Source organism: Oreochromis aureus, linkage group 4 (genome assembly GCF_013358895.1).
Source record: "Oreochromis aureus strain Israel breed Guangdong linkage group 4, ZZ_aureus, whole genome shotgun sequence".
Taxonomy (NCBI): Eukaryota; Metazoa; Chordata; class Actinopteri; order Cichliformes; family Cichlidae; genus Oreochromis; species Oreochromis aureus.
Genome location: NC_052945.1, coordinates 17650716 through 17783442, shown reverse-complemented (window position 1 = coordinate 17783442; position 132727 = coordinate 17650716). Strand labels below are relative to the sequence as shown.

At 41.6% G+C, this 132727-nt stretch overlaps 5 protein-coding genes across 6 annotated transcripts; all 5 read right to left on the bottom strand.

Moving 5' to 3' along the window:
* Positions 1–3615: 3615 nt before the first annotated feature.
* Positions 3616–8274, bottom strand: LOC116313074 (meteorin-like protein). Its single transcript, XM_031730646.2, has 4 exons — positions 8050–8274; positions 7198–7607; positions 5413–5472; positions 3616–4643 (listed from the first exon to the last, which is right to left on the bottom strand). The coding sequence occupies exons 1-4, from the start codon at positions 8124–8126 to the stop codon at positions 4315–4317; spliced, it is 876 nt and encodes a 291-aa protein (XP_031586506.1). The 5' UTR covers positions 8127–8274; the 3' UTR covers positions 3616–4314.
* A 2598-nt stretch (positions 8275–10872) lies between these two features.
* LOC116313067 (E3 SUMO-protein ligase CBX4-like) lies at positions 10873–26878 on the bottom strand. The gene is made up of 10 exons (XM_039611120.1): positions 26595–26878; positions 26441–26484; positions 25678–25743; positions 23716–23782; positions 20961–22352; positions 13458–13529; positions 13285–13328; positions 12779–12844; positions 12292–12358; positions 10873–11853 (listed from the first exon to the last, which is right to left on the bottom strand). Exons 1-10 carry the CDS (start codon positions 26661–26663, stop codon positions 11047–11049), a joined length of 2694 nt encoding a protein of 897 aa, XP_039467054.1. The 5' UTR covers positions 26664–26878; the 3' UTR covers positions 10873–11046.
* Positions 26879–59207: 32329 nt separating this feature from the next.
* Positions 59208–81402, bottom strand: tbc1d16 (TBC1 domain family, member 16). The gene is made up of 12 exons (XM_031730590.2): positions 81195–81402; positions 78540–78702; positions 78081–78389; positions 72552–72746; positions 72248–72395; positions 71949–72113; positions 71146–71294; positions 67829–67963; positions 66831–67017; positions 66073–66252; positions 62247–62393; positions 59208–61594 (listed from the first exon to the last, which is right to left on the bottom strand). The coding sequence occupies exons 1-12, from the start codon at positions 81373–81375 to the stop codon at positions 61301–61303; spliced, it is 2253 nt and encodes a 750-aa protein (XP_031586450.1). The 5' UTR covers positions 81376–81402; the 3' UTR covers positions 59208–61300.
* Positions 81403–86030: 4628 nt separating this feature from the next.
* gaa (alpha glucosidase) lies at positions 86031–93142 on the bottom strand. Its single transcript, XM_031730592.2, has 19 exons — positions 92118–93142; positions 91748–91899; positions 91365–91530; positions 91098–91194; positions 90874–90993; positions 90549–90667; positions 90046–90177; positions 89742–89852; positions 89534–89647; positions 89329–89413; positions 89108–89225; positions 88645–88778; positions 88338–88489; positions 87962–88110; positions 87684–87825; positions 87426–87524; positions 86811–86975; positions 86525–86677; positions 86031–86417 (listed from the first exon to the last, which is right to left on the bottom strand). The coding sequence occupies exons 1-19, from the start codon at positions 92646–92648 to the stop codon at positions 86352–86354; spliced, it is 2805 nt and encodes a 934-aa protein (XP_031586452.1). The 5' UTR covers positions 92649–93142; the 3' UTR covers positions 86031–86351.
* Positions 93143–98703: 5561 nt separating this feature from the next.
* Positions 98704–124268, bottom strand: LOC120439864 (sterile alpha motif domain-containing protein 9-like). 2 transcript variants are annotated; one of them, XM_039611159.1, is made up of 4 exons: positions 123987–124268; positions 123011–123073; positions 107278–107341; positions 98704–103977 (listed from the first exon to the last, which is right to left on the bottom strand). In XM_039611159.1, exons 3-4 carry the CDS (start codon positions 107306–107308, stop codon positions 99347–99349), a joined length of 4662 nt encoding a protein of 1553 aa, XP_039467093.1. In that variant the 5' UTR covers positions 107309–107341; positions 123011–123073; positions 123987–124268; the 3' UTR covers positions 98704–99346. The 2 variants fall into 2 exon arrangements, with proteins under 2 accessions (XP_039467093.1, XP_039467094.1); XM_039611160.1 differs by lacking the exon at positions 123011–123073.
* Between the last annotated feature and the right edge of the window lie 8459 nt (positions 124269–132727).

Here is a 132727-nt window from a genome sequence, read left to right as displayed (position 1 = left end):
GACCTTTTTTAAATCAGTTACTGGACTAAATTATCTTTAATTAATTATTCTGTGGGGTTTTTATTTATTTATTTGTTTGTTTGTTTTTATGGAAGTTTGTGTCTGCCACTGAGTTCTTAACTCAAAAGTTCAGGTTAGTTGTATCAAAACTTCTGTGTACCTCAAAATGTTCAGTTAGCATCTCAAAATTTCAAGACATTAACGCAAACCTTTAATGGACAGAATGAATAAATAACTTAAGTCTGTTGCAGAATCAAGTTCATTGGTAGATATCATCTACTTATAGTGAGTAGACCCAACATTATGTTTTACATTTCTTACAAAAAGTTATCCCTATCATTATCTGTTTCATAAGCCTTCTCTTTCACTTTTGGTACTATCCTCCTACCACAATTTATCCCCACAAATCATCATCATCCTACCGGCACTCTCTTCTTTACCTCTCTTGTGCACTGTCCATGCTTTTGATGGTGGATTCTAGGTATTTAAACTCATTTACCTTCACTGTCTCCCTTTTACGCACACGCATGTATTTTGTCTCACTTTTTCTGAAATGCGGGCTGACACCTATCCTATAAATACAAATAGTTATAATAATTGTAATAAACCATAAGAAAGCTTAAGAAACTGCAAACTACTCAGCATTACTGTTTGAATTGCTTTTCCTGTTGCCATGTGCACAGTAGTCTCAGTTCTCCTCTGTGACACAGGAACTTTTTCATCTTAATGAATGACTGAGCTGTGCTGTGTCATGAAATTTAAGTGACCTTAAGTGATCCAAGGTAAACACTGTGCTCTGATAAGACATGTAAGAAATCTGACTTTCAGGGAGAAAGAAAAACAGACAAGTCTGAACTTTTCATTTTCAGGTAATACGTCATCTCTGCATTCAGTGCCCTTACACCCTGCTTTGTCCTAATCTTCCCCTGTCATGAAAAAAAGGTAATGAAGAAACCTAATCAGCAAATACATTACACATTTACCTTAGCGAGTGCTCTCTTGCAATGTCAGGGCATGTTGTAAATATACCTTCTTGCCGACATATTAATAGAAAAACAAGTCAGTGAAGCAGCATTGCCAGATTTATGTAAGTGCGGTCACTTTTAACACTACAGAGCTTACACTCTAAACCCGAACACACACACACAAATCAGAAATGGGGAAAAACAGACAATCTGACAAAGACAAAAGGAAAAGAACAAAAGAGGACACAAGAAAAAAAAGTAGAAAGTTCATTATGAGTAAAAAAAAAGCCAAACAAGTAACACTGACAGTTTTAATGAGTAATGGTAAATGGGATGACAGAGACTGTGAAAAACAAAAGGCAAGAGACAATGGAAACACAACGAAACCAATATAAAAGGCATCGAAACACAACACAAACAGACAAAAACCCAGTCACAAACTCATCTCATTATTGTGTCCTTCACTTGATCTCCATGTGTGATTTAACTTTCTTTGCTATACAGTAAAATTAGATGTATTTCACATTATTAATGTATGTTTGTGTAAAGTTTTTGCATTCTCTGGAAGTGTTGGAGACAAAACAGGACAATGCTTTATTATCACGCTGCAGTAGGTTTAATTTCAAATCAAACAGAGTTACAGATGAGGATGAAACTCAGTTAACCAGCCTCTTCTTCAAATAAACAGAAAGACATGTTGTTTATCTGGAGATTAGGTAGGGATTTGTGTGTTAGACTGTATCTGCAATTTTATTTCACCTTCAAATTACCAAGAGCGCGATAGAAAGTAATGTTCAACCAGATGCTGGAATGATGGCAATAAGACACAACTTTATAAAAGCTCTCAGACTGACTGCCCTTTTGTATCGGGATTTTTTTTTTTATTAAAGCTTTAGTCAGAATTTGATTATTTCAAACACAAATGCTGCCCATTTTCAAAAGGAGACCAAATGGCGATCTTTTCAGAGCGAAGAAACATCTCTGCTTCAGCTTTGTGTTGCTGCTACCCATGTCCCTGGTCTCTATAGCGGGAGCGGTGAATGCCTGCTCGGCATTGGAGGGTATCACGCTGTTTCCATATTGTACCCCTGGGCCTCCCCACAGCAGTGGCCCACATGGGAAAGCAGACCAGGCGGTGGGATAAACCAATTACCCCCCAGTCTGGGTGGACTCCTGCCGGCGCACCATGCAGCAGCTCCGGGCCGAGCCCTCCTAGGCTCGATCCCCATGAGAGCCTGCTGGAATTCCCAGAGATGAGAATAGTGTGGTCTCAAAGGCCTGCAGAGAGACTATATTTTGCTTGGAAATTTGACATGGTGGCCTCCTGGGACAAAGCTGAAGGAGGAGACTTCAAACTGTGCTTCCGTAGGATTAAAAAAAAACATTTGTGGAAGCCTTCATTTTTGTAGACCATTCATCAAAATTAGGCACTTTTAGACCTTTATCCACTTCTTATACACAGAGATATCTCTGCAGAGACACACGCAAAGAAAATGGGCTTTTTTCTAAAACACCGACCTCCAGAAATATTACCCATCTACTAGAACTATAATAAAATATGCATATAATAGATTATATTTTCTACAGGTAATTACAAATTAACTTTTACTAATTGAGCACATTTTGGGTGTACATGCTGCTGTGCCTTGGCAGAAGCAAATATGAATACTAACAGGAATGATGGAGAAAAATCTAAACTATAATATGAAACTGAGCCTAAATGTGCAAGAAGAGAAAATATTTATGGAGTTAAAGAAAACAGAGGGCTCTCCTCTCCTCTGACTTCTGGCATTCATGAGCCCTGATGGTTTCTAGATGACAGCAGCCGTGACAATGGTCATTATGTCTGCCAGAGGCCTAGTCACTGCAGGGCCATTGTGTGTGCCCCATTCACCGCACAGTCATTTACACTTTCATTGGCAGCTATTTAGTCCTCATAAAAAGTTCAACACACCAATTTGTGAGCCCTGCTCAGCCAAGGAGAAGTGTGGAATAGGCTCAGAAAGCAGTTGCTTTAAAAGTCAATTAATTGTTCTGTTCTCCTGGGAGGGGCTGAAGGGGAGGATCCCCGGGCTTCAGGGGCCTCACATCTGCCTATTCGTCTTCTTGGGCCGTGATGCACAGGCCACACGGCTCAAAAGAAACGCCCGATTCAGTCTGCTCAGAGTTGTGGCCAGCTAAGATTCTGTAATTCACTTCGAGGAAGGGTTATCCTATTATCATAAGAATCTGATTCCTGGGCGAAAAGATGTATTAAAGAGTGAAAGAAAACAAAAATGAGCTTGAAGGGTACTTTGGCACTAAATCCTCTTCTGTGCAGACAGATATAAAAAAAAACACAGATTATGCTGCATGTGATGAGAAAGTGGGTAGGAAGTCATTTAAGCCGTCACAAAGGCACCTTTTAAGAGGCCAAAGCATATTCTGTCTAAACAGAGGGCCTCATGAAATGTCTGTTTTATTCATTGATCATGAGCTCATTGCACTTCATCAGACAGTTATGAGCTGACCACAACATCTGTGCAAACTGTTTAAAAGAGTGTGTAAAAGAAACCCATCTGTGGAGTAGGATTGTGTAAATTGTTGATTTATCTGTTACAAAAAAACATTCTTCTGAATATCATTATTTATGTTATTTATTTTAAAATGGCGAAATGAGTACATCGGAGCGACGGAGACGTGTAGACATATTTGATTTATTTAAAGCTCAGCAATCCGGAGTCTCAGTTGTTTCTAGATTTCATCCACTCTCCAACCGAAAAAAAGAGAAAGGAAATAAAGTAAAATATCTACTGCAAACATTTCCAGCTGCAAGAAAAAAGATTGCTGCACTGCAATCCTGAATCAGAAAGAAAAAAATGCATCGTGCAGGATCCAACAGACAGGAGTAAACACAAAACAGATGATTTCACAATAAAACGTCGTATATATGTACACTCCTATTCAGTAAAACAAACTGGCAATAATAAATGGCTGTGCTTCAATCCACCCTCCTGCCTCAGTTCATAGGGCAATTGTCACAGAGAGGCAGCAAAATGAACAACAGTTAATGCAGGGAGAGGCACAAAAAGAGAGCAGCAACCCAACCCCTCCTTATTCTCCCAGGACTGAGGGCAGTGATGGAAGAGAGACAAAGGCCGGCCCTCTCTGAGCTGCAGTGCAGGAGGCCCTGCTGGTTAACTCTGTTCTCCTCCTCCAAATTAGTTTTTATCACCAGCATTTCAGCGGCTTTTCCCTGCTGGTGCCACCTTGGTGAAACGTGACAGCAAGGATCTGAAGTGCACCAGTGCAGAGGTGGTTAGACTTCTCAGCTCAGTATTGCTAAGATGACGCGCACACACACACCTCCTCAGTCTAAAGGAAAGTCACAGGAATTCTGGCGTGCCGTTCGGGCATTGTGGTAGACAGACAGGAAGTCTTTGTATCGCGGGGCACACCCTAACCAAGCTTCCCCAAAGTGTTCTGACCCAGTGAAAAGAAACTCTCCATCTCCGGGCTTGACGTGGCACTGCAGGAGTGTGTGGATGTGTCCACGCCAGGACTGACATGACACCAGTGGATCCAGCTGTTGCTCAAACACTCCACTGCGCTGCCAGTACACCCTCAGCGCTGACACCTCCACTGAGGACATTTGACGTCGAGAGTCATGGGTGACCTTTTTGATATAGCCTCGAACAACTGAAAAAGACAGGAAAGCAGAACCACGTGTTTACACCGCATCCAGTGGATGTTTCAGATAAAGTGGTCACTTAATTAGGTGAAAAAGCTGGCTTGACAGGGGCTACACAAAGGTTACGTATAACAAGAATGAGGACTATTTTGAACTGGGACATATAAAGAACTACTCTAGAAGAGTTTAGTCTCCCTTTAAAATGAACAAACAAAAGCACAGACAAAAATGTCACAACCTCGCTCAGCAGATCATCAACATCTGTTTGAGTTTGTCTGCACTGCTGTTTTCCCATTATGCAGCCTAACATGAGATAGGTTTTGAAGTGTTGCCAGGTGGAGAGTGCATTCAGCTGTAATTCAATTAAATTTTGTCTATATAGAGCCAAATCACAACAACAACAGTCACCTCAAGGCATTTTATATTGTAAGATAATGACCCTATAATAATAGAGAGAAAAGCTCAACAAATCCCTAGAAAGCATTGGTGACAATGGGAAGGAAAAACTCCCTTTTAACAGGAAGAAACCTCCAGCAGAACCAGGTTCAGGGAGGTGCAGCCATCTGCCTCGACCAGTTCAGGATGAAGGGAGGGAGTCAGGGGAAAAGAGATCCTTTAGATGGTGGTATGATGTACAAGATTATATTCCAAGGAAAATCTTACTGTTGCTGAGTCATTAAGATAAATTTAATGATGCAGCTGCAGGAAAAGCCAGAGGGAACATGAACAATAGCAAGAGGCGTGTCATCTTGTCATCTTGCTGAGTAAGATACCCACCAAAGTCGCTGCTGCAGATAGCCATGAGAAGTTCTGTGTCATTGCACGGTCGACAGGATGCTGTGGGTGGAGAAAATCATTTCACAAAATTAGAAATTTGCTCTTTGCTGGGCAGCTTTGTGACTATCACAGCTGAAGACCTGCATCGAGTAATCTTCCGCTATGTTGTTTCTCACCTAACCCACTTCTCTCTATCAATCACGTCCTCGCTCGGCCTGCTTAGCTCTCTTTTCTCTCCTAACCGTCATGATTCAAAGCTCTATAGCTGACAGTGACTGACAGAAAGGTGTCACTTCTCCTCCCCAACACTTCACTGACCTAAAATCTGACCCACATACCGGCTCCATTCATCCCCCTTCTCACATCACACACTGAAGAAACCATGGCTTGGCTGGAGGAATGCTGCTCCTAGCCTCTGCCCACCGCACCACCTCCAGATCAAAAACCCACGCTAGTCTTGACCCCACGTTTGACTCCTTTTGTATCTACCTAATTGAATGACCCCGTGCCAATGCAGGAGCCTGCAGGAGTCAAACACCCGGCCAGACTGGCAATACAGAAAAGATAAACCTGCAGCTGTCTATTATAGGCATAGAATGACATCACCACACTGAGACCAGCCCGCACACATGGATAAATGCTAATAAACAGACAAGCACAATGATAAGGCATTTGTGGAATCTGCAAAGTATTTGCAGTCTCAATTCAGGCCTCTTGGCCCGGTGCCCTCCAGCCACTATGCAGTCTGCTCAGTCCCCTCTGCTTTGTCCCTTGATGGAAACCAGACAACTAGACTGACCAGCAGCTGCATGCTGCAGTCCACAAGGCAAGACTATAATTCAATAACCACTGTTTTTTTCAAATTGGGAATTATGACTGGTAGGCAAGTCTCTCTCAAACATCCAAATCAGCCGTTAGAAGTCTCTATAGCAGTACATACCTCTTAAACCATGAGAAATGTTTCAGTGCCACTTTTAAATGGACAACCTTTATAAAGAGTATAACTTTTGAATATTTAAGCTACTGACTAAAACTCATAGATTATTTGGTAACCATAAGGAAAAAGTAGGAAATGTGATACTACCCAGTCAGTCAAAGCAGTTTTTCAGAACAAGACAACTTAAAAAGTCGATGGTTATAAATGACCCGTGAGGAGGGGTGAAAAGTAAATGACCCTATACATAACTGCTGTGCCTAAGCAGAGTCTTGTTATACTTCTTTAAATACTACTGCGCTACTGTTACATTTTGGAGTGAAATATTATGATTTTTAATTCAAACCCCTACAAGAAATGAGTGTGGCCTAATTTCTGATCTATCGGCGAAAAGAAGAATCTTCCTTTTAAACTTTGACAGGATTCACAGCTCAACTTATCTAATGGCTCGCATAAAATAATTGCGGAAAACAGAAATACAAAAATAAATGATAATAGAGAGATGAAATATTAATGTTAATTTCAGCTCAGTAGTAAAATGTATATCACTTTAAACAGTTTAGTTGTGTGTATATATATATATATATATATATTTATATTTATGCACATTTTAATGTTGCATAAAGTCAAAAAAATATTTATTTACTCATTTATTGCTAATACTTATATTATTAAATGCAAACGTGACTTTAAATACTGCGGGACTGACTGAAATTATTTTGCTCTGGCAAATAAGAAATATTAATACGTTCATAACGTACTCCTTTATAAATGTTGCTTTATCAGAATGGCACCTGAAGACAAATTTTGATTTAGGTTAAATGTCCTCGAACCAAAAGATTATTACTCACTCTCCAGCCCGCTGGGGCCGAGGTTTGGCGCAGCAGCAGTCCTGTTGGTGAGCAGCTCGTATTTGAAGCCCACCGTGCGTCTGTTCCGCGGTCCATCACTCTGAGGGCTGGCCTGGAGGTAGATTACGGGCTTGTGAGGTCCGTCTGCCGGGAAGCAGAACACCTGATACTCCGGCCGCCCGCTGTCCGTCACCAGCAGCTCCAGCTGCCCGGCACGCTCAATGAACATGCTGGCTCCGCTGAAGGAGGGAGACGGTTTGATGCAGATGGAGGTGTGCCGGGCGGAGGACAGATTGGGCTCGAGGACCACTCTGAGGGCCTGACCCGGGTAGACCCACCTCACCGAGCCCTTTGTACAGCGTAACCGCACCTGGAGTACAATCCTGGAATCCACGCCAGCTGCAAAACCGCTGGATTAGGAGGGAAATACCAAATCAAATACTGCCTGGCATTGCATGGATGTCATCGCTAATAATAAAAACTAAATGGTTCAATCCTGAATAAATTACTCAACCATATTAATCTAACAAAAAACTCAACCAGATTCCAACTTATTTGTTTATCCCTTCTGCATTAAATTAAAAAAGTCTGTTCATAAATTCCGACCATCAGATCCGCAGATTTAAATATGAATTATTCATTAATGTCTTTCATCTACCAAGCCTGCTATTTTAATCCTCTTAACGGATTGTAAATGTTCTACAAAGCGAACGGTTTGAAAAAATATAAGTTACATAAGACAAGTATCAAAGCTTCTCCCAAATCATCACCCGAGGAGCAACAGTGCACTCAGTGTTTTCAAAATATCGTTTAAAGAAAAAAAAAAATCCCATCTGAAATCAGAGTTCTTACCTTCCAGTCCAGTTGCACAAATCAGCTGCACAGCGAAGAGCCAGAAAACACATCAAAATAATCAGATTTGGCAACATCTCACCCACACAAAGATAAAAAACCCCAAAGAGGCTGGTAGCAGTGCATGGCTGGAGAGTTTGTCAGTGAATAAACAGAGTGAGGGCTTTCTGCTGCTGCACTCTGGGGATTGGGGCGGGGGGGGGGGCATCGCTCATGTGCTCTCTCTCTCTCTCTCCCTACACAGCACTTAGCACACTCTCCCCTCTCTTTGTCAACCTCTAATTAGGAGCGATCCAGTTGTTGGGTACTGCCGGCCAGCTCTTTGTCTTTGCTCTATAAAGACACAATCAGTTTGAAGGCCCTCAGCCATCTGTTAACATCTTTGCGCTTTTCTGCACCGTAATTCATTCACTGCTGAAGTGTTCAGGGTGTATTATTTAACTTTTACTGGAGTTCTTAAGTTGTATTTTGTATCTGACAGCCTGTAGTTCAATTCAAAATGTTGCTTGCTATAAAATTGTTTTCATTTTCAAAAAAAGTTAAAGTTCCTGGGAGGGGAAAAACGTCTGATTTCAAATCCCTGACTGCGTTAAGAGAAGTCTGATCTCTCTATTGAAATTCTTTTAGAGGCAGGCCATCTACAAACAGAAAGAGCAGACAAAGGAGGAGGGAAAAATGAAAAATGCAATGTATCCGAACTTGAGCTTCATCTAGTGGCGGGATGATGCACCGCAAGGTCTCCCCACATCTGGAAGGCAAAGTCAAGCCTGCTGCGGGCTTCTTCTGCAAAAGAGAGCGAGTGCAAGAGCAGGCTGTTCCCCTGCTGCCTCTAATTGTGCAGCTGGGTACAGAGTGGAGTGAGTCACTGAGTTGTCATCAAAGATTCATCCACTGAGGAGCTCTTCTGAATTTTTAACCTGCGGGGTCTTTGTGTTTAAGTAGGTTGGCATCCCTTTAAGGTCCCGCTGGTAGCGACATCTCGTGGACGTGTGCGGAACGTGACAGTGCGGACTGATCCGAGAGCTGGCGCTTCGTCAGTGTTTGTCGAAAACGCCCTGACAGGAGGGGATTTTGACAATGAGTAGAAAGCAGTCACAGGGACAGTCCCGTCAGATGTCGCCTCAGCTGCTGGAGAAGCCGCAAATATGGAGGAATCAAATCATACCCGACATTACAAGTGTGAAATAGGCTTGGTAGTTTTTAGTCCATGTTTACTATACGCTTTTTTAAAATTGTGAAGTTCTTTTTCTGTTATTTTAAATACGATTATAGAAGTGTTCGCCGCACTTCCGTTTTCCATTTAGATATGACCTTGTATGCAGCTTCAGTTCAACATTAGAAAACGTTAAAGAGGTTAAAACAAACAAACAAAAGAAAAGAAAAGAAGAAAAGGCAAGAGTCAGTTTCCAGGATGGTCCGATCGCCTCACAGAGAGACAAAGCTAAAAAAAAAAATGAATGGAGGCTTTGTGTGTGAAAGCGTGACCTCTTACAGTGCAGACTGGATCCGGAGGCCAAATGAACCAAGGTGCAGCATATCATTAACAATAATAATAATAATATAAAAATTACAATATCCACACGATCAAGCCATCGCTTGAAATTCGTGTATTTCGTATTTTTTTTTAATTTAATTTTTTAATGAAATGTATTCATCGCTCGTGTTCATTCGGGGCACGGGGTCACGGTGTCTGTGGTCACGTCTGCAGGCTTTACGTCCAAACCACAAATCACTCAAACTAATTACAGATGTGTGTCATTTACTGCGTTTTATTTATTTATTTTGACTAAATAAATTCAAACTGTTAACGCTAACACTCACTGACTGACTGACAATGGCGTTAAGGCCTCTCTGTGTACATAACGTAAACTCGGTCTCATTTACTAAGATAATTAATTACAAAAAAGAAAGAAGAAGATTCAAAAGATTATAACTTTGATTTTTTTTTATTTATTTTATTTTATTTTATTTTTTTGGTCTTAGGTTTTAAAGCTCCACAGTTCATTTTTTACTCTCGAGTTAAAACCTTGTTCTATTTTTTTTTCTATTGAATTAAATGTAAAAACTAATAATGAAGTCCATGATTTCTTCGGCGTGACCTCAGGCCTTCACAGTATGCAGTGAAGTGAAGTTACAGTAGAAGTGAAACTGCACTGTTTGGCTGCCCTGACAAAATTTCCAATCAAAATTTTTATTTTTAAACGATAATCAGATTTTATCTGCTAACAACATTTTCCATGCCCATACAGGTCAGTGCTTACAAAGACTTTATGTCAGCTTTCACATGTTTAAATAAGCGTTTTAAGATCAGGACTTGACGCAAAATATAAAGTCACGATAAACAATTTTCTTGAGACACTTCTAAATATGAATCTGTGCATTTCCTCTTTGTCAGGAATGATAAAACATTACACATTTTATTTACATTATTTTTGGATAATAATACACTTCCACGAATTAATATGGGCAAATTAATTAAAAAAAACAATTACATTAACCTCTGATCTTAATTAAAATCGCGGTGTTTTGTTGAACGCAGGATGGTGCAAAGCTAAAGCTAGAAATTGGGCTGAATCACCATCACAATTCAACCAAAACCAACTGTCAGCCAGCGAGAAATCGTATGTGGCATCGCTGTCAAAGAATGTTCCAGCTGAATGAATTTTAGCCAGCAAAGATTGTGGAATAATTCCACAAAGACCGCGATCAGATAACTCTGTTTATTCTTGCAGAGCTTCTGTAAACAGTGCAAAAAGAAATAGTGAGAGCGGGTGGATGTGGATAACCGAAACAGTCAAAGAGCAACAACAGCAACAACAACACTCCTTAAACCTCAGTTTGATTTTAATTTCATCAGCAGCGTATTAAATATCGGTATGTACACGTTTGAAAGTTACATAGAAAAAATATAGTATTACAGTAGGCCTGTTTGTTAGTAGCTTGTTACACAATTACCTCCTTGGCAGATATTATCCTCCTCTGAACTACATGAAATACTCATCTTTTATCTTTGAAGAAGCCTTTGTCCGTGCTGCTCTCTCTGACGGTGACTGTCAGGAAGTTCAAGGTGACATCGGTTACGGTCACAGTGTCCAGGTGAGCGAAACAGGGGGTCCAGGATGAGGCTGGGTGCTCGGATGAATCGTGGATGGAATCGGTGTGTGAAGGAGTGACAGCAGCTTGTTCCCGTGGCAGAGAGTACTCGTTAGCTGCAGGCCGCTTCATGCTCAAACAGTGAGTCCTGTGCCTCCCCTGCTCGCTTTTGCGCAAATCCGAAGCTAATGCGCACGGGTAAGAGAAGCCCGCGCCCCCCAAATGTCTCTGCTCGCTGTGGGATTTGGGTGTTATGGTGGTTTCCTCCTGAAACCTCTTGGTCAGCTGCATGAGGCAGTGATCTGACGTCTCCCCGTGATGATGCGGGCGTCGGCTGTGGTGAGACGTGGGCTCCTTTATGAACTTGCTACGTTTGGCGTCCGGCTCTGCCGAGCTGCTGCCGTCGTCTTTATCATAATGCATGTGCATTTTGGGTTTGCGTCCTCTCTTTTTGGGGAACTGCTGGGACTCTTGGACCGTCAGAGCAGCTGCTGGAGTTGTTCTGGGCCTTCTCTCCGGCTCTGGTGGGCGAATGTGGACACTTTCCCCTCTGTTGACCGCGCTGGGCGGGAAGATTGTGGGAACCACGGTGCGCAAACCCTCCCTGGCCCTCGGTGTTATGATAGGCTCGGGGATGGGATACGAAACCTGGATCCCTCTGGGAGCCTCTCTTCTAAATTCATACGTCTTTTCTTTGGCTTTGGCTTTGGCCTGAGGAAGCAAAAAAAGAGAAGAAAAAAAGCCCAATTACATTTATGACGAAAAGTTTCCCAGAAATGAAAATCTTAAGTCTCTTGAGCAAATGTAAAGTTTTAGAGGCCTTGTTCTAAAGTTTCTCTAATTTAAAGAGAATGCAAGGCTGTAAGAATGAAAATACTGTTAATATTCACCTGTAAAGTCATGTAAAGTTCTTTGTCCAACATTGCATGACCAGAAACACTTGAGAAAATAGATCTTTGGAGATCTTTTTTAAACTTACAATTGTTTTCAAATGAAATAAAACCCCAGCACAGTGGCATCAAAGTTTATAGGAGTGCACACATCACTGAAACGATTCAGCCTGTGTACACATGAAGCCACGCCTCGGAAAGACAAGCGAATAAAACGGAATACCCAGAATTATTTTTTCTTTTTAAATAAAACACTCACCTTTAAAAGAAATGTCTCAGGCTTGGGTCCCCTCTTTTTCGGCCCGAACATCTCCCTTTCTCGCTCCCTGAAGAATTTTTATAAATCGTTAAAAGAGTCCGCACGACACAATAACCAATTATTTCTCATTAAGTCAATGATTAAATTGGAACATCTCATTTTACTGGACTATGGGCTGAAATTTAACCAGCTTCCATTAGCTTTCACTTGTAAGCTAAATAAAAATCGAATAAAGCAAAATATATATGCATCTGTTTGGGATTTATTTATTTATTTTAAATCGGCGACATCACATCTTGCAGCTACTTAAAGTGGCTTTGCTGACACTTTCCTGTCAGGAATGGGGATGTGGGGCACATAGATTTAAACCCAGACTAAATGTTTTATTTAAAGTGACACTTTTGATATGCAAAATGCGCGGTGCCAACTCGTTTCTGCAGGGAGAGGGAGAGAGAGAGGCCTACTTGCTTCACTGTCAAACCCTCACCTCTCTTCGAAGGCAGAGAAGAGACGTGCATCCAGAATGTTTTCCTCCGGCTCCCAAGTGCTGTACCTACGTCACAACAACCGACAGGAGAGGTGTTTGGCGACACACAGACACACACTGAGAAACGATCATTTGTCAATGCGCAAAAACACGCGCTCCTGACACTTTTATCAGAGCAATCTCGCTTTGCTCGCTCTGCAATTACAGACTACGTAGCAGGACAGTGACGCATGGTGAACTCAGCCATTGCTAAAGCTAGTGTGGACTTCAACACATCCCAGCGGGCTGAAAGCGAGACGTGTTCAAACACCTGCCAGGTGCACACAAGCCAGCAGGCGCACGCCACACGGCACCGCCGTACACCGAGTGCGTGAAATGCATTTTATTTTTTTTAAAAACAAACCACACATCCACAAAGCTGAGTAACGCCACACTGTGTGATGGTGCAGTTGTGCGAGCGGCCAGGATGGAGCGCTGTCCTTCACAGCTTCGGTTATTATACTCACTTCTGAGACCAGCCCTTCCATTTTACGAGATATTCCCAACGACCCTGCAAAAACAGACCCACAACAGAGTCAGGTTATCAAATGTCTACATGTCGACACTGCAAACGCACATGTTTGCGTTAGAGACGCAGAGACACAGCCTGCGGGAGAAGGAAAAAAAAAACAGCGAATACCCGTCTGATTCGCCGTTTAATGATGGACTCGGCTGCGAAGACGCTCTCACCGACAGCCGAGAGCTCCATGGTTCACCATGCACCTCGTTTATTTCTGTGTTTTTTTATTATTTTTGGCTTCCCCTCGTCCTCTTCGGGTTGTTTAATTCCGCACATCCCATAATACGCAATCTGGGGAGGACGTCATCACGTCTTTTTCTGTTGCCAGGCGCCGCGGTCGGTAGGACGGATCGTGGCGGAGCGCATTGGCTCAGTTGTTGCTACGTGCTCCGGATTTCTGAGTGAAGGGGCGGAGTCCTGTGCTCTGGCTGCTGTACAGGAATGTCTGGCACAGTGGAATAAGCAAAGTCAGAGGCTCTCGAAGCGAGTCTACTGACCCCCCCAGAGGTCCCTGAGGGGGGGTACAAAGAGCCCCCCCACACACACGGCGAGAAAAAAACGCTGAATTTCACTAGAATAAAAAAGAAACGCAAACAAAGATGGAAGACAGTAACTCGTTTAGTTAATGGAAGATTGTATACTTAAAAAGCTCAAATAAAGGTGTAAAAAATCCACTAAACAGAAGTCTATAAAAAGCAGAAGCATGAACTATTCAGCGCTAAAATAACAGGCTAATAATTATTATGATAATAATGACATGCAGATGCAAATGTATTAAATGAAACCGTCTCAAGCTTGAACTGAGTAACCCCGGGTTACTGTTTTAACTGACCTACAGATCTAAATTATTTTTTAAATGACCTGTTTATTATAAAAACACAATTTAATGTAAAATGTAAGCAGTGTCGTGTTCACACGCGGAGTCTCTAAAGAAGGTTGTTTCCACTTGTTCCCATTGCTCCGTCCTTGAAACACTTTCACTGTCTGTGTCCATAATTCAGCCAGCATGGCTCAGGTTACATAATTAGGATAATAGAAATATTATTTCAAAATACGAATTTTAAAATTGTCTGCTTTTAGTGGCAATTCCGGGACCTACCCGTGTAAATCTTTATGGCAGAAGAGAAATCTCTGGCACATAAAATGCAAAACAAAGTCGGTTTGTTTTAATTTGCTATTTTAATGGCAACAGTTATGGAAACGATTGTTACAAGAAGATCTAAAGAGTATGAAGAGCAAATTTACGCTTTAATTTTAAGTTCTGCAAATCAAAGTACGCACAAGCAGCAAAGCATCCTATCAGAGTTTATCCTGGGAAGATATGAGAGAAAACAACATGTCAGGAACTTTGCGGGGAAAAAACTGTCCAAGTGAAATTTTACTGGGTACAAGACTTGATGCCAGTTAGTAAAGTTTATACAGCGCGAATCAAAATGTGCTTCACACCAGGTAAAACCAGTGAAACATCAAAAATAAAAACATCAGATCAAGAGGAAAATTGACACCATGAGACATCAGACATTCAAAAAACAAAACAGAACAAAAAGCAAACAAACAAACAAACAAACAATAAAAACTGTATGTATTAGGAATGGCACCAGTTTAAAAAATGACTTTTCAGCTGCTTTTTCAGCAGCAAGCGAGTTCCAAAGTGTGACGATCACGATGGCAAAGACTCTGTTACCTGATTTAGGGATGCACAGAACACCTCAACAAACTAAATGACATTTCCAGTTATTTAAAATGATGCACACAAACTCTTACATACTCTGTCTATAATAATAATAACAATAATATTAATAATAAAATAATTTTTTAAATGGCTTCCTTTCTTCTTGGACAGATCAGCCATTTATTTATTCATTTATTTAATTTGAAATCATTACTTAATGAGAACATAAAATCATTTTAAGTTATTAAATAAATTATCAGAAAAAAATGCAGAAATTGTTGGCTTCATTATTATTATTATTATTATTATTATTATTACATTTTCTGGAATATCTTTAATATTTTTAATGTGATTGTAACATTTATTCTGAGTATTGATTACTGGGGCAGGACTGTGCCTTCCAGTTTTATTTTCTGTGGGACTCAGGTCTGTTCGTTAAAATAATGCATGAAAACAAAATTAGATAAAATAATAATATTAATAATAATGCATTTGGGCTTCTCTTATGAGTGGGTTTTATTCTTAAGCAGTCCATATCACAGTGAATTGTTAGGCCATCCACGCGTGTCCTTCTGCTGTCAGTCAGAAAGGTTTCCAGATTTGATATGTATTCCGTGCAGTTTATTTCACGTTACTCTGAACAGCAAAAACACGAGGACGGTGCTTGAAATGCGCAATTTTCGTTCCAAAATTTTGCGACTTTTTTCCTCCTAAAGTTTATCTATTAACATGACAAACAGTCAAACCTGCACAACCTGCTCAGGCCTGCAAGAGTATATCAGTTGAATAAATAAAGCAAGTCTCTGCACGGATTATTTGACATTAAACCTTCATGCTGATGTTGCGTTTGGCTGTGTGCGCGCTGCTGATTTGGTTTGATTGATATTTTTTGGTCCTTTGGCAATTTTTTTGTGTTAAAGACTCTGCCTCTTCCACAGATGGATTGATCATGAAATTTTCAGATTATCAAAACTCTATCTGTAGAGGCAAAATCTCTCTCTATATATATGTATATGTATGTGTATGTGTGTATATATTTCGCCCCTGATCTGTGATCTTAAATTTTCGGACACATAAGCACCTCAAACAACACCTCAAGTGAAACTCGTGGAAACAGGAGGACAGAGGCGGACAGATGTTGAATTTAACTGGATTTATGTGAATCACTTAAACGTTTAATCTCATGTTTGGGACCTACTGAATGAAATTAACCCCCCCCCCCCCCCCTCTAAAAAAAAAAAAATCAGGAAGGAGGCACTCAGTCTGCTCTGAGGAGAGGTGCAGCACCAATTTGTCCGTCTTTATTCTCGATCGTCTGAGAGATCGTGGATGATTGGCTGATAAACTTGTGCTGCTGTCTGTTTTTTCTCTTCTTCTTTTTTAAAATTTCCCAGCAGTGGAGCAGACAAAGGCGGGAGCGCAGCGGACAAAAGATGCGTTGTGGCTGCCGTCGAAATATGAACCACCATTTTGATAGTCATAGCCTGTAGACCGACATTTCCTGTCGGTACTAGAATGGCTGTACAGCCTGCACGGCTTCTGCAGAGGCAGAGAGCGGACTGGTGCGTGCTGACAGGAGGCAGCCGCACATACAGACACGTTGCTGCTTCTGCGGCTCTCCATATTTGGCTGCGAGTCGGTGAAAAGTGGGTCTGCAGGAGCCGCAATGGCGACAGCCGTACATGAATAAACAGAGCTGGCTCTGTGAGAACATTATTGGCTCTCTGGTTTCTGGGCAACTGCTGCGCACAGCTCGCTCCTCGCTGTCCTACTTACCGGGCGACATTTTCTGCTCAAGGTGGCTGCTCAGATGTTTTAAAAAAAACAACAACAACAAAAAAAAAAAACCGCAAGCGAGAAGATGTGAAGCCGTGTGGCTTTGACCTGCAGCCTGAATCAGACTTGAGCGCATGATTTGAATTAGAAAGCATTATCTACAACAGCCCGACAAACGCAACCGCAGCTCCATGTCTAATTTCTCACCAGAACATCTTTCAGGGTTTTTTTTAAGGTGGGGGGGCTATTTGTGTTTTAATTGCTCTTTTGGAAGGAATGAGCCCCATTACAAAAAAAAGATGCTAAAGGAAATTTTTAACAAGGGAGAAAATGAAGAGCCTTCGCTTCTATTTTGAATCCCTTCACATTTCTGTCGTTTCTGGGGTGTCGCAGGCCTCCAGCGGTCCACGCGCAGGGATTTAAATTAGAGAAGTGATCCCTGCTGCTCGCGCACTCCTGCGAGGCTGCACTGCTGAGATGAAACCGACACTGTGTGCAGGCTGCTGCTGGGTACGATGATAAAGGGGGTATGTGAAACATCACACTTGGTCTATAAATATGTTCCCCTGTTAAAACATGTTTCAGTTTCCTATAGCTGCTGATGCATGACTGGCTCACAGGTTCAAAACCACGGAAGGCCTGTAGAGAGAGCCTCACGCATAGAGAGCGAGAGCGAGAGAGATTTCAAAAGCAAGGGGGGAAAAGCTGCATGAAATATATAAGATATAGGAAAATATCGACTAAGCTTCACCACTCTGAAAACAGAGTATGCGTTTATTTGCCAGTTTCAGTCGACCGCACACCTTCCTGTGGGCCTGTTAGGATTCATCGAGCATTTGAGACTTCAGCAGGTCACCCCAGCTCCCCAAAATGGCCACAAATACATTTCCAGTTCATCCACAAATAAATGATTCCTAGATAAATAAATAGTAACTCTTAATCTATTGCCCGCTTTAGCTGAAAGTCTGGTTAATTAAGTCTATATTTCAATATTATTAAGGGGCCATTTCCAAAACGAAATCTCAGAGAAGGAGGGGGAAATGTTCGAAAAAGGTTTACGGGAGAGTGTCATGTAGAGCGGAGGTGAGCTCATTCTTGTAAAAATGCCAGCAGATTACCTCCTCATTATATGCGTCACCTATTGTGCCTGTAGTCTTCCACCTACGTAGGTGGAAAAAAATGCATTTGTTTACCAAAGAGGTTGATTTTTTCCGCTCTGAAAATCAAGAAACTGATATAGTTGGTCTCCTAAAACTGACTCTAAGTTGGCATTAATGTCAAGATCACAGGGCAGCTAGCTCGTCCCCCCCAAAAAAATAATATTTAAAAAAAAAATAGAAGAAAGCGACGTTTAATGGTTCACTTTGCTCCGGGTGCACTTTCAATTAAACCTGGCAATAATATATTAATTATTAAAGTAATTAAAGGACTTCACATGACTCGTTCTGTAACAATAGAGCACCATTGTGGCCCTCTTTTGTAGATCTTGTCTCATTTCCTTATATGGTTGTTTGATTTTGATCAGTCAGCTGTCACTGACAGACAATGACTTGACTAAAAAACAACCAAAAGACACCTCACACATTTCCCCGGGCTTTTCTGTTTGTCACACCATGCAAATGTTATCCCTCTAATCCTCTTATAACAGAGTACATTGTTTCTCCGTACAGTTTCAGACCTGGCTCCAGGCTCCCCAGGCCTTCGGTAGACTTTCATAAAGTCTGGATGAGGCCCACAGAGTGTGAAGGTGACAAGAAAGGTCAGTGTTTAGAGATGATTCACAAAAAGTCATGCACTCGAGTATCACTCCTGCTTTGCATGCACAGCCCTTTCTGTGTGAGCGCAGACTTGTCAGTCTAAACTTTACTGTATGATGACAGTGCAGAAAAACTTGCTGTGTCATTGTGCCGCAGGCCACACAGACCTGTTTTACAGTAAGCTGGAAACACTATAAAGCCTCCTAGCAGACAGGTTTTTTTCAAACCTCTTATTGTTGACGTCCTTTCCTTTCTACATTGTGCTGGACGGCACAATGCAAAACAGCATCAGGCCAAATGCTCTCCATGAAGACTTTCTTCTTGATAAAAATCTAAGAATTACATAAGCTCCTTCCTTCAGCAGTGTTGTATGTTTACATTCCTGCTCTGGATCAAACTGCTATAGAAAAATAATTCCTGGGTAAGGTTTTAATAATACAAGTGACCGGTGCAGTTGTGCAATACAGAGGGCTCTTTGTGCGGGGTCATTAGTGATTATGCAACATGATCTGTTTTCCTATTTTTTGGGGGGGTTAACAACCAAGTTAATGTTTCTAAAGTTTAATGCTTCATTCTTTCCAAGCGTGAGCCAGGAGGCTTCAGACAAACTGCAGGGTGAGAGCGATGATACGCACGGCGGTTTTTACTGGAACTCTTAAGGGCGGCCGTGAAACGTTAGTCCATAAAATGAAGCCCGTTCAAAGTATAAACTGACAGCCCTCCCAGTTTGCCCCCAGCAGATATCAGTGCCACACATCAGAGGTCAAATCTCTTTCTTTATTGTGAAACATACCAGTCAGTAAGCTGCGCCAACAGCTGTAAGTCAGCCAACTCCGGGTATAACATACTTTATAACAATCATTTTGACTTTTGAAATGAGTGCAAGAAGGAATGAACAGAGTAAGGTGAAAGGAGGGGACGGGAAGAAGTAGCAAACAGACTCAAAATCATCCGAGAGGGTGAAACTCTTCAGTGGATTCACGCAGCCTCTGATGCAGCAGACATCTGGGAAATGCTTCTCGAACGACATGTTCAGTGTCAATAAATATGCACTCTTCATTTTTAACATTATAGCATTTTTAGCATTCTCACTGGCTTTAAATGTGCATAAGACAGCCGTTTAGACTCAAATGTAGGGTACATCCAACAGCTTTGACATTTGAATTCTCAGCAGCATAGTCAAAACAGCTCGCACTCGTCGGATTGCATGTAACAGTATACAAAGTCAGTCTCGTAACTCACATTTAATCTCTGTAGCATACTCATTTATGACCCTGGCAGCTTTCTTTTTTCCTTGTACAACAAATAGTGCTCACTTGTACTCCTCAGATCATAGGATGAGCTTTGAAAGCAAAATGAGATGAATGTTGTAAATCAGCCTTCTAACAAGACTAGCAGTGTTTTAAACTCCAGCAATATATCAGCAGTATGGTAAAAAACCCCAATCTAATCAAGGGGGGGGGGGTCATCTTGACGGGAAGACGCGTTTGATAAATGACACCATTTTCTTCATGTGCAATGGGCCTTTAAAAGTCTACATGTTATTTATTTATTTTCCTAAAATGATTCTTAAGTGGGAGAATGTGCAATATATTAACAGATTGTGCAGGTTGCACCGACTGCTTTTGCAGCGTCCCAGTGAAAAGAAAAGGCGGGAAACATCGCTTAAAAGCCGTCGTTGCAGCTGAGTGTGTCCCACTGCTGCCACTGTGTTTACACAGTTTTCAGACACACCTGCTTTCCAAATTTGCATTTCATGGGCAATCATAATCCTTAAACCAAGCTGTAAACAAAACAGGCCATTTCAGTGTCAGGGTATTTGTCTGGGATTTTAAAAAACCCCACGAAAAACAAAGAAAACTTAAAGAGACTAGCCGTTCCTCTGGTAGTAATGACACAAGTAAACGTGTGGAAAATGTAATTAAGTGCTTTCGAATTGATCTTTGATCAGCATATACTCAACAACGTCCTCTCTAGCTTCTATCTGGACCGAAATAAGAGATACTGTTAATACAAAATACGTATAAACCTTCATACATCTCGGGTTATAAGTTTGGTACAGGTATGAAACAACAGCAAAAGTTTCCCATCAAGCTCCGTATGACAAATTAACAGATTTTAAACCAGAAATTATTTTCTTTTCTCGGTGGAATATTTCCACCTGAATGTATTCGCTCAAATCCTCGAGGGCACTTTCTTGGCTATGACGTCACAGAGAGGAGTTACAGTATAAAACATTATAAGAAACATATTGAATTTTCATGATAAATTATAAATTTCCATATATACAAAATTCTGGTGTTTTTCTTCTTCTTTTTTTTCCCTTTCTTCTTTTTTTTTTTAAACATATGCACATATGAACAGGATCGTCCAGTTGGTCAACACTAGTCCCATTTTGTCAATAGTTTCTTAGAAAGAAACGTATTCCTTGAAGGTTACAGTGAGACTGTTTGTTGTGATGTCAGTGATGATGATATTTCCCATAAAAGGGGAGATTTTTTTAACAGGCGCTTCTTTAGATGCCTCCGTGGATATCTGCGTGTCCTCTGTCACAGGAGGTGCATCTTTGACAGCAGGCTCTGGCTCCGGCGGCGTTTCTGCTTGAGCTTGCTTGTTAGTCTTTGGGCAGCTGAGGTCCATCGGCTCCTCTTGGCTACCCAAATCCTCGTACGTACATACACTGCTCTGGCGTGGGCCGTTGCAGTGGAGGTCCATAGGTTTATCCTGAGGTGGCGTGACCACAGTGCTGGGCACGCTGAAGCTCCTCGAACTCAGGTAGATTTTGGATACGCTCCTATCCTCCATGGGATCGGAGAGCTTTCTCTTGCGGTCAGCGGGAAAAGAAGGAATCCGGATCTGGTCGACAGCTGTTGGAGTTGGAATGTTGGTGTCAACAGCCCAAGAAGTCAGAGGAGAGCTAGCGGTCAGCTGTAAGGGTAAATCGTCCGGTAAATCAGCTTGACCACGAGCCACTTCGGTGTTGTATTCCTCTGCTGTGCTTGGTGAAGGTTTGGAGAAATGCCTGTCCTTTGGGGAACACTTTATAGGATGCTCTGCTACAGAAAGGGAACTTCCATTACAAATCTCTTTGGGGATACCGTTCTCCAGGTGCTCCTCCAATTTGGTTGCATGTGCTGGGTTGTTTTCCGACGTCTTCATGTTTTGGGGTTTGTCTTCCCTCGATGATTCCCCGTGTTTACCCTTTGCACCATGAACCTTGTTACTGTCCATATATTTGCTCATGACAATAACAATACGTCCATTCTTGTTTTTATTCTTGATTATCTTCATTTTGCTGCTAATAGCACTCGGCAGGGTTGCATCCTTGGGATTGGGCTTAAGGGCGTGCTCGCTCTCCGCCTCTTTAACAGCCGGTTTCCTCACTTCCACGGCCAGCTCCTTGACTTTGTTCAGGCAGCCTGTGTCTTTGTCACGGATCCACTTCTGCTGCAGGGCCAGAGGTAAGTTCCAGCCTGGATTTGCAGGTTTACTCGCTGCCTCCTGAACTTTAACCACCTCTTTGAGCCTAGAGGCCTGCGTGTCGTACATATTTGGGTCAGGCTCATAGTGGTGGTGCTTCTTGCTGTTTAGCTGATAGATGAATTTCTTCTTGTTGCTGGCCAGCTGGTCACCGGGGACCTCCTGGCTGCTGGGCTGGTACTGATGGTGCTTCTTGCTGTTCAGCTGGTATTGCTGAGGCTGGGAGCGCTGCTGTGCCTGAATGGGATCAGACTTCAAGTTGCCTTCTGCATCCTGAGATGTTTCTTCAAAACCAGCAGGAATGCTTGATCTTCGGGCAAACGAGGGCACCTTTAAGAAGAGATGAGACTCAATTCAGCAATTTACCCACATTTAGACAAAGCTTGCACTGTACTCCACAATACGGTAACAAAATAAAGAAAATGTGAGAAAGCTGACTGAAATTCTAGGATTGTTTAAAGTAAAATTAAAGCTCTTAACCAGAGAAGGGTTAGGGTTAAGTAACATACAGACCTTATTATGGAATCTCCGCTTATTTGGCAACACTAAAGGGAAGTGCTTATAACAGCCAAAATGCTTGTGCAAGATTTGTTTTCAGAAGTAGTAGTTTTTCTAACTGGTCAACAGATTCTCTAAACTGGTCCACCCAATTTGTCACACATATTTTTTGGTATGGTGTCCAAAACTGAACTGAGTACACTAAGATAGCATCATTACGACATTAGTCATAACAGAATTGTGTGGCCAGGCTTGATAAAGGGGTGACTGTACATCAGGAGGTGGAGCAGGTCATCTAATAATAGGAAGGTTGGTGGTTTGAAGCATACTGAAACCCAAGTTACTCACCAATGGTTTCACTGGAGTATGAATGTGTGTGTGGAAGTAGAGCAGCAAAGCGCTACATAAGAACCAGTCCATTTACAAAGCCAATTGTTCTTTTATGGGTTCGGCATCAAAAATAATAAACTAACATTTGTTGCTGGAAAACCTAATATTAAAAATTATAAAACCTATCATGGATCAAAATAAACTATCCAACGAGCTCTCAGCTCACCGCCACCATCCCACCATGTTGCCCCCTCCTGCTTTGCCTGTATAGGCCGACCACGCTGACGTCAGAGACGCGGTAGCCGAACGGTGCCGATGATTTGACTATGACCTCAGGTCAGTGAAGTGCCACCTGACGTGTCACGCTCCATCTCAGATTGCCGGCCACGTGTGACTCTGGCAGGATGGTATGCCTCTTAAGGAGTGACACTCCATAACAATCAGCTCTGAGTCGCTCAAAATATATAATCACACTTGGCTCAGGTCATGGAAGCTCAGGCCTTTAAATGCCTGAGCTGAGGAAATTAAAGCGGAATGCTGCTTTGAACCATATATTTTCGTCTTGGGATAACAAATGGCAACATGAAAGAAAACATTTCCACTGGTGCTGATTCACTTGGTTCAAAAAACAATGAAAAAAAACCCCCTCAGGCATGAAACCCAGTTTCAGAATGAGTGAGGAGTGAAATTCAGCTGCACCCTGCCCCCCCTCCTCCCTCTTAAAAAAAAAACGAAAGAAAGAAAGCAACACTGATAACAAGACAGCAGCTCTAACACACCTGACAGTATCCCTCCTGTTTAAGCCTTTGACAGATTCAGTGGAAATGTTTCTACGGAAACCGTGTTGTGATGACTCATACAATACCTGGAGCAAAAGATGTTTTGGTTTCGGCCCACGTTTTCGATATCCCATCAACTGCTCTTGCCTCTCTCTGTGAAAACAAAGAATAATGGCATTAAATCTCATGCAACATGCCCGCCTCCCATATACATAGAAAATACTTCATTTTCCAGACATCTTTAGAAACCTACAGGTCTGACGCTTGAATTATTCAAGGTCAAAAGTGGAATTTTGATTTAGAGGACTAATGAATGCCCGCATGTGACCCACTGCAAAGCATTATGGTCCTTATTTGCATAGCTCTCCATGGTAATCGGCCCATTCCTTATTCTCATTATACTGAAGAAATTCAATTAAGTCTACAGCAGGGAGAATCTCAAACATCCTCCCTCCTACAGCACACCCTTCCCTCTCCTTACATTCAATCTCTAATTAGGGTCATGAGGTACAAATGAAAAGGGATAAATACTACATTGTGGAGTACATCTGGGATACACCCTAATGCCAGGCCTTGTGCAAGACAACGCCTACACTTTGAAAGTGCAGGGTGAAGAGTATCAGATTAATAACAAACATCTACTGGAGCTGTTTTTATTGAGGGAGGAGATGCAGACGTGTGTTTTTGTAGTTGCACTGGCTAGACCAGGCCCGGTCTATGAAATATTGCTCCCTGATATAAACCTCTACTCATCACTTGGCTCATAAATAACAGCAGTGGGCGAAGGCCGGCTGTACACAGGCGTCACCAGACGTGAGTAAAGCCAGCCTATTGTTGCTACAGATGTTCAAACTATCGGCGCTGCCAGAAGATTGCCACAATAAACAGTCGACGCTGTTATAATGTGTATGATTTCAAAAAGGCGACTAACGGGGTGACCCCTATTCACAGAAGATTTGGCAATTACAGAGTCTCTCGTTGAATCCCATCCCCCATCCACTGGGAGCAGAGAGGAATCCACACACACACACACAGCGCAGAGGCAGCACTCCATGACCATCAGCACACAGCCACACACACACACAGAACCAGGCAGGCGGGCAAGCAGGCTGTGGGGGAATATGAGAGCGGTACACTGGAAACGTTGAAGAGCGCTGCGTGTCAATTAGCCTTTTCAGAAAAGCAAATTCCTTTCCCCAGCCATCATGTCTTTACCCAGTCCCATGAGCTGCCTGCTGGACTACAGAGAGAGAAAAGAGCTCAGGGGCTGCATGGGTCCAGCAACCCAGACAAGATGTAGTTGTTCGTGTGCTGTAGAGTTTGAATGAACTAACATCTCCACCTCTTAGGTAGACATTGACCCGTTCTTGATTGTTTTACGGGCCTCTGGGTAAACCCAGAGTGATAGCAGGCTGTCAACACAAGCATCCAAGGTCCAAAATGAAGATAATTTCATAGGATGTGTCAAAACTGAATGCTGAGCAGAAGCCAGCCTAGCCTTTTGGCAAACTAACAGTGAGGAGAATCCCATCAGGCAGCAGCGTGGCCCTTCTCACATCGAAACCCACAACAAACCTGCTGTGCTCATGTCCTGAACACTAGTCACACTCTCCACAGTGCAGCTTATCCTCTGGCTCCTGACTGCACAGCGAATTAACGTGTAAAACATTATCACGCACGGGTTACATTGCCTTTTAGCTGTCCTTCATGCATCTTGTGGCAAATGCAGCTTCTCCTTTTTTCTCTGTTTGATTGGCTAATGGCCATCCTTGTAGTTCTCCAGGCCAAAAATAACAACAACAAAAAAATCACATTTATTATGTTACATTTTTATAAAGAGAAAAGGGAGGTCCTCATGCAGATCCCTTCAGTCCATTACCACGTTTGAGGAATTCTCACTATCATATCCCTAGAGTGTTTACCCCAGAGAGAAAAGGGGGTGGGGGGTTAGCGCTAGAGTTACTAGCGCGCCCCTCCTCCCATGCCCTTATATGGCCATGGCTCACTGGAGGCTGAGCGGCCTCGTCCGAAGTCCACGTCTCTCTCACCTGTGTTGAAATGCGACGAGGAGGCGCGGGTCAAGGATGTTTTCCTCTGGCTCCCATGTGTTGTATCTGCAGAGAGGAGCAAACAACTGTCAGAAAGCTGGCACGTGCAGCCTGGCTTTTCCACCCCCAACTGACAGGCGCACAGGCCTTTGCCTATGACACACACACACTTCCACATCTTCACAACTAATGTGCAGTTAGAAAGGAAAGCTGTATCCAGATCTCCAGTTTAATGTAAAAACAAATGATTCCTGCTTTGTTTTTTTCTTTTATTGTTATTAAATCAAGATGATCGAATCTGCAAGGAACCCCGCTAAGTCGCAGTGCCCGCTGCAGGTTACCAGTCATGAGGACATCCACTGGCAGAGGGGGGAAAAATGTCAAACAGAAAGCGTCTGTGTGAGCTCTCCAAACGCTTCTCCAGCACCAACATGCAGTCGGCCATTTTAGCACTCCTGTCTCGTAAAATTCGCTGGCAGAGCAGAAATAATTAAAACGGGATTACATGGCTGTGCCTAGCCCCCCCTTCCCTCGCATAAATTAGTGAAGGCATCCGCGGATACACTGAAACGCATACCGACCGCGCTCTTCCAGCGTCTACACACACTCACGCGCGCGCGCGTACAAGTCACTGTGCACGCTCGCCCTTCATGGTTTGCGTTTTTTTAAGTAACAACACTTGATCTTGTGACATAATAATGAAATGCATCGTTTCGATGCAGAATCGCTGGAAATGCATTAGAAAGCGTGCAGTAACACTTACTTGGGAGACCAGCCTCGCCACTTGACCAGGTACTCTATCTTGCCCTGTGATGGTGGAGAAGGAGAACATTTTTTATAAACCCGACATTTTCATCGTCCGCGCTTTTTTTTTAACCCCCACTTCTTTCCCACAAAGACGCTTCGTGTCTCTTTACCTTTCGTATGCGCTTCTTTTCGATGCCCTCCACCGCAAAGACGTGCTCTCCAGCGGCAGGGAGCTCCATTCTCGGCTCAATCTGATCGAAAGCGGACGGGGAGTAGATGTACTGCTGGCTACGCACCGTCGATGTGCCGTCCGCTCGGTGCGTGCTGTGCGCGCTTGGTAGTTTTCCAGTTGTATCCGAATTCAACTGTATCCCCCCCACCCCACCGCTCTCCCTCTCTCTCCTTTGCACACTCCACGGTCTTGGTACTGAGCGTACAGATATTCACAGTAGTGCGGCTGCGAGCAGCTCTGTTCGTGCAATAGCTTCAGCTCGCCGTGTGACGTCAGGAGGGGAGGGGGGCAGTGTGGATTGGGGGACCTTGCAGAAAGGTTGGGTTTTGTTTTTTTTTATCCCGAGCGTACCGGACGGCGGGACGAATGTTTGGGAATTCAAATCAATCCCAACTTTATCGTCACGAGCACGAAACCCGCCCCTGTAATGGTGCTAATTCAATGCTTTGCTGTCAAACGTAAAAGTGGAGAAGCTCGTGGAACACTCCAGAAGCCACTAAAATCACTTTGAATGACTTTTATTCAAGTACACGTCACGCACAGGTGTAGGTAAAAGGCAGACTCGTTTGCATCAGTCATGCTGCTATTAAAATGAGCGCGATACTCCAGCAGAAATTAAAGTGATCTGTTTCCAGCAGCATCGGAGCAGTTGTGTAATACTGTGCGTGATGGGGCTGAAATTCCGTTTAGTCACCTGTTTTTCTGCTGTGGAGCAAACACTGGTTTATCAAGAGACCAGTCTATAAGCGCGGGAACAAAGGTGGGCCCTGACCTTTTATGTGAGAGCCCAGTGTCACCAAAGCTCGGGCCATCACCTTACATCAGACTAGCTGACTAAGTTATTTAAAAGTAAAAGTTCATTTTTTATTTCCTATCCCTCTCCGCGAATCAGCACAGTTGTAGATGTGCACAGTGGAGCTTTCTAACGGCGCTGTACAAATATAGGTCACACACAGTCAAACCAGTGCCATGTTCCCTGGGCTCAGTGCTTTTAATCTGACAAACGAGAAAGGGGTTGCTGTGCAGCTTTTACTCTACCTGTGACAACTTTAAAGCAGTCGAATCAGCTCCCACAGCCCTGATTCGACCCCCTCCCCCCAAAAACACCACGATAGCCTTTTATATCGTGAAATATTGGTCGTATCTACTTAATGACAATTCAAATCAAGCGGCACAAACCACATGAGCAGTGAGCATGTTTTCTGGGCTGTAAATGTCATCCACGTTTAGTCAGCTGATTTATATGGACTTTATTAGAAACACGAGCCCCAGCGCACAAAAATACAGTTTTTGTGCGTAAATTGTGATCGCCACAAATAGTAATCAGCAAAAACGGCAAATTTCGTTTGTGTGCGATGAGCCGATGCTGCCATAAAGAAACTGTCAAGCCGAAAAAGCCGAAGCTTTTCTCGCTTCAAAAAAAAAAATTCAGCACCACAAGGGTTAAAATGAAGCCTCTAAGCAGAGCGGCAGCGGACAGCCTATTAAATACAGGCACGATATATCTCTGCCCTGCCATATAAGGTAATGGCGCAAAAGCGCCGAAATATCGCATTTTACACTCTTTAATTCCCGAGTTTGAGCCCTCAAATGTGTGCTGGAGGGGGTTAAGAGCCAACCCGTCACAAACAAGCTCGATTAAAGCCGACTATTTATGCGCTATTCCCGTTTTTTCTCCATGCCCTTCATCCGCGGCCAGGGAGCGTATACGCCCTGCTTCCCTAGCAACAGCACGAAAGGGGAGAGAGAGGCAGAGACACAGAGGGGGGAGAGAGAGTGAGAATTTAAGTTTGTGACAAACAAACAAAGGTCGTGACAAAATGACACCAAAGAATACGTTGTTAATCGTTTCTGTCGAATCGAAAAGCGCCTTCAAAATCGTCGAGCTCCAAACTGCACAGACCAAAGGGGGGGAAACACAAATCTGGGAGCTGTACTGTCTTCACAGTCAGCTCTGTTTACTCAACAGAAACCCAAAATACAAATTATCTATCATTTTATGTTTGTACCGGCGGGAGGGACGCCTGATGTCTGCGTCAAGACAAAGACATTCATTTAGAAAATCCTCTGACTCTGCTTGTCGGGGAGATCTGATCACAGCGCAACATCATGTAACCTGAATATATTTCACAATGAGTCTGCAATCAGTGGGCTTCATCTCAGTGGGATTTAATAATCGCGCATTATTCTGAATTAAAACACTGTTGCCAGCACCAGGAATGACACTTTTATTATTTTTACAGATGTGTGAGGAATTAGAAGTCATTCTTTCTTTTAGATTTTTTCCCCTCCCACACGAGCTTGAGCTCACTTTATGTGGACCGGTGTGAATGTTTTATCACAGCTGTGATTTCCATTTGTCCCGAAGCACTGTGATAATTTTTCTGATCACTTTGGAAAGTCATCACATGTAGATCGAATCGTTTACAGCGCCGCAGCTGCGTGTTCTTGTTTGGAAATGAGAAGGTTTCTGGTGTTCCACTCGCTCCCCGCTCCCCGTGCCCTCTCAGGAATGCGCTCAGGTGAGCTCATGCCCTGTTGCACTTGTTCACCTGTGACTTTTCAGAACGAGATAAACGTCGCTCCGTGGAAATCGACCAGGTTTCGAGGGCAGATTCGATTGCCGACAGTGAGAAAAAAGAGAGAGACACAGAGAGAGGGAGAACTGTACATGCATGACTGCCAATTTTAAAAAATAAATAAATAAAAAATACACAAAAAAGTGAGCGAGTATTTTAACAAAGGGCGGGTAATCAAAATCTACCGATGCCAATCGGGATTTGTTTCAGAGAAAAAAAGAAAAAAAATTACAGGTGGGATAAGTTTGTGTTGTGAGTCTTTGAATTTTATCCAGGAAAATGCGTCATAATAAACACCAAACGCGCCCAAGCGCGCTGTTCGTATACATTTTTTATTAATTAAATAATTTCATTGTCTATAGTCCAAAATTTATGGACTTGTTTTTTTCTTTTTCTTTCCTTTTTTCTCTTTTCTTCTTTTTTTTTCTAAGCACCAGAGTGTTTGCAGAAACCCCTCTCCGCGTTTATTTTGTCCTTCCTGTGGCTCGTCAAGGTCAATCGAGCCGTTATCTAAAACATGAGGATAAACTCAGGGTCAGCCAGTCTGTTTTTTATCTCCTGTTTGAAGGGACTCTTTTCAAACAACCTATGGCGTCATCCGCAACAAGGCTCTTTGTGCCACTGGTTCAGATGATTACTCAGCAGTGAGAGAAAAGAAACATTTTAGGAAACGTGTTTATGGGGGGCTACTTTTATATCAAAACTACAAACTTTTTTCTTCTCTTTTTTTTCAATTAGAGGTGTTGTGATAATCCTGAGTGGGAATTCTACAGAGGGGGGAAAACAGGCAAGATGCAGGAACAACATGGCTGTGAAGATGTAAGAATGTGTGCATGTGTGTGTGTGTGTGTGTGTGTGTGTGTGTGTGTGTGTGTGTGTGTGTGTGTGTGTGTGTGTGTGTGTGGGAGGGCCAGGGTCAGGTAAAGTCGTGATCTATGATCTTTAGTCCAGCCTCAGCAGGAAGCATAGAAAGCTGAGTCTTCTGACCTTTTTTCTATTGCGACACCAATTCTTTCATCATTTTCCCTTTCCCCCCCTCTTTCACACACACACACACACACACACACACACACACACACACACACACACACACACACAGCTGGCTCACTCGAGGAGCAATCCACAAAATGGTGACTCTGGGTAAGCCAGGAGGCCTTCCCTCCTTGGCACCTGCCACCCGCTGCACCAGGGCTGCCAGCTGAGGGAATCGAGAGAAACGAGAGGAGGGAAGGAGGTAGCTGGGAACGTGTGACTGTTGCAGTGTTCAGGAAAAAGGAAAAAAAAAAACGTTGCAAAAAGATGGAGGATGGAGATGGCAGAGAGGGACGAAGAACCGTGGCCAAGCATCTGATTCATTCCTCCACAGAGGAAAAGAGAAAAGGGTTGATTGGTTTAAGGGACAGAATACAAGGACAGAGTGGAGAGGAGGAGAAGGAGGATGAGGGGTGGGGGGTATTGCAAAAATGTTTAGAGGGCCTTCAGCCATTCTCAGAGTGCTCAGCAGGCAGTCATTAAGCTCCGCTATCAAACAGGCTGATGTGGCAAGGACGTGCAGATGAAACAAGAACGGCGAAGATAGAAGAATCAGGGTCGCGCGCTGTTGCCGAAAACAGATTACGAAACCTCAGAACGACTGAAACAAAGGCTCTTTAATTGGCTACTGTAAATATGTGCAGGGATTCCCAAACGCGAGGTTGTTCGGGGATAATTACGCTGTTACAAAAGCTTTCTCCCTTCCAGTACCTGCATCCCCTTCTGCTTCAAGTGCTAACACAGAAATCTCCCCTTTCCTTTGTCTGCCCCTGACATATGTTTAATTATGATAATTGTAACAAATGAAAGCTATTAGGAAGTCATTCATCTTGCAGATTTTAATGCGCTATGAGGAACGGGTGGGGAGTTGTGTGTGTGTGTGTGTGTGTGTGTGTGTGTGTGTGTGTGTGTGTGTGTGTGTGTGTGTGTGTGTGTGTGGTGGCTGGTGAAGAGTGGGGGGGCAACGGAAATTCCTCCTCCAGTGTCATTGTCACGGCCATTGTTGCACCGAGGGGTGCTCCTCTGCCAGGGTGGCCCCACCACCACCACCACCCAGCGACCACCCTCCTTTCCTCCCTCCATCTCCATCACTTCTTTTCCTCTCTGCCCCCCCCACCCCTCCACTGGCCTCCTTGCCTGCGAGGCTGCCGTCGTGTGGGGTTCACACCCTCCCCTCAACTCCACCACCATACACTTTCCCCATTGATCCCCCGCCTCCTCTCTACCCAGGAGCCTGAGCAATAGGTGGGGGAAAGGGAGCCTGGGAGAGATAGGAAGGGGGGCATAGAGAGGAATAGGCTTCCAGGGGGTTGGTAGGGGTGAGGGCCAAGGCCAGTGGAGGAGTAGGAAAACGAGGAGGAGGAGGAAGGGGGTGGTGCATTGGAATTCTAGCAGACTGTAGCTGAATACAGGACTTGTCGATACTGTATTGAGCTGCAGCGCCATAGGCGAGGAGAGGAGCGAGGACGTCAGGCCGCTAACCGGGACGCACCTTTGTGTTCTAGCACATTGCCACAAATGTGCATTCAGAATGCTGCAGCATGCTGGAATCTCTTGTTCACTACCATCGGCGACAGATACTCTGCAGCTCTGTGCAGCAAGACACAATAGTAAGCTTGTTCACGCAGCACAATAGTAAAGCACACAATAGCATGCTTTCAGACAACAATAGCTGAATAATCCACTGAGTAATTGTGTGGATTTTTTTTTTGTTTGATCTAAGGCAGAAATGATTCTCGCTGGACGGGGTGGTGCAGTTATTTTCAGCGGTGCGAAGACCTCACAGTGGCAGGAGCAGCTCTCTCCAAATGTGCCTTTGACCCAGTGTTCAGATTTAGCTCCCTTCACTCTAATGCCATGCTAATTATGAGTGACACAGGCCCTTATCCTGAGAGCCCCTTTTCCTCGCTTTTCCTCCACTCCCCTCCCCTTCTTCCTCCCCCCAACCCATCTCCCGGGAACAGCTTATTTGCCTGTTTTTAATTGCGTTTTAATTTACATGTAAGCCTGCAAGCACCGTGATGAGAAGCCGTTTTCTTTTTTTCCCCCCTTCTTCTTCTGCTTCCCCATTTCTTTCCATCTCTCTCACCACTGAGGAATCATTAACCGCAGCTTTAAAGAAGAGGAAGGGCAGGCACGATGGAGCAATAAGACTACACTACACAAACAGGGCACAACAAACCACGGCAGAAAAAAAAAAAAAACGGGCGCAGGTTCCTCTTTATGGGGTCAACACCGGTTCAGGAACAATCAAGTGTCCGGGGCAGAGAGAAACATGGCAGAGAGTGAGAGATGGGAGGGGTAAATGGGAGGGGAAGGGTGGGGGGTGTTGCGAGCTGATGATGTAGATGAAGCGAGCATCTCTCCATCAAAATGCAATAAGAGGCAGAGTGGACAGAGAGCTCGCAGGTAGACAAGTTTAATGTGCTCGACTATCTATATGGAAATTCAGCCACATAGGCTGTTCACTCTGCTGCTTCATTTTTCATAATTCACTTTGGGCTTTTTTCTTTCCTTTTCTTTTTTTCCTTTTTTTATTGGCTGCTCGGGGGGAGAGGAGCAGCGAGATAACGCAAGCTTTCTTTACTTGACAAAGAGCATGACAGGGATTTAAGATTTGTATAATATTTAGAGAGATAATCAAGCCGCCACGGAGCGTCTGCCATTTCTCACAATAAGGTAACTCACAAACTGCCATCCACAGCAGTTCTAAAGTCACAATATAAACAAAGACTTTGCTGCACAATGTTATCTTTTGTTTTCATTCTTTGTATTTCACTCTCTGTTTTTTCTTTTTTTAATTCTTGAGCTACACTTTCAGAACCTCAATTTAAAGACTCTCCAACTTGGAGCTGCACATGCATCCTCTCTGTATTCACATTAGCATAAATCTGTTTTACATTATAGAAAACTTTTCCGACAATAAGCCGGAATACCCACACGGCTGTATAATCACCCCTCACACCCACTCTGATGGCCTAAGGCAAGCCTGTCAGGACTCATAAAAGCAGGGCTGGCAGTATGTGCGCCTGTCAGTCATCGCCCTGTCGCTCGAACTGCTGCACCAGACATCATACACTCAACACAGGAACCCGTTGTGTGTCACAGGTACTGCAGCTTACCACATCAGAACAGAAAGGCCTCTTCCTGAACACAACAGCACAGACAGCCTTTTGTCTGTTGCATGTCCTGTATTATCCCCCTCTGCTGTTCGTGAGGTCCTGTTGTCACTGCGATTGTTGCATATACATCAATTCAGTTTAGCATGGGTGTGCACACATAGCACACTCATATGTACATAGCACCCGTGTCAGCTGAATCCCTTTAAAAGACATTTTCTGTTTTGTTTCAGGTTCTTCCGTGAGAAGAAAATAATCACTATTTGGGGGACTTTACTAATAATAATACAGTTACAGACAACGGAAAACTGACCTGCACGACTGCCTGACGAAAGCTGAGGTCAATACACTTGGTTAATAAGAAAATGAGAAAAACACGCCTATTTAAGCTTGCTCATGCTGTTTGAGTTTAGTTTATGATGTATTGACTTTTAATTCTTTTGTGTCTCTTTACTGTTATTTTATCTATGCTGTGGTTTTGTTGCTTAATTGCTTCCAAGGTGTCCTTGAGTGTTTTGAAAGGTGCCTATAAATAAAATGTATTCTTATTATTATTATTAACATTTCATTTCAGTGTGTTGGATCGTTGTTAGGTATGCAGAAACAATATTTCATAGATATAATACTAACCTTTCATGTGCATAGACCACTCCTTTCAATCAAAGACAGAATAATCAAGGCATAATTTAATGATCTGTGGGATAAAACACATGTGTCTAGGCTTAAACTCAGATTACTGCACTGAAACTGCATCACTTCCAATGCAAGCGATGGAGGAAAAGAAAACCTGTAAAAAATGCTTTACGGCTCAGCCAGAGTTAAGGTGATGCCTCCAAACTGGACACATTTTTAGTGCAGAAAGGTGCATCAGCGACCGAATATGTCGCATAAAATAGACTTGAATAATTATACAGACTCTAATGTTGCTGAAACAATACTTGTATTGGACAAAGTATGTCACCGTGAACCAAATGTGAGCCACTCTGCTCTCCAGAAACAGAAAGCTGAAGGAAGGAATCTTTGAGCGTGCCAACACTGTGATTCCTCTGTGATTTAAATGCATTCAGATTTATTGGTGGAACTCAATGTCGAGAGAAATCCCTCGCAACAATAAGCGCCATCAGGCTCTCTAGTAACGCCTGATTCAGCAAAGCTTAAGATAATACACCAGCTTCTTCTTTGTTGGCCGTAAGATGCCGAGAAAATATTGCCTTGCTTACACTGGGCGTCCTGTGTGTTCCAATTCGATATGGTTTCTCCGTGATATATCTCTCTTGTCTTCTTGTGATGGTTATTTAAAGGGAGGCCCATGGATTTTCTCCCCCGCACAACATAATGGCAAATCAATAGCACAAGCCATACGGGGAAGAGTGGGCTTTTCATAGAGCAGCCTAAAGGATGGGAGGCTAAATTGAACTGGAGTTTTGGCAAAAAAAAGGGGGAGGAGGGGTAGATGGATTTTAAAACTGCATTAAAAATAAATGTGTAATCATTCTTGTCATTTGTGGGTCTGAATGAGAAATTCCTCCTCCTCCTCCTCGTCATCATCATCGCTGTTAAGCTACTTGATTGTTTCTGAAAGTCAAAATGTGCAACAATTTTAAATTTGGGGATTTTGTTCATGTGCAGGTCAGCTAGCGTGTCTGAACATGTGACAGGCGTGTGGAGGAGTGTGTTGAGTGTGTTGTGCCTGAAAGGTCTCAGTGGTGTGTGTGTTTTTGTTGTGTTTGTGTGTGTGTGTGTATGTGTATGTGTGCACACCTACTTATGCATGTTTTTCCCATGGTGAGGCCTGTCAGCCAGGAGATGTCTGACATCATCCACTGAGCGAGTAGGTTTTCCACTGCCTGAGTTAATATATATATATGTGTGTGTGTGTGTGTGTGTGTGTGGTGGGGAGGGTGTAGGAGGTGGAAGATGGTTGTTATCATGACTTATGGATTGGACAGCAGTTCCTACTGAGCAGAGAGAACACAGGAGTGGTTACACAGAGGAATGCTGTTTTTTTTCTTTCCTTTTTTTTTGTGGTCAGAGTGGAAGCGGGCAGGAATGGAAGGATGAGGAGAAGACTGAAATCAAAGAAAAACAAGGAAATGAATCTCCGTGAACCGCCAGCAGTGACGACAAACACCAGGGGAGAGAAGAGACAGCTGTCAAAATGCCTGGAGGTCTTCTTGTGTTTACACTTTCCATTTTGTCAGTCAGTGCCTCCTCCATAGTCTTTAACTCTGACACAGCTCGCAAGCCCTCCATGACTCACCGCGCTCTGAAGTGCTGCGAACCTGTCTTTGCGGGAGGAGCAGGGAAGGGCTGAGGATCACCAGCAAATCCTGCTTAATCATTCCCGCCACCGCTGCTGCTGATAGCCTTTGGGTACGATTTAAGGATGGGGATAGCGGGGGTGGGAAATAAGGGAGTTGCACTACACATCCAGATAACATGACAGCTGAGGCAACAGTTTGTGACTGTTCAGCTTCACTCCCACACTGACCAAACTGAAGGTTGTCTTCTTTAATTGTGTGGCGAGTTGGAGCGCCCTCACTGTGGTGAAGCTTGCCAAAATTCTTGGTCCCTTAGTTGGGAATTTGTTGTAAAGAGCGTTTATTGTCTTTTTCTTTTAGCTGAGAAGCGCTGATGACTAACAGGCTGTCAGGTTGATCCCACTTCTCTCCACGTGGGCGCAATCAGATCAAACACACTAAACTTCTGATTCATGCTTTCATTGACGTTGGGCAATGAAAGCATGAATCAGAAGTTTAGAAGTTTAGTGGTCAACACAAAGCATTTCAGGCGGTGTGATGAAAATACAATTTTTTCTACCTAATGCACACAACACAGTAGATGATGAAGAGCTCTGGTGTAAATTTTTTATAGATGATATTGTGTCACTTTATCATATCGCAGATCTAGGGGTGTGCCTCACACCTTTGCAAAAACTCCACAAATAAACAGTGTCTGCCCTGTGCACGCACATAGGTTAGACTGATATTACTAAAAGTACATTATGGGCAACATCACAGTTTCACAGGTTTTTCTTAAACACAAGGCTGGTGAGGTTTATTCACACACACAGGCACACAAGCACACACACATATTTTCTGCACATACTGTATTGCCTGGTTTGAGTCTAGTCAGAGTAATAGAAGACAGAGAGCCAGGAGGAGAGCTGGGATGTGCAACATTAAACTAATGCTGAACTCTCACTTTTCCAATTTCCTGCTGAATCTGACTTATCGTGCACATTATCTTGCTCACAGAGTCATGCACGCGTATAGAAATGTGCACACAGGGCTAGTTTCTCACCTTTTTCTCACTTTGTTGGCTTTGTTCTCAAACACTTGAAGCTACAGAAGGCTGAATTGAATCTTGTAATTTCTGCAATAACAGATCATTTAGACAAAAATATACACCCTCAAAATTCTGCAAATTGCTTTGTTGAATGCAACTTACTGATTGGATAAAGTGCTATCTTGTGAAAGTACCCAACTCTCAAAGACAAAGCCTTGTGGTCTAGGCAGAATCACACCACAGTGTTCACACATCCTGCTAGAGGATGGATGCAGCTACAGAAACACAACCTAACAAGCTATACAAAAAAACAACAAAAAAAAAGCTTCATGCTTGGTTGGACTCCTTCTCACACACACCACAGACACTAACAAAATCTTTCTAGTTATCAATCATACATGTGAAAACACGCACAGCAGCCACTTGATCATCTGCTCTGTCCTATTTCTGCAAAACTGCCAAATCATGTTGTTTATAGCAACCCGGCTCAGCGTGCATACAACAATGAGCACATGTTGCAAGGTGAAGAAAAGATCAAGTGCCACATTCACAAGTCCGCTCATTTTCTCTACTGCAAAGGCTCTAAAATCAGGAAAACCAGAGTGACCTTCCACACTTAATTGCGTCTTGAGGACATGTAGTCTATGGAAGCCTCCTTAAAGTTTAGTATTGTGACTGGATAGCGTAATTTGAGCCACAGCTCTGGGAGTTCGTCGTACAGGCTGTGAGCTCATAACTCCAAACACATATATTACAAACAGAATTTGGGGAGTGATGAGTTAAGATTATCTCCACAGTCTATGGGTGGATGCTGGGGTGGTGGAGGGGTTGAAACAGCAGGCAGATGACATGTTGGATAGATGTGAAATTCTGCAGCTTAAATAGACTGCAGAATTGGGAGGGCATGTTTAAAATATAAAATGACTGAGAGCTGACTTCTCGAGCTACCTTGAAGGCTTCCCTCCCTCAGAAGTGGTTGGAAATGAGGAGTGCAAACATGTGTTCCCTGGACTTGAAAACCACACTAAAACGAACTGAGCAAATTTGACTCTTTCAGTATTTGTATTTTTAATTAAACATTATCTATGGGGGGGGGATGCAAGAGTGTCCTGTAACACACAAAATAAGCTATAATAAAATACATCCTGAAGTTCCAGTTGATAAAAGGACCAGCCAGTGTCCCGAACAGGGGCAGAAATGTTCAGGCACAACATCTGCAGCCTGAAGTTACTGCCTGCACATCATTTACAAATCACCTCCAGTTAATTTAGTGCAACAAAGTCCATGTAATTGAATTCATTTTGCATCTAAATCCAGGCAAAAGGAGCTGCAAATTTAAACTTAGAATCAGCTTTAGGGGCAGATAGAAGGAGTGAGACTTGAAACCAAAGATCATAACTTCCTGTATTTTTCTGAGAGACGCAGGTCAGTAAGTTAGGTGGGAGCTGAACAAGAAGGGGCTTGTTAAGGAGAATATACCGGCTGTTGAGTCAGCACAATGAAAAAGCAACCATAACCTTTGTTATAAAACTCAATGTATTATTATTAATCCCTGGCTCGCTCTACAGTGTGTCTTTTGTCCTGTCTCCCTCCCGCTCCCTCAGCCTGGTTCTGCTGGAGGTTTCCTGTTAAAAGAGAGTTTTTCCTCCCCCCTGTGACCAGGCATTTGCTCAAAGGGGATCATCTGACTGTTGGGGTTTCTCTGTGTTATTGTGGAGTCTTTACCTTACAATATTAAGAGCCTTGAGGCAGCTGCTGTTGTGATATGGTGCTATATAAATAAAATTGAAGTGAATTGAATTAAATTGAATGTAAACATTGCAAAGATGCATGTGTATAACATCAAAATACTCTGTCAAACAGTCTCTTTCTTGGCTCAAAGGAAAGGCAAGACTTAACTTTAAAGTAAAATGCAAGTTTTAACCTCTTTTTTTCACCAGTTGCTGAATGTGAGGTGCAAAATGTTTACAGCTATAAAACCGTCCCCTGATATCTGCTAATCGCCCATCAGCAAACATTCATTGTGAAATAAATAAACTGCTTCCTCTTCATACTATTGCAATAAAACACAGATTTTCTGCTATATTTAATTTTGACTCACGTTTCTAAAGCTGCTTATATTTGTGAATCCTCCATAAGAAAGTGAAGTCATTCCACAGGGACTAATGAGGGCCCCATTTAAATAACACACTGTCAGTCACAGGCAGGCAAACTCTGGACAGATGAATTAACTAGTGCTGCCTCTGCCCTATGACCCACAATTTGACTGCAGTTCTCATGAAAGTATTGATAAAAATGGCCACATGAATGATTGCATCAGTTGCTATATTGATGGGCACGTGGAGAAAGCGTGTAATTAAATAGTCCCCGGTGTGCGCTCAGGTCATCCTGATCGCTATCAGCAATAAACAGGACGTGGACAGCGAGGGGTTGGAGATCAATGCGAGTGTATCGGATTTCAAGCCAGAAATCCCGCCATGTGATTTACCCCCCCAAAAAAAAACCTAAAAATTGTTGCATTTAACAACAAAATTTACGAGTGCAACCAGGAATCTCAACATACTCATCAAATATGCGTAATTCTTCCTCAAACGATCTAATTTTGTGTCATGTTTCCTTGTCATACGTATATCCAAATCCTTCTCCCTCTGGGCTTGTGCGCGGTGACCTCTTCCATCATCTGCAGCGGAGAATGACTTTGATTCCTGTTTCGGCGCCTCGTCTCATCCATCTCTCGCTTCTCTCCATTGTCTGAAGCCGCATTTAAATGACAGTGATACATATGGTGCATTACAAAGACAAAAGGTGGACAAGGCCCAGTTTTTGCTCGCATAAAAACCGTGACAAGACCACGGCGCGGCTCGACCTCACAGCCCCGCATAAAACATTCACGCGAGCTGGGAATTTAACGGCAGTGTCTTTAACGGCAGCATCCAGGGACTTAGCCGGGCTGAGGTGTGCGCTGGGATCCCATTAAAATGCACTACAGAAAATGAGATTTGGGAGAGCCCTGTGAAAAACCATGCGTGTAATCATCTCTCTTTCTCTCTCAGTTTATCTGCGAAGGATTTGGAGGAGGCTTTGGTTCCCCACCCGCCCTGTTCCCCCTCGCAACCTCCTCCATACCACACATTAATATTCATAGAGAAGATTTCTCTTTGCTGTCTGTTGTTGCAGCCTGTAGCCCACAGACTTGGCTTATTAGGAATCTAAAATATGGTTTTCAGACTCTCTGATGGGAAAGGCTATTGTGATTTGTGTGTGTGTGTGTTAGGGTGATACTTGGCATCAGTCATGTTATGAATACTGCAGACTATTTATATTGATGCAGTAACTCTCATTATGTGCATATGTTTATTTATTTATTTTCAGTAAAACAATTTTTGGAATTGTTTTTATTTTGTTGTTGTTTTTTTCTTTTGTCTTTTGTGAATTTGTTGCCTTGTACTGAGAAACAGATTCACAGGTCTGTGCTGCTCAGTCAGGGCTGACTGACTGGTTGATCTTGCGGCTTGTTTTGGTCAAAGCCACTGTGGTGGAGTGAGTCAGAGTGAAAAAGATCGCTCTACTTTGCCTTTTCTGCATTGGTTCATGATGTGCAGAGAGAGAGAGAAAGAGGAAGGTGACTCATGTCTCCCATGAACAGCCTCATTAATTACATGCTTACACTCATTAAATCACCTTGCAGATCTCAGAACAACAAGCTTCACAATGGCAAAAACATTACAGCTCTTCTTCCCTCAGTCTGACTATAACGTTTGCTTCTCCAAACCTTAAAACTGGAATAAATTTCCAGATCTTGTCTCTTTCAGTTAAATCTGCATTTCTCTTCCTATTTCTTCTTCTCTCTTAGAGGATCAGGTGTGGCAGATGCCAGATGTTGGCCTACATGCAATATGCAAAACTTCCAGCTGTCTCTCTCTCTCCCTCTCTCTCTCTCACACACACACACTCTATACCAAGTAGCCAAGTTTACATATTGAGTCTAATGCAACTAAATCTCATAATATTACAGTAAAATCAGCTTCATGCTGGCAGTAGACTGTGCTACGGTGTTTAATAAAGTGGCTACTGGGTGGATATTAAGGTCAGGAAGCTGCATAACACAGGGGATTTACGTCATTAGAGAGATTACATTACAGATTTATGTCATCATTATAATCCAGTGTGTACAAATAATTTGAAATACATCTAACCATTTTTTAAGCATTTGTGCCCTCATTCGATGGTAAAGATCAACAGGAAACACGAGGAGAAGGCAGCATAGTTCCCATGGTGCGTGTGTCAAACCACAGGCCACAGAGCGCTCAGTCATCAACGTTTTTAAGTGGTTAGATGCTTGAACGTCTTTATTTGCATTAAAGCTAATAGCGAAAAAAACAGCAAGCGCCGACATTAACATGATACGTAAAAAAAAAAGAAAGAAAGATGCATAAATCCCCCAAACGCATATTGAACATGCATGGGTAAAGCATGGCCTCGTGTCCCATCTGAACCTCTTCTCCAGATTACACTTATGTGAGAAGAGCGCAGTTAGTTCCTGCTCTCTCTCCCTCTCTCACCATTCTCCTCTTTCACATGTAAATTAGTCTTTAATCTCTGCTGCTCTAATAGACAACCATGGCAACGGAAGGCAGGCCTAATGAGGCAGGTTAAAATATGCCTGCATACAAGCACCACTCACACAATCAACAGTTTAAACAAACACCTACACACACACACAACCACGCATTCGCTTGCATCCATGTAGTGTAAGCGTCGTCGCCTATTGCTCGGCTGCTGCCGGAGTTGCTACTGTTGGAGAGAAATCTCTGAGAGCTTCTTCAGTTTCTAATTTTGGAGGCGGTTAATTGAGAGACAGCATTGCAATTCAAATTCAAAGCCTTTAAAAGATATTGTGCATGTGTGTGTGTGTGTGTGTGATCAGTTGCCTGACTAATTAGGGAATCGGTTTAAACGAAGCATTAAATTAATGATCCATCCAGTCTGCTCCAGTGCATGAAAACCAGCATGAAATTTATGATCGTAAGTGGAAGTGATCTTTACAAAAAGAATAACCAAACACATAACTGACCTCAAACACAGTCAGTTCAACCAGCTGAAAGATGCACGGAACTCAAGATGCAGCGCTCACACACACACTTGCACACACATGCACACACATGCACACACACACAGCTGATAAAGCTCTGAATACACCATTAAAAGGCACTCAAGTAGTTCTCATTTCCATGTGAGTGGTACTGATGCTACAGCACTCAGTTGACTGTGATTTACAGCCATATTAAATACATTAGACCAACATGTGTTTTCAGCAAAGGGTTACCCGCAGAAAAGCTTTTCAGCATGCTGCAGCACCAAACCTCAAACACACACACACACACACACACACACATGCACACAGTGAATAAAGGACAACGTGGGGGATGCATGTTTGTTGCATGAGAGCCACAGTATAGGAGCGGCGCACTGTAATTATTGCATTAAGAGAATCTTTGACAGCACCAACCTTTCAGTCCTGTTTAACTGGTTACTTACAGAATATGTGGTTCTTAATCTTTACAATTTAGCTGGCTCACATACAAATTTGCATGGCTGTCTTTGTGATGATAATTCATTGTCTGGTTGTCCTAAAACCGATTCTAAACTGAACCCTCAAACAGCTCATTGATGCATCATAAAGTCTTCGCTTCCAAGGTCTCAAACTGGTGCTAGGCCTCACAAAGATAGCCATCCGATTACCCACGCATGTAGGCTTACATCACATCAAACTTATCTCTTGAACAAGAAACTGCCACAGCAGCATGGGTAGATTTAACCAGAGATGTCATCATGAGATAATCATACTAATACTGGTGCTCTTTGGTCTTTTCATTGGTTTCCATTGTGCAATCACCAACTGTAACAGCACAATGGAAATAAGAACAAAATGACAGCCGCTTGTTAAAATCTAAATAGAAAATTGCAAATTACAGTAATGCTGCACAAATAATTATTAGAAAAGCTCATTTATTCTATTCTACTTCTCCATGTCAGCTGTTCTGCAGCAAATGACCCGCAAAATGTTTCAAATCCCCCCAAAAACACAGCGCAGATGAAAAGAACCCGTCAGTCTGTGAGAGCTTCTCTCATCAATCTTTTTTTTTGTTTCATACATCCTCGCAGGGAGCAGAAGCTGACACGTTCCCGCAACACCTTTCATTGTAATTATTCTGTGTACACCGACACAGTGCTATCACCTCACACTGGGGTCTGTTGCTACCCCAGCCTAATTAGCAATTAACAGTCCTATAGTGATGAAAACACCATCCACCGGGATTCACTGCGGGATAACGGCTGTAAATAAGAAAAGAAAGAGCATTTGAAACAAGACGCGTACTTGTATCCTTTCATGACGCGTAATGAATCTAATGAGTGATTGTTTCTGGATATTAATAAATAAGCTACTGCTTGCTTTATGATTCCAGCATGAACATGTTGTTTAGTCTTGAGGATAAAGGCGTAGGCTGATGAGAGAGAAAAAACACACTTTGTCTTTCTATCTTTGGTGCAATGTTATTTTTGCCCTGAGGCCCAACACAATTAACACCCACTGCCAACTGGTAGGCTGTGTGTGTGAGTGTGTGTGTGTGCGCGCAAGCATGCAAACATCTCAGTGCACACATAAACAGCTTTAATTTATTTTTTCTATTAATTTAGGAAAAATACAGTTTTTCCTGACAGAATGGGCGCCTTGTTTCGATTATTAATGCGTTTTCATATCTAAACACGCATCATGAGGGAAATTTCTGTTTGACTGATTTATGTATTCATCATTTCCGACTCCTAATTAATTGCTCTTCAGAAGTTAATTTCTCAGTAAATGTGATATAAGTGTGCAGTAAAGCTGTGTTTGATTTGGCTCGCAAACAAGGCAAATTAGGGCAACACACAAACTTGGGGTTAAAAAGAACACGCACGCACACACACACACACACACACACACACACACACACACACACACACACACACACACACACACACACACACACTCCTCAGATTGATCACTTAAAAGCAAATCAATGGCATTTGAACGTTTAGGAACGTATCAGTAAATCAGTTTAACTGGTTACAATACGAAACAATAAACCTTCCTTCAGAGGTAATAAAAGAGTAAAGCCCCTTCCATTAATTTATTGCCTCTGTGTGGGTGTGGGTGTGTGTAAATGAAATACGAGTGGATAATCGCAGGCCAGGAATTTTTCTGGCAGTGTGACTGCATGGGCAGGTTGGTATGCTGTCCGGAGGAATGCGGAACCTGGAAAGTCAAAACAATGTTCGGCAAAGGAATGTGGGGGAAAAGTGACGAAGGACCCGAGAAGGGCCGCGCATGACAGGACCAGGGTAAGGGATGCAACATAGACCCAGCCAAAAAGTAGAGAAGGAGGAAGAAAAGATCAAATGAAATGCCGAGGGTTTTTTTTTAAGTCATGCTGGAATGAAAATAGTGCCATCCAGATCTGTCAAAGTCATGGGAAAACTATGAAGTATAGTTGGAATTTATAGCCTCCTCTCAGCCACCCCCCCAAAAATCCACTGTGTGGAGCATGCTTTTAAGGAAGAAAAAAACAAGCATACACACACTGCTTAGGTGCTCGGTTTATTATGAGGCTCTGAAATCCATCCATAAAGGTGGTTTTGCCACAACAACCGTCTCCATTCTCCACCTTCTCCCTGCCTCGAGCCTCATCCATGTTCCAGCCTCCAGCACCCCAATCCAGAATCGCTCTAAATCTGTGTAAATAAGGAAACGCTCCCATTTCGATGCAAACCGCAGAAGAAAAGATGCATGAAAAGATGTGTGAGCCCTGTAACACAATACAATTCAGAGGTGTGGAAATCTCCCCTCCTTAATCCAGAAATCAGTGCTGTGGAAAGAGGGATTTGGGGGCTGTCACTGCTAAGCTCCTTGTCCCTAGTGTATTATTGAAGCTGTGGGATAGAAGAGAAACACTAGGAGGATGATACCACCTCTCGTTCATCATAAACAGGTTCTAGGAAAATAAGCAACTTCCCATACCCAAATTTTCAGGCGCGACATAGAGGACGAGTGATGTGGATGCTTATCTCTGTCCTGCATCTGGGTATACACAGCCAGCCTTAAATGCTGAGCCACAATCTTTACATGATTATATGGTGTAAGCTGGTGTCTGGAGGAGGAAAAGGTGGGTGAATATCAAGAAGAATGCAAAGGTGTGTAATTGTTTATTAGCAGTTTCACACGTAGTTTTCATCGTTTTTAAGCTCGAGAGCTTCTTAAAGATTACACGCAGACATGTGAGACACCTGCATTCAGACAGAATGAATTCACTGAGAGATCTGTTCACGGATATTTGAACACTGTAAAATAATTTCCTTAAACTGCAATGAATTACTGAATATATTATAAGGTGTGTAATTCTCTCACACCTTCAGGTAATTGGAGGGGGAAAAGCAGTACTGGAGCTGCAGTAATGCTAGAAATGGAGCTTAAGTGATTCTGGCACGCTGGAGCCATACATAAGGCGCAAGCAATGGTGGGGAGGTGAGTGGGTCGCAACTCCAACCCTGTTCTATTCATAGACCCTGCCGATAACAGGTTGACTACTCTGGGAGAGCAGCCGGGAGAGAGAGGGAGAGGGGGAGGGGGAGAGGAAGGTGATGGAGCGGAGACAAAGGGAAAGGTGCAGCAAAAATTCACCTGTGGAAAGGAAACAGAACGGAGCCGGAGGAAGGAAGCATGTTTTAGGGTTAAAGCGGGAGGATAAAACAGGGGATAACGAGGCATCTGGCGCAGAGAAAACACCACCCACACACACACCTGCACTGCAGGAACCTCACACTTTCTAATAAGACTGCTGATGACAGTTGTGAAGAAAAGAGGGATTTCCATTGAAATAAGGTGGAGTGGGAGGCAAAACAATGCAAGGGGGAAGCTGGAGGATTTCCAACGATGCAAACATGAAGAATCATGTCCCCCTACTCCATCTCCCCCTGTTACATAAAAATAAGCCTAACCCTACTTTATGAAGTGAGGCGACGGTGAGGCAGACTAGAGACAGACACAAGAAGCAGCTGCTGGGATGGGCCTATCAAACCAGACTTTCAGCGTGCCCAAGTATAGTTCAGTTACTCACATTTTTAAAATAGCTTATTACAGCAGCAGAATACAGTGGTTACGGAGTCCAGGAGCTCACCACACCCCACAAATACGTTCCATTCAATTCGATTTATAAAGCGCTAAATCACAACAGCAGTCGTCATGAGGCAGTTTATATTATAAGGTAAAAACTTTATAATAAAAACCTCAACAATCAGCAAGCACTTGATGACAGTGGGAAGGAAAAACTCCCTTTTAATAGGGAGAAACTTCAGGCAGAACTAATAATAATTAATGATTAAATAGAGAGTGATGTATGAACACATAGTGAGTGTAATAAGGAGAGTGAAGAAGATTCAATACATCATGACAAGCCTCCGCCAGCCGAGGTCTGTTTCAGCACATCTAAGAAAAGGTTCATGGTCACCTGATCCAGCCCTGCTGGTGTGGTGGAGGGCTCAGCGCTGCACTGGAGAAACGAGTGAGAAATTTGCAGCTTAAACAGATAAAGTTAATTTAAGAATGTGTGTTTGGTAAATGACTCATTGTATGTGTGAATGATGCAATGCAGCTTAAGTTAACTATGAGAACTATCTCACAAGTTTGGCTCTGTTCAGGTCAGATATGTGTTAGCGCAGGAGACCACGTCCTGTCTGTCGACAGCAGAGGAAGCTAATGCGCTTGAAGAGATTAGAGCAGTGTTTTAAATACAATACCGGCAAATCACATCCTGCAGCCATCGGCTTTTACAGCATACTGTCTTACATAGTCATCAAAAAGTCTTATTCGCTTTTATCAATTGTTGAATTTGATTCAGAATGGATCCAACAAAAATAAAAGGTCCAACATTTCATCTGACAGCAGGGGCTGTGGCTCAGGTGGTAGAGCGGGTTATCTACCAATCTGCAGGTCAGTGCATTAATCCCTGAATGCATGCTGGAATAACCTTGGGCTTGACACTAATGCCCGAGTTGCCCACGATGCATTCATGAGAGTGCGTGTGTGTGAATGTTAGAAAGCGCTTAGGCATAAATATAATTTATGTAGTAGTAGACCCAGCTGAGTTGAAAGGTGCTATGTAAGGTCCGGTCTATTTTACCACAAGCTCCTCCGGACTGCAGGTGGATCAGTAAACAATAAACAGCATTTTTTTGAGAGACAGAAAGAAGAATAAAAAAATAAGATGTTATACTAAATACTAGTATTTAGTTCATGAGGTCAAGATTGTTATTGAAGACAGATTTTGTTGGCCCAAATAAGTTTGGCAACTCATGTCAGTACAGAGAGACCACACAGGAAAAGAGTTTGGATTGAGATTTCCTCCAGTGACAGACTAGTCACCAAAGCCATCTGGCGGAGGCACAGGCAGACTCTTTCAAGCAGGCCTTGAGACCAAAAACAGAGCTGATTAAACACAAAGGGCAGCATTGGTTGGGGTGGCTTGCTTTAGGCACCGCTGACATTCATGAAGCCCGGTTTCAGTAATAGATCTGTTCATTTCAAGGCTTATCAGACACACACACACACACACACACACACACACACACACAGCATGGCAGTTTGTACTCTGAAAAGCTCTCACAGCATGAACAATTTTATGCTTTCCTGTGATAAAAACAAGGTGAACTTTAGAAATATTCTGTCAGGCTTTGAGCGTATTTCACCTGCGCTGCAGTTACTGTTAAGCTATGATCTTTTTCTCACAAGGCTTCTGTTGGTCTGTAGATAATTTCATTAATTTTGGAGGAGTGAAACCAATAACAAGCATGTTCCAAAATGCATAAATAAAATATAATCTGTTGATTTTATTGAAGCATTTCTGCCCACTTGACTTGAATCACTCAGTTTCCTCTGATTAAGATTGGAGCTGCTTTTACTCCATGTCACATGGCCGCTCCATGGAGGAGCTCTGCCAACCTAGCCAAGCCCCCTATGCCAACGGAAATAGCCTCCTCTAATTTAGCTGGACCGGCTACATTCCTCGCCTAAAACAAAGCCATTGCTGTTCACCATATTAAGGCGATCTTGCAACAGATACCAGCTCCATGTTAAAACGGACTCTAATCCCCCCTTTCATGCTGGCCTCTTGGTCCTCATCCAGTTGTACTAGTATTGACAATTGAACTCCCCCGGGCATGTGCACTCTCATTTTTTCTGGCTTTAGTAATAACAGTGATAATGCATTTTATAAATAACACATGTTTCATTACATGCAAATCTCGCAGGGGAAATGGGGAGAGTGGTGGGGGGTTAAGCTACGTGATAATTAAAAGCAGGTAAAAACAGCACGGAAAAGAAAAAATGTGCAAACGATGGGTTTAGAATTAGAGATTAGCTAGCGATAACTTTGAAATATTGTGATTATTAGTGAATCAGTGTTCTTAGGATTGCCTAAATGTGCTTGCAGGTGGACAGGATGTGCATTCTAGATGGAGAAGGCACCTCCTAAACCCCCTGTGCTTTATGTTATACCTTAGGCCTGCAGGATGAGAAGGGATCCTCAACCTGATGATGCTTCAAATGTCATTTACACTTGGGTCAATCGAACTCTCATCCCTCTTATCCACCCTGCTCATTTTCCTTCCCTTCTCCTCACTCTCCCTTCACATTCTTCCCTAGTTCTCTTGCTCCCTTATTCTCCGTCGGAGCCCTGACCCAGACGTCTGTTCCCTGTCTGAGCTCCTGCCAGATTCCTGCAAGGGGAGGAATGCACAGGAGGGCCTCACCGAGTCGCAATTAACATTTCGTCATTGCCGTGCCTGCACCTATGCAGGGTGCTTAATGATGGCATATTCATGAAACGCAAATATTTGCACTGAAAAGCAGTCTCCCAGCGACCGGCGAGAGTAGAAGGGAAGATAATTGAAAGGAGCTTGCGGCACTTCTAAAAAAAAAAAGAAGAAGAAGAAGAGCTGAGATAAATGGAGGGCTGCGCTTTAAAGAGACTGGTGGTAGCAAGAGGATACCCTGTGAGGAGTGTGTAGTGACAGGAGAAAACCCTCTCTGTGGGGGACAGATGCACATGCTGAGAGGACACCAGCATGAAAAAAGAAAAAAAAATCCTGGCACATCAACGCGAAGAGAGATGTAGAGAGAGCAGGAGAAGACAAGGAAGGGTGTCAGGTAGATATTTTTCCTTTATTTTATAGAACAGTGCCAATTTAGATGGAGTAGTTTAGAGGTGCTTATTATACACAGAGAAGAAGAAATCAGAGGGAGAGAAAGACATGATGCACTGATTTTCCAAGAGGAGCAGACTGCATGCTGTCCTCCATTTCCCCAAAGAACATCCCTCCCTACTGCTGCCCCCAGCTGGGAGCGCACACACACATAGACACATACACACATGTGCATACACACACATACACACAATCAAGCCTGGCTGTCTGGTTGGGGGAAGGGTATGCCGAGATGCAGGGAGATGGAGAGGGATAGTGATGGAGAGGGGAAAGGGGGATTGGTGAGGAGACAGTGAAGGAGAAGGATGCAACAAAGGGGAGGGGTTGATAAGATTGGGAGAAAAAGAAAGAAAGATGGAATTGAGGGGATGTGGAGAAAAAAAGGACCGCGAGCGAAGAGGCGAGGAGGTGGTGCGCCGGTAACAAAAGAAGAGGAAAAATCATGTTACATATGGCATGTCTGCGTTTGCGTCTCCATCTGCTCGCCAACAGTCAGACTATAAATCACCCACCTGACTCAGCATACCACTCTGTCCACACACACACGCTCACAAACACGCCTCTCTTTTCATCATTCCTGTTCTGTCCGCCACTGCACACAAACACAAAATTCCAGCAAAAAGTCCCCCCTTCCAGAGAAGTCATTCAGGAGTCAATATCACGGCACACATGCACCCACTCACACACACAACGCTCCTCTTCAAACGTGCACAGCCCCCCCCCCAACCCCCAACCCCAAGGCACATACATACATATACAGTATATTCGCACACTTGCACACACATGCAGTCCTAAACGAGACAGCTGGAGCTATCAGACCAAAGCCTGAGAGAGCCAGCTTTCTTCAGATGGATTTGAGATGTGGGCTTTACCGTATCATCTGCCAGCACTGCTGGGAATGAGACGTCACAATCATAAGAGCCTACTGCCTTATAAGGCAATTATCTCTCTCTCTCCCCCACCGTACCCTCGCTCTCTCTCTCTCTCTCGCTCTTCTCCTCTTCAGTGGGGGGAGGGATGAGTGGTTTCAATTATGTGCGACAAAGACCAAATTAGGCACCTGGCAATTTCAATATGGCCTCTTTATCTGCATTAAGTTGATAGGATGTGGTTTTGATGGGGAGGTAATGTGGTTGCATGCATCTCAGGCTCATGGATGAACGTGTCTACTTGTTTGCACACAGGTAAACAACTTGCGTTTGTATTTATTGTGTATTGCAAGAACAAGATACCTGCATATCTTCTGGAAAATCTGAATAAGATGTTCTTTTTTTTCCTTTTCCTTTTCCTGACGAGGAAAAGCAAACACTGCACACTGTCGTGCACATTCCATTATGCCGGTCACACAAAAGCTCAGCAGCAGCAGCAGCAGCAGGCCGTGATCGATCCGTCGGCAGCTTTGAGGGCACATTGAGACTTTAGTCTCATTGACTACTTTACAATCAATAGTAGCTGATTACTGGCTGGAGAAACTAGCTAGAGTATCTGTTCTGCTGCTGTGGTTATGCACTGGGTTTTCACACATACAGACCACTGTGAGCACAGGATATAGACTTAAAAACCAGTAACTGCTCTTCAGCATTGCTCTCACACAAAGCACGGTGTAAAATGTGCAAATTGACAGACACTGAAGTATAGATAATCTGTCTGAAGGAGGATGGGAGGTTGCAGTTGTATGGAAGCTGTCATCGGTCCGCCTGGATGCCGCACACACGTCCGTGAGATACAACAACAATAGGATGAATGCAGCTTTTATTTAAATGACCTTTTCGGCTATTTAGTTTAGCACAGTCCACCTAAACCTATTATCTCCTGACACCATATTTGAGACTGGAAAAATCAACTCTTCGTGTTGTATGAGTGTGCACTCAACCATCCCCTTTTTTCCATCTCCATGTATGGTGCTCCTGAGTAAGCTGTGAGGGGACCGGCGAGGCTCGCTGCTCCTCTCGTTCTCTGCACCTCTCTGGCAGCTCGGCGTCTGCACGGTTCTAATCCACTGAGCTGCTCAGGAAAGAGTGCTGACGGTGCCCTTTTCCATCCACTATCCTCTAATCCAGCAGGGTACGGGGTCTGGGAGAATAATCCTGGATTAGGAAGTCTCCCAGTGGGGCGACCGTGGGGTCCCTTGTGGGGGCCCCGTCACAGTCAGCTGTGCCTGAGGCACCGTGCCTTTCACGACGTGAGAAACATAGCAGCCAATCCAAAGAAGAAAAAAAACACACAAAAAAACAGGCAAACAGTGTCTGATTAGTAGTGAATTGGTTCAAACCTCGCCTTGTCACCCTGAGGGGAGCTGCAGTGCTTATTGGAGATGAATAATGGTAAAGAGGGATAATGGTGGATAGGCCTTGTGATGTTACAAGCGCTTTGAATGCAAAGATTTGGATTCAAGACTGGGAAGAACTGAGCCCCCAGCACTTTATTACAACAGGATACACACTAATTGATGCATTGTTGGAAATGGCAACAATTTTCTTAATGACATCCCTGAAACGTGTGTGTACATGTGTGTGTGTGTGTGTGTGTTCCCATCTTGACAAACGCAGACATATTTCAGCTGAGGGCTTCACAGTCTGCTGGGAAACCACACAGATGCTCAAAACAATCACAAATAGTGACACAAGATTTTACTCAACATGTGTCACGTTTCTCATGACAACTAAGGTGAAAGCTACAACCACGTCGGGGATGAAGAAAGTCATCCACATAGATTGTACTGCCACCCCCACCGCACGCACTGAGCAAAGATGTAGCTGCACATTAAATGAAAGGACACTTTCAATCTCTTCAAATTGGCTTTCTCCTTAAACTGAAGGGAAAGGCAATTTTCATCATCTTCTCTATCTGAATCGATGACTCGCTGCCAAGCCTGCATATAGATGCAATTAAATGCAAATTAATGACACCGCGCTGGGGAGAGTTTTTCCTGCAGGTCAATACAAGATTTGTATTTCGGTCACCCTATTAAAGATTGATCCAAAGCTCATCCCGAGGCTGAGAGTCAGGGCACAGAGTATTACCGTGGCTAACTAATCAGTAATCAACAGGCTTTTCCATCTGGGCATGTGACGTCCTCCCTCAGCACACAATCACCAGTTTATTTACCTGCATGGCTGCCCAAGAGAGACGGGAGTTTGCGTCAGCGCACACATCCCACGGCCCCAGTGAAGCACAACGGGGGACAGCAGGGACAGCAGGGAGGCTTAATGCACTGAGCGTGTGTGTGGACACATCGTGGCTACACCGCCAATGTTTGTCAAGATGACTCCAAACTTTCAGTTTCATCATCATGATTGGGTAAATAAAATGTGGCTACTTCTACCCATTTTTTGTTGTTATAATGGACAAATAAGTTTGTTTAGTTACCTAAAGGCTGATGTTCTTCTGGATGTTTGTCATTCTGCAAAATTTTAGTCCATCTCTCGGTTGTTCTAACATTTTCAGTCCTGTATGTGCCACTCAGTACATCCATTTGTGCTTTTAAATCCTCATAAATATTTAGATATATATTTTAAAAAAGGTTTAAAGAAGTACAATTGTTGGAGGGGACTATTTCTGGTTGTGGATTAATGCGTGTTTGGTTTGGTTTTTAGAGGGCCGGGATGATGTACGACACCTCGTCTACATTTGTCATAATAAAGAAGCATGTCCCACAGTGCAACTCACTGATGTGTTTTTGTGTGTACTTTCAGGCAGCTGTAACCTGCATACATGTCTGTAAAAATAATGAAGCACCATCAGCAGATAGAGAAAAAAAAAGCACATGTTCAATCTTGTGCAATTTACTGAACTTTCATAATAAGAAAGTAAAGGAAATGCTGTGTTTCCTTCCTTGTTCTGCCTCAACCAAAATATGCAAACACACACACACCATCACCACCAGGAAACCCGGCAGGGAGAGGGAGGGGATCTGAGATATGCACGCAATAATAGAGATATGTGTTTGCATTCACCTGCACTTTCTCTGCATGTCACATTCGCACAGTGTAAACCAATCGCGAAGTTAATGCGGCACACAGCGCGCTCCGCAATCCATCTCAACACCTGTGACATATCTCAGAAGCATTCAGAGACTTAAAACAACCCACAAGCTCTAAAATACACACAAAGTCATAACATATATCTTCACCCCTGTCACCCTCAATCCCCCGTCTTACTACTCCCCCACCCCTCCGCCGTCCCCGTCTGCCTGTAGCTATTTTGAGAAACGCCTCATTTTCATTTCAATCTTGTGTATGATACAGTGCATGGCTGCCATAAGCTGACTCCTTCACCTAAATGACAGCAACAGTTGAACAGAGCACAGAAAAGACAGGCATTTGAAAGAGCTCCTATTGTGATGATAAGAGGGCAAGTCAATCTATTTGCATTTATGGATGAAAAGAAATCCTTTTTGTTTTGCATTTTTTATGCATGAATAGAAGAAAAAAAAGAGACAAGGACACAGATGTATATGGGAGTACGAAGCCACCGATCAGCTTGTGTCTTCTGTCACGCTTGATCGGTTTTCCTTGCTGAATGATATCGGCAGCAATAAGCAAATGACACGCTACGCGGAGAGTGGAATTTGTATGGGAGATAGTGGCTCTTTTTCTGAATGTATCGCACTGTGAGTATTGCTGAGGTCTGAAGATGAAACGTAAGCCGAGCTGGATGAGCACTTTACCAGAGCAATGAGGCGGTAATTCAAGAAGCAGATTCTTCTTTAATGCCGCTGCAGACCTTGACTGTACAGAGACATGGTTCTCATACTTGCTGAGGAAATTCAATAGGTGAACCTGCTTTGCCCTTCTTCAAATTTCAGTGTAATTGATCAATATATAAATGTAGTGTTGCACTCGTGTGAGTGTAGTTTGTTTCATATATACTTTAAAAACACAGCTAAAAATGATATGGCCCTAATTTAACTTGTCACTACTGTAAGAGATGGTGATAAGTTAGTGTAGTCTGTTATCTTTTTACCACTTGTAATGTGCATTCCACAGTGATTATGTTATGTTCTTAAAATAATTTAAGGTAATCAAAACATGACTGAACTGCCTAATGTTATATTCCTCACAGCACCATACATACAGCTACCATGCTGAATTTGTAAGCTTGCTGACTTATAAACAAATGAACAGTCGCTAATTTTCATGGTAGTGTCATTTTAACAGTAAGAGAAAAAAATCCAGAAAAACGACATTAGATAAAAGGTATAAATTAAATTTGAGTGAAATAAGTATTTGATCCCCAAGCAAAGCATGACTTAGTAGAAGCAGAGCAGTAAGACGTTTCTTGTAGTTGGTCACCAGGTTTTCACACGTCTCGGGGGTTTAATCTGCTCCTCTTTACAGAAACTTTCTAAATCCTTTAGGTTTATTAGCTGCTGTATGGATACTTGAAGACTGGTTAGGCCACTCCACGACCTTAATGTGTTTCTTTAGCCACTCCTTTGTTATTTTTGTGGAATGTTTTGAGTCAATGTCATGCTGGTAGACCCATTCATGACCCATTTTCAATGTTTATAATGTTTTATAATGTTTCCACATCTCTGCCCGACTGTGGCAATGGTGCTTTTTGACTTGTAGTCAGCATCTCTCGTCCTCCAAACACGGCAGGTGGAGCTGATGCCCTCAATTTCTGTTTCATCTGACCACAGCACGCTTTCCCGCCCCTTCTCTGAATCATTTAGATGTTCACTGTCAAACTTAAGACGTGTCCTTGATGTCCTTTGATAGCTCATTGCTCTTGCCCATGGTGGTGGACAGGATGGACAAGTGTGCGTCATACACATAATACCTTGAGATCAGGATTCTGTCCGGATTATAACGACATGCAAATCAATTTATAACTTTAATTTAAAGAGTTTTTCTCTAGATTTCTTTGTTGATATTCTCTCTCTGTTAAAAAAAAAAAACACGACACTACTATAAAAATTAGACACTGTTTATGCCTTTGCGATGTGAGCAAACTTACAAGTTCAGCAGGGGATCAAATAATTATTTTCCCCCACTGCTGATATTTAACAGTACAGTTGTTCTAGATTGCAACAGATAGACTGTAGTTTTATGCTGTCAAAGTATATTGCTGCATGGTGACGGTTCAAGCAATGTGCCCAGTTTGTAACGGCAATCTTTCCACTGAAACAAAGCTGCGCATTAAAAGAAACGTCACCTTTATTCTTCCCTTGCAACTGCCTCTGAATCCTCACTGAGAAAAATCATGTCAGGACTTGCAAGTGACACATGTGGAAAAGTGCATGTGCAGCTCCGGCTAATAAAGTCGATCTATCGCTGCAGTAACACCGAAATCCCCACTGCAGTTCAGCATGAATCTGCCCTCTCATGCTGTTATCAGACACCCCGGTGGATCAGCCTGCTGACTGCAGCCCTGGAAGGCCCATTAACACCTCCAGAGGGTAGAGCCCAGCCCCCTCTATAAACAGCCCAGCCGGAGGTCCTTCCTAATGGGCTAAGCTCATTCCCAGCCTGGCCTGCTCCAGGTGTGGAAGCCGAGCCCTGTAATTGATAATTAGGGGGTAATAACCCAGCATTCGGTGCAGGCCTCACGACAGGATAGTAGCCAGGCCCCACACTGTCACTCAGTCAGAGGCAGTGGAAACTAGAGGAGGTGGGGGGGATGGGGGGGTTAAGGGCTATAATTCAACAAGGGGTGCATTTGTCTAGAGGTGAGGAAAAAAAACTTGGAAGCAATAACATGTATACTCAGGCTGGATTTAGTATAGAGTATATGCAAGGACTGATAGAGAACACAAAGAGCCTCCACAGAACTCAAGTGCTTTGCGTAGGTCAGTGATAGCGTGTGTGGGGCTTATGATACCACAGGTAACAAAGTGAAGCTGCAGCACCGCTGGGGGAGTGCTACAATAGGTCGATCATGTCTTTCCACACACACCCATTTTCATGTTACTGTTAAACCACAGATTTTATCAAAGTGATGCACTAAAAGTTATCTAAGTAGAAATAAGCAAAAAAGCCTCCAACGGAAACTGCAGTTCTCAGGTAGACTTAACAAACAATGTTTTGTGGCTTTTGTGCCTCCGTTGTGGTGTTTGATACATTTGTACACTGATACATTTGGATGTTCTGTGAATAAAAATGGCAATTGTGGTTTTTTTTTTTTTTTTTTTTTTTTTTTTTTTTTTTAAAAAGGGGGGGGGCAGAGGCCAAAGATTTGAGTAATGAAAAGTGGCAGTTTATTCATTTATGTATTTATTGTCATTTTCCTTTTATCTTGTTTCCTGTTATAGAAATGCATTAGCCCTGAAAGAAGCTATCAATCAGGGAGCTAATGGGTTGTAATTGCAGGCAGGGAGGCACCCACATCACAAGCGGCGGGGTCCCTGTACAGTAGAGAAAGACCTACCATGGATTAGGTCCCTGGGTGATCCCAGGTTGAGGAAATTCTCAAGTCATTTTCCTTTTGAAACCATTACACTCAGTGCAATAATCACCCCGGCTAGTATATTTACGGCTTTAAACAAAAGTACACAGACGAAGTACGAGGGAGTTTCAGACATTTCTGGGGAAAAGGGGGGAGAAAAAACCCTGACTGTGTTATTCATAAGATGTGAGGATTTTTCCAGAGAAATATGTCTGAAATTTGGTCTTCCTGGAACCGCTGAGTGGCTAAACCAGAATACCTGCTCTGAGTCATTCCACAAAAAAAAAAACACACTCCCTCTGCTCCAGCGTTTCTTTTGAATTCCAAGGAATGACAGCGTCTGATACCCTCTACAGCTGTCCGTGACAGTGGATTCCTGTCAAATGCCTGAGCCATCACTCACTCTCTCTCACACACACACACACACGCACACACAGTCAAACAGCAGAGGCTGATAAGACTTTGCTAGACAGTTTAGGGTTGAACTCTGGGAAACATGCCGTCTGCCTCTCATGGCTTCTTTTTCTCATGGGAGGCCTTAAAATGTTTGTCAGAAAACCGGAAAGGAAATCCCTCGTGAGACAGAATTCACGCCTTGTCTTTTTCCATCTTCGCAGAGCGAAATGAAATGGGAACAAATAACACTGTATGCTTAGGGGAACACAGGAATGCCAGTATTTTGTGGAAATGTGAAATCTGGTCAGGTGTTGTGGATTTCTAAAACCCGCAAGTAAATAATGTTTTAAATGTGGCTTATATTCAAGGCATTATTGCTAACCATGTTTTACATTGGCAACAGTTCACCCCCAAAAAACTGCTAGCATCATTTGTCAGTTTAGTTTTTGAGATTAAAACTGTGGAATCAGCTGGATATGTTGGAGCTGGTGGCTTTATGTGAAATAATCATTTATCTTATTTCTTTCTATATGATATCGATCTCAAAACCATCTCTTCCCCGAAGTGTAAATACAAAACATCTTCCTGCACATCACCATAGAGATTAAATCAAGACTGTGCAACTTTAAAAAGAAAAATGGAGCTTCTTCCTCCTCTTAAAAGTAAAAAAGCAATTTAAATAAAGGAACCCATTTAGAAGAGCTCATCTGTTCTGCTATGACCAGAAGCCTGTGGCCTTTAAACTGACAAACTCTAGTTATCAGTTTTTGAGGCGTCTCAACTTTTACATTTCCTGTAAATATGTCAAATTTAACCTGACTCACAGTTTGCCACTTGTGCTCTGACAGGAATCATATCAATCAGCATTTCTGGTCCAACCTGAAATTATCTGATTAAGATTTCACGCTCCGATTATCATTTAAGGCAGATAGTCATGGTGTCATGACTTTCGGTTTCTGAAGACCATGCTGGAAGAATGAGTTTAAGTAAAAATAGCAGAGGGATCCACAAAGCGCCATCGCTATTGCAGTTATTGGTTAACTGTTGGTTTTAAAAGGTTTTGGTACCATTATTGCTATTATTAATGAGAAGAAGCTGACTAACCAAACATAAAACATGTGTAGTACTATGATAAAGTCTTAAGTCTTCCCTCGTGTCTTTATATGATTATATGATCCTGGAGAACCAGAAAGTCTGCTTCACCAGGCTTTCTGGAGATCTTTAAAAGTTTTCACGTTTTCTGCTTTTTTCACTCGTTTTCAGTCCAGTCCTTGTACTGATCATTTTCAGATTTTTCTTTCCTTCTTTTTTATTCATTAAAACAACTTAACACACATTATGAATTATTCAAGCATAAAGCATCGACACATAACAGACAACTTGGCAAAGAATCAATTTTAATGGATCTTTAGGCACTTTGTTCCTAACTGCCTGTTGCATAAACATTGATTTGTTCACATTTCTTTAGTGAATCCACAAAAAAATGCCAAAGATAACACAGTTTGACTGGCATGAAATAATATTTTATGCACCAACAAGATGACTCCCAAGAGCTACTAGCCTAAAGCTTGATATAGCTCAGCATGGTGAGCAGTGTGTCCTTAAAGGAGTAAAGAGGACAAATGAAGAAGGGGCAGGACAGAAACAAGTCTAGAGTAGGTGAAGAGTATCTGAAGTAGTGTTCTTTAGAAAAAATCCTCAGAGATGCATCTGGTCCCTTATTTGATCCATCTGCTCGTCACTGAAAATTCATCGGAAATGGTCTCATTGGAAGGTTGGCTGACAAGAAGTCATTCTTAAGGAAGTGGAAGGAGGGAGAAAAAAGCCTGAGGTATGCCAAATTACACAAGAACTGGACTAAAAAAATCAGTGGCAACCGGTCTGATGCAGTGTTGAATCCAAATTTGGATTCATCATGGCAATGATCTCCAGTAAAAACATGGCTGATAGAAAAACCCAAAACAGAAAATATACTTTTCACCAATTAAATCACTGAACATTTTCAGTACAGCTGTTCAGTTCAGTTTTTCATTCAGTCCAGACTTCAAAATCATCAATGGACAGAGAATGGAACAAAAGGCAGCCAACATCCAAAGAAAAGCTCTGAATGTCCATGAAGAAGCCTGGAGAACTTTTCCTCAAGACTACTTAAAGAAAATATTGTGCCTGGATATGTCGTATTAGTAATAATACACTATAATATCTACATGGCTGAGACATTAGGTATTTTTTCTTTTGCTTCATGTGGGCATAATCTTGATATTTGAATTATATTTATTACATTAAAAAAATACTAAATATCAGTATTTTCTTTATCTATATACAGAAAACTGCTGGCTCTAGTGCAGCAAACCCTATTTCTGTTTTATTTTCTCCCAGATCAAAGCAATTTATCCCCAAAATGAAATAAACTGAAATATTATTTCAATCAACAAAACAACATGAAAAAACTTCATGAAAGCAGTAGTGTAATTTTATTTCAGTCATTTTCAATGATACCAATGATAAGAATAGGCTCTTTTTTCCCTGTGACGTGTACAATAATGCATCAACATATCATAGAGCTTAACAGCTGTACATTCGTGACCACAACTCACAACAACCACCCCTGGAAATCGGAGTGTTCATTAATCAAGCTTGTGACTTGTAGTGTCTGTGTAAACAAATGTGATTTCAATGCTAATACAATTCATGAGCTCCCTCTCACACACATTCGCGCCGACCATTGCTTTTCCATTTTTCTGACTTTGCTCACTTCGCCGCAGCCTCCCCATCTTTAAAACTCTGCGGGCATCTCCAGCATACAGCTGCACATGATAACTAATATGTCATTTACTGAGGCTGCTTGCTGAGAGATGCAGAGAACTGAAAGAGGGGGGGAAGTGTGGCGGCGTGGGGGCGGTGCAGAAAGCCAGACTGAAGTTCTTAATGTTGCATTTTAGCAACAATTTAAAGATGTTTTCACTTAGAGGCCTGTCGTTCAAAATGTCTCAGGGACGTTTTCCAAGTGGAGATTGCCTTTAAGTCTGATTTAAGATCACCACGCATCCCTCCTCAAAGCCTAACTGCTGAAGCGGCTGGCTTGTCTTTCTAATTTATCTACCAGGTTTTTTTCTGCAGGGTGGCTGCTGCTAATCTGGTGGTAGGGCATCCTGTGACTCTCCAGATGTTAGCAGCGGAGTCTCCACATACACACGCGCGCACACACATATATCAAAGATTTTAACACTTCTGTTGTCGACTGAGACGAAGCAAAAAACAAAACACCAAAACAAAAAAACACAAATACATTCATGTGGACTGATTCTTGAGTGTTGTCATTCATTTTAAGGTGAAGTGGAAAGACTTCTGGAAGGAGAGGGGGGGGAAACAGACTAAAAACTGTGCTGATAATTTTTCACAAGGCTGTCTAAACATGGTTCAACACAGATGAAGATGAAGTTTCAAGTAGGAGAGAAAGTCATCAGTTTTTCCTGTCTGGATAAAAACCGCCGTCCGCGCTCTCTCTGGCGTCACACCCATTCGACACCTCGAGCAGAAAATACATTTCATTTACTTTTTTATGCTAATGTGAAAACGGGAAGGAAAGAAAAAATATCCTATTGCTCAACAGGTAACATGACAGCCTGACTTTCTCAGAAGGAAGAATGTTGTTGTTTTTCTCCGGCTCCTCAGGAGAAACTATGAGAAGGTTCTTTCCCATCATCTGATGAGGAAATACAAGAAAGCCCTCAGGATGTGTTTGTCCTGTAAACACATTCTTACCTGTGTGTTTTCTAAAAACAATTACTGTACGCTGTGCCCTCTATATGTAAAGAACTGCTCATGCAAGGATATAATATTGCTAAATATTTGTAACTGTTGATATAAACGCAAAACATTCACTTTGTTTAAAAATCAAACAAAACTTAAACAGACCGCTAATCCATTCGAATTCATCATATGTAGGTTAACGCCTCTCTGTTAACACCAAAGGATCGGGTTTCACGTTAAAAATGTCCTGCTCAGACTTGAGATATGCATGTATAAACTTGATACTCAGACAAATATTCCACAGTCAGGACATGGGAACAGTGTTCGAAATGTAAAGTTCAAGTTCCTGTGAATGAATCTCCAGTTTGTTTTGACCCTGGGTCAGCGTCCGCAAGAATTCAGCCCAGTTGCCTCGGACCCTGATGTGACCCCCTACCCACGAAGCCCCTGGAAGAAAGCCAAGCCAGCGGCAGACTAGAACCTGAAAGTAGCTCCAGCCAACATAGAGGCTGGTGATTGTCCATTTTGCTCCTGGAGGAAAGCAGCTTCTTGACCTCTGATCCATCCAACAGCAAATCCTCATCACGGAGTCTTGTGAAATGAATGTTGATAACAACATTCTGGTAAGGCAGTGTTCTACATTACTCCATGTGTGGCAAAATATCCTTTTTAAGAGTGTAAAACTAGAAGCATGGACAATGGAGACACAGAGAAAGAGAGAGGGAGAGGAGACAGGTGGATCCAGACATTTGCTGTAAGGTGACAAGCAAAAGCACCTCATAACCTCCACCTCAGGTCTGTTTCCGAAAGGTGAAAATGTCTCGAGTTTTAGAGCCTCTCTTGCCCTCCGGCGGAGGTGTCGGGGTGAGGTTTGGTGAGGGTGTGGATGACGGGGAGGGTGAGGAGGGCTGGGGGGTGGAGGTGCCTCCATAGGGGCAGCTCTGCGAGTCTGGATGTTCACCCGAACACTCCACAGCGGGGATGTAGCGGCTGTCCCACATCCCCGGGCCGCACAGTTTACAGAGGTCGTGAAGGCTGCACGGGATCCTGGGAAGCAGGCGGAACTGGTAGAGTAGACTGCGGGCCTGGAAAGCAGGACGAGAGGAAAGGAGTTCTAGTTTGCCCCGATGCGTAGCCAATAAATGCAACACAGATCGATGCTGATATCAAACAGCGCATTAAAACACCAAAATAAATCAATGGGCTTGACTCCGGGCTAAAAGATAACAAAAGACTCTCAAGGTCAGAAATGCGCGATGTTGCCTAAAGCTACAAAGTCTGCATCGCATGCAGCAAAGCTGTGGAGTTACACCACCTGCATGCTAACATGAACTCGCTGCCTGTGGTTGCAGTAGTAACACACAGCATCCATAAACATGAGGAAGCAGGCATGGACACAATAGCCGGGATGGAGATCATAAATCCTCCACTTTGGCATGGCAGCCTCCCATTTAGTACCTCAAGGCCTCTGTGGGCAACTTAATGTGCATCAGTTGCTTTGCTGCAACATTGGGGCAGGGCTGCCTTAATGCAAGCAGCACTGGGTTTGGTTTAAATGTGTAGCAATGCAGCAGTCTGTCGAGGAATTCTTATGATGATCATAAACAACCGATTATTCTCATATTTAGAGATCGCTGCATGATAACCTTTATTTTTGGTTTGAAGGAAGCGGAGCAGTGAGATGAAATGGCGACATAAAGGCATGAAAACCAAAAAAAAAAGTTTTTACTGCGATACCTTGCGCAGAACCAGCTCTCCGTTCATGTGCATGGAGAGATTGCTGAAGTGCAGCAACATCTGGTCAGTAGCGAGCTGCTGCTCTGTCACATCCTCCCCATAGAGAACAATGATGGCCACACACAGGAACAGGTGGAAGTAGTCCGTCTAAAGAGGAGGAGATCAGCAAAGGAGTGAAAGGTAGAAGGAAAATATGCATATTATCAGCTTCTGTGGTATACAATCAGTTATGTTTTTAATGCAAATTCAAATTTTAGGAGTGCTTTGCATTTATTCATGCCTTTGTTATAAGGAACAATGTTAAGGACACGGCAAAAAAGAACGAAGTAAAAATGCAAAGAATAACATACAGCTGAGGTCAGACGTTTGCACACACACATCATGGTAATTTGAATTTATTGTGGATTAAATGTCCCTTAACAAGTTGCACCTCTACCAGATGCTTTTGGTAGCCATCAACAAGTTTCTGGCATAATTTTCTGTCATAATTATGGCTGGATATTTGACCCCGCTTCCCGGCAGAATTGGCAGAGTTCATTTAAATTGTTTGGTTTACTGGCATAGACCTGGGTTTTAAGTATAGTAAATACATTTTTGATAGCGTTGAGGTCGAGGCTTTGTGAAGGCCATTCCAGAAGCTTAATGTTAGCCTGGTTTATCCATTTAAAACCAGTTTTCTTGTGTGTTTGGGATAATTATCCTGCTGAAACACCCAGTTGTGTCCAAGTTACAACCATCTAGCTGCTGATTTGAGTGGATTATTCCAGCCACTTTGTGGAACATACGCCAGCAAAGTGGTGACAAATCAGAATAACGTGTCCTTACGTATAACTGTCTGTATCTTGTGTACAGGGTTCGTACGCTTTTTTCAGGGTCAAATTCAAGCACTTTTTAAGCACTTTCAAGATCCGTTTTTAAGCTTTTCCAGCACCCCCCCCTCCCCGCCCCCAAAAAGAATGCATGTTTCAATTCGCATCACCTCAGTAAGACCATGTGAAAAGACACCTTAGCTCCCCTTTTGTTCAGACATAGAAAACGCACCACACAAAAATAATGCAAAAGGATTTCACTTAAAAATTAAGATGTGCAAATGTTAACAAATCAACTTGTTAGAGATATTCTTCTCCTGTTGAAAAAAAACGCGAAAAATAAAGAAGTAAGTTAGATAAGATATTGATGCTTCTTTCCTGTGTGCCAAAAAAAATAGGAGACAGATGTTTGTTTGTTTTTAAGTTATTTCCCAATAAAACTGTTTTATTGCTAACTACATTGCTGTGTGTATTATTGCTGAAGTCCTAAATGATCACCTTTAAAGTGTTTGTGCTAATAACATCAAGTCAGACAGGCATGGAGAACAGCACTGACTGTTTAAGTAGTTTAATGTGTCGGTGGCGATAAACACATTTTGAATGAAAGCCGGGAACTTCTTCTATTCTTTGTGACCATATGGATCACTCATATTACCATTATTTTCGTTTAAACGTCATTGATTGCGTTTACACTGCAATCTGCCTTTGGTGGCTTTTTTGCAGCAACTGTAACGTTCACTAGTAGAACTGACACACAAAACACAAAACGACTACACTACACACAACTAACTACACAAGACAACACACTAACTTGAGACTCCAAACACGATAAACGTCACAAATCTCTCACGTATCAAAACTCTCTCTCTCTTTATCGCTCTCTCTCCCTCTCTTCCCAACAACCAAATGCCACATGTTGCCGTATCATTTTTTGACTGGTCGACATGGTACATTTTCCCACCAATAGGGAAGGAGTGTTTTCTTTTTCACTCACAAGCAAAGCGTGTTTGCTAGCGCTCTCCTTAGAAAACACAGTTTTACCGTTTCTTCCCGGAGTAAACGCCACTGTTGTATTCAGACCCCCCAAAAAACAAAAAACATCGGTTTTACGTGGCCTATCAACACAATTTAAAAACTGGTATACAGTTTGAAGTCCGCATACGTTCGACCCAAGTTGAAATGGAGACTCTGGGTCCGTCGACCCCAGAGGGTTAATCAGAAAGCCTTAAGTTAGCTAGTTATGTATCGGGCTAATGTTTAAAGCTTTCACTTGAGTAAATTACTCATATTACTGCTAAGTAATGTTGGCTAAGTTCACAGCATATTCCGTAATAGCGCTGCCATACTGCATCACACTCAGTGCATTTCAATCATTTCTCCAGCGAGTTTGATAGCTAGCAAAATAATAATCTTTTTTTTTTTTTAAAATAGCATGTGTAACGACGCGCGTGTCAGCGTACTGGAAAATTATTTACTAGGACTCACCTATCATGCGACCAGAGAGCGCAAACTCCACCATTGTTGTTTTCCATCATTAAAAACATTAAAAGCATTAAAACAGCAACCTACAGGTATGTTAGCGCACTCATCCCCAACGTCCGAGGGAGGGCGGGGTCACATATTAAAACAGACGCAAGGCAGCCCAGGCGGGAAATTTTGCTTTTGCTTTTGTGACTCATTTTATTTCTCTATCTGATAAGAAAACAATTCAATCAGATAGCTATTTATTGTGAATGAAATACAGTTACATTTTCAAGCACTTTTAAGCACCACATCTGAAATTCAAGCACTTTCCCAACCTTGAAAAGAGGACATTAGAATTCAAGCACTTTCCAGGATTTCAAGCACCCGTACGAACCCTGTGTGTAAATCTACAATTCTCCTTAGATGATCACTGAGTTCCTCGAACCTTCTCTGAGCGTTGGTTAAACCAATGCGAGGTGTCTACCAGAAACTACCAGCTGTAGTCAATCATGATCACTAATGAAAAGTTAATATGATTTGGCAAGTTCAAAGACATTGTAGAACCTTCGGGACCATTTATTAAAAGATTTAAGTGAGTGTATATTTACGTTTGACCCTGTGTGGATGTATTGATGTATACTGTACAATCATTCCACCTTGGAAAAAGGAAGATTCAAATAAATCATTAAAAGCCCAAAAATTACCATGATTTTCAATACGAAATTAAATCTTTATTAAATCTACTGTATACACTGAGCTATTGATGTGCAATAGTATTTGTTCAGTTGTCTTTAAAATATCTTCCTCCATCCCTGGAATACCCAGACTTTTACATTTTGCCTGTCCTTTTATCATTAAGAAAGCAATAACATCTTTAAAACACGTTTCATGAAAAATACATCTATTTTTGGACTAACCCCAAACACTTCATTTAGCAAGAACTGTCGAGATAAATATTGTGTGACCCAATATTACACGATTCTTCCCTTTCACAGAAAAATCAGATATCAATCAGAAATTCTTGCTTTTAGCCCATCTGGTATGTGACACTCAACTGTCTAAACCAAGGTTTCACTCTCATATCTCTTCTATCACCACCTGCAGCTTCAGATCAGAACATCTAGAAGAGAGTTTGAGCAAATGGCACGAAGCAGTGAAGCTGATATTTGAGAAGAGGTGTTAACCTCTTTCTCACTACACACTACACAGGCATGACTAACTCTGATAAAAGACAGAAAGGGTGGAAAAATGTGCACTGGGTAGATCGATTTAAGATAAGCCAAATGACTTGTTTTTATTGAAACACAGTATTTTTACTTTTTACATTTGTTTTTTAAGCTAATATGCTTTTAGGGTCACTGTAATCTGTGGGAATCAAAACCCGAAAATAAACAAAACCATTAAACCCCTTGAAGAGCAATTACAGGTTTTAAAGACAGGATTACAGAAGCTTGCAGTGGGAAGTGTTAAAGGAGTAACACGCAGCGTAGTATATGCAAAGTTTTTCTTTCAAACTTGTGTATGCAAAGGAGCCGTTCGGACTTTGACCTGACCTGGTAGTGTGCCCAGCACGCCTCCCACATGCGCAGGGCCTCGGTGTCGGGGAACTCTCTCTTAAAGCAAAGCAGGATCCAGCGATGGCAGAAGAGGAGTTGGAGGCCGTCCTCCCCGAGCCTGGTCAGGTGCTGGTGGAAACGTGGCAGCATGAGGCGCAGCAGCTCCCGCAGGTACATCTGGAGGCAGGGTCATAGAGCTGTTTAAGCTCATTTCTCCTTCTATTTAAGCCAACTTTATGATTGGCTGCCCTTCATAAACTCAAAGTTTGAACAGCAGGCCGTGGGGCTGTGTGGCTGGGATGACCATATTAGGAGTATCTGCCCTCACTGACATCACAGAGTCAGAGTTTTATACTGCATAGTGGCTCTATAGCGTAGTGGTTTACACGTTCACCTAACAAGCAAAAAGATCCCAGGAGGAGAGACAAACCCTTTGAGGATTGCATCAGGAAGGGCATTCGGCATCAAATATGCAGCAGCAACAACTGTGGTGATGACTTATGAATAAGGGAGTAGATCAAAGTAGCTTTGTACAATGTGATTCATCAGAAAACTGAAAGAGTTGTTTAAAGAATGAACAAAGAAAGCTTAATCTAGCCACTTGCATCCGGTCAAGAAAATAGATATAAATGTCTGAAATTGTTAGAGACAACTTCCCCAGCTGAAGTGTCAGAAAGCTGTGGTGTAAAGCATCTCTGCACAATCAATTCAGACATTCGTACAGCTCATAAAAGACACACGGAAAAACATCCTACCAGCTGCCTCTCCATGTCTTCGTCCCGCGGGGAGCTGATGAAGATGGTGTTCTCCATGAGGCCGACAAAGCACCAGAAGGTGTCGCTTTCATCCTGGATCTCAGTGAGCAGCGGGGCCACCAGGTCAGACATGCCCTGGCAGTAGCCCATGTCAGGATTAAACACTGCATAGTTGAGCAGAATCCGCCTGAGGCAACAACAACCACGAACATCTAAGTGGTGTCATAACATCTCAGCATCTCAAAAAAAGCGCTGTAAGTGGCCACTGTAGAACCATAAACATAAATCCCTCTCACAGTCTCCAACACAGCCTCTACACAGTCCTGCCAAACCAAATGTATAGTCCCACCCAAACACTCTCAGGGTTTTTTTTCCCTTTTTCTTGCATGGTTACTAATTTTGAGAAAACTTCCTTTGCCTTTTTCAGACCTTAGTAAGTACTGCATAAACAAAGGAAACAGTCTAAAGATATTTTCTGTTGTTTGAGCGCTAAATTAAAAACAAAGACTGAATTTGTGGAGACGGAGACTGCAATCTGAGGATGCCGGTCTCTCTGCTTAGACTAAATGACCCAGACAAATGTCTATTTGACATATCAGTAATAGCTGTGAGCTAACTTATGAGATGAGTGCTCTCCATCTGGACATGTGCAGTGCTGGTATCACCCCAGCTCAGATACAATATGAGACATAATGCCAGGACAAATACCAGGAGCCTTGATGAGAGTCACTAAACTAATATGCTATTTAAATCCTCTTGCTCCTCGTTTGGAAAGCTATTAGCTCTGAGTATGCATCAAAAGTGCTCAGACGGCTTAGTCAGAGTCAATAAAGCATGAAACTCATTTGCAGCTCCCTCAGGGTTCAGAATATGAAATGAATAGGTACGCCTGTGCGTTGGGCTGAGGAACGATAAGGCTGGACTGGGAGAAGGTGACAGAAATCGAATGTCAGATAGAAATCTAAAGTGAATGGGGGAAAAAAAGAAAAAGACCTGACCTCATGATCTCCACATTCGGGTTGTTCTCTCCTCTAAAGAAGTGGTTGCTGCGGTCAGTTCTCACCACGTCTTTATCCACCGTGAACTGGACCTTTCTCCAGAACTCACTGTGCTCCTCCGGGCTCATGGACAACCTGAGAAAAATTCATATAAACACCAGAAAGCAACGGAAATATTAAGCGAAAGAAAAGGTGAACTTGAACTTGCAGCTGTTAACAAAGCTGTTAAAGCGCTGGAGTTAAAAAAAAAAAGTTTTTGACTGCACAGTCTCTTAGGAAATGCTTGGTAATTAGAATCACAAAATGAAGGGTTATCAAGTGATCGTTTTTGCAAATGTGACTCAGGTGTAACACTAACACTTAGCTAGAAATGAACAAAAAATCCAGGGGTGTGTAAACAGTGGGCCTGACAGGGTATTTTACAATCAAGTGTTCCACTGAGAATAATACCACAACCATAAAACTCCCCCCATCCTTCCCTGTAGATGTTAGCAACTATATTAGCAATGTACTCTGAGTGTGGCACTAATGTACTCAAGTCCTAACAAGCAGAGGGGATTTAATTAACACTGTTTGTTTTCCATGAAGCCCCACCAGGAATAATGAGCACACACCTGATGCAATGCCACGCAACTGTTTAGTTTTTGTTGTGTTTGTGTCCTTGGATCCTTCTACTTCTCTTTGACTTGAAATTGAAAATTGAATTGTTTTCATCCCTTTTTGGTTCATAAGCCTAGACAATAAGAAAATAGATAGTTATAATTGAATGGGGCAAAATATATAGTTTATGTCACTTTTCTGAGGTAAGGTGAGACATTTTTTGAGGGAAAAAAAGTCTTAATCTACCCTTCATTTCTATATATTTTCCAAAGATGGGACATAGGTGCAGCGATTTATTGAAAGATGTGCAAACATACATGGAAATACAGGATATAAGGCAAAACAATTCTGGTTTGCATGAGTCTAACAAGCTTGAAAGTCAGTATTTGGTGTGACCACCTTTATTCAACACAGCCTGAACTCTCTTAGGCAGGTTTTTGTGTATTGTGTTTAAGTAGCCTTCAGGAATACTTCTCCAGGCTTCTTGAAGGACAGTCAAAGCTCTTCTTTGGACGTCCGTTGCCTTTTGTTCTGTTCTCTGTTAAGATAATCCCAGGCTGACCTCCAGGCTCTGGGGAGGCCAATCCATGACCAACTGCATCGCACTGTGTGTGGGATGCAGTCGTGGAGACTTTGAGACTCTTTCCAGATGGCAATTCATGGTGGATCAAACTCTCTCTTTAGATTTTTCAAATGTTAACTAAAGAAATAAATTGTGTGTTTTTTGTGGCAGGCTGCAAATAACAAAGTGCCTAAAGATACAATTTAAAGTTGCTTCTCTGCCAAGTTGTCTTTTATGTGTAGACTGGTTCATCCCTTGAATTAGGTCACTTTTATATGCTTCAATGATTCACAGGTCTTTGTTGAGTGGCTTAATCAACAAACAACATTACTCTGAAAATGGTCATATACTATACAAAGACTGGACGAATGAGTAAAAAAAATGTCCAAAGACTATTGCTCAAGACCCCTTTAAAAACTACAAGAAAGCCTGGCTCTTAAGAACTTTTTTAAACCAATAATGAACTACTATTAATTTTAATCTTGATGGCATTGATATTTTTTTTTAACGTTCTTCAAGCAGGAACTGAAAACAATGAAACCTTTATCTGCTTTAAAAAGAAACCTTGATCAGATGAGATCATCTGCTGGACATTATTCAGGTTAGACCAGAAATGCGATTGACATGATTCCTGTCATGCCACAAGTGAGAAACAGCAAGTTAAATTTGACATATGTATGGTAAGTATAAAAGTTCAGAAGCCTTATCAACTGGATTATTTGGTATCCAATAACTAGACTGTGATTAAAGGCCAAAGGCTTTTCATTGTAGCAGTATAGGTAAGATCTTTAAATGTGTTTTTATTGTTTTGTCATTTGTAACTTGAGGACAGATCTGCTCCATTTTCTTTTAAAGTTTGAGCAGTCTTAATTTAAAAATAGCTAACCTAAAGCTACAATTTAAAATCAGTTGTTTGCCAAGTTGTCATGGACCCTAAACTGGTTCATCCTTTGAGTTAGTCACCTTTTTTTTTAAATCCTTGAATGGTTCATAAGTCAGAGTTCAGTGGCTTAACAAAAAAAATATTCTAAAAAATCATCAGGTGAAAGGACTAGAGTGAAAATGATTGAAAAAGCAGCCAAAAGGTCCAAAAAATGTCCAAAGAAAACCTTTGAAAAGCCGTCAGAAAAGCCTGGAGAGCTATTGCTCAAGACCACTTTTTCTTCAAGTTAGCCAGAGAACATTTTCTTTTTCAATATGTAACATGTAATAAAAGCTGCAAACAATACAATACAAAAAAAATTATGACAACAGCTTGAAATGTATTTTAGATTATAGGGATAAGAAAAAGGACAACTACTGGTATGCTTAATGTATGTTCACATTCCTCTGTTAGTTTTGCATATTTTCTTGTTGTCTGCTCACATATCAGCAGTAATCTATTGTCAGTCTGGTTAGTTTTGCTTTACTTGTTATCGCTGCCCCATTTCCATTTATGGCTGGGTAGTTATCACATCTGAGGGTGACACAGAATGAAAATACATGTCTCTTTGCTCCTAATGATCAACTAGTGGCCCCGGAGGCTGGCTCTACTCAAAGGCTCTTTACAGGAATCCACATCACAGTCAGAACAGGGACTAATTACCTGACTTCGATAAGACCTTCTCAAGTACTCAAAATGTTAATAGGCCATACACATGAAACCTGTCCAATTATCATATTCATTACAGACAGAGGGGCACAATGTGTGAAAATATGTGTACACTTAACCTTTTTGATGGCAGGCTGGAGGCAAATGAAGACTGGGGAACGTGCTCGCGTGTGTGTGACATGTGTGCGTGTGGTTGGCCGTGCATACCGAAGCTGTGTTCTGTTTTTTTGTTTTTGTTTTATTTTTTCCATCCGACAAGACAGTATGATCTGATAAGCGCTGACATGTTTTTTTCTCAAGAGACCTTTTATTTCACACCCAGCACCTCCCCTTAACACTTTCCTGATTGCGCCTATTGATTGCTGAGCGCCTGCGATGAAAAGCCACAATAGGCTCACATATGGTTTAATGTTTGACTGACTGAGCATTTGGCAGCTGACACTGCAGCCACATGATAGTTTATCTGCTGTTTCAGAGAGCGAAGCATACAGATGTCTCTCAATACAAGCTTCTTTTTTTTTTTAAAGACTTCATGATGTTAACACTGTACTTCCACAAACATACCTCCTCTGCTGGATGTCATGGTACTGGCTACGCTTTTGCAGTCTCCAGTCTTCCCTTTCTTGGGAAGAGGAGTCATAGCTGTAGTAGTGCAGCAGGAAGGGCCACACCTCACCACGAATGGATGGGTCGATACCACCGAAAAATATGGCCTGGTAAAAAGAGTGTAGAGGTGAGCACAGAGGCAGTGGGTTCTCTGCGTTCAAAGGGCAAGCAGGGGCCAAAACTGATAACTATGAGAGCAAACCACACTGTATGCAAACAAGGCATGCAGACAGTGCCGCACAGCCTGCAATGCAACTATCACCTTACTAGGATTATTTATCAAGTGCTGCAAAATGTTGCAAAACTGAAACTTCCGTAATGTTAAGGGTGGGGGAAAAACAAACAAAAAAACAAACACTGCTTTGTCAGCAGGTCCAGCAAAAACAGTCCTCTTTTGCAATTCCTGCACTTGTGCATTTACTGAGGAAATGTTTTGGTCTGAGTCTAACGGCCTCTGACTCATCTTCAACAATATGGTAAAGTTTAAACTGAGTCAATCAAAGAAACTGAAATGAGTCACAGGGGGACAGTGGCCAAGACCAATCCTCTCATCATTTACAACCTGGGAGTGCTGATTCAAACTGAAACTTCAGACAGTGTAGGGCTGAGTTTCAAAATGACTTTCCGAAACATGTGCTACCATAAAATGCGATGCTTATAGTACCGATAGGTATGAGCTTAACATATTAGCTGATTGATTACCTTCAGACTGATTCCTCAGAATTATAATAGCCTGCTTGTGTTCACACCTGCATACATACCTTGCGTAGCTTATACTCCTCCTCCACCTGTCCGTTCTGGTTGAGGTGACGTAGCCAAGTGGTGACATCCAGCCTTCGATAAAGCCTCTCCTCTGGGTGAGTCTCGGCTGATGGCAGGGTGGGCCTCTGAATGGAAAACTGCATGCAAGACTTCTCATCTGACACCTGATGTTAAGCGAGATCAAAAGGAAGAAACAAACTGGCAAGAACAGTACAATTGAATAAAAACTGTTAAAAAAAAATCCTTCCTTTTCCAATAAAACTAGAAGCCAAACTGGGAATTTGGGCTGTAACCCGACCTGGTCTTTGAGCTGAGTTTCTCTGCAGCACTTCCACTGCTGGAACACCTCAGCCAGCTTGTCCAGGCCAGCATGATGAAAGTGGAGGATCTTATATTGGCTCTCTCTGCTAGCTATCACCAGCTGGCCACTAGTGCAGGCCTCGTCGCTGCAACAACAAAATGGTGAATAATAAAGTCAATAACTACTGTAGTAATAAAGAACCTCAACAAAGAGCCTGCAAGAGAGAGTGAAACATTGCACAGTAGCGCAGCAAAGTGAACCCTCGCGACCTCCCTGCGACCTTTTGCACTCTCTGACTGACCTGAAGAAGAGTCTCAACGACCTCATGTGACCCAGGTCGACCCTGAAAACTCCACACAATTGCTCCAGAGCCAGGAGCTTCTGCTGCTCCTCCCACCGCATGCCCTGCGACTGGCTGCTGCTCTCAGAGGGGGCATGGCTGTCCAGGCTTGAAGCAGAGCTGGCCGAGTGGTTCATGGATTCCTCGCACAGCTCCCTGGAAAACAAATAAATCCACAAAAAAAAAAGAAAAAAGATTTTGGAATCAGAATTTGGGGTTTTTGTTTAATTTAAGTATTTTCCCCTTTACATCACAATAGGGAGTCTTGTAGTTTCTCTCTCCTTGCTTCTTAAACCTCACATTCAGATACAAAGTTATGTTTTTCAATGTGAAGCATTGACAGTGAATATCACAAAGTCAGAGGCCACTGGTGGAGACACTCCTCGGCTCAGCTCTCCCCTGTTGTTTTATGTCTCAATATGTTTTTCACCAAGAGGCTGAGAATAGGAGGAATGCATGGAGGCGTCTGAGGACAGAAACGCACACATGCACAAACACACAAGGAAATCTGTACACACAGACACACAAATCACACTGTCCGCTGTCCAATTTCCCCTGTCATTCCCCCATGGCAAGCATGTTGTTCCCGGCACTGAAACCTGAGCTGAGGGCTCCTCTGCTGCACGAGGAGACACACAAGAACACACACATTATAATCACACGTGTGTGCAGAGAAACATGCATGCGACAATGCCAGAATATGTACGCGGCCAACACAAACACGCACTGCGCACCACACACCAGCTGAACCGCTCGCTGGCTGGCGTGTTCTCTAACGTACACACATTTAGACACACACACACACACACACTCAAGAATGGACCATAGCTAATGACCAAAATGCACTCTCAAACACGTCTCCAGACCTGCTAACGCTGAGAAACAGAAATGCGTTAAACCCGGCGACATTTGAGAAGCACACGTGTAAATTAAGTTGCTTGATTATGACTCGCTATAAATCCTACACACACACACACACATATATATATACACATCAGAAATATTTTTTTTAACAATACAGCCAAGAAGAGGTCATTCACGATCAAAATTTAGTAACAGAAGAATATCAATTTGTAAAAATGTATATATTTTTTCCACTCTGCTCGCATCAGCGGACACGTTGGCTTCTTTGATCACGAGGGAGGCGGGCTGAGCCTTTTACGCCCCAAATCAATCATGTCTTGCTAATAATTTGCCTGTTAGCAGATGGGAAAATAACAAGGCTGATCAATCCAAGCTGCACCGTTTCCTTATGCTATCTGGTGATTTACTGCTCTCTGTCTCATGTATCATGCCACAAACCAGACTGTGGAAGACTACGAGACGGGGAGAGAGGCGCAGAGAGTTCTGGTAAGAGAGTTAGGCAATGTGAACTATGAAGGAGATCTTTTAACGGACAACTGTGTTTCCCCTTTTTTTTCCCTTTTTTTTTTCTTAAGTGACTGTGAAGGCCTATAAGCCCATTTACAGCTGACATTTCCTTCTCTCTTTCCTGCATGCTTAAGGCTCATGCATTAAAATCTTTTTGTACATTTCGCCACACAGAAAAAAAAAAAAAAAGTGGGAAAGCAACGAACGTCACTTGATTTCTGAAATCTGAGCATGGGTCATTCACTGTGCTGCGTTCAAGCGTAAACTCAACAAGTGATTAACAACATCTGTCAGTGTTTAGAGCCCAATTCTATTCATTTATATTAGGCAGCAAAAGTAGGCAGCAGTCACGCCATAAATTCTGCACAGTGTACATTATATAAACAGGCTGTTTTGCTCGAGTGAGACTGCTGTAACCATCATGTCCCACCAGGCCAGGGTGAGATCAAACTGCCCTGAGGCCCTGTGTAATGCTTCCCTCCACACACATAAGGCTTTACTCCGGGGGAAAGTGCTGCCAGGTCACCCTGAGAACCACCACGCAGTGAACAGGCCTACAGAGACTCCCAGGTCCTCTAGCTAATCCCTGGAGAGAACAGGGAGTTTAAGGGAGGGCTCAGACGAAGGGGACGGTGTGGGCGCACACTGAAAAGTGGTCAGTACAATTTGAAGTTTTAGAAAAGGAAAACAAACATCCAGCATCATCTTATCCTTTTCAGAAATAATCCCCCAAAGGCACTTTCTGCACACTGGACACTCTTTTGTCCATATTAAATGTACTTTAATTTGATTATAAACCAACAGACAAAGAAGAAACAAATATTTCTGCTGCAAAAAAAAAATCCTATTTACTGATTTTTTTCCCCCCCTTACATAACAATTAGGTAGTTGAAAAAATATTTAAACATGGAAAAACTGGAAAAACAAGTAAAAACTAAGATTGCAACTGCCAGACCAAATATACGTAACAAATGGTTGCAAACATTTTCAGGCGTCACGGAGCAAAAAAAACACTGGAAACCACTGTTCTTAGACATAATCATATACTAAACGTTCCACAAAGTAAAGCCCCAAGAAGGCAGTACGCATTGACAGCATCATAAACTTTAAAGAAACTTGTTAAGAAGCTCGACAGAGATTGCTGCAGATTTCTCTCTCCCTTTTTTTGCCCTCTCCCACCGCTCTCCTCTTTCTGCCCCCCCTCCCTTTTCATCCGCTCTCACTCTCATTCGCAGAGCTTTCTCTTTGAATGATTCCAAGTGACATGTTTCCAGTTCCTGGCCCCTTAACAGTGTCAATTAAAGCAAGAGAGAGAGAAAGAGAGATTGAGTGGGTTCCAGGGTTTTGGCTGCTGCTCTGCTCTCTTCAGTCCTCTAATCCAGAGAGCTGACATTCAGCCCAGCACAACAACCCTGGGAGCACTGACAATCAAAGGGCTTCACACAGACTTTAGGAAGGGGAAAGGGAAAGGGGGTGGTGGGGCGAAGTATTTGAGAGGTGGACAACACCAAACGATACAACAACTCAGAAAAATGGAGAGATTATGCAAAAGGAAGAGATGTGAAATAATAATAATAATGAGGAAAAGTGGGAGGAGTTGACAGACATGGAGAACAGAGGAGAATCCAAAAGAAGAAGAAAAAGAAGGAGGAGGAAAAAAAACAGGCAGAGGAAAAGATGGATACGAGTGCCAGAGAGCTGTGGAGAGACACCAACAGCAAGTGAGGCACAGAGTTTTGGATGAAGAGAAGGACGGAGCAAAGGTTAGAAGCTGTGAAGCAAAGAGCAATGCCAAGTCACACACTGACTGCACTTATAGCAAATGTGAAAAAGTGGCTAAAAACACTTAAAGTCACACTGTCTCACTCTCTCGCTTTTTTTTTTTTTTTTTTGGTGGGGGTGGGGTGGGGGTGACACTGACACAGGCTTACACATTTCTGGGCAACATATCAGGCCACATAGCTGCGTGAGGAAACAACCGCGAAGGGAATCATAAAATCACACGACCGCGAGGTCTGAACAGCAACACAATTACTGTACAGATGGCTCCCCTGACTAGAGAACAGTGTGTGGAGGGATTGTGGTTTGGCTTACAATATTTTTGTTTGGTTTTTTAGGATTTGGAAACTTATCTTAAGACCTCTGTGACATTACACAATGTTTAGATCGAAGGCCAATTTAAATACAAATTGAAATTGTGAAGCCTGATAACATTTCATGCTTCCTGCTGAAGTCATCTACCTGCTTTCAGGTCCCTCAGGACATTTAGCTGTAGTGCAGTGAGCCACCTTGTGGCTTCAAACTGTAAACCAGCTCACATGCAATCAATTCTTTTCTTTTTGGCTCCACCTTCTGGTAGCTTAGGGCAACTAAAAAAACCCATTTGTGAATAAAAATTACACAAAAAATTACAGTAAGGGAAAATTTAACATTATGTTATTCAAAGCCACAACAAGAAAGGGAAAGAAATCAATAATTTTGACTTTATGGAGCAACTTAACTTGGCTGATATTAAATAGAATGAAATATTTACTATAAATTTACTTTGGAGTACCACAGAATATCTCGAGGAATGTAGGAACAGCCCACTCATCTAGCCTCGTTCCCTTTTAAAAGAAAGACACACAATCTCATAATATTTATAACACAATTTACTCACACTACACTTCCATGATCTTTAAATGTATTTAAACGTATGCAAAAATAACCCTTCCCATAATTTAGTTCCTAAAAACGTGGCAGGCCCAGTCTGAAAAAAGCTGTCCAAAGTTTTCAGTTATGTTTTCTTAAAATTGCGCATAACAGGCTTTGACTGTGTTAGTTTATGTTTGGTGACGGGTTAGAAGTGTTATCCAGTCAACAGAGACGTGTGTACGAACCCTGCTGTATGAAACAGACGTGTAAACGGTTTAGCTTCGCCCTTTATTTCTCTTTGTTTTTTAAATGAACTTGAGAACCTGCACAACAACGGGTCAGTTACTGTAGTTTTCACACAGTGTCATTGTTTTTATGATAACAAATACAAACACGAAACAATATGTAAAATACTAAGTCACGCCATCTCTCTCAAAAAAAAAAAAATCAAATAAATAATAAATGGAAATAATTTTAAAACTGACATTTTCTGGAGTTTGCACGCACTGAAGGATTTAGTGTTGCATTATGCTTAAAATTTCTGACATATACATCTATATATATAGATATATATGTAGATATATAGATAGATAGATATAAAAGAATATATAAAACACAGAACTCCATCTGCCCCTTTATTCTGCTTATCCAGGTGCTTTTTATTTGATAAAACAAGCTGTACTCCACAAAGGATAAAGACACTCAGAGCAATTAAATCCCAAGAAAAAATTGCAGGAATCAAGGAAGCTAGGAATAATGCAGTGATAACAGCAGAGACATCTAGCTATGTACCCACACAGACTGTCTGTGGGGTTTAGGGAGGAGACAGAGAGGGAAAAGGACCTACAAGCAACAAATGCTCATGGTGGTTTTGTAGTTATACAGTAATAGGTAATAGGTCATGTCTATGTTAATGTTCCACATGTGTTCATTCAGACATGACCACAACAGTGGCAGAGAGAAACACAGAGCACGCCTTCTTTTTCCTTCTTTACAAAACTGAGCTAACCAACTGTCAAAGATGAACAACAGATAAGCACAGTTGTGATCATATGCATGCCCAGACTGTCTTGTGAAGTTCAGAATTGTATCAAGTTGAAACAAATGTAACATAAAGTTACATTTTAGTGAGACTGCTGTTGCGACTTTAGGGGAAAAAAACGTGACCTGACCAATTAACGTGTTTTCGTAATAAGCTTTATTTTTATTTTTAAAAAACAAACAAAATTAAACAGTTTAAACTTTCCCGTGTATAACTAACAATAAAGATTATTGTCTTTATTCAGGACAAGGTTATAAGTTGCCTCTAGCTACTAAAAAGCTGTATAAAAGATCATTTGTGCCAAATGTAACCTTTGCTCATAATTGTCAGTCTTTTTATTATGAACTGATTTGCGACTTGGTGAGATGAATTACCCACTAATGTGGGCAATAAATTTATTCTATTCTATTATTAATAAAGCGACTTTCAACCCTCTCACTGACCTGCTCTCGTTGTCCAAGAAGACGGAGCCGCTGCTTTCACAGAGGGCCTCGCTAACGGGGGACAAGCAGAAGGGAGAGGAGAAGGTGTCCGAGTCCGAACCCATAGTGCTGTCCCGGCTCACTTCATCCGACAGCTCACAGGAGCCCTCGTCGCCTTCCTCCCCAGCTGAGGGCAGCTGCTGCTGGTGTGAGGACGGATCGGCTCCAGCCTCGACCACCAGGCTGTGGCTCTCTGTGGAGGTGCTGCTTGTAATGTTCCTCTCCTCATCCTCGTCTTCCTCCTGGGCTGCTGGGGGACGGGAGTGAGGTCTGGAAAGGATGTTTATAAATTGAGTTCCTTGAGAGTATTTCAGTTCATGCTTTACTGAAAACTGCTTCCTACTACTGAGTGGTGCTGATCGAGATATCAGCACCACATAAACAACCCAGAGACACATTTTAAGTAACACGTTCTTGTACCGTCTGCCTCTGCGGCGGGCGTTCCTGCGTACAGGCGAGCTCTCCGGAGTGATGTATCGCAGCGCCTCTTCATCCTGCCTCTGGATGCGGGAGTTGGGGACCCAGGTCAGGATAAGAGTGGTGCCCAGGCTCTCATCCTTCTCCACGTGGACACAGAGGTAGCCTGCAGAGGGCAACAAAACCTTGATCGTGTTATGACTAATTATGGTGGAGGTAATTTGGGAATGTAAGAAGAGCTTGTGAAGCATTTTATATATTGCAGCCAATTTAAAACAAACGCGTAACTCGAGAATAGGGAGATGATGATGACGGAGGAAGTGTTGCTCATATATGCCAGGAAAAAAAGGCAACACGTATTCAAAAGCACTCCACCAGACCTGTACGGTCTTTACATGTATGAATAAGATAAGTAGACAAAGGTAAAGCAATTCAACTAACGACCAAAGGCTTCATAAAACAGAGGAACAGTGCTTATTTGAATTTATGAGGCAGTCCAATAAAAACCTGAATGAAGTTTACAGCAGCTTATCTGACATAGCTATAAATGTCACATGGTTTAGAGCCCCTTTAATCTTACCTTTTAGATAGAAGTTAGAAGTATTATTATCGTTTTATTGTTTTCATGTTTGTCTTTTTATATTCCCTTGTGTTTCTTCTATATCTAAATGCATGTTAGCTAAAAGAGTGTGACATCACCTGCTTCACAGTTGAACACTTTCACCAAACAGGCAAATTTATATTCCATCTATTCAAATCCAAAGGTCATCACTAGATCATTTCCACATATTTGACACTGGTGTGAAATTCTATCATCGCTGGCATCTGGATTGTTGAGTTGTGGTCAAAAACATGTTTTATTAGGTCAAAGTGACCTTGACCTTTGACTGTTGAGTTCATACTTCAATCCAATGGACCGTTTGTGCTTTTTGCATTCACATACAGTGCTGTGGACCCCTCATTTCTTTATATTTTGCTTCTAAGGAGCCAGACTTTCATTTATTTTTTGTACATGGTCTTGAGCAGTAGCTTTCCAGGCTTTCTGAATATATTTTCAATTATACCAGGGGAACACTTTTGTTGGTTAAGCCACTTAACACTGACCTGAGAGTTACTCAAACATACAAAACGGCACCTAACCCTAGGGGTGAATCAGACAGTTTAGTTGAATCTTCAAAAAATGCCAAATATAAGACAGTTTGACAAGTGTGAAATTTTTGCACCAACAAAGTGATTTCTACAGAGCCATGAGGTGAAAACATTTGAGGAAGAGACAAGAGAAGAAGTGTCAGGCCTTAACAAAAAATAATAATTATAATAACTCAGCAAAAGGACTAGATGTTACAATCCCTGATAAAACATCTAGTCCTTTTAGTGAATTATTATAATTATTATTAATCATTAGAATTCCAGCTATAATTTATAGCTGGAGAGTGTCTGAAAGTCACGTCCTATTCAGCTGATCAATGAACTGTTCACAGAAGCCTTGTTAGGGTGGCTGTTAAGAAGAAAAAGAAGGCTGAGAACTTGTTGTCAATATCTAAGGAGGAGGTCAGGAGAGAGGGAGAACAGTGTCTACACCCATCTGTAAAACATGATGGAGACTGTCGTGGTTTGGTGCTGCATTTCAGCCCGTGTTGGGGATTTTGTCAAAACTGAGGTACAGAAAAATACCTTCAGATTTTTTTGAAACATGTCTGACATGACAACTGCTTTATTTTTCAGTATGACAGCGTTCCCAAAATACACTGCCAATACATTAAAAGCTTACAGGGATAGAAAAAACACAGAGTGGAACACTAGCCACAGACTGGCCAACCCAGACCCCGGACCTCAGCGTGGGATCATCTTGACAGATAGAGGAATAAAAGGCATCCAACATTCAGAGAAGAGCTTTGAATGTCCTTCAAGAAGCCTGGAGAACTATTCCTGAAGACTGCTTAAAGAAATTACAAGAAAGATTGCTAAGAGAGTTCAGGCTGTGCCGTGACACTAAATATTGACTTTCAAATGCTGTGTTTGCCTTATATATACTGTAAATTGCTGCACCCATTTCCCATTTTTTAGCAAAATAAAAAGAAATGAAGGGCAAATCAAGACTTTTGCACAGTAGTGTAATCTCCTGGAGTTTCTCAAATAACATGTTCTGAAGAACGAGACATGTCACATTGACCGTCTTTGCACTTTGACCAGTTGTGCCAAACCGCCAAAGAGATATCACATTCACAAGTTGGAATGAACACACATCCCCCAAAGTATAACACCTCCGGTTGTGGCGGCTGCCAGCGCCGAGGTGTAAAAAGCACTTCCATGCCAGCTACAAATAGATAAAACACAATGTAATGTAATACAGTGTAATCGGTTTAACAATGCATGCACTGCAAATGCAACACAATCAAACAGACACACGCACTGCAAAGTCAGTAATACCCTGCAAAAAAGTATAAGCAACAGCTGGGGACAAATAGCTGACTTGAGCAAATTAAAAGGGTTCAAAACACTTAACAAGCGCAGTGTCTCAGCCATTTTCACTTTTTCATGTCCTCTAGAAACAACTGTATTACTGTCTTGGCTACTTGCAGCACATTTATGCATTTTCTTCTGTTGTATTTGTCAAGTTGAAAAGTTTAGAAGAAGAAACACTTGGTTCAGTCTAACCTGGGTGGTGCTCAGCCAGGCCAGGCAGGGGCTCCGCGGGGTGCACGCAAACATTATTTTTGGAGAAGATAATCTCGCCATCCAGTCCCGAGCGTAACGATGAGCCCCCCGCCCCGGGGTTAAAGGTCAGGAGGTCGGAGGCCTTGGAGGAGGCACGCCGTAGGAGCCGACCCAAAGACATCTCCTCAGGCACCAGGACACTGCGCCCATCCTCTGAATATGAGAGATTAGGGAGTAGAAAAAGTCATCAGGTGAAGGGGAGGATATAAAGGAAAAATTAAAAGTATAATTTCAGTCAGGTAAATATTTGACAGAAGGTGCAGCAGAAATTGGTTTAAGAGCTGCACTGATCCTCCGTCACACGTGTGCTAGTATTTACTGCAGTGTCCTTACTGCAACGCCCAACCCCACAAGGATCCCCTCTCCCCGCCGTACTTGTTCAGCACTTCCCCATGCCACATTTTCTCTGCCGTGCACCTGCGCTTACAAACACATTACCACCTTCTGCATACTGTACTACTGTGTAGCCGAGGGTGTCCCACCTTTTGCAAACAGCACACACATATGTCGTTTTGTGTACACACACGGAGAGAAAGACGTGTGCAAACACACTTTACTCCATCTGTGTGAAATTCAGGGCAGTTATCAGTAGCCAGCAGATGACATCAATGCCAGCAATGAATTGGGATCAGCTTGTCACACCAGCAGTGTTTAACTTGTCTGCTTTAGAAAGAAAGCTTTGTGCCATGTCAAGTTAGATGTAACAGGGCTCTTTTGAAGCTTCTGCTTCGGCGTGTTGTTGAAGGCTTTCGTCTCTGATAAGGTTTAAAAGGGATCTTATTTTTCAGACTCAAAGAAAATTAATTAAAGCCTTACTTTTGCCTTTAGCGTCTCTTCATTCACATCAAAGAACTGCAGAATGCAATGATAACTTTTATTTCTCTTAGCTGTGCCTGTATCTTTGAATCCAATGCAAGTGTGTAACCTTGTTCTCTTGCAGGCTGAACACCCCGGCATGTGCTCCTCACTCTATCTGAGGAATGTTCCCTGCTTTTTCCTCAGAGGGCATGTTTACCTCTGCTTGATTAAGAAGCCACCCCACTTCCTGATGCCAGGCCCCAGACAGGAAAACTACTAGCACGAAATCCGGTGCAGGACCACTTTTTTCTTTTTGGTTAGAAAGTGTCTGTGGTTTCTTGCAGATGTCAGTAATCTTAGGCTTAGTCACATTTTACTAGTTTTGCTCATCATTTTTTTTAAATTAGTAGATTAATGATTTTTTCACAAATCTCAAAAAAGGGGGGGGGGGGGGGATGTCACATTAACTGCTACTGAGCCCATCATTAGGCAACCTATTGTACACTCACCTGCCATTTCATTAAGTACAACGGTTCAGCTGCTTGTTAATACAAATGTCTGATCAGCCAATCACATGACAGCATTCAGAGCACAGCACAGAGACATGCTCAAGATAGCTTGCTGAAGTTCAAACTGAGCATCAGAATAGAGAAAAATGCTCATTTACGTGACCTTGAATGTGGCATGGTTGTTGGTGCTCTGAGCATTTTAGAAACTGCTGATCTGCCGGGATTTTCCCACACAACCATCTCTAGTGTTTACAGAGAAGGGTTGAAAAAAAGAGAGAAAATATCCAGTGAGCAGCAGTTGTCTGGGTAAAAATGCCTCTTTGTTGTCAGAGAGCAGAGGAGAATGGCCAGACTGCTCCAAGCTCTAAGAAAGCAACAGTAAATCAAACAACCACTTGTTAAAACAAAGGTTTGCAGAAGAGCATCCATGAATCCACAACACCTCAAACACTGAAACAGATGGTCTCCTATCAGCTAATAACAGGAAACTGAGGCTACAGTCCACACAGGATCACCAACACTGGACAACGGAATATTGGAAAACATTGCCTGGTCTGATGAGTCTCAATTTCTGCTGCCACATTTGAATGGTAAACAACATGAAAGCATGGATCCATTTTGCCTTGTATCCGCAGGTCACGGTGTTGTGGTGTAGGGGATATTTTTCTTGGCAACCCTTCACAGTCACCAGATTCAATCCAACAGAGCACCTTTGGGATGTGGTGGATTTACATCATGGATGTGAGCCAAAAAAGATTTGTGTAATGCTGTCATGTCAGTATAGACCAAAATCTCTGAGGAATGTTTCCAGGACCTTTTTGACTCTGTGCCACAAAGAATGAAGGCAACTCTTAAGGGGGAAAGGGGTTCTAACTACTACTCGGAAAGTACAACTAATACAGTAGCCTATGAGTGAATATACATAAATACTTCAGACTAGCAGTAAATGAAGAAAAAGAATAGTTGTATTTCTGTATACTCTGATCCATGCACATAAAACATGCAAACTAACCATTATTCAAATAATAAGAGGGCTAGACCCTAAAAATGATTCTTTTGCAGTTCTTTTGTGAAATCCCTGCTACTGTACAACTGCGCAGTAGTTATTTTGGTCTGTGTGCGATTACAGGGTGAACCGGGTCAGTTTCTCAATCAGGCTGGACAGCGTCCTCTCACTCTTTACTTCCCCCTTCATCTTTTTGCTGTCAACACCTTGGCGTGCTCGCACATTCCCTCTCCTCTCTGACCTTTCAGAGTTTTATCAAACTGCTCACATGCTCAAGACTGAAACACCATCCTCGCCTCAGCCTAGTCCTGCTGTGACAGACAGAATGCTTCACATTTTTCACAAACTTTTAACGGATCACCTGCCAGAAAGAGAGAAACTCTTAATGTGAACATGAAACTTTGCAAGACTGAAGCTGAGCTGGAAGTGTAGAAAGCAACAAGCTTCCACGATCTCAAATTCTCACCTCTGGGCTACATTAATTAAGCTGTCACATTGTGACTTATGAATGAAGGAGCCAATACTTAACACCCCTATTTCATCACCACTGTATATTATAGTATATTAATGCCTAAGGCAGGTGGGAAAAAGGAAGGCTGAAAAACGAGATTCTTCTGAAGTCAGCGAGTTATGATAAAACTTTACAGGTGACTCAGTGGGAAATGGTTATAAACACAGCATAGTTCTCTCATTTTTTTCCTTTTTTGTGTTTGCCCAAACTTGTTTTACATGTTAAAATGACTTAAGTGTAAACCAATATTACGTTTTTTCAGATATGGTGTTGATAACTTGCAGTACAGACAGGACAAAGATACAAGTGGCTTTTTATGGATAGAATTGAAAAGATAATTCAGCTTTTTTAAATTTTATTTTATTTTATTAAAATATGAAGTGTATCCATCTCAATTTGCAACAGAAACAGACCACAAACTACAACTTGTCTCTAACAGGTCCCACACATATTGAGCACTTTGAGAAACTTAATTACGATGCGCTCAGGTTATACAGATTAGACGAGCACCCGTGACGTGGGTCAACGCGTTTCAGAGGACATAAAAGGGTGCCTGGGGGTGGTTTAATCCCTGCCCTGACTGTGGTGGGGCAGCCTGTGCAGCAGAGGCGTGCCGTGATGTCCATCAGCTATCAATACAGTCCTGACAGGCAGCATCCGCCTGACAGCGGAGGCGAGGATGGACGAGCCTATTTACACGCAGGCCCTTACGAGTATTTACTGTGGCTCTGTGGCCTGAGCCTCACTCTGTAGCACCTTGGACATAAATATTTTACTTTAGCTCAGCTGAGCCATGGCTGAAATCCGACTGCTTGGCTGGTGTTTTAAAGCAGTCCGCGTTTGCTGGCAACTTAAAAGTTGCCGGGAGACAAAACACTTTCGGGCTCGTACCGGAGAAAAGCGTCCTGCTCGGCGCTTTGGCACACACCTGTTCCAGCGGCAGAAATGAATGAATAACAAGCAAATTGTAGAGAAACGGAGCGAGAGGGGAGGGGGGGCTAAAGCAGCTGAGCTCTCACCGTCAGTCCCGCCGCAGGAGTCTACATCCCACACCGGACAGCCATCACACCGGGCAGGCAGGGGCCGAGCGGGACGTACCGGCGCTGTCTCGCCTCCTTTCTCCCAGATCCGGCTCTGTTGTTATTAACTGTAAATCCTGTTTGTATCCTTGTTTTCCGACAGGGCACGCTACATGTCTGACTGCTGCGGTTTCTACAGCGGAAAAAATACACTTCCGGTTCGAATTTTCAAAGTAAAAGCTCGCGCTAGACTAACAATGCGTGCGATTTAATTTGTAGCCCGCGCATGTCGCGCTTCCTACAACTACCCGATGGTTTGCGTCCTACTTGACTTCACAGCTCCCAGACCAATCCACAAATTTATTGCTGCTTCCGGAAATTTAAAGGGTTTTTTTAATCCAAAAAAGCCCGGGTGCAGATTTCATATTCAAAACAGTGAAAGAAAAGTTGGAGCATGACAGCAATTGAAAACAAATGCATTTCACACCATCCGCAGTCGTCATCGGCCCCAGCCTATCATAAAAAAGCAGAGCTTTTTCATCATAAGTGACGTTTTAAAGGTCACTGGCAAAGGCTTGAATGCAGTTGGTCAGAGGCTCTTCACACACCAGCACTGCTGCTTTTACCTGCCAGTACAAACCTGGTTATTTTTTTTAGGTTATTTCCCACTTGAATAATATGCTTAATGTCAATCATACAACCATACATACATACCACTCAGAATACAAAGTGTGCAGTAGTTTGTGTCAAATGCATACACTAGTGGGGCATGCAAGTCCAATTACTCAGAGGGAGCATGATCACCCTCATCCAAGGATTCATCCAGCTATGAGTCAGTTACATCATGGTTGGCTTTTATCAAACTGTTCAGAGGACACAGTAAATGTGACATCTCATCATAGTAAATGCTACACAAGTGCTGCAGACAAACAATTTTAGAATTATTTTTTTAACTATTTCACATAAAAATAAATGCAAAAATCATTTTCAAAAATACAAACAATTAAAATAGTTATAAAAATAAATTCATTTCAAGGCATTAAACCGTTTTGAGTGTAGCAGTTAGGACATGCAAACCAGAAATACCACGGTGGCTCCCGTGCTTTGATATTATCATGTCCTGTTTTTTTTTGTTTGTTTGTTTTTTTCGACAAACCTGCTGATCCAAATTCCAGGCAATTTTGAAGAAGAGATGCAGCAAGTCTACGGTGCACAAAATGAGTGTTTTTTTTCTTTTAAATGAAACTCAGTGTATTAGAGAACCCACTGGACCGTAAACACCTCTGACATGGGTAAGGCCAGACTAGTCACTGCTAAAACCTACGAGAAGAGACGGGGAGGAGAAAGACAAACATTTATTTGAGGCAAAGAAATGTAAAGTGATGATGGAAGTAGTGGTGCTTATATGTTGCTGGTTAAAAACTCACCTTGGTGTCAGTGCGATATGTAAAGTCCCTGACTTTCTCCCCATTTGCTAAAATGTAGCGAGGTGGTGAAGGCACCCCGAAAACCTGCAGCCCTCCCAGCACCAGGCTGTCCAGCGCCCCGTTCAGCTTTAGAGGGTTACTCACAACCTGAGACTGAAGTAAAGGCAGAGATGTGTGTGAAACACTGTCCCTCATTCACACTTTATGCATGAAGCAGTCGTGCATCACAATGCATAGCAAAGTCTCTGCTGCTTTCCATATGGAAATATAAATAATCTCTACTTACCTGTCCAGCAGTGAAGATAACGTAGCAATAATTTTGCATTTCAAAAGTGTCGACGCTCTCCCCATCATCCCAAAACAAGTCGCCCCGGGCCCAGCCGCCCGCTGACAGCGCCACAATCAGGAAGAAAGGGTTGTTGCGTGAGGCTGTGGTTGTCAAAGCAGGCTCCTGTGCAAGAAAAGGGAAGATCAAAGAAAATATGATGTTAACTTACAAAACATCCTCTTTTCTCCCAAGTGTCTCAACTAGTTTTGAACTTTAACACCTCATCTAGGAAGTCGTGACAGTAATGGGTCAACATTTGATCATAGAGACTTTGTGGATGAAAAGTGATTTCTCCCATGTAGCGAAATAATTCCTTCAAAGAGCTGTATTGCTTATAAAGAAAAGCATCACAGGGTGAAGTGATGTACTGATAATCACTACGGTAAACTGCAATGTCTGAATGAATAAATATCCAGTAAACGATGTGTGTTGCTTGGTTCTTTTTTACTGAATTCAAGCATAACTTAATAAGCCCTTTTTAAAATCAGTTTTTCCATCAAACCTGTAAATTTTGTCTCCAAACAGAATCAAGATCTTCAAACATTTGCTTTTTTCCCCAAACTAAACACCCACCTGCTGGGGAATGATGTGTCCTTCCCTCACATGGACATTGATGGTGTCCAGAGGAGCTGGCAGGAGCAGGAACTGCCCTTTACTGTAGAAAGGCTGACCCTTGAGAGGCCAAAACACAACATAAGGTTGTAAATCCAGTAAACACTAATGTCAAGTCCCTCCATGGGTCATACATGATTCATACATGATTTATTATTGTGTGGCTCATACATTCTAGTGGTGTTGTCACAGACGGCTGAATATGACTGAGTGACTCACATTGTGCAGGCTGTACCAAGTGGCGGGGGGCAGGTATGCAGCCAGTTCTACAGCCCCTTGCTCTAAAACTGGACTAATAAGAAGTGAACTCCCCCACAGGAACTGTTTGTCTATGGTCTGACTGTTAGGGTCATTGGGAAACCTAAGAGCAATGGACACACAGGGAAGAGGAAAAAAAAGATGAAAAGTGAACTGTGATGCCCTAAATGGCTTTGTTTATGCGTTACAATAGAGTACCAAAAAAGTAAGGGAAGAATAGCTATGAAGAGGACACACACTCCATGAATAGAGGTCTGGCCACAGTTTCAGCAGAGGCGTGTGCATGGTGGAAGAGTGTGTAAAGGAACGGCAGTAGGGAGTAACGGAGATATAGCGCACTCCGCATGGCTGCCTGGGCCCGCTGCCCAAACACATAGGGCTCTTGAGGCTGAGGGACAAGACAAACACACACACAGAGAAGAGATTGAGTTACTCCTTTTCAATAATAGATGAAACAGATGGACCTCTCTACATGACCCGAGAAAAGAAAAACATGCTGGATGAACCTCTTCTTCATCATATAACTCCCCTGACAATTACTGTCACTAAACAGTTTGCATGTGCATCTGAATTAACAGACTATAAACATAACCAGTATCAGCGTCCGTGTCTCACAGCATTGGGCTTGTCATTGTGATTCCTCATAAATGGGTAGAAGGCCCCAAGCTGCATCCACCGAACGCACAACTCCTCAGTGGTGTTGCCTCCAAAGCCACATATGTCCGCTCCCACCAGAGGGACCCCGAACAGGCTGAACTGCAGCACCGCTGGAGGGGACAGGTGCAAAAGCTCCATCTAAGTCAATCCACTATCAAGCTGTGGTAACTTTACAATTCTGATGTTTTGGGTCAATATTCTGCACGAGAGGAGAGGATCTCAAAAAGCCAGTTCATGTGACCTTTCAGAAATGACATTTCCTCACCAGGAATTGAGAATCTGAGCTGCTCCCAGTCACTCCTGACATCTCCTGTCCACACTCCAGAAAAGCGTCCGATGCCGGGGAAGGAGGAGCGTGACAGCACAAAGGGTCTCTTCCTCCGTATCTTCAGCAGAGCACTGAGGATGGGAACAAACCCCAGGATAAAAAACAAACCACAAAGAACAGCAACATGTACATAATCTGTAACACTGGGCACCATTATCCCAATTCAAAACCTGAATGCTACAAGACATCACAGGAAGTGAGAAGTTATATGACAACGTAGTAAAATCATTTGACTTCTATCATTTCATGTCAAATTACTGACTTTTTTATGCAACACTCAAATCACTGTTGCATAAAATGATCATTTTTACAAAGTGTTACTATATATTTATTACTCGTTCTTTCATCCACAACAAAACAACTAACTGTGCAACTGTGTACAATCACATCCAGGCCCAACCTGTGTGTTGCATAAGCTTCTGTGAGTCCGTAAAGATTGTGCAGGTTGTAGTGAAATGACATCTTCTGCCGAGCCGACATACAGAGGGTTCCTGAGTTTAACCGTCCTCCAACGACACCTGTGTGTACACCATTCAGAGAGTTTTGTAGAAGAACATGTTGTCTTAAAAAAAACAACAACAACATTAAATCTGAATGTTTATGTGCTTTTAAATGTGTTACTTGGTGTGTATGGTGGGTTCTCAAGGTCACTGTCAGGACAGCCCTCCACCGAGCCCTGCACAAAACTGGCTGGTTCGTTCATATCCTGTGTGGAAAGAAAAACATGGAAAGCATTTTTTATTTGATCATGCATAATAAATGTCCACACTTCCAAAAAGTCATGCACATTATTTGTGAATTATAACCCTGTCCTGTGTACACATACAATCCAGAGACCATCCACAGGAACTTTAGAGTGAAAATCTCTGATGCAGTCTTCCCACCATTGTCTGGTGTCTGGGTTCGTGAAGTCAGGAAAGGCTGTTGGACCTGGCCAAACCTGTGTATACAGAATATGACAACCTCACATTTTCATATAAAAAAAATGCTACATACACATTGCCCCCAACCCACCCACCCCGACCCTATCTCACCTTCCCTATCAGGATTTGCCCTGTAGCGTTTTTGATAAAGACATCTCTTTTAAGTCCATCATCAAAGGGAGAGTACGTTCCTGGGGTGCTGGTGCTGCTGATGCCTGGGTCCTGAAACATAAACAAGGAGCCTCAGTCAAAAGTTAGGACATTTTTGCTGCCCTCTACTGGAAAAATATGGTTAATACCTGCTTTTAGCTCCAGTGAAAGCAAGAAAAAATGTTTTGTTTGCATCAACTTCAAAAGCAAATGTATATATGCATATAGTAGTTTATCAGGTCTGTTAAACACAAAGATGTCACACCAGAATAAGGATGTACTTCATGCCTCTCTTGTGAAACTCCTCCACCATTTCCGGCAGATCCCCAAATCTCCAGGGGTCAAAGGTGAATACCCTTCGCTTGTTTGCGTAATCCAGGTCATTCCATTGTACATCCTGTTGGTGAAAACGGTTAAATATTCTCATGAAAAAGGTAGTTTAATGAGGACTCCAGCTGCCACATAAAATCAGTGAGTGCCTAAGACTTCTAAAGATATATTCATTCAGTTAGACAGTTTGGCACATCAGCCACCTTATAAACAAGTAATTAAAAAAGTAAACATTAAAATCATAAACATGAAAAACTGAGGACAAACTGCCTTCAGTTCAGTTTTTAACTGTCATTAGAGTTACTGTTGTTACGCATGGATCGTTAATGTTATCAATCTAAAATGAAATTTTAGAATAAAAAATAAAATTTAGAATACTTTCTTAAACAAATGTATAAAGCAATTGCACAGAGGGAGAATTTTCTATGAATTTCATACCATGGGAAAGTTTTCATCATGCATGCGTTGTGCAACCTTTCGGGTTGTATTAGTGGTCGTGTAACCCCAGCGGCACAGATGAAAGCCCAGCGACCAATAAGGAGGCATCATAGGATAGCCTGGGGACAGATAAATGATAACCCTGAAACACATAAATGCATTCCTTCTTTTTCTGATGCCTCAGGACTTGTTCAAATGCACAGACACTCACATGCTTTTATAAATCTACTACTTTCAAACTTCACATCTCTTTTGGTAAGTATACATGCCTATTACTGCATGGAAATGTGTTAGTGAATGTCAGCCACACAGTCACGCTGCATACCAATGATCTGAAGGTACTGTCGTATAACACTTTGAGGGTCAGGACCCAAGAAAATGTAGAGATCCAGGATTCCACCGGTGGACACCCAGGTGAGAGCAGGGGTCGGCTGCAGAATCACCTCTACAGAGACATTTGGGAAGTCAGTGAAATGGCATCAGATGCTAGAATCTGTTCTATGGAAAGTGAATTAAAAATGTGGGATGTTGGATCAGAGAGCTCAGTACCAATTGCATTGCTATTTAGAAGGAAAACTCCATGTGCTAAGCCATCCTCTTCCTGTACTATGTAAAATGGGTGGGAGCCATAGAGGTTAGCATCAGCCTGTGGGGAAAGACAGTGTCAACAGCATAAAGAAAGCTTAAAAAAAGAGTGTTTAATATGAATGCCTGCTGCCAGACATATAGTCTAAATCATTTGAGTATCTGTCCAGAAGGGGGCGCTCCTAACCTTTAAGTTTGCTGACTGTTATTGAACCACTGCAATAGACTCACATGAGGTGCCATGTCTCTATTCCAGAGAGTCAGGGAAGTCCAGTTCAGATCCAAGAGGAGAGAGGTGTAATGTTCCCCAAGGCCAGACACAAAAGAAGAGGCCAGTGTGGTAGACAGCTGCAGGTACTGGTCAGCAAACAGCAGAGGAGCGACTGTGGTGTTCATACTAAGCACGCAGAGGATGTGTACAAACAAAAATTAAAGTGATTCAATGGTATAAGTGAAATGAAAAACCTACCAGCACAGAATGATAAAAATGAACAGAGATAACGGAGCAAATATGAACAAGCTGACTAAATAAGAGTAAGTTATTGACAGACACTATGATGAAACTCACTATATAGTCCATCCTCACATACATTAAAATGAAGTGAACTACTCACATCACCCTTCCATTGGATTTCCGTCGCACTATAAAGCCAAATGGGTCAGACTGGTATTCAGTGGTATAGAGGACACTCTGTGTATTGGCTCTGCTCTGAGGAACACTGCCTGGCAGATGAACTTCATACCGCTGAGATGATGGGTCCTTTAACTTAATAGAAAACAAAGGTTGATTACTATTTTTCTTTGAAATGACAAAGTATGTAAAATAATAGAGGGTCTAATACTCAGTTTTTTCTCAAACTGTAGTGCCTGTCCTACTGGTGGGACTTGTTGGACTATTTCAAACATAAAAATAAAGCAAAATAAAATTAAAATATTATCCTTGACTGTATTTTCTTGATCACATGTTTGGGGATGAATGCTTACTGTGAGGTGGAAACAGTCTGCTGTCTCTTGTATGTCATCTAGTCTTAGAGTGGAGATATCTTTGGGGAGGTAGGAGGGGCTGGCACGAGTCAGTGTGGCACCCTGACCCCGAGGAGTAGGTGTGAGGGGTCCCATTTTATAGCCAGGATACACACGGGGGTAAAAGCACCAGGGTGGTCCTGCGGAGTCAGGCAGAGGGGCGTAGCAGCATCCTCTGTCCTCACACTCGCTCTGGCTGAGCAGTTTGTCCCTGCCACAGTCAAACCGACTCTCTGGGGCCATGGCGCATTCACTGCCTCTGGAAAAATGACATTTCTGGGATCTTTCAGGGTGTATATCCCGACTTGAATTGTTCTGTGGCTTTGCGGGATTATAAACAAGCCGTCCATGTGCCGTGATGTCATGTTGCTGATCCCAAACTGACCCAATCTGTCGGGCTTCACTGGTGAAAAAGCGGTTCATGAACAAACAAGCTAATAAAGAAAATGCGAAGAGGAGCACGGCTACAGTGAAGTGAGACAACAGACCCATCGTGCACTGCTCAGTCTAAGGATCCTTAAATGAACTTTGCGCTCTCTTCATGAAAATATTCAGTGGTAGAGTGCGTAGTAGGTCATGTAGCTACATGTAGCAGTCCCAGCCCGGTGTCGAGCGGTTATATGTTCCCTCTAATCAAATTATCCGCAGTGTCAGAAAATGAACATTGTTGTGAAGTTGCGACACATTAAATTAAGACGTCTACAGTGAATTAGGTTAACCATTAACAGCAAAAACATGTTGTCCGAAAACCTAGCAAAAACATCAACATGAAGCAACATGAAAGCTAACGCTAAAACTAGGGCAAGCATACTGGGACAAAAGTGATCAAAATAGCAACAGGTTTGTTGAGAATTAAAGAAACAATATCAAAAATTATTTTATCAGAAGAGTACAAACTCAGAGATAGTTTAGATTAATTAAAAAGAAACCAGTTGGTTATTTTTTTAATCATGAAAACATTAATTATATTTCATAAAATAATTATAACTTGCCTCCAAATCTGATTTCTGTATTGTACGAATGAGCAGTGGCAGTTACAAACCCAGTTCCAAAAAAGTTGGGACATTATACAAAATGTGTATAAAACAAAGTTTAATGATTTGCAAATCTCATAAACTCATATTTTATTCACAATAAAACATAGAAAACAAAGTAAATATTTAAATTAGAATAATATAATGGGCACAACAAAAGTCTTGAAAAGTAAGTGGCACTGAAAAGAGACAGCTGGAGAAACATTTTGCAGCTAACTAAGTTCACTGGCAGCAGTAACATGACTAATATAAAAAGAGCATCTCAGAGTTTCTCAGAAGTATAGAAACCAGATATTTACCAGTCTTAAAAACATTTAAAAAATTACAGAATAATGTTCCTCAATGCAGAAAATGGTACTTTGAGTAGCTCCTCATCTACAATACATAATATCAAAAGATTTGGAGAAATCCCTATGTGGTAGAGATTTCTCTTTATATTTTACTGTCCCAACTTTTTTTGGCATTGGGTTTTCTCGTCAAAGGTGCATAGCTGGTTTTTATTTCACTTTTCATTTTCATATTGATATGCACAGACTATGTGACCAATTTAAGACTATTCTGTACACGAATTATCTGAATTATCAAACCTGTGATGTAATGGCATTGTCCCATTAAGTCTGCATTATTAGGTGATATTTGATCCACTGTGAAATCATTCTTTTAGTTTGAGCAGAACTGTAGAAGCTGAAACTGAAAAAAGAAGTTTAATGTATTTAGTTCATTATTATTATTTTTTATATATTATAAGGACATACATGAAAATGCAAAATTAAAAAAAAAAGATGCTCATGAATTTACTAATTTGCACTTTTATCTAAAGAATCGAAAAGTTTTCTAAGTAAAGTTAACATCTGTGGATTATCTATTATAATTAAATAGTAACAACTTAAACATTAAATAGTTAATTACACTACCATACAAAAGTTTTAGAACGCCCCAATTTTTCCCATTTTTTAATTGAAAATTATGCAGTTTAATGTCACATTAAACTCTGAAATGAAAGCATGGCACTGAAGCGAGATCGATCAACTGCAGACCAGACAACAAACGACGGAGGCACCAGACAAGTGCAATCAAACGATGAGTTTATTAACACAGGAGAACAACCATCAGCATATGGCCTGTTTTGCTCTGACAGAAATACACTGGGTTCTGGTTTTATAGCATAGAGGATCACGCCCCCGCACCGTCAAATACAGGTCAAAAATACATTGTTTACAGACAAGGGTACATCATGTACATCTTAATAACTATAAACAGACATCTAACTTCTCTTTTCTATATCACTTGCCTTTTACGATAATAAACTTCAAGCTTCAGGGTCTCTAAGAGCTAATTATTGACCCTCGTCACCAATCACTAAGTAGACTAAATTGGCGCAGGTCTCAAAGAAAAGCAGAAGACACTTGGGTCTTCGCTCAGGCCTGCTACTAGATTAATATGTGTATTGTAAGCATGCATGCAATTAACCTGCTATGTTCTCATCTTCCCTCAACATGTATCACCTGGACACTCTCACCAGTGAAGCTTAAAACCCTCTTGGATGGAACATCAACTCTAAACAAGCACAGATATGCAATGTGTATAAAATGAACTCTACCTGTGAATAGAATGAATGTGATGACAAACATATTCAATGCAATATGAACCCTGTAAGAAATATTACTGATAAAATAATGCTGTAAAACATGTTATTAATGCATTCATCATAAGGCTGATTATATCGTAGCAATAAAAGAATCTCTGAATCCCAACAGCATAAATAAGCAATTGGAGTTAAAAAAAAAAAAAAAAAGAAAGAAATCATAGAATTAAATTAATAGACCAAAATGTATTCTAAACGTTTGACTCAAAGTAGTCACCTCTGGCAGATAAAATAGCTGAACACACCCATGGCAAATTTTAAATGGAAAAAGAGTTTAATGTATTCATTTTTTTCTTTTTCTTTACATATTTTAAGAAAACTCATAATGTGAAATGGAACACAAATTGACAGCTGTTCTGAATGGTCCAATCCATTCCCACTGCCCAGAAAAATGATGTAAAGTCCCCTCTCTGCTGAGGAATGTCTTTCATCTTGGTCCACTAACCTTTGTCAAGGTGCTCAACAGCTGTTTGCACAGTTTGATTTTTTTCTCCAGATGCAGCAGCGTCATTTTCTTTAGAGGAGCCACCCTGGCTTTAGATGTGACCAAGCTATTATTATTGTTTCTTCTTCTCGTTTTTTGCCTAGCAGATAGGCCACAGTGCTGTATGCCTTTTCACTGGCATCACAGAACACATGTAGTTCCAATGCATCATTGTTTTCTTGTTGCATGTTGATTTGGTACCACCTTGGTATGGTGAGCCGATGTAACTGAGTTCTAACACCACCGTTGCCATTCTTGGGCCAGATCTGGTGGCAATTCTTCATCCCTGGAGCGTCCGCTCTCCCACATTTCTTGGAACATGTGCTTGACCCTAATTGTAAAGGGTTTCAGAAACCTAAGCGGATCATAAATGCGTGCTGAGGACTGCAGTACACTTATTTTGGTTCCTTTCTTTTCTGTTAGAAGCCTCACTAGTGCCCTAAGGTCAAAAGTGTTTCTCTGGCCTCCACATTAATCCAAGTACCTTTAATGCTATTCCATTTGTCTCAGGTGCCAACATGTAGGTTCTCTCCTCCCACTTCATCCATTTGTAGAGGTCCATAGTAGCAGCCGCCAGTATTTCTTTGACATTTGTTGTTGTATGATGCCCTCTTCAACTGAGCGTGTACTTGTGCATTCTGGGGGAGCAGGCTGAGGGTCGCTGATGCTAACAGACTCAATAAACTGATCCGTAAGGCCAGTAATGTTGTGGGGATGGAGCTGGACTCCCTTAAGGTGGTGTCAGAGAGGCGGATGTTGTCCAAAATAAAGACAATGTTGGATAATACCTCCCACCCACTCCATGACATGCTGGTCAGTCACAGGAGCACGTTCAGTGAGAGACTGAGAGTACCAAAAAGCACCACTGAACGACACAGGAAATCATTCCTGCCTGTGGCCGTCTCCCTGTACAACTCATCCATTTAACACACTGTAACTTCTATTCTGAATTTCACATTCATCATACAGCTGCCTCCGAGCATGCGCATCAGAGGATTTTTAACAGGGGTGAGGGCGATCGTGGCTCAAAGAGTTGGCAGTTCGTCTTGTAACCGGAAGGCGGACCGTCTCGGTCGTTGTGTCTTTGGGCAAGACACTTCACCTACCGCCTACTGACCAGAGGGGCCGATGGCGCGATATGGCAGCCTCGCTTCTGTCAGCCTGCCCCAGGGCAGCTGTGGCTACAACTGTAGCTTGCCTCCACCAGTGTGTGAATGTTAGAGTGAATGAATAGTGGAATTGTACAGCGCTTTGAGGGCCCCGAAAAGCGCTATATAAATGCAATCCATTATTATTAAAACAGTTCAAGTACCTCTGTGTTTATGGAGAGAAGGGAATAACTGTGGCGGAGGCTTTGAAAAGAGATGGTCGCTTCACCAATGACCTGGGCTACTTTCAGCTGGTTAAAATCAATGACAAATGTAAGACTGAGTGCACAGACGTAATTGATAATCTGGGCAATAACAAATTCCAGATATGTTTTCCACGAGGAGCAAATATGGAAATAAAAGATGTAAAAGAAGTAAAACAATCCCTGGGCAACAGAAACAGCAGAATCCCCTACATGCAACAAATAATGCAGAGTGCAGCAGTGGAATGACAGCAGAACGGAATCAGTCTAAAAACAGCAATCGAAGAAACAGGCAGCAGCTTTGGCTGTAAGGAGGTTATGATCTACTTTGTCAGCAGTTTCCACGTCTGAAACAATCGATGGAGAGCAGATTCCCTAAAAATTCTTTCCAGAAGACACTGAAATGGAGGAAGAACTTTGGAATCAGACAGTCTTTTAGTGAAATTCACAAAGTCATGTTGCTGCTCGAACTGAGCAAGTCAGTTTGTCTCATAACTGGTTCCTTCATAAAACAGGGCACAGGCTTTGTGCTATTTAACAACTTTGTCTTGACGAATACCCACTTATTCAAAAACTGGGTCAAATCAAAATTACCTAACTGGCGTGAATTTGTAAACGTTACTGTTGTCTTTAACTTTGAAGAACAAGAATCAGACAGGAACAACATTAACACTAAGGTGTTTGTCAGCAACGATAAGTTAGATTACATCATACTTAAGCTAGGAACAGAGAAAGTGCCATCAGAGCTCCTTAACAGTTTTGGACCTGTACCTTCAGATGGTGTTGTTGGACACCCATAAGGAGGAGTGAAAAAAATGATTCCTAAATGTGTCATCGAGAAAGATGAGAGAATGCCGTTAACAAAACTTTAGAGGGCTACAAGGAATATTGCAGTCTTTATGCAATCAGGAGATCGAAAATGACCCGTATGAAAACATCTTTGTCACCTACAACACTTTCAAGTACCACGGCCCTTCACTGATTTATTTTTACTGATGCTTTTTGGGTTGACAAACGGAACCATTTTTGGCAAAGACTGAAACTGAGGACAATTTCTGTATAATTTTTATTTTATTGTAGTTTTGTATGTACAGCTCTTTTTTTGTGCATTTGGATTAATTTTACTTTCTTAAAATAACCTTAATGCAGGCTCAATAAATTTAACTTTGTCATCGCAACAAATTTATATAGTAAACTTTTTTCTTTTATGAGCCTTTAAGATTATTTGAGTGGTCGTGAGCATGATTTTTCATTGCTCAGTTACTGTAATAAAAACTCTGTTTCTGCTTTTTTTGTGTTGGGTTTTTTTTGGCCTTACTGTAGATGTATAAGACGCTGTAATTCTTAATGCTTTTAACCTGGTATGTATGACTGGTATGTATTCAAGTGAAGTTAGACTTTATGATTTATTAAAGTCCATTTGGATACATATTGTGTTTTGATGTTGGATAATATGTGAGTTTTATTTATTTTACTGTAACAACCCCATTTTTAAAGATATATTTTTGTATTTTTATTTTCTAAAGTTCTGTAATATACCCACTAAGAACCAACCTCTGATTTTCTTTCTTTAAGGTAGGGTCTTTAATAGTTATGCTGTCGGTGTATAAATTCACCTTGAAGACCAAAATACACATGATAAAACATTAAAACACACCTTCCACTTGGAAGGTGTGTGTGTGGAGGTTGGTGGGTGATTGGGGGGGGTCGTTCAAAGATCTGGAGTTTTGCATGTACACAAGCAAAGCCCCTACTATACTACTCCCTTTTTGTTTTTTCTAAGATAGTTAACTCAAAGGTGCACAGTTCTTCATGTTACTTTTGCATTTACACATCATTCAATAGACAATTAAAACTTTTCACATACTTCATGAATTATCAGTCCCACACCCTCTGATGTAATGGAAGTTCATCTTCCAGTTAAGTCTGCATTAAAAGCTGACAGTTGTTCCAATGTTAAATCATAATTTTATTTTAAGCCAGAGTGGAGATGTCAAAATGAGAAGAAATGTCAAAGAATCAACACCAGAAAATTATAAATGGAAAAAGACTTTAATGTATTATTTTTTTTCTTTTTCTTTACATATTTTAAGAACACTTATAATGTGAAATGGAACACAAGTAGACAGCCATTGATACTGCTAAGCATTCACTGGATTAGGTTCTGAATGGTTGCACGTTAGGGTTGCTTACATAAACATATACAAGCCATCTTGTAAAATAAGTGTACAAATGGTCAGCCAAGTATGAACTGCAATCCTAAACTACAAGTACAAACAGGAAAACAGAGGAATTCAAAAACAACCAGAACTCTAAAAAAATACATTTAACAAGCTAAGGGATACATTTGCATTATTATTTGTATTAATTTGTAAATTCAGAGTAAATATATCAATTTTTTCTTATATAGTACACTTAAAAAGAACAATTTTAAGCTGAAATGACCCCAAAGTGCTTTCTAGGTGAGGCCAATGTTATAAAAAAAAAAGCAAGTTAAGTTGTATTTTTAAATACCCTTAAATACGTTCACGAATATAATCGTGTTTTAAGTTGTTTTTTTTTACCACATGACTAACAGTCTAAAGCTTGTGTGGTTTTCAGTCATCATCCACAATCTTTTCTTTCCCTTTGGAGTAAGCTGGATTCTAGGCCCACGCTTCAGCAAGTTGATATCAACTACTTTTTCACAAGGATGTTGCAGGCAACAGGGCCTCTGAAGGTGAACCCCAGGTAGAAGGTGATGTTTTCATTACTATGAGGCACTGAAGGTACATACAGAGGCAGGATATTGAACTTCTTTTTCTTAGGACCTTCAAGATAAACCACACGATCTTCAGTCCACCCAGAAACCCGCTTCAGCATTGTGGCAATCTCTGGCATCTTCCATGCCTCACCACTAAACCACTTCATACGTTTCTCAGTGACTGAGAACCACTTGGTGATTCTTTCAAACTTTTTCTTGTGGACAAACTTGTCCAATCCATTCCCACTGCCCAGAAAAAAATGGCTATAAATCCTTCTCTTCCGCTGAGGAATGTCTTTCATCTTACTCCAATAACCCTTTTCAAGGTGTTCAACTGCTGATTGAACAATTTCATATTTGGTTTCTTTCTCATGCTCTGTGTCGTCATCCTCTGGCCAGAATAGCAATGTAAGCAAGAACAAGGCACTTGGCAAACATTTCCTTTTATCAGATGGAAACTGACAACAAAGTGCTTGTAGAACCTGCAAATGGGCTACCTTTTGAGTTTGCGGTGACAGACAGTTCAGAGAAATGTGGGCCACAATGTAATTGACAATGTCCCTTTGACCAAATTTGGCTTTTAATGGATTACTGGGGTAGAGAGAAATTATATGCTCTAGAAGTTTTACTGCATCCCTCTGATCAGTTAGCTTGGAGAGGATGGATGTTATATTGCCGCCACCAAGATGATAGATGATCATGCGTTTTTGGAAAGGAGTGAGGTTGGCTGGGATTGATTTACCATGCTGTAGGACTGCAGTAGAATAAGCTTCACTGAAGTACTTTCCATACTCAGAGGATTTTTTTGCCAGCCATGTCAGTGGATGGCTTATTTTCTCCTCGGGACTTTCAGGTGTTTCTTCTTCATCTGCACCAATGTCTGTCTGGAAGTAACTCAAGTCCTCTGAAATCCACTCCAATGCATCCTGCATTGTCTTGTGAAGTTTTTTCAAACGGTTATGGAATGGTTCCCAAACATCTTCAACTTCCTCTGGGATGTAATCAGTTAGCAGGTACTTCATACATTCTGCGTGGCCATTGGTTCTGTTTGCAAACACTTGTAATGAAGAAATCAGTTTGAGCAGGCTGCACCCAACCTCAACTTCGGAAAAAAATCCTGAACTGTTGACATTTTCCATATCAGCATCAGCTGCTCTCTCACATTCTTGAAAACACTCAAGTGCTTTCAATGCAGTTTCCACAGCATCTGCTGTGTTTTGCGCCGTCTTTGGAACATTTTCAATTGCTTTACATTTTGCTTGGAACCATTTCCTATATACCTGCCCCTTTGTGTCAAGTATATAGGAGTTGTTGGGCAGCTGTTTAGCTGCTGTCTCTGCCCAGTGTTTAGCCTCTTCAAACTTTTCATAAGTATAATGAAGACGAGCAAGTTGTTGTGCAAAGAAAGGATCATTATGGAAACGCTCGAATGCTTCCTTGAGCAACTCAATTGCTTTGTCTGGGCTTTTCTCATTTTCACACACATGCTCAATGAAAGGAGAGAAAAAGCTATCATATTTATCTCCTTTGCTTATCCTGGATCTCCGAATGAAAAGTTGTCTCAAAAATGTGTGATACTCATCCCTTCCAAATCTGTGCTCAAAGAGCACATCCTCGTGGAGCAAATCCATCGCCAAACTGCTTTGAGTTTGTTGGGGTCCCAAAAGTTGTTGAAGAATTTCTTTTGCAACAAGTGGGTGGATGATTCTGATTGATTCAATGTGCGTCTTGTCATCTCGAAGGTGTAAGAAGACTAGCTTAGCTTGATCACTGAGAGATCTCTCAAACTCGTACTGGCGAAACCTCTCCAAGTGGATCGTTAAGGCAAGCAAAGCTTCACAGTGCGATTGAGAGATGAAAGAGTTTTGAACATATGTGTTCAGCAATGCTACATAACGAATGAGTCGAGTGACAACAGTGTGACGGTCAATGTCTTGGAGCAGATGTTTCACAAACTGATGAACATATTCCTCACTGAATCCTTCACTCATCAAAACAAATGTCAGAATGAATTGAGGTTCATATCTTTCCTCGAGTGCCTGCCGTTTTCCAGAAAACTTTCTCTTCTCTTGATCAGATAGTTTATGAGTGACAGACACATTCTGTAAAGGAGACTCCTTGCATTTTTTCTCTGGATCATGGGAACGTCTGCAGCTCAACAAAATGAAACATAGAGTACCATACTGGATTTGTTTAACATTAACTGCAACCTCTAGTTCATTCCTGAGATCATCTAGATATTCTTTGTCCGAGTCTTCAGTGAGGAGCAGCACAGGAAGACATCTCTGTGGATCCTTTTCTTCATATTCTCTTAGTTCAACTGCATGTTGTGCAACAACAGAAAGTGGATATGAGGGCTTCACAACTGCACACCTTAGACTTTTTCTGTTGTTCCACAGCACTTGTCTTGCCACAGTGCTTCCACCACTTCCTGGGTGATGGTAGATGTTTATGATATTCACCGGAGTCTGGTCTGCATTATATTTCAAGGCATCATTGAGAAGTTTGGAAGTATCGTGATAAGCATCTCTTTCAATGACCTCTCCAACATATTTGTTCTCAGCAAGCCAGAAATTCAGCCAGGTCACTCTCCCACCATGGTAGAACTGGCGCTCAATGTTTTCTTTTTCCTCATTGATGAAGTCTTTGCTTGTTTCATCACAATGATTAACTGTCAGAATCTCCAGCGAGTACATCTGTTCCTCCACTTGTGTTTCAAGACGACATGTTCCTTTCACAAAGACTGGCAAGTGTTTGGTGAAACACACTTTCATAGGTTGTATATGTTGCAGAGTTGCATTAATGTGACTCATTTTCATTCCAACAACACTGGAATTGTTTAGAGCTTCTTTCCCACATGAACCCTCTGCAAAACTTTGCCACTTCTGGAAGTTTTCCTCTGATTCACAGATGCAGATGATGTCTTCATGGCCTTCCATGTCTGTGAAAAACTCATAGAAGGTGTGCAAGAGTGGTTTCTCAACTGGTGATGTTAATAGAAATATGACCTGGAATGTACCTTTTGGCAAAATCTGTTTACAGATCAAAGACACAGACTCTCGGAGTAAAGTCATTTTTGTCTTGATCCAAGTCATTTCATCACATGAAGTTTCATTTCCTTTGAAGTCAGTACGCCCATTGCAAAAGATCCAACTAGTTTGATCAAATAAATGCAGGTGGTTTGTGAATTCTTTGATGCTTGTGCCAGCGGATATTCTGTAGCTTTGCAAAAAATGCATGTTTGCAGCACGGTACTCAAGGTATCTACTGCAAAGACCTGATATCTTTGAGTCTGGGTCAAAGTCGAACACGCAGAAAATATTCATGTTAATCAGCCAGTCAATGTTACAAAGGTCATCAGGTTTCAATTTGTTTGTTACGAGTATGAACCATTTTTCCTTTTCAATGAATTTCTTACCACTGGTCATCAGCATGGTGAGTTTCCTTCCAAGGTCTTGACACATTTCTGGAGCAATAAGGAAATGATTTTTTTCTGCTTCTTCTCTTTGAGCATCACGATCTTTGACTCTTTGGTAAAAGTCACTTAGGTCCTTGTCACTCACTGGCTCTGTTTTTGAACCCACTCTTCGCAAAATCGTCTCTTTCTCAAACTCTACTTTGTTTGTTGATTCTTTGAAGTTTGGCAGACGGACTACATAGACTTTGCTCTTGACAATATTTATTAATGGCACAATGTCAACTTCTACCACGTATCGTTTTTCTGTACTTTGTCGATCCATAACCTCAATGAACCTTGGTGGTCGCACACACTGACGTATGTGCTCTTTGTCAGAGGAGAAACTCTTTTCAATGTGGTCCAAAGCATCGACATAAATATCCTTGTCTGTTACAGGAATACCAATTATCTCACCATGCACATATCCTCCATCCTCCTTGCTGTCCATCACACCGAAGTGTATTGTTCCATTTGACCTGATGTTCATACATCCAGTTGCAAATTTAAGAACCTCTTTGGCAAACTTGGCTTGGAGTCTTGTGCGATCCAACGTAGCAGCTACAGCAAAAGACTTGAATTCGTGGCATGGTGATATCAGATTAAATGCACCTGATTCAGGCTGCAGGATTCTGTGTTTCACATATAAAAAATCAATTCCTTCTTGATCAAATGGCCGTGGTTTACAGTCTTCCTTTGAGATCGACACACATTGTTCCTGAGAAGCGTGTTTCTCCTCAAAGACATCTTGTTTTGTCTCTGTAGTTTGTGCTGGAGGACCATCACTTACTGTTGAAAGAGACTGAACCAATTTCTGACTCCTCCTTTCCTCAAACTCAGTTCTTTTGGAATCGGTAGTTTTTTTCTTCTCTTGACATTTTTGCTGGGAGTTGATAAGCTCATCTCTTTTCTGAATAATCAAATGAGCAGGCCCTGACTTCATGCAGATTTTTGTTTTTAGAAAGTCCTCATTCAGTGCAAGTAGGATTTGTCCATCTACTTCTTCTTCATGGAGCTTTTCTATGTACTGTTCCTTCACTCCAATTGATCTTAGCCACGCGCTTACTTGAGATTCAGTCCAATTCTTGGGTGACTGCTGAGGTATGTCAGCTGTGAGAGGACAAAAAAAAAAAACATGAATTACCCTATGCATAAAAACATCAGTTAAATAAATAAGATGTGTGACTTTTTTTTATTTATGACAAAAACTGACAATATATTAGACTGCTTCTTTATTTTGAAATTCCTTGTATATTAAAACACTTTTTTGCCGTTCCGCCTAATCGCATTATGTATGTGGCGAGAGGCAGGCTACATACCTTCATACATAGTTCACCAAAGCAGAACTCATATGCTTTTACATACTGTGGAGGCATTTTTTAATTTCTCTGCAGTTTCAGACTCAAGATATCAAGGATCTACGTTTTATGATCCGAGAAGGAGTCCCCTTCACCAAAGAAGCAAAAACATAAAGGAAAGGGAATGTCATCTGGATAAAATGTCACCTCAAGCCTCAAGCCTCAAGCCTCATATCCTGAGCTTAAATCAGGGCTCTAACACATGGAAATGCTTGATGACATCCGTAACCCCTTTTCTCTAAAAACCAAGTGAGATATCTTACTGTGGGAAGTGCCCTCTGGCGTGACCAATCATAGAAGCTCCACTACCACAATGTCTCTCGAAGACAAACCAACAATTTCGAGGACACGGGGTCCACGGACATCCCTTTATAATAGCCCCTGTGCCATAGACGTGACATAGGCTTCACTCTATGAGAGGTAGCCCAGGACACAAAGAATTGGTTGCTTTTCCTAAACCCCTGAGTCCTGTTTAGCTAAATGCATAATGCACAGACAGGACAAAGTGAATTAAGCCACCTCTGGCTCTCATCAGCAAATGGCCGGTGGATGAAAAGCTGATAGCTCCAATGGTAGACTCCCTAACCTTAGACACAAAGGTAGGCTTAGGGCGCAGAGCCACCTTTCTATAATTTGGGAAAAACTGCAGACAGGAACTGTGCATAGAGGTTCGCCTGGCCAAACCTCTATGCACAGCTGGTGCACTATTTCTGTATTGAGTCTCCATTCTCCATAAAGAAGATCTGGAGACCAGATCTGCAGCAGTTTTCAGTGCCCACCAGCCCAGTTAAATACAAGCTCTTAATGAGACCAGCTTTCTGTTGCGAAACAGAGCAACAGAAAGCTGGTGCCGTTTAGTTTCTGGTGCTGTTTAGTTTGTTTAGTTTCTGGCTAAACGGCACCTGTGTGTTTTTCTCCGCTTCCTCTTTGCTGGAAGCGCATATTAGAAAATCATCTAAATATGCAAGCACTCTGAGTCCACCTCTAGTGAGGGGTTCAGAACTGCTTCAACACACTTGGTGAAAACCCTTGGGGCAAGGGCCGATCCCAAAGGGAGGGTTTGATATTCGTAGGCTATGCCCTGGAAGACAAACCTGAGGAATTTCCTGTGTGCTGGATAAAAGCTTATGTGGAAATAATCATTCTGTAGATCTATCGATGTGAACCAGTCACTCCTTCAAATAGATCAAAACCACACATTTTGTGTTAACATTCTGAATTTGTAGTTTCTGAGATGAGAATTGAGGGAGCGTAAATCCAGAATGGGACAGAATGAGGAAATATCTGGAATAAAAGTCTAGATTAATTTCCTCTTATTGCCCCTCGGCTAAAGAGAGAGGAGATTTTGCTCTCTAAAGCCTTTGTGGCTTCCCCTGTAGCAACTGAACCCACGCCACTGAAAGTGGGTAGTTTTGTTGCAAACTGTAGTCTGTAATCCCTGGCAACAGTTGTTAACACCCATGGATTGACTGCACATGCATCTCTGGCAGCTAATGGACCTGGGGGATGTCTCAGGTGACAGACTGACCTGCACTGTCAGATTTTTTTTTGTAAACACCCTTGACTCTATGCCTGGCTGTGGCTGTGGTAGTGGCGTTTTTAATTTTTTTTATCACTCATAGAGGTCCAGAGAATAAGATCGGTGACGATACATATCTCCACCCAAACTGTAGGAGTACCTTTATCCAGCAGGTGGCCCAAGTCCTGAAACAGCTCAGCCTGGCAGGCTGAGAGCAGGGTGAAGCAGTTTGAAGATGACTTTGAAGATGATGGAGAGGGGACAGCAGCACTAATGCAGCACTGTCAGATTAGCATCTATGGGAATGTCTGAATTTAGCAGATTTAATGAGCTCTTTTGCCAACACTATATCTTCATTTTTCATTCATATTCTGCTTGTAAATAATGATATCTAACCATGTCACACATGGCTCAAGCCTTTTTAGATGTTTTTATGTTACTAATATTTGAATACACTTTGTGGGAAAAAAGATGTAAGCCTGTGATTCTGAGCTTACAAACAACTGATCTTTTTTTCCCTCACAGGACAGCCACTGCAAATATATGCTTTACAGAAAATGATGCTGTACATTAAAGAGGATATAAGTAAATAGTATAAGTATTTAAAATGAGCTCAGTCTTAAAAATATGCAGCAATGATATTAATCAATTTTTTTCTACAGATTTATTATTTTTACTTTTGAAACTTTATGTACAATTTTCTAATAATACCTTTATGTGTATTGAGGTGTTTTCATAGTATTTTATTGCTTCTTTTCCTAAAAGAATGGTTAGAAAATTCCCCCACAACTTGTCATTTTCAGCTAATAATAAATCCTACTATATTAACAATACTATAATAATAATAATAATAATTACCTACTATATTTTTGGTAATATAGTAGGTATTTATTCAACTAAAGAAGCTGTAACATTTAAAAGTTCTTAAGCCAGGAAGAAGGACAATATGGTGAAGATGTGAAGATGTTCATGTAAAGTGCATACATCTAAATATATTTTAATCTGATACAGTTTTGTCATGTTAAGATGGTGTAGTAGAGAGCGGTACCGGTCGTTTGGTACCGGGCCCCGAGAGTTGAGGCTTGGGTGTGAAATTTATGGTTTTCAGGGTTTTTCAGAGTTTTTATTGTTAACTCGGTTTCCCTGGGTGTTTTCCCGTGTTGTAGTAGTGTGTCTTATTTTGAAAGAAATGTTTACGCATTACCATAGCGACCAGAGAGCATGTTGTATATATCCGCGACACCTTAAAGGCCGGTCAGTGAAAATATTGTCTGACATTAAACCGGTCCGTGGCGCAAAAAGGGTTGGGGACCGCTGTAGTAGAGGATGATGTTTGTACTAAAGCAGTTACCATAGCTGAGATTTAGCAAATAGTTAGTCATTTTCAGCTGTCTGGTTATTATAAACTGATGATAAAGCCAGTTAAACATGGAATGTTTAAAACAACAAAATACAATTAGTCTACAGAAACGTAAAAGTATCATGTATGTAAAAAAATAAAAGGGAGATCTCATAAAAACAAACTTCACTCACCCATGATTTCCTTTCTCGTTTTGTCACACATCAGTATTGGTTTTTACTTATCATCACATTCCATCTGTCAAAAAGAAAAATCATCACATTAAGTCCTGTATTGTTTTTGCTGGGTCATTTATGTTGTCAAATTTTATTGTTAACTTTTGAAACTGGAACTGACTATAACTTTAGTAAATTTTATCTTTCCTGAAAGAGTTATTGTACCAAATGTCTCCTGAATCCAATGCAATCCAATGCAAAATACTGTCAGATTAATATTGAATATTTTTTACACATAAAAAATATTCAAGAATAGAGCTTACTAATATAGGATCTTTAAGGCAGAATACTAGAGAAAAAAAACTCACACAGTAATGTATAGTATATGTATAAGGTGCATGTTAACCTTCATCTGATGAACATATTTTACATTCGTTACCAAAGGTAATTAATGTCGTCTAAAAAAAACATAGATTATCATTATTTTTGCTACTTTTTGTTTCTTTAAATATTTTGTCAACCAAAAATCTGTACTAGTTTTCAGGAGTTTAAATTTACATTTTAATGATGAACTAGTCTGGGTCATTTAGACTCCAATATAAAATAACTGAAATAAAAACTAAACCAGGCAGCCCAGAGTCAAAATCTATCCAGTGTCCTGGGTCTACCCCGGGGCCTTCTCACAGTGGAACATGCCTGACAGACAATCGGATCAGATGTCCGAACCCCTTCAACTGGCTCTTTCCAATAAAGAGGAGCAGCAGCTCTACTCTGAGCCTTTCCCAAATGACCAAGCTCCTCACCCTATCTCTAAGCTAACTGCTGTCGCTATTGTCTGCAGTCTCATTCTTTCAATCACTATCCACAACTCATGATCATTGGGATAGTAGGAATGTAGATGGACCTGTAAATCAACTGTAAATTGTGCACTTCACCACAGCAAACCAGTACAGTGTTGCTACTGATGCTGCACCAGTCTGTCTGCCAGTTACCCAGCTCTCCCCTCAGCCTCCCCTCACTGGTAAACAAGACCTCAAGAAACTCCACTTGGGGCAGCAACTCATTCGCAACTCACATTCCACCCTTTTCCCAATGGGGCTACATCCACACTAGCCCGGATAGATTTGAAAACGGCGTTTTCGTCTGAAAACGCTCCGCGTCCACACTAGCGTTTTCAGTCGTTTTCACAGAGTTGTGCGTCCACATTGAAACGGCCCAAAACGCTTACGTTCCAGTCCTGCGCATGCACAAAAGCGAGTGAGAATTAAAGAATTTGAAGAAAAGCTATCTGGAGCATGTACAAACTGATATTAATCTTTTTTAGGGCTGTCAAAATTGAGAGCAATCAAAACAACCACTGTATAATGAACTCCGCTATCTTTGTTTAATTGGTCACATGACTGCATCACATGACTAAAATGCGTCATCGTTTTAGAAAGTCTGCATTTTCGAGCGTCCACACTGCGACGGGACAGATCCATTTTGAAATGTATGTGTTTTCGAGAGCGTTTTCAAAACGCTGCGTTTTTCCTTGAGGAAAAAGCCGTCTCAGTGTGGACGGGAGACCAAAACGGAGAGAAAACGATGCGTTTTCAAACGAAAACGCGTTAGTGTGGACGTAGCCTAAGAGAAATGGCTGCAGATTTGGGGCTGTCGATTCTGTTCACAAACACTTCACACTCAGGTGGCACTGTGACCACTAATCTCTCCAACCTCTACTTCCTTTCTGCGCCTAGAAATTTTCAGTTCAGTTTAATTCTATTCTATTTATACAGCACCAAAATCACAGCAACAGTGGCAGAGAATGGAGTGCTGAAGATAGGAACCGCGGTCAAGTGAGCCGTCACTTACGAAGTGACAGTCAAGCTAGCCGCCCCGCCAGCAGCACCTAAAATGTGGTTGCACTACTCTTACGTATATTACGGTACGGATGAAGACCTGCTTAGAAACGCAGTCTTTTGTGTCCTAACACTATTTTACTTCAATATCCACTCCCAGTTTTGGTTCATCTCCACTTTTCCCCTTGTGATGCACAGCCAAGATTACTGTACGAATCAGCGAAAATTAACAATAACATTTACCCAATATACAGAACTGTATTTTTAATATCTTCGTCTTTGACCTCAGATTACATAAAAACTGTAAGAGGTGACACAGATATCTCACTGGATTCTGACTCTGGGTGACCCCCACTCTTCACCCTGTGATCCACAGACAAATTTACTGTACGGTTTTTGAGAAAAGTGATAGTAAACTTTGCGCAATTTACTCTACTGTACTCTATATATTCCAATTTTTGACCTCAGATTACATAAAAACTGTAAGAGGTGACACAGATATTTCACTGGATTCTGACTGTGGGTGACCCCCACTCTTCACCCTGTGATCCACAGACAAATTTACTGTACGGTTTTCCTGAAAATTGATAGTAAACTTTGCACATTTTACTCTACTGTACTCTATATATTCCATCTTTGACCTCAGATTACAGGAAAACTGTAAGAGGTGACGCAGATATTTCACCGGATTCTGACTCTAGGCCATCTCCACTCTTCACCCTGTCATCCACAGACAAATTTACTGTACGGTTTTTGAGAAAAGTGATAGTAAACTTTGCTCAATTTACTCTACTGTACTCTATACATTCTCAACTTTGACCTCAGATTACAGGAAAACTGTAAGAGGTGACGCAGATATTTCACTGGATTCTGACTCTGGGTGACCCCCACTCTTCACCCTGTGATCCACAGACAAATTTACTGTACGGTTTTTGAGAAAAGTGACAGTAAACTTTGCTCAATTTACTCTACTGTACTCTATACATTCTCAACTTTGACCTCAGATTACAGGAAAACTGTAAGAGGTGACGCAGATATTTCACTGGATTCTGACTCTAGGCCATCTCCACTCTTCACTCTGTGATCCACACCCAAATTTACTGTACGGTTTTTGAGAAAAGTGATAGCAAACTTTGCACAATTTACTCTACTGTACTCTATATATTCCAATCTTTGACCTCAGATTACAGGAAAACTGTACGAGGTGCCGCAGATATTTCACAGGATTCTGACTCTAGGCAACCCCCACTCTTCACCCTGTGATCCACAGACAAATTTACTGTACGGTTTTTTTGAGAAAATTGATAGTAAACTTTGCTCAATTTACTCTACTGTACTCTATATATTCTCATCTTTGACCTCAGATTACAGGAAAACTGTAAGAGGTGACACAGATATTTCACTGGATTCTGACTCTGGGTGACCCCCACTCTTCACCCTGTGATCCACAGACAAATTTACTGTACGGTTTTTGAGAAAATTGATAGTAAACTTTGCTCAATTTACTCTACTGTACTCTATATATTCTCATCTTTGACCTCAGATTACAGGAAAACTGTAAGAGGTGACGCAGATATTTCACTGGATTCTGACTCTGGGTGACCCCCACTCTTCACCCTGTGGTCCACAGACAAATTTACTGTACGGTTTTCCTGAAAATTGATAGTAAACTTTGCACATTTTACTCTACTGTACTCTATACATTCTCAACTTTGACCTCAGATTACAGGAAAACTGTACGAGGTGACGCAGATATTTCACTGGATTCTGACTCTGGGTGACCCCCACTCTTCACCCTGTGATCCACAGACAAATTTACTGTACGGTTTTTGAGAAAATTGATAGTAAACTTTGCTCAATTTACTCTACTGTACTCTATATATTCTCATCTTTGACCTCAGATTACAGGAAAACTGTAAGAGGTGACGCAGATATTTCACTGGATTCTGACTCTGGGTGACCCCCACTCTTCACCCTGTGATCCACAGACAAATTTACTGTACGGTTTTTGAGAAAAGTGACAGTAAACTTTGCTCAATTTACTCTACTGTACTCTATACATTCTCAACTTTGACCTCAGATTACAGGAAAACTGTAAGAGGTGACGCAGAAATTTCACTGGATTCTGACTCTAGGCCATCTCCACTCTTCACTCTGTGATCCACACCCAAATTTACTGTACGGTTTTTGAGAAAAGTGATAGCAAACTTTGCACAATTTACTCTACTGTACTCTATATATTCCAATCTTTGACCTCAGATTACAGGAAAACTGTAAGAGGTGCATGAGATATTTCACAGGATTCTGACTCTAGGCAACCCCACTCTTCACCCTGTGATCCACAGACAAATTTACTGTACGGTTTTTTGAGAAAATTGATAGTAAACTTTGCTCAATTTACTCTACTGTACTCTATATATTCTCATCTTTGACCTCAGATTACAGGAAAACTGTAAGAGGTGACACAGATATTTCACTGGATTCTGACTCTGGGTGACCCCACTCTTCACCCTGTGATCCACAGACAAATTTACTGTACGGTTTTTGAGAAAATTGATAGTAAACTTTGCTCAATTTACTCTACTGTACTCTATATATTCTCATCTTTGACCTCAGATTACAGGAAAACTGTAAGAGGTGGCGCAGATATTTCACTGGATTCTGACTCTGGGTGACCCCACTCTTCACCCTGTGGTCCACAGACAAATTTACTGTACGGTTTTCCTGAAAATTGATAGTAAACTTTGCACATTTTACTCTACTGTACTCTATACATTCTCAACTTTGACCTCAGATTACAGGAAAACTGTACGAGGTGACGCAGATATTTCACCGGATTCTGACTCTAGGCCATCTCCACTCTTCACCCTGTGATCCACAGACAAATTTACTGTACGGTTTTTGAGAAAATTGATAGTAAACTTTGCTCAATTTACTCTACTGTACTCTATATATTCTCATCTTTGACCTCAGATTACAGGAAAACTGTAAGAGGTGACGCAGATATTTCACTGGATTCTGACTCTGGGTGACCCCCACTCTTCACCCTGTGGTCCACAGACAAATTTACTGTACGGTTTTCCTGAAAATTGATAGTAAACTTTGCACATTTTACTCTACTGTACTCTATACATTCTCAACTTTGACCTCAGATTACAGGAAAACTGTAAGAGGTGACGCAGATATTTCACCGGATTCTGACTCTAGGCAACCCCCACTCTTCACCCTGTGATCCACAGACAAATTTACTGTACGGTTTTTGAGAAAATTGATAGTAAACTTTGCACAATTTACTCTACTGTACTCTATATATTCCCATCTTTGACCTCAGATTACAGGAAAACTGTACGAGGTGACACAGATATTTCACTGGATTCTGACTCTGGGTGACCCCCACTCTTCACCCTGTGATCCACAGACAAATTTACTGTACGGTTTTTGAGATTGCTGTGTTAACAGAGTATGACAGAGGCTAAGAAAATATACGGCCTACAATAATATGAAATTTAAGCAACAAATTAAAAAATTTCCACATTTGCTGTCATTGCCATGTGTTCAGTAGAGCATTAAGTAGTCATAAAAAAAAACCATATCTTTGAAATATCATCAGTAAAAGAAATACTCTCACTATGTAAGACATGTTAGCAAATTCAGTTAATAAATACTGTATCAAATCTATACAGATGTTTAAAGGCATAATGCAAAGCATGTTTGTTTCTTATGGCTCACAAATGTGTTTTCCTTTAACATAATTTACATTTCATTTGTACAGTTTCACAGAGCGAAACAATAAAATAAGTTTCCTGAACTGTTCTTCATGGCCAAGATTTTGAATCCTTTTGAGGGTGATGCATTATCCATGAAGGTGGGCAATTTGTTCATTGACCTCTGACCCTCGCTGACTCTGATGCCTCCTAATTCTGCTTCCAGCCTTGATGATTAATTTGTTCTTCCTTTTGGCATCCCTGTCACTGATGCTGTCACCAGTTGTCCACCAGTCTAATCTGCAATTCCGGTGAACCCAGAATTACCTGTATCTTTGTAATGTTTCCAAAATATACACTATATGTTGATGGGCATTGTCCCACTTTTTTTCCTTTACAAGTAATAATCTCTATGGTTTTAATGACAATTCATATACAGATTGTGGAGGACTTTTTATTCAACACTAAAAATAGTTCCTCATCAGCAGACTGTAGTACAATTTCAGCCTACCGTTAAAAACCCATCCAATGCAGCGTTATCAGAGAAATTATGCAAATGATATGTTTGCATGTACTAGTAATCTATTTATCATTTACCATGATTCCTGCTCTGATGATTACTTTCTTCTCCTTCTGTAATTTTAATAGATAAAGGATGTTGAACATTAAGCTCCAAACAGGATGAATGAGGAAGACCACAGAGGAGAATCATGGATGTAGTGAAAGAATACATGCAGATGGTTTTTTCATGGTCGAGGAGCAACTTCTGATACTATCTTAACACTAGGTTTACTAAACCTGCGCAAATTTGCGTAACTTCCTAAACCCAACACCCCTAGAATTACTGGGTTTTTATTTTCCGGTGCAAGTCCTGAGGTGTTAAGCACCCCTGCTGAGATTTTCACAGGTCGTCCCAGCTCGTTTCTCCTCCAGCTTTTGTTGTGCAAACCACCCATTATCCTCGAGGCCTGGCACATTTGCATTTGCTCACTCAGAGTTGCTCAGACCCAAGGCAGGCCAAACCTCTGTGTTACAACTTTCCGAAATGCCTGCCGTGCTGACCTGCAAATATAAAACACACATTCACAGCTTCCTTTACTCTTAGCCCAGATCTTCCATTGTTCCATTGTCACTGTGGATATGAGGGAGTGGCATTGTTGACTACAGCACAGTGCTGTGCATAAAAGCAGACTGATCCAGGCGGAGAATCATTTCTTGTTTGCATTTCTGAGAACACTTCAGGAAATGGACGAAGCAGATTCTGATGGAGGAGAGGTTTCATTTGTCCAGCAGGCCACTGATGCCTTCTCAGAAGAAGCTGAAAAGGAGACGGAACAAGAACCCAACATGCCTCCACGGAAGAGGCCCCGTGGTACTGGGAAGCCCAGCCAGAGCCACACAGCAAAAGACGGCACTGTGTGGGTTGAGGAGGACATTGGAATGCCCACTGCAGTAGCAAATCGTTCGTGCTTCACTGCGCAAGCTGGGTCCACAGAGTCTGCTGAGGTTTGTCACTGCCATAGTAGATATGATATTTATATAAACCCATTTAGAGTTAGGTTGATAAACTAAATTTACCATTTTCTATTTGTTTATCTTCCGACAGCGTAAGATTACAAGTGTGCTCCAAAGCTTCCTTTGCCTGTTAGACGTGGAATGCTGCAGACCATCAGAGAGTGCACGGTACATCAAGCCCGCAGAACAGAGCCGGACCGAGTAATTCTAGTGTTAAACAATGCCTTTTATTAGAACATAAGCATTTAAATGGAGTAATTGTATTTGAATTAGTTAAATATGAGTGGGCAACTCAGACCATGACAAGACTGCATTTGCTCTAAGAAATTAATAAAAATTTTAGACATATTGTTGTCATTATTTTTAATCTTCAATTTTATGTTTTTCTTTAAGATAGTATCAGAAGTTGCTCCTCGACCATGAAAAAACCATCTGCATGTATTCTTTCACTACATCCATGATTCTCCTCTGTGGTCTTCCTCATTCATCCTGTTTGGAGCTTAATGTTCAACATCCTTTATCTATTAAAATTACAGAAGGAGAAGAAAGTAATCATCAGAGCAGGAATCATGGTAAATGATAAATAGATTACTAGTACATGCAAACATATCATTTGCATAATTTCTCTGATAACGCTGCATTGGATGGGTTTTTAACGGTAGGCTGAAATTGTACTACAGTCTGCTGATGAGGAACTATTTTTAGTGTTGAATAAAAAGTCCTCCACAATCTGTATATGAATTGTCATTAAAACCATAGAGATTATTACTTGTAAAGGAAAAAAAGTGGGACAATGCCCATCAACATATAGTGTATATTTTGGAAACATTACAAAGATACAGGTAATTCTGGGTTCACCGGAATTGCAGATTAGACTGGTGGACAACTGGTGACAGCATCAGTGACAGGGATGCCAAAAGGAAGAACAAATTAATCATCAAGGCTGGAAGCAGAATTAGGAGGCATCAGAGTCAGCGAGGGTCAGAGGTCAATGAACAAATTGCCCACCTTCATGGATAATGCATCACCCTCAAAAGGATTCAAAATCTTGGCCATGAAGAACAGTTCAGGAAACTTATTTTATTGTTTCGTCTGTGAAACTGTACAAATGAAATGTAAATTATGTTAAAGGAAAACACATTTGTGAGCCATAAGAAACAAACATGCTTTGCATTATGCCTTTAAACATCTGTATAGATTTGATACAGTATTTATTAACTGAATTTGCTAACATGTCTTACATAGTGAGAGTATTTCTTTTACTGATGATATTTCAAAGATATGGTTTTTTTTTATGACTACTTAATGCTCTACTGAACACATGGCAATGACAGCAAATGTGGAAATTTTTTAATTTGTTGCTTAAATTTCATATTATTGTAGGCCGTATATTTTCTTAGCCTCTGTCATACTCTGTTAACACAGCAATCTCAAAAACCGTACAGTAAATTTGTCTGTGGATCACAGGGTGAAGAGTGGGGGTCACCCAGAGTCAGAATCCTGTGAAATATCTGCGGCACCTCGTACAGTTTTCCTGTAATCTGAGGTCAAAGATTGGAATATATAGAGTACAGTAGAGTAAATTGTGCAAAGTTTGCTATCACTTTTCTCAAAAACCGTACAGTAAATTTGGGTGTGGATCACAGAGTGAAGAGTGGAGATGGCCTAGAGTCAGAATCCAGTGAAATATCTGCGGCACCTCGTACAGTTTTCCTGTAATCTGAGGTCAAAGATTGGAATATATAGAGTACAGTAGAGTAAATTGAGCAAAGTTTACTATCACTTTTCTCAAAAACCGTACAGTAAATTTGTCTGTGGATCACAGGGTGAAGAGTGGGGGTCACCCAGAGTCAGAATCCAGTGAAATATCTGTGTCACCTCTTACAGTTTTCCTGTAATCTGAGGTCAAAGATGGGAATATATAGAGTACAGTAGAGTAAATTGTGCAAAGTTTACTATCAATTTTCTCAAAAACCGTACAGTAAATTTGTCTGTGGATCACAGGGTGAAGAGTGGAGATGGCCTAGAGTCAGAATCCAGTGAAATATCTGCGTCACCTCTTACAGTTTTCCTGTAATCTGAGGTCAAAGATTGGAATATATAGAGTACAGTAGAGTAAATTGAGCAAAGTTTACTATCAATTTTCTCAAAAACCGTACAGTAAATTTGTCTGTGGATCACAGGGTGAAGAGTGGGGGTTGCCTAGAGTCAGAATCCGGTGAAATATCTGCGTCACCTCTTACAGTTTTCCTGTAATCTGAGGTCAAAGATGGGAATATATAGAGTACAGTACAGTAAATAGTGCAAAGTTTGCTATCACTTTTCTCAAAAACCGTACAGTAAATTTGTCTGTGGATCACAGGGTGAAGAGTGGAGATGGCCTAGAGTCAGAATCCTGTGAAATATCTGCGGCACCTCTTACAGTTTTCCTGTAATCTGAGGTCAAAGATTGGAATATATAGAGTACAGTAGAGTAAATTGAGCAAAGTTTACTATCAATTTTCTCAAAAACCGTACAGTAAATTTGTCTGTGGATCACAGGGTGAAGAGTGGGGGTTGCCTAGAGTCAGAATCCTGTGAAATATCTGCGGCACCTCTTACAGTTTTCCTGTAATCTGAGGTCAAAGTTGAGAATATATAGAGTACAGTAGAGTAAAATGTGCAAAGTTTACTATCAATTTTCAGGAAAACCGTACAGTAAATTTGTCTGTGGACCACAGGGTGAAGAGTGGGGGTCACCCAGAGTCAGAATCCAGTGAAATATCTGCGTCACCTCTTACAGTTTTCCTGTAATCTGAGGTCAAAGATGAGAATATATAGAGTACAGTAGAGTAAATTGAGCAAAGTTTACTATCAATTTTCTCAAAAACCGTACAGTAAATTTGTCTGTGGATCACAGGGTGAAGAGTGGGGGTCACCCAGAGTCAGAATCCAGTGAAATATCTGCGTCACTTCTTACAGTTTTCCTGTAATCTGAGGTCAAAGATGGGAATATATAGAGTACAGTACAGTAAATAGTGCAAAGTTTGCTATCACTTTTCTCAAAAACCGTACAGTAAATTTGGGTGTGGATCACAGAGTGAAGAGTGGAGATGGCCTAGAGTCAGAATCCAGTGAAATATCTGCGTCACCTCTTACAGTTTTCCTGTAATCTGAGGTCAAAGTTGAGAATATATAGAGTACAGTAGAGTAAAATGTGCAAAGTTTACTATCAATTTTCAGGAAAACCGTACAGTAAATTTGTCTGTGGACCACAGGGTGAAGAGTGGGGGTCACCCAGAGTCAGAATCCAGTGAAATATCTGCGTCACTTCTTACAGTTTTCCTGTAATCTGAGGTCAAAGATGGGAATATATAGAGTACAGTACAGTAAATAGTGCAAAGTTTGCTATCACTTTTCTCAAAAACCGTACAGTAAATTTGGGTGTGGATCACAGAGTGAAGAGTGGAGATGGCCTAGAGTCAGAATCCAGTGAAATATCTGCGTCACCTCTTACAGTTTTCCTGTAATCTGAGGTCAAAGATGAGAATATATAGAGTACAGTAGAGTAAATTGAGCAAAGTTTACTATCAATTTTCTCAAAAACCGTACAGTAAATTTGTCTGTGGATCACAGGGTGAAGAGTGGGGGTTGCCTAGAGTCAGAATCCTGTGAAATATCTGCGGCACCTCTTACAGTTTTCCTGTAATCTGAGGTCAAAGTTGAGAATATATAGAGTACAGTAGAGTAAAATGTGCAAAGTTTACTATCAATTTTCAGGAAAACCGTACAGTAAATTTGTCTGTGGACCACAGGGTGAAGAGTGGGGGTCACCCAGAGTCAGAATCCAGTGAAATATCTGCGTCACCTCTTACAGTTTTCCTGTAATCTGAGGTCAAAGATGAGAATATATAGAGTACAGTAGAGTAAATTGAGCAAAGTTTACTATCAATTTTCTCAAAACCGTACAGTAAATTTGTCTGTGGATCACAGGGTGAAGAGTGGGGTCACCCAGAGTCAGAATCCAGTGAAATATCTGCGTCACTTCTTACAGTTTTCCTGTAATCTGAGGTCAAAGATGGGAATATATAGAGTACAGTACAGTAAATAGTGCAAAGTTTGCTATCACTTTTCTCAAAAACCGTACAGTAAATTTGGGTGTGGATCACAGAGTGAAGAGTGGAGATGGCCTAGAGTCAGAATCCGGTGAAATATCTGCGGCACCTCGTACAGTTTTCCTGTAATCTGAGGTCAAAGTTGAGAATGTATAGAGTACAGTAGAGTAAAATGTGCAAAGTTTACTATCAATTTTCAGGAAAACCGTACAGTAAATTTGTCTGTGGATCACAGGGTGAAGAGTGGGGGTCACCCAGAGTCAGAATCCAGTGAAATATCTGCGTCACCTCTTACAGTTTTCCTGTAATCTGAGGTCAAAGATGAGAATATATAGAGTACAGTAGAGTAAATTGAGCAAAGTTTACTATCAATTTTCTCAAAAACCGTACAGTAAATTTGGGTGTGGATCACAGAGTGAAGAGTGGAGATGGCCTAGAGTCAGAATCCGGTGAAATATCTGCGGCACCTCGTACAGTTTTCCTGTAATCTGAGGTCAAAGTTGAGAATGTATAGAGTACAGTAGAGTAAAATGTGCAAAGTTTACTATCAATTTTCAGGAAAACCGTACAGTAAATTTGTCTGTGGATCACAGGGTGAAGAGTGGGGGTCACCCAGAGTCAGAATCCAGTGAAATATCTGCGGCACCTCTTACAGTTTTCCTGTAATCTGAGGTCAAAGTTGAGAATATATAGAGTACAGTAGAGTAAAATGTGCAAAGTTTACTATCAATTTTCAGGAAAACCGTACAGTAAATTTGTCTGTGGACCACAGGGTGAAGAGTGGGGGTCACCCAGAGTCAGAATCCAGTGAAATATCTGCGTCACCTCTTACAGTTTTCCTGTAATCTGAGGTCAAAGATTGGAATATATAGAGTACAGTAGAGTAAATTGAGCAAAGTTTACTATCAATTTTCTCAAAAACCGTACAGTAAATTTGTCTGTGGATCACAGGGTGAAGAGTGGGGGTTGCCTAGAGTCAGAATCCGGTGAAATATCTGCGGCACCTCGTACAGTTTTCCTGTAATCTGAGGTCAAAGTTGAGAATGTATAGAGTACAGTAGAGTAAAATGTGCAAAGTTTACTATCAATTTTCAGGAAAACCGTACAGTAAATTTGTCTGTGGATCACAGGGTGAAGAGTGGGGGTCACCCAGAGTCAGAATCCAGTGAAATATCTGCGTCACCTCTTACAGTTTTCCTGTAATCTGAGGTCAAAGATGAGAATATATAGAGTACAGTAGAGTAAATTGAGCAAAGTTTACTATCAATTTTCTCAAAAACCGTACAGTAAATTTGTCTGTGGATCACAGGGTGAAGAGTGGGGGTCACCCAGAGTCAGAATCCAGTGAAATATCTGCGGCACCTCGTACAGTTTTCCTGTAATCTGAGGTCAAAGATGAGAATCTGTAGAGTACAGTAGAGTAAATTGAGCAAAGTTTAATATCAATTTTCTCAAAAACCGTACAGTAAATTTGTCTGTGGATCACAGGGTGAAGAGTGGGGGTTGCCTAGAGTCAGAATCCTGTGAAATATCTGTGTCACCTCGTACAGTTTATATGTAATCTGAGGTCAAAGATGAAGATATTAAAAGTACAGTTCTGTATATTGGGCAAATGTTATTGTTAATTTTCTCTGATTCGTACAGTAATCTTGGCTGTGGATCACAAGGGGAAAAGTGGAGATGAACCAAAACGGAGTGGATTGTGAAGTTAAATAGTGTCAGGACACAAAAGATTGCGTTTCTAAGCCAGTCGGCATCCATACCGTGTCTGGCGCCAAGAGTAGTGCAACCACAATTTAGGTGCGGCTGGCGGGGCGGCTAGCTTGACTCTGACTTCGCAAGTGAGGGCTCACTTGACCGCAGTAGATAGGAGAGACTGCCTTGGCCTTGTGTGTGTTGTGTCCAACAAGAAATGGAGACTATTGTGTGGGTTAAAGCTGACATCAGCATGGAAATAAAACATTCCTGGTAACAACTGTAAGGTAGGGAGGAGGGTTCTCACACAGGACAAGATCCCTGACTGGAGGTCAAAGATCGTTGCCATGCGGAAGGACCACGATGAGAACAAATCAGGGAGCGCTGAATCTGAACCATGGCATCTCCCCATCAGTAGCCAATCACAAATATTTCCTGTTTTCATATGTCTAATATATGCTTTGAATTGTGAATTGTACTTCACTTCTCCGTGTGCAGACTGCCTGACATAGAAAAGTCACAGTTGTGCGGTCTGAATCTTTAACTGCCTGATAATAAATGATAATGCAATTTTATTAATACAGTATTTCATATCATTTCACTTTTTATTGGAAAAATGTGGCCTCAAGGCCATTTATATTGTAAGGTAAAGACCCTTCAATAATACAGAGAAAATCCCAACAATCAGATGACCCCTATGAACAACCACTTGCTGACAACGGGAAAGCAAAACTCCCTTTTAACTGGGAGAATCTTCCAGCAGAACCAGGCTCAGTGAGGGATAGCAATCTGCCCTTCAAAGACACACTGTGGAAGAGAGCCTGCGATCAGTTTTTGGTCAAACTTTAAAGTCAAACCACCTTAACTTTTGAACCATTGGGGCAATAGAGAAAGCAACTTTTCAGTGATACTGGGGTCAGTAAAGTAATCCCAGCCAAGGTCCCACATCCAAATCTTGGCAATTAACACAGAAAACAACAGAGCAAATAGCAAAAACAAATCAATTTTAAAAAACACAGTAAAGAACCCAATGCCTCCATCACATTCACTCTTTCTTCTCTCAACCAAAATTCGTCTTTTAGACCTGCTGCGACACTGTGCTTGGGATTATCTGACCCTAATATCAGTAAAAAGCACAGATTTGCTGCTTTCAGGAACCACTTAAATTCTTTCAATCTTGAAAACAGTTCAGGAGTTATGGGAGTTACAGATGTTTAAAAAATGCTGAAAAACACGTTGCTGATGCCAGTCAAACAGCTTTCTGGAAATGAGAGCAGCTCCATCAAAAGTGGGATGCAAAACTTCTCTTCTAAAAAGACCAGGTTTTTCCCCCAAATTTTTCCAATTATCTATGAAGCCCATATGGGTTTTTTCGACACCACTCAGACAGCCATCAAGTAAGAAGAAGACGTGGCTAAACAGGTCACTCTTGGTCCCTTTGGGGAGAGGACCAGAAAAAAGTATAACATCTGACATTGTTTCACACCGATCCAATATGATTTTAGTGACATCAAACTGACAGGTGTCATTACTGCTGTAGTGAACTAAAATTTTACGAAATTTACATTTATCCTTAGCCAGTAGTTTCAGGGTTTCCTCAGTGTCGCCTGGTCTGGCCCTGGAAGACAATTCACTATGGTTGCTGAGTGGGGAAGAATGATTAGAGACATGAATGGGTTGATGGTGTACCGGAGGCTTCTGTTTAGGAATACGCTTCCACCTCAATGTCACCCACCCAGCATGTTTTCCCGACGGCTCGGGAGAATCTGCTCTGGAAGAGTTAATGGTCTAGCTACAAGGGTGCAGAGCCAGGTCTACAATTCAGTAAGCCTTCTCTCGAGAGCTGTAAACAGGCTACGTTTATAATAATAGATATCATTATTACTAAATCTCTTGGAGATATATCCTTCATATTCTTATAAATGCACCATGGGGGGCTTGGGGTGAAATGGCATTTTGGTACGCTGTATACTGTGTATATTGTTGTACTGACAATAAAAGTTATTTAATTTGAATCTGAATCTAAAGGAGGCCAAGAAGTGGCTAAACATCTGATATACTGAACAGGAAAGTGCAGGATGGACAGTTGAAGAGACCATGCTGCTAAGCAAGTTGGCTATGAGCTAAGCTAAGCTAGTGAATCCCTAAAGACAAAGTGAATAAATACAGTACAATTCTGTCTACTGTTAGAAATAAGATTTTTTTAATAACGTTTCTTTTTAACATTAATTGCAATGTATGCTTATAATAGAGTCCTCATTACAGGGATACAAGTACTAACCCCACAGTATGAAGGGTTAACTAAGAGGCACAGAGAGTGGAGTGTTGAAGGTAAATTGCTACAGGCTTACACAACAGTTTCAGATAGGAGAGACTGCCTTGGCCTTGTGCGTGTGTGTGTGTGTGTGGGGGGGGGGGTATAACTGGGTGTTCTAGTCAACAAGAAATGGAGACTGTTGTGTGGGTTAAAGCTGACATCAGCATGGAAATAAAACATTCCTGGTAACAACTGTAAGGTAGGGAGGAGGGTTCTCACACAGGACAAGATCCCTGACTGGAGGTCAAAGACCGTTGCCATGCGGAAGGACCACGACGAGAACAAATCAGGGAGCGCTGAATCTGAACCATGGCATCTCCCCATCAGTAGCCAATCACAAATATTTCCTGTTTTCATATGTCTAATATATGCTTTGAATTGTGAATTGTACTTCACTTCTCCGTGTGCAGACTGCCTGACATAGAAAAGTCACAGCTGTGCGGTCTGAATCTTTAACTGCCTGATAATAAATGATAATGCAATTTTATTAATACAGTATTTCATATCACTTCATCTTTTATCTGAAAAATGTTACAGCCTTTGAAATTAACATGTTCTAGTACACCTCATGCTCCCCTTCCGACTCACCATTGTTTGCTGCAGGTGTCGCTTCCATGTTAAATAGGATGGCTGCCGTCAGCCTTCAGCAATCTGTATAAATAAACCAGTCAGGTGTTAGACTAAGTAAACAGTTAATCTGTAGATTTTAATACAATTTAGTGTAGGGGATTAGTGCAGATTTTTTTGCTGTGTAAAGCAAACGGCGGTCCATGGAGCAGTTACAAAGTTCCCTTTTCTTCATTTTGGAGTTTGTTGATCAGGTGCTTTGATGAAGGATATCCTCAAAGCAAATTCCTGCTACCTTTTCCCCAGTAAAGGTGTTAACGGTGATTACAGGAACAGCGCTGCTGTTTTGGACGCTAGCACATTTTCTTTCACTCTACCTGAGCTCACTCTTTCGGTAGCGGCTCCGCCTCTTTGCTCTTTCTGTTGTGTAAACAGACTGACTCCACGTTAGTGTGCTAGCGTCATCATCACTGCTGCTGTTGTGCCATCTTTTTTTCTGTTTAAAAACTGGGGCTGTGTGGGATTAACGTGATCACACTTTGCATTCATATCCTGCTCCCAATAATGCATTGTATTGCAGGTCTGTTTTAGTCGTACATGTGTGTGAAATGCTGGCGTTTACATTGGCCAAAAATGACTAAGGGCCAATGTGTTAAACGAAGCATCGAAACAAAAAAGTTGTGCCGAGAATGTTTTATAATCGAATTACTCGAGATGAATCGTTGCAGCCCTACATCTGATTACTAAACTCTGACTCACTAAACACCATGAGCCTACAAGACATTTCAATATTCCACATTTTCATGCCCATTGCATCTCTGCACAATACCATGTTATACCAAGCCAGTTCAATATATTAGAATCATATTGTAGTGCATTAACCGGATCACTTAAAACTACGCATGGAGATTGTAATATGGAACAAGACGTGGTTTCATACTACATACACACACACACACACACACACACACAAAACATGGCAAGGCAATTATCTTACCTTGACGAAGTACCGACAGTCTTTTCTCTGCTCCAGAATGCACGCTTATAGAGGAACAAAGAAGTGTCGCCTGTGTGCAATGTTTGCACGGTGTGCTGCAAACAGTGCATGCTCAGAGTTTCGTTTTTGGAGAAACCCTGCCAAAAAGGGATTTCCGGTATGTGTTTGAAAAAAATGATGGCCGCATTTAAACTGTTATAAATGACTTGTTGGTCTATAATCTGTCAAACATCTCTCATAAATGATATCAAGTCAATTTGAGCCAGAAAGAACATTCCTGTCACAAGGCGATCCCGCAGTCATTTTTTGGCAAAGTCGCTTTTTGTTCATCCGGGTACGTCGGTGTCAGGTCGGTGACATTAAAAATGTGTGTTTCAAAAGCAGCATAAATTGCAACAAATTTAATATCACAGTTCTAAAAAGATATATCAAGTAGCCAAAAAGTAGTGGATTGATTATAATGTAGGTATAATAATGCAGACACACACAAAAATACTTCCAAACTCCAGAGAGCATTAACTGAATATTTAGGGGAAACAAATACACAAAATATGAGGGTACCTGTTCTGTCTAATTGTTAAATTGTTAAAAATGTTTGTTAAAAGCTCAGGGATCAAACGAAGCACCAAAATGAATGAACATTTTTTAATGGAGTAGGCCTAATTTTTAGCACAGTACTGAAGTAGTTTACATAAGATAAGATAAGATAAGATAAGATAACCTTTATTAGTCCCACACGTGGGAAATTTGTTTTGTCACAGCAGGAAGTGGACAGTGCAAAAGTTGTGAAGGAAAAATTAGAATAAAATAAGATAAGAATAAATACAGTACACAACTGTACAGAATAGAATAAAATAAAATACTATATACACAGCAGAATAAAATAGAATAAAATATACAATAAGATAAAAATAGAATACAAATGCTATATACAACTGAGTAAAAATACAACGATGCCAGAAAGGATTATTGCACATTAGTATTATTGCACATGTGTGGATGTGTGTGTTTGATCAGTTAAAGTCTTTATTGTGGAGTCTGACAGCAGTGGGGAGGAAAGACCTGCGAAGTCTCTCCGTCCCACACCGTGGGTGCCGCAGTCTCCCACTGAAGGAGCTGCTCAGTGCTGTCACAGTCTCATGCATGGGGTGGGAGATGTTGTCCAACAGGGATGACAGCTTAGCCACCATTCTCCTGTCACTCACCACCTCCACTGGGTCCAGAGGGCATCCTAGAACAGAGCTGGCCCTTCGGATCAGCCTGTTCAGTCTCTTCCTGTCCCCAGCAGAGATGCTGCCGCCCCAGCAGAGCACACTATAAAAGATGGCTGAGGCCACCACAGAGTCATAGAAGGTCTTCAGGAGTGGGCCCTCTACTCCAAACGACCTGAGTCTCCGCAGCAGGTACAGCCTGCTCTGCCCTTTCCTGTAGAGGGCGTCTGAGTTATGAGTCCAGTCCAGTTTGCTGTTCAGATGAACACCAAGGTACCTGTAGCTGTCCACAGCCTCGATGTCCATACCTTGGATGTTCAGTGGTTGCAGTGGATGATGTTTGTGCCTGCGGAAGTCTACCACCAGCTCCTTGGTTTTACTGGCGTTGATCTGGAGGTAGTTCAGCTGGCACCAGTCCACAAAGTCCTGAGTCAGTCCTCTGTACTCCTTGTCGTCCCCATCAGTGATGAGGCCGACTATTGCAGAGTCATCAGAGAACTTCTGCAGGAAGCACTGGGTGGAGTTGTGGGAGAAGTCTGCAGTGTAGATGGTGAAGAGGAACGGAACCAGAACCGTTCCCTGTGGGGCCCCCGTACTGCAGATGACCTTGTCCGACACACAGCCCTGAGTCCTCACATACTGTGGTCGGTCGGTGAGGCAGTCCAAAATCCAGGTAGTGAGGTGATGGTCCACTCCCGAGTTCTCCAGCTTGTCCTTCAGAACCAAGGGAAGAATAGTGTTGAAGGCACTGGAGAAATCAAAGAACATGATTCTCACAGCGCTCCCAGCGGTCTCCAGGTGAGAGAGGGAGCGATGTAGGAGGTGAATGACGGCATCATCCGCTCCAATGCCTGGCTGGTAGGCAAACTGAAGTGGGTCCAGTGATGAGCTCACAAGGCGCCGAAGCTGAGCCAGGACCAACCGCTCCTGGGTCTTCATCAGGTGGGATGTCAGAGCCACCGGCCTGTAGCTGTTGAGGTCCTTGGGGCGTGAAGTCTTTGGCACTGGTACAACACAGGAGGTTTTCCAGAGCTGTGGGACTCGTCCCAGCCTCAGGCTCAGGTTGAAGAGGTGCTCCATCACACCACACAGTTGGTCCGCACAGGACCTGACGACCCTCGAGCTGATGCCATCTGGACCCGCTGCCTTCTTGCCATTAATCCTCCTCAGTTCCCTCCTAACCTGGGTGGTTGAGAGAGACAAGCTGGAGCCTTGTGTTGAGTGTGTATTGGATGCTGTTGTTGGGGGTGGGGAGGAGTGAGCAGGGTGAATAGAGGAGGTGTGAAGTGTCTGAGGTGTCAGAGGTGGAACAGCAGCAGTGGGGGTGGGTGAGTCTGCAGCCGATGTTGGAGACTGCCTCATGGCTGAATCAGATCTGTTGAAGAAATGATTCAGTTCATTTGCCCACCTCACATCCCTCCCAGGCAGAGAGTTCTGATGTTTGTGGCCTGAGATCGTTCTGAGGCCTCTCCAGACTTCACCAACGTTATTTTGCTGAAGCTGGTTCTCCATCTTCTGCCTGTAGCTGTCCTTCCCATTCCTTATCAGTCCCCTCAACTCTCTCTGCACCCTTTTCAACTCCTCTTTGTCTTTGAGGAGTGGATGGCCACATCTGTGGCCATTCTGTTGTTGTATGGCTATTATGCTGTAGAAGCCCAGGTGAGTTAGTGAGCATCTGAGCAGATAACAGAAAAAGACAGAAAAGACGTTGAGTGTAGTAAATACAGATCACATTAGTTACATGTTTATGGATGTGTGACAAGTTCCTCGTTGTGTCAATATGCTTGTAAGTTGTGGCCAAACAACTTACAACAAAAAAAAAAAAGAAGTAGAATGAACTCCGTTCCAAAGAAAGCTAGACCAAGTGCCATTGAAATGAGAAAAAAAAAAGGTACTGGTTGGATTGATTTGACCTGAGCAGTACAAAGTATGCTCACCACATTAAGTAACCTATTTGAGCCACACCTTAGTTTCAACCAGGGAGCGACTATTTACATAATACAGTACCATCAGCCTGAAAAGAGTATCCAAAGCAGGTCATGCAAGTTAAACATGGAAAGCTGCACACTACACTGTTAGACTTTTCATCGCCACTTTACGGTAACATACTGGCGTCACTGTTGCCAGCGTCATACCGTGACGCCGTGTTACGGTAGCTTACCGTTCTGCAGGATGATACCGTTTTTCGCTGGTGTGGTATAATACTCTTGGACAAATTATGGTAACGCACCGTAGCTTTTTTTACGGTATCTCACTGGCGTCACTGTCGCCAGTGAGATACCGTTATGTCGTTATGTCGTAAATTACGTCAACAAAGTAACATCATACTGTGATTAAGAAATTGGTATACTACCGTTTATTCACGGTATGTCACTGTAAGCCCGCTGCAAGGTAATAAACTGCAATATATTAACCAGTAACTTACCGTTATCACGCATCATCAGTACCAAAAATATTCATCTCTGCTAGAGGATACCGTTCCCAACAGGCGGTCATTTACTGTTTAACAGGTCGTAATTTACCGTAATTTCAGTTAACAGTAACATACTGTAAGAGACTGGAGGGTTCCAAAAAAACTGGATAGATAGATAGATAGATAGATAGACACAAAATATAATTCATGTGCTTTACACCACTTTTTATTTCAGTTCTGATTTTCCTCTGCAGAAATACACATTTCCAAAATCAAAAACTGAAAAGAACTGAAAACATATTTTCATTGAGAAAGCACTTGTTTTTACTAAACCATGTAATCCATTATTTTCTCAGATGGTTGTACAAACAATAACGATATTATGTCATATTTATATCATAAAAGCCAACATATGCTCAAGTGATGAGTTTTCTTAGTTATATTTTGTAGGGTCTTAAACCTACAATGTGAAGTGCCTTGGCATTCATTTTGTTGGCACCATACAAATAAACTGAATTGTAATGAATATAATATCAAGCCCCACACTTCTGCCTTTATATACACTTTGTCCAAAATACTGGCTCACACCACCAAATCAATGCACAAAGCAGGGTCCACAAGGACATGGATGAGTGTGTGTGGTGTGAAGGAACTTGACTGACCTGCACTGAACCCTGATCTTGCTTTGTGGACTGAGTTCATTGATTTGTAGGGTGAGCCAATACATGTGACAATTAAAGTGTAAGTAGCTGCAATAATTTTTAACAAACGGGTAAAAGAAGGAAAAAAAATCAACACTGTTGCACTCAAAAAAACCTATTGGACAGAGTCAGCGTCTTGCAAGATGGCAAGAGAGCTTGTCTTCTTTGTTGTTAAGTCTTGTGTAAATGTCCAGAAAGCATGGGCCATGGATCATCTGTGGAGACACAGGTAACAACACATTGGTCACTTAAATTATACAAGAAATTCACTAAAAATGGCAAAAACAGTTACCTAATTTGAAGTTCGCCACTCAAATTCAGTAAGCCACTGGGGAAAGTTGTGACATGAGGGTTAATGTGAACAACCTTTAAACTTCACAGTGGTCCCAGTCCTTCTGCTTGTCCCAACCTTGGAGGTACATTTTGTTCCCTCTTCAGGGTTTATCCTTACAAAAAACCTTGCACACGCTGACTCCTGGTATTCCAGGTTCAATACATAGAATGAACCAAAGAAGACTGACATTGCATCAGCAAAGATGTTCTCTTTGTCCAGCTCAACAATTACACGCCCTCTGCACTCACCATCCAGCAGGTGGCGGTCATTGAACTTTGTCCTTAAATGTATAGGGGCAACATGTTGTCATTATGCAACATAAAATAATTTCAATACTTCACTTCTTCACACTGTCTAGATAGTCATAAAGCAAATAGCTATGTACAGTTAATTATTAATGGCCTTATGTACATAAGTCCGTTTTAACATATTATAATTGTACATAATTGGGAATTATTCTGCCCATTAAACACACCTAACAAAGAGTCAGCCCAATTAAATTACCGGAGATGAATCAACTGTATGGTTATTTTGGAGTTTATAGTTTGTTCTGCTGTTAAACTTTACAGTATTGACTTCAGTATTTTTGCTGTTGGTGTAGCTAGATTACTATGTTGATCAGTAATATGTAATGTGAAATTTGATATTGTTACTTTGCTGGATTCACTGAGACACATGTCCAACAACCTTGGTTTATAAAGGAAATTACAGAAATTTGAGCTAACAAAACAGAGACAGGATACCTGTGTCCACGAAAAGCTCCTGTGCCAAACAGAAATTTTAATATGGTCTAATCAGCTCTATTTCATAAATGACTTCTTACCAAGCATAATCAGCCTTGGGGTGCTTGGCAGGCTTTTAACATGCAAACTGAACAATATAAATTTGCGTGCACTGAAGCCACAAAATTTAGAAATACACAGCTGCAAAAGTTCAGTGACCAATTACCTTTCCTGAATGACATATGCAATGCAAAAAATAAGAGTATTGTCAATAGGGACCAATTCCCAGTTTTTACATGATCAAAATTATTCACAAAAGGCTTCAATAAACAGAAAATGTGTGCTGACAAGAGAGCAGTGCACAAAAACGAAAAGATATTTGAGCTCGACGCTTTAATGGGTTTAACATGACTTAGTGAGCACTCCGCACCGTACAGGTAGTACAAGCACACCTGAAAACACTGACCAGCTAACAGCTTTAAGCATTTGGGCGCAACCTCGGTAGTTCACCGATTCACCTGTTGCAAACGTCCAAGTTTCTATCAAGTCTCATAAATCCATCGGCAACTATTACCTAACTAGTCTTTTGAGTCTCCACATTCATAGCTATTGACATTTTGTCTTAGCATTTGAATGAAAATATCCTGGTAGGGTAGCTTAAAAGTCAAAACAAACAGTAATAAGAACGCATTTCTGACTTCTCTCGAATAAGTGAAAAAACACTTACCTTCAGACTGATTAGCTGGTTCCGATCCAACTTTAATGTGTCCCGTGTCAGTCCGTTTTAGGAAAAAGTGTTAAGTGGTTTCATTTAATTTTGGGATACTCCCGCATGGACGAGCAATTTGGAGTCTAGCAGAGTTATCACGAATAGCATACGATCTTCAGATATAATCCAGTCAACCTTGCATTTAACCCGATTGAACATCCAGTTACCTCTGACTACTTCTAAGTTGCACATGTTAACGGTCTCATCATCACTCTGTGCTGCAGCGAACTGGATCTGTGGCACAGAATAGTTGATGGTCATGTTGTTCTCCTGCTTTGCAGCTTTGTTTGAGTCTGAATTAATTGCGGCTTAAACGTGCAAAACTAAGAGAAGCAGATCAATATTTTCTTCTTGTTGTTATTTAATGGTGGTTGGCAACCAGCGAAAGGAGCATTAACCACTCGAGCAATATTTTCTATCCCCATTGTTGTTTTGAAAGTGAATACCCGACGTGTGCGTCATACGTCACGTTGTACGTCAGGTGAAGGTGTGGTGTCGGCTATCGCACCTGTCGCATTAAAAAGCTTTAAAAACGTAACAATTGCTTTAAAAACACAAACCCAACGCGCTAAACTGTGATAATGTACAGAGCATATTATTAGGTTAGTTCACTGTAGTTAGGCAGAGGTGTCTTAAAAAGTACCACCTTATACAAAACAAATGAAGGTCCAGAAAGAATAAGAAGAGAAAAAGGAACACCCTGCTAAATTAAGTAATTTTTAAACATTACTCTAAATGTAGCCATTAGTATTTGTTGCTGGACATACAAAAATAAGTATACTTCAATTATATTTCCCAAGTATACCTTACCTAGTACGTATACTAATAATGCTTCTTGGGACTATATTGGCCCCCGTTTTAGTACATAACAGTATTCTTGAAATTAACTTTTAGATGTACTTTTGTTCACCATAATTGTACTAGCATAATGTCATAATGTCTACAAGAGTATAATTAAAATATACGCGACTCTATCACAATACTAACCTTACAAGTATACTATTAATTAATAGTATTACTAATGTTTCACATTGTTTGACTTAACAAATACATTTATTAATATATGAGGTTCCATTCAGTTCAAGGAATTAAATTTTAGTGTGGCTGCAACTTCCTCCTTAAGTTAAAAATTATGCTGTAGTTTATATGTTATACTACTTTCACAGTGAATCACATTTTATGGTAATACACTCTGAATGAGGATTTAAGTAATTACTCTTAGATCTACAGTAGAAAACAACAGAAATTCGGATGGTGTAATAGTATAATCTCAGTGACATCACCAATTGTTACATTTGCTGTATTTTACAGCTGTTTCCATGAGTACGGTGAGTTACCGTAAAAATAATGTAATCTCATGGAATTTTCCCACAATTACATGCAAATTACAGTACTAAACTGCTAACATCCTTTAGAGTTTTTTACTGTTGATTTTGCAGTACTAAGCTATGGAAATTACTGCAAAGGCTAACAGTGTAGCAGACTACTGTAAACACTTTAAAAAGCTATTAAACTAAGTAGTTGTATTTTCATATCACATCCTTTGTTTGTATGATAAATATAAGCACATTTTATGTTGTGCATAGAGACCAAGTTGAGTTGAGGGTGAATATTCCTGCATATGTGGAAGAGTGTTTTTACAGGGTAGTTGCTATAAATAAGAAAAGCAACTGACTACTCACTGAGTAAATTCTTTGGCTCTCTGTTGTCGGCAGTGCCCTAAAGGATAATAAAAAGTAGCACAGGTCGCACTTACCTGCTGGTTTCCAATGATATTGCTGATGGTCAGTTAGGTATTAGGTAAAAATTAGGTGGATGTCTTTCATCTAATCAACTAATCTAAATTACAGTAAACCTAATAATCTTTTCCTCTTCTTATGCGCTTTAAAGGCAGGAGGGATGTATAAACCCCTCATACCCCAAACACCACATGAAGCAGCTTACAGGGTAGTACCCAGTACTTGAACAATTTCTTTTGGGTCCTCTTTATAGTCTTTGAGATACACTACATGGACAAAAGTACTGGGCCACCTATAGGAGCTGCTTAGCTAAGAATACCTTGAGCTTCATGGTATAGGTTAACAGTTTTTGTGCTGATGTTAATGCCAGAGGACATTTGGAGCTCTGCAGTTAAGGAGTCAGCAAAGCAGTGGAAAGATTTATGCAATGGTCTGCCACTTTGCAATAACACTTATAGCGGACTGAACTTTCTTCCTTACAAGATATCCCATTTGTTGTGGGATATTTTGTTGTTGTTGAAAGAGTGGCATCCTATTACAGCACCACACTGAATCCAGAGAGCTCTTTAGAATAACTCAGTCTTTCAGTAATATTTGAAAGGTAGACTGTATGGCTAAGTTCTTGTTTTTATACATCTATATTAAAAGATTAATAGGTGTGACTCAAAACGTTTCTATGTATGTAGTTAACATCTCAAAGTATAAAATGTGCACAAAATCTGACACTGATGTTCTCATCTAAGAGTAAACGGGCATCATTTCCAAGAAGTTCAAGTGTTCTGTCTGCAATTCTTTTGGGATAAACTATATTTGAATTTTATTCACCAACTTTATTTCCTAATATGTAAAGTC

Coding starts and splice junctions, on each gene's coding strand:
- LOC116313074 (XM_031730646.2), bottom strand. CDS start 8,126: ATGTTGCCAAATCTGATTATTTTGATGTGTTTTCTGGCTCTTCGCTGT. Junction 7,608..8,049: donor TTGTGCAACTGGACTGGAAG/GTAAGAACTCTG, acceptor CTCCTAATCCAG/CGGTTTTGCAGCTGGCGTGG. Junction 5,473..7,197: donor CGGCCCCAGCGGGCTGGAGA/GTGAGTAATAAT, acceptor CTCCACCCACAG/CATCCTGTCGACCGTGCAAT.
- LOC116313067 (XM_039611120.1), bottom strand. CDS start 26,663: ATGGAGCTCCCTGCCGCTGGAGAGCACGTCTTTGCGGTGGAGGGCATC. Junction 26,485..26,594: donor AAAAGAAGCGCATACGAAAG/GTAAAGAGACAC, acceptor CCACCATCACAG/GGCAAGATAGAGTACCTGGT. Junction 12,845..13,284: donor TGGAAGGGCTGGTCTCAGAA/GTGAGTATAATA, acceptor GTTGTGACGTAG/GTACAGCACTTGGGAGCCGG.
- tbc1d16 (XM_031730590.2), bottom strand. CDS start 81,375: ATGTCTTTGGGTCGGCTCCTACGGCGTGCCTCCTCCAAGGCCTCCGAC. Junction 72,747..78,080: donor TTCTTGGACAACGAGAGCAG/GTCAGTGAGAGG, acceptor TTTGTTTTCCAG/GGAGCTGTGCGAGGAATCCA. Junction 61,595..62,246: donor GAGAGCTGGTTCTGCGCAAG/GTATCGCAGTAA, acceptor CCTGCTTTCCAG/GCCCGCAGTCTACTCTACCA.
- gaa (XM_031730592.2), bottom strand. CDS start 92,648: ATGGGTCTGTTGTCTCACTTCACTGTAGCCGTGCTCCTCTTCGCATTT. Junction 91,900..92,117: donor CAGACTGTTTCCACCTCACA/GTAAGCATTCAT, acceptor TTTTCTATTAAG/TTAAAGGACCCATCATCTCA. Junction 86,678..86,810: donor TTATCTTCACTGCTGGACAG/GTAAGTAGAGAT, acceptor CCTTTACTTCAG/TCTCAGGTTGTGAGTAACCC.
- LOC120439864 (XM_039611159.1), bottom strand. CDS start 107,308: ATGTGTGACAAAACGAGAAAGGAAATCATGG. Junction 103,978..107,277: donor AACGAGAAAGGAAATCATGG/GTGAGTGAAGTT, acceptor GTCCTCTCACAG/CTGACATACCTCAGCAGTCA.